General features: G+C 38.6%; 2 protein-coding genes and 1 long non-coding RNA gene across 3 annotated transcripts; 1 reads left to right on the forward strand and 2 right to left on the reverse strand.

Annotated features, from left to right (window-relative positions):
• The first annotated feature begins 24373 nt into the window (after window positions 1-24373).
• LOC108442562 lies at window positions 24374-28397 on the forward strand. The gene is made up of 4 exons (XR_001859051.2): window positions 24374-24432; window positions 26598-26743; window positions 27010-27135; window positions 27226-28397. It is a non-coding gene; the product is annotated as an uncharacterized LOC108442562 (long non-coding RNA).
• Window positions 28398-33850: 5453 nt separating this feature from the next.
• On the reverse strand, window positions 33851-58464 carry si:dkey-167k11.5 (coiled-coil domain-containing protein 134). Its single transcript, XM_017722656.2, has 7 exons — window positions 57909-58464; window positions 38971-39115; window positions 38499-38620; window positions 38127-38211; window positions 36543-36724; window positions 35327-35398; window positions 33851-35117 (listed from the first exon to the last, which is right to left on the reverse strand). Exons 1-7 carry the CDS (start codon window positions 57909-57911, stop codon window positions 34992-34994), a joined length of 735 nt encoding a protein of 244 aa, XP_017578145.1. The 5' UTR covers window positions 57912-58464; the 3' UTR covers window positions 33851-34991.
• Window positions 58465-58937: 473 nt separating this feature from the next.
• On the reverse strand, window positions 58938-93515 carry LOC108442554 (meiosis inhibitor protein 1). The gene is given in 31 exon segments (XM_037540327.1): window positions 58938-59058; window positions 59199-60017; window positions 61022-61153; window positions 65207-65313; window positions 66926-67007; window positions 67157-67335; window positions 69374-69458; window positions 70048-70211; window positions 70699-70809; window positions 72662-72760; window positions 74461-74626; window positions 75766-76044; window positions 76245-76392; window positions 76606-76765; window positions 77098-77195; window positions 77595-77655; window positions 78981-79092; window positions 81096-81216; window positions 81218-81237; window positions 83040-83148; window positions 83596-83730; window positions 84520-84619; window positions 86694-86810; window positions 87709-87823; window positions 88082-88227; window positions 89283-89486; window positions 90747-90849; window positions 90997-91070; window positions 91166-91216; window positions 92466-92586; window positions 93141-93515. Coding segments are annotated over 30 exon segments (3888 nt in total). The 5' UTR covers window positions 93258-93515; the 3' UTR covers window positions 58938-59058; window positions 59199-59645.
• Between the last annotated feature and the right edge of the window lie 9599 nt (window positions 93516-103114).

Consider the following 103114-nt stretch of genomic DNA (forward strand, 5'->3'; position numbering starts at 1 on the left):
TGTGTGACGCATTATGAAGCTCAAAATACGACAACGGAAAGCCCGGACTGTTAAACAAATGAAGTTGTACATCAAGCAAGAATGGGAAAGAATTCCACCTACAAAGCTCCAACAATTAGTGTCCTCACTTCTCAAATGTTTATTGAGTGTTGTTAAAAGGAAAAGTGATGTAACACAGTGGTAAACATGCCCCTGTCCCAACTTCTTCGGAACGTGTTGCAGGCATCAAATTCAAAATGAGTGAATATTTGCAAAAAACAATAAAGTTTATCTGTTTGAACATTAAATATCTTGTCTTTGTAGTGTATTCAATTGAGTATAGGTTGAAAAGGTTTTGCAAATCATCGTATTCTGTTGTTATTTGTTTTATACAACGTCCCAACTTCACTGGAATTGGGGTTGTACCACAGACACACACCTTCATAGTGAGCGAGCTCCAGTTTCCGCGCAACACATGAGGCGGTTGTGCCGTGTGGGCGTAGCTTCCACTCTGTTTATAAGCGTCATATCATAACAAACACCAGGTGGGATATCAGGACAAAACTTGTAAAGAGCAGAAATGGTCTGGTGTCGCTCACACTTGTTTTTTGAGCTGAATAAAGGCAGATAAACTGTTTCTAGTGACTTTTTATTGTATACTGTAGATAAACACAAGAGTTTCCGTAAGAGCCGCTGACTCTCCATTTCATACTAAAACTTAAGGCATGAGCCAGAAAGTAGGATATACATTCTCTTCTTTTGAAGTTTTTTACTTAATATACTTGATCAAGGAACAAATAAAAATAAATTTTTATTAATTACAGTTTACAGGCCGCCTGGGCTGTATTCTGGGCCGAGTTTCTATCAAGTTTAATAATGTTTTCAAGTAAAATAGATTTTAATTTACATTTACACTGACAATCCTCATAACGCACTAAGTAAGGCATTTATATCTATCATAGACTCCATAGGTTTCACCCAAATTATAAAAGGGCCCACACGCTACCACACTCTAGACTTAATACTGGCCTTTGGTATAGACATAGATAGCCATTCTCCCACAGAGCACAGCAGTCTCAGACCATTACTTAATCTCATACGAAATTCAGTTTAGTGGTAATGTTCGTTCATCATCATGTTATCATATTAAGAGAATTAGAACTTCCTCCACAGCTGGCAGCTTTATTAGAAACCTTCTGCAGTTATCAGCTGTCCATTTACCCCTACCGAATTAGATATTTTGACCAAGCGCCTAGAGGATACATTTTGATCTACTCTAGATAATGTGGCTCCATTAAACAATAAAATAGTACGGCAGAAAAAACTTGCCCCTTTGTATAATGATCATACTCAAGCTTTAAAACAGACTGCCAGGCAAGTAGTGCGAAAATGGCGTCTGACTAAATTAGAAGTGTTCCAGTCTGCATGGAAGGAGAGCCTTATAGACAATAGAAGAGCTCTTACTGCAGTACAATCAGCCTATCTCTCCTCCCTCATAGAAAACAATAAGAATGATCTTAGACTACTATTTAGCACAATTTCTAAAATAACAGAGAACAAAACCATTACTGAACACCAGATGCGATTAGCCTATAGCAGCAAAGAGTTTATGAATTGCTTTAAAAATCGAAAAAAAAAAGCACACACAATTAAACTCTACAAACCTGTTGCCTTATAATGCCAGTCTAGATCCTGCGAATATTGTAATCACTGCAGAGAGGCTGGAATCATTTACATTACTTCAAGAAAATGAACGAGTTAAAATGGTCTCTTCCGCAAAATCCATCCATCCATCCATCCATCCATCCATCCATTTTCTAAGCCGCTTCTCCATCAGGGTAGCGGGGAGGTGCTGGAGCCTTTGGGCGGAAGGCAGGATACACCCTAGACAGGTCGCCAGTCCATCGCAGGGCAGACTGACAGACACATACAGTCACTCACACCTAGGGGCAATACAGCATGTCCAATTGGCCTGACTGCATGTCTTTGGACTGTGGGAGGAAACCAGAGGAAACCCATGCAGACACGGGGAGAACATGCAAACTCCACACAGAGAGGACCCTGATCATCCAGCCGGGGAATCGAACCAAGGCCCTCCTTGCTGTGAGGCGACAGCGCTACCCACCACGCCACCGTGCCGCCCACTCTGTTTTATATTATTCACAATTTATATGTTACCATAGGGCACCATTATCAATAAACACAGTATAAATTTCCACTGCTATGCCGATGACACTCAGTTATGCATATCAAGTGATGATAAAATCATACTTGGCAAGATTGAGGACTGTGTAAAAGACTGGATGTTGAGTAACCTTATCTTACTTAACTCGGATAAAACAGCGGTCCTGCTTCTTGGTGCAGAAACAGCTAGAGACAAATTATCTAACTTACTTCTTAAACTTAACAACTTCTCAGTTGCATCAAGCTCAGCTGTTTAAAATCTTGGTGTCGTGATAGACCCTGATCTGTACTTCAAAGGACATAAAACTAATATCACTAGAACAGCGTTTCTGCATCTCTGCAACATTACTAAATGAATAAATGCATTATCTCTACAGGATGCAGAAAAACTAGTCCATGCTTTTATTACTTCAAGGCTAGATTAAAGTAATGCCCTGCTGTCTGGATGTCCCAGCAAAAACCTCAACAAGCTTCAGCTAGTCCAGAATGCTGCAGCCAGAGTCCTCACAAGAACCAGAAAATTTGACCATATTAGCCCAGTTTTATCAACAGTAATAATTTATATTCAGAAATGTGAGTGGGGCTGGAAAACTACCTCAGCCTGGTCTTGGTCAAGGCATTCGGGTAGAAAAGATGCTACACAGGATGTTCCACAAGGTTAAATGCTCCCTGGAACCCAGAGTTAGACTGAAAACAGTAGAACCAACAGGTAGAAGAACAGTTAGAGGCAATTTAACATACAACATATTTGAAGTTAAACCAACAGAATCATTTCACTTACCTTGCCCCCAGCACTGTGGACCACAATCTAGTAATCCACAGTGCTGGGGGTTAACAACAAGCCCACCTTGTTGCCCACCCGCCCACCTCAGTGACCAACTCTGAAAAAGAGATATCAATGTACATTTTAGTAATATGGACAAATATACACATAAAAGGATACAGTTAAAATTTATATTCAGAAGTGTGGGTACATGTGAGTGGGGCTGGAAAACTACCTCAGCCTGGTCTTGGTCAAGGCATTCGGGTAGAAAAGATGCTACACAGGATGTTCCACCAGGTTAAATGCTCCCTGGAACCCAGAGTTAGGCTCAAAACAGTAGAAATAACAGGTAGAAGAACAGTTAGAGGCAATTTTAACATACAACAACTCCATTAAGTTAAACCTACAGGATCATTTCACTTACCTTGCCCCCAGTACTGTGGACCACAATCTAGTAATCCACAGTGCTGGGGGATAACAACGAGCCATCCGCCCACCTCAGTGATCAACTATAATGAAGAAAGAACAATTTACATCTTACTAATATGGACAAATATACAAATAAAAGGATACAGTAATCATTTATATTCAGAAGTGTGGGTGCATGTGAGTGGGGCTGGTAAACTACCTCAGCCTGGTCTTGGTCAAGGCATTAAGGTAGAAAAGATGCTGCACAGGATGTTCCACCAGGTTAAATGCTTCCCGCGCTGGGAGTTAGGCTCAAAACAGTAGAAATAACATGTAGAAGAACTGTTAGAGGCAATTCTAACATACAACAACATCCATTAAGTTAAACCAACAGGATCATTTCACTTACCTTGCCCCCAGCACTGTGGACCACAATCTAGTAATCCACAGTGCTGGGGGATAACAACAAGCCACCCGCCCACCTCAGTGACCAACTATAATGAAGAAAGAACAATTTACATCTTACTAATATGGACAAATATACAAATAAGAGGATACAGTAATCATTTATATTCAGAAGTGTCAGTTAATCGGAATGGGGCTGGAAAACTACCTTAGCCTGGTCTTGGTCAAGGCATTCGGTTACAAAAGATGCTACACAGGATGTTCCACCAGGTTAAATGCTTCCCGGGCTGGGAGTTAGGCCCAAAACAGTAGAAATAAAAGGTAGAAGAACAGTTAGAGGCAATTCTAACATACAACAACATCCATTAAGTTAAACCAACAGGATCATTTCACTTACCTTGCCCCCAGCACTGTGGACCACAATCTAGTAATCCACATTGCTGGGGGCTGACAACAAGCCATCCGCCCACCTCAGTGACCAACTATAATGAAGAAAGAACTACTTACATCTTACTAATATGGACAAATATACAAATAAAAGGATACAGTAATCATTTATATTCAGAAGTGTCAGTTAATCGGAATGGGTCTGGAAAACTACCATAGCCTGGTCTTGGTCAAGGCATTCGGTTACAAAAGATGCTACACAGGATGTTCCACCAGGTTAAAGGCTTCCCGGGCTGGGATTTAGGCCCAAAACAGTAGAAATAACATGTAGAAGAACAGTTAGAGGCAATTTTAACATACAGTGACCAACTATAATGAAGAAAGAACAAGACACGTCTTAGTAATACAGTCAAATATGCACTTAAAAGGATACAGTAATAATTTATATTCAGAAGTGTCGGTTAATAGGAATGTGGCTGGAAAACTACCTTAGCCTGGTCTTGGTCAAGGCATTAAGGTAGAAAAGATGCTACACAGGATTTTCCACCACGTTAAATTCCACCCGGGCTGGGAGTTAGACTCAAAACAGTAGAACCAACAGGTAGAAGAACATTTAGAGGCAATTTTAACATACAACAACATCCATGAAGTTAAACCAACAGGATCATTTCACTTACCTTGCCCCCAGCACTGTGGACCACAATCTAGTAATCCACAGTGCTGGGGGCTAACAACAAGCCACCCGCCCACCTCAGTGACCAACTATAATGAAGAAAGAACAATGTACATCTTAGTAATATAGACAAATATACACATAAAAGGATACAGTAATCATTTATATTCAGAAGTGTCAGTTAATCGGAATGGGTCTGGAAAACTACCTTAGCCTGGTCTTGGTCAAGGCATTCGGGTACAAAAGATGCTACACAGGATGGCCCACCAGGTTAAAGGCTTCCCATGCTGGGAGTTAGGCCCAAAACAGTAGAAATAACATGTAGAAGAACTTTTAGAGGCAATTCTAATATACAACAACATCCATTAAGTTAAACCAACAGGATCATTTCACTTACCTTGCCCCCAGCACTGTGGACCACAATCTAGTAATCCACAGTGCTGGGGGCTAACAACGAGCCACCCGCCCACCTCAGTGACCAACTATAATGAAGAAAGAACAATTTACATCTTACTAATATGGACAAATATACAAATAAGGATACAGTAAAAATATATATTCAGAAGTGTCGGTTCATGTCAGTGGGGCTGGAAAACTACCTCAGCCTGGTCTTGGTCAAGACATTCAGGTAAAAAAAATGCTACACAGGATGTTCCACCAGGTTAAATGCTGCTCCGAGTCTCTTAACTGATTCTGAAAAAAGGCAGGACGTCAAAGAAACGAATGGGTTGAATTTTGAAATCTGGGGACATTAATTATCTTTTATATATCAGAGTAGCTGCATTTCCTGTAATACGTTATTATCACTGATGTTGTTAGCACAAACTCTTATCCAGAGTGATTTACAGTTAAATTTACAACAGAAGCAGCTGAATGTAACATTAAGAGCCAAGTACTCTTCATTTTTAAGTACTTAATGTGTTTTTATACCACATTGTTTCTACTGTCTACTTAAGTAGCTTTAGCTACTCCTACTGGAGTCTATCCACCTGTCATTGCTGTAGGGGTTCAGTCCCAAAATGGCCTCTGGCAGCAGGAAGTGTCAACTCTGCCATCTTGAAATGGCATGAACTAGCATGTGCCACTTAGTGAATGGCACATGCCGCTTGCTTAGTGGCACATGCCACCGATAACTGGTAACGAGTGGCACATGCTGCTCGGTTAGTGGCACATGCCACACAGAAACAGCACATGCCTCTCAAAACAGGCACATTAAAACAGGTCCTGTGAGTAAAGCAGTGACTGAACTGTGACTACTGGGCTCGGCTAACTAGCAGCACATCATAGCACCACCATTGGCCATCAGAACCTGGGATGTCATGGAGGAATGTTGACCTAAAGACCTTGTACAGATTGTCTGTTATTTTGCTGGTTGTGCTGTTTGGTGGACAAAATGAGCTGGTTAAGCCGAAGGCTATGCAACAATAGCAGTAATGCTATCTTCAATAAAGACTCTGTGGGCTTTTGTTGCGACACAGAGTTGAAGAAAGCAGCTTGTGTTAGATGTACTCATACGAATTACTGATTTCATATAGACTATTTATTAGCATATTTAGTAAACAGGACAAGAGCAACGCAGGCTTGTGTTCTTGTTTTTATTTATTATTTTTTCAGGAGTGGCATGAGCCATTTACTGAGGCGATTCCCACTGGCATGTGCCACGCAGGTGTGGCCCTAGCCATTTACTGGGATGAAGACCACTGGCAGTGGCATCACAAATTGTGACAAAAAATTGACTGATTGCCCCTTGGCCTTCATCCATACAGTCAAGAGCTCTCAACATTACATCTGTTAAAGTGGTCATAACTTAATATGTGTTAAAACAAATTGTCTCCCTGATAACAACATCTGTAATTCATAGTTTAGTTCAGACAAATATAATCACCATAACTTTTTTATACGATTTAAAAGACAGCAGTGCTAGTTAAGAGGGCCTGGGTTTGATTCAATGGCCGGACGACTGGAGTCCTTTCTGTGTGGAGTTTGCATGTTCTCCCTGTGTCTGCGTGGGTTTCCTCTAGGATCTTCTGTGTCTGTCTGTCTGCCCTGCTATGGACTGGTGACCTGTCCAGGGTTAATCCTGACTGCCCGATGACTGATGGGATGGGCTCCAACTCCCCCCAGAAGGAAAGGCAACTTAGAATATATTAGATCATATTTTTAAAATTTTACCATATTTTTATTTAGCTTGTTATGTAATTTATTTTGACTTACATAAACATATGTTTCACTTACTTAACAATATTTGGTATAATGAAATGCTACGCTTTAATACAGACTAATGGAAAAAAGAAGCGGCACATGCCAGTGGGATTTGCCTCAGTAAATGGCTAGTGCCACTCCTGAAAAAATAATAAATAAAAACAAGAACAAAAGCCTGAGTTCCTCTTGTCCTGTTTAATAACAACACTGATAGTCTATACATCATTTAGATGTAGCATCAATAGCACCACAACCACTCGCTTAGTGGCACATGCCAGTATGTGCCATTTCTGGACGGCAGAGTTGTCTGTGCCACAACAAAAGCCTGCAGAGTCTATACTGAAGATAGCATTATTGCTACTGTTGCATAGCCTTCGGCTAAAGTGGCTCATTCCGTCCACTAAACAGAACAACCAACAAAATGACAATCTGTACAAGGTCTTTAGGGCAACATTCCTCCATGACATCAAGGGTTCTAATGGCCGATGGTGGTACTCAGTTTTATGGGAGACCTTGAAGGTAGTGATTAGAGGGGAGATTATTGCCCATTCTGCATGGCTTAACGAAACCAAAATATTACAACAACAGTTAATTAATGATATATCTAAAGTAGATCAGCAATATTCAACATGCCCTTCCCCACATATATATAAAGAAAAGATAAAACTTCTGTCACAATACAACCTGCTGTCTACTGATAAACAGAGCAAGCCCTTCTTAAATTGTGTGGTTATATATATGAAAATGGAGAGAAAGCAAATCGACTTTTAGCCTAACATCTCAAAAACAGAGCAGCCGCTCAGCTTATACCACAGATTCGCACCACAAATGGTAACCTCACAAATGACCATATACAAATAAATAGTGCCTTCAAAGAATATTATAAGGAACTCCTCAGAAGCTTCAAATGATTATTCAGAAATTACTAAATACTTGGAAGGATTGGAAGTTCCTACAATTGATTTTGCACTTCAAACACAGTTACAAATTAAGGAAATACTAGACTCAATTTCCAAAATGCAAAGTAGCACGGCCCCAGGTCCGGATGATTATCCTATAGAGGTTTACAAAATATTTTCCAATCAGTTAGCACCTTATCTTTTGCAGTTGTATAGCCATGCCTTTTTTTTTATCTTTTTTGCGTCAAACTTTGACGGAAGCCACTTTAACACTTCTTTTAAAGCCTGTAAAATATCCAAATGAGTGCAATTCTTATAGCTACTTGCTACTAGGTTACAAAGGGTAATTCACAAATTAATCTCATCAGATCAGACAGGATTTATGCATGGTTGTTATTTGTTTTCGAATATTCATGGATACTTAGCATTATACATTCGCCCCCTCCGTCAGAATTGCCAGAGATTGTTATTTCAGTTGATGCAGAAAAAGCATTAGATAGAGTGGAATGGGATTATATGTTTGCAGTACTGAAAAGGTTTGGTTTGTGCCCTAAATTTATATCATAGATTAGCTTGTTATATACATCTCCCAAAGTCTCTGTAGTTACTAATTGGTTAAATTCAGAGTATTTCCCCATTTTTAGGGCAACAAGACAAGGGTGCCCACTCAATCTGATCTTATTTTCATTAGCAATTGAGCCCTTATCGATCTGGCTTAAAACAGCAACTAACCTTCAGTGTATTTGGAGAAGAGGTACAGAACATAGAGTAACACTGTTTGCAGATGACATGCTGCTATTTATATCTGATCCAGCATCCCCTATACAAAATATTATGCAAATGTTGAAGCATTTTGGTAGCTTCTCAGGCTATAAAATAAATTTCTCAAAGAGTATATGTTTTCCCATAAGTAATAAAGACATCCTTCATCTCAGTGCTGAATTATCTTTTACGATATCAGTAACAGGTTTTAAATACCTAGGCGTGAATTTTACCAGATCATTTAAAGAACTTTATTCAAAGAACTTTACACCTTTGTTGGATAGTCTGAAACAAGATATTCAAGTGGGAAACCTTACATCTATCATTGGTAGGTAGAATAAATTGTATTCAAATGTCTGTGCTACCCAGATTTATATTTTTATTTCTCCCAGTATTTTTGAATAAGACTTTTTTCCGCACAATAGATAGTATTATACTGTCATTTGTGTAGGGTGAAAAACCTCCAGGATACATAAGAGCTTATTACAAAGTCAAAGGAAAGAAAGTGGTTTGGCTCTTCCTAACTTTATGCAGTACTATTGGGCAGCTAATGTGCAAAAGGTAGTACTTTGGCATCAGTCCCCACAGTTAAATTGGTGTAGTTGGGAAGCCGATGCTTGTACTTCATCCTTGCTTTCAGCTCTAATAACAGCTAATTTACCTCTACCCATTTTGACTTGTACAACTTGCCCTGTTGTTAGATCCACTTTGAAGATATGGACCCAATTTCGGCAGCATTTTGGTCTCACTGATTTTTCAAATCTTGGTCCTATTTGTAAAAATCACCTGTTTACTCCTGCTATTATGGACCGGATCTTTAACGATTGGCAAAAAAAGGTTTATCAGTAAATTTGAGGACCTATACATTGATGGAGTCTTTGCTTCTTTTTCTGATCTTTCAGTCAAGTTTCAATTACCACCTTCTTTGTTTTACAGATACCTTCAGATTCAGAATTTTATGCGTAAACAATGCTCTTATTTTCCTTCTCTGCCACCAAAAACTCCCCTGGAAGATATTCTTGAATTATGCATGATAAATAAAGGTTTAATTTCAAGAATTTATAATGAAATCGCTCCCCCACACAATACTCATTTAGAGAAAATTCACACAGCTTGGAATGAAGAGCAAGGTCTGACTATACCTGAAGAAACTTGGAAATCAGCTATTCAGTTCAAGGTACTTCACAGGGCACATTACTGCAAAGTGAAACTGGCAAAAATTCAGCATGGGGTAAATGAGCTGTGTGATCGTTGCCATCTGGATAAAGTTGACCTAACGCATAGGTTTTGGATCAAATTTTATCAAAATCTGCTTTATCAAATTTTTGGTTGGCAATTACTATTTATTGAAGTATTCAACCTAGAAATTGTGCCACGTTTTGAATTATGCCTATTTGGGCTGATTAACACAGACTCAAAAATTCCACATAGGATTAAGGTGGCCTTGGCCTTTGTGTCCCTTCTTGCAAGAAGGAGCATATTGATTAAATGGAAATCTCTATATCCACCGAAGATCTCACAGTGGCTCTGCGATCTAATGCTTTTTCTTAAACTAGAAAAGATTAAGTTTGTATCTAGAAAGGCTTCTGTAAAATTCCATAGAACTTATATACTTATGCACACTTATGCAGCATATACTTATTCCACAGAACTTACACACTTATGCACACTTATGCAGCATATACTTATTCCATAGAACATATATACTTATGCACACTTATGCAGCATATACTTATTCCACAGAACTTATATACTTATGCAGCATATACTTATTCCATAGAACTCATATACTTATGCATATTTTGAGAAGCTGAAAAGTCTCCCCACTAACTAGCATACACCCCCTCCTCTTCTATGTAAAGAACACTCTTTGGCTTAAATAACTATGATCTCAGTATCTGTATGTACTGTCATAAGACCCTGAATGCATATTATGTGTTTTCTTTCTAAACATTACTCAAATTTTTAAAAAGGTACAAGCTTTTCCTGACCCAGATGGTGGTGCTATGATGTGCTGCTAGTTAGCCAAGCCCAGTAGCTGCTGTCCAGTCATTGCTTTACTCACAGGACCTGTTGGTATGTGCCTGTTTTGAGAGGCACGCGCCATTTCGGTGTGGCATGTTACCACTAACCGAGCGGCATGACCAGCACGTGCGCCTCGCTACCAGTTATTGGTGGCATGTGCAACTCTCTAAGTTGTGCACACTTATGCGGCATATACTTATTCCACAGAATTTACACACTTATGCACACTTAAGCAGCATATATTTATTCCACAGAATTTACACACTTATGCACACTTATGCAGCAAATACTTATTCCACAGAATTTACACACTTATGCACACTTATGCAGCATATACTTATTCCACAGAACTTATATACTTATGCACTTTTATGCAGCATATACTTATTCCACAGAACTTACACACTTATGCACACTTATGCAGCATATACTTATTCCACAGAACTTATATACTTATGCACACTTATGCATCATATGCTTATTCCACAGAACTTACACATTTATGCACACTTACGCAGCATATACTTATTCCACAGAACTTACACACTTATGCATCATATACTTATTCCACAGCACTTACACACTTATGCAGCATATACTTATTCCACAGAACTTACACACTTATGCACACTTATGCATCATATACTTATTCCACAGAACTTATATACTTATGCACACTTATGCATCATAGAGTTATTCCACAGAACTTACACACTTATGCACACTTATGCAGCATATGCTTATTCCACAGAACTTATATACTTATGCACACTTATGCGGCATATACTTATTCCACAGAACGTACACACTTATGCACACTTACGCAGCATATGCTCATTCCACAGAACTTATATACTTATGCACACTTATGCGGCATATACTTATTCCACAGAACTTACACACTTATGCACACTTATGCATCATATACTTATTCCACAGAACGTACACACTTATGCACACTTATGCATCATATACTTATTCCACAGAACTTACACATTTATGCATCATATACTTATTCCACAGAACGTACACACTTATGCACACTTATGCATCATATACTTATTCCACAGAACTTACACACTTATGCACACTTATGCATCATATACTTATTCCACAGAACGTACACACTTATGCACACTTATGCATCATATACTTATTCCACAGAACTTACACACTTATGCACACTTATGCATCATATACTTATTCCACAGAACGTACACACTTATGCACACTTATGCATCATATACTTATTCCACAGAATATACACACTTATGCACACTTATGCAGCATATACTTATTCCACAGAACGTACACACTTATGCATCATATACTTATTCCACTCTCAAAACACCTCACATCAATACACCTCATATCAATACACCTCAAATCAATACACCTCTCATCAACACACCTCACATCAACACACCTCACATCAACACACCTCAAATCAATACACCTCACATTAACACACCTCACATCAACACACCTCATATCAACACACCTCACATTAACACACCTCATATCAACACACCTCACATCAACACACCTCACATCAATACACCTTACATCAACACATCTCACATCAACACACCTCATATCAACACACCTCAAATCAATACACCTCACATCAATCCACCTCATATCAATACACCTCAAATCAATACACCTCACATCAATACACCTCATATCAACACACCTCATATCAACACACCTCAAATCAATACACCTCACATCAATCCACCTCATATCAATACACCTCAAATCAATACACCTCACATCAATACACCTCATATCAATACACCTCATATCAACACACCTCATATCAACACACCTCACATCAACACATCTCACATCAACACACCTCACATCAATACACCTCACATCAACACACCTCATATCAATACACCTCACATCAACACACAACACACCTCATGTCAATACACCTCATATCAACACACCTCAAATCAATACACCTCACATCAACACACCTCATATCAATACACCTCACATCAACACACAACACACCTCATGTCAATACACCTCACATCAACACACAACACACCTCATGTCAACACACCTCACATCAACACACCTCATATCAATACACCTCACATCAACACACCTCAAATCAACACAAAAAAATCTACAACTCCATTTCCCAAAAAGTTGATATGCTGTGCAAAATGTGAATGAAAACTTATCAAGCATTTGTGGATGCAGTTATGAGCTGTTATCACAAGTGTTTTTGAGCCCATGCAATGATTTCCACTACAGATTCATGCCTGTTTTTAATGCAGTGCCACCTGAGGGCCATAAGATCATAGCCAGCAAACACTGTTTTTTGGTCTTGTCCTTTGACAGAGGGACAAGGGACAATACAGAGATTTATTCAGAATCACTGAATCTTTTCAATCAATCAATCAATCAACCTTTATTTTGACTCGGAAGTATATTGAGGACAACCCTCATTTTCAATGTAGCCAAGCATTTACAAAAACAGGGATTGACATGACAAAGAAAATAATAACTACATTTAATCATTTTAAATTAAAAGAAAATTTAAAATAACAGTGAATAAAAGATAAAAGTAGATACAAATAGAACTTGAGATTTAAATGGTAAGAAATTAAGATCAAAAATAGATAAGAAATTAGTAAGGTAATAATACAATATCACAAATTAAAAAAAGTAATGATAAAAAAACTTAAAAATAAAATGAGAGGAAGTAAATAAATAAATAAAAAGAGATAAAGAACTAAGGAGAACTAACACAAAAATAAAAGTTACGAATAAATATGATTAAGTAAAACAGGTACAGGCTGTCTGTAGGTGGTTTGATATAAAGGTATAAAAGTTTAAAATGACTGAGTGACACCAGTGAGCTGAGTTTTAGTGTTTCCTGTAGTGAATTCCAGCTCACTGGTGCACTGTGATCTAAAAGCAGATTTTCCCAGTTCAGTAAAAACTCTTGGTACCTGGCAGCTGATCCAATTACTAGAGCGAGTCTGATAATTACTGTTATTTGTATTCATCAATGAAGTGATATATTCTGGCAAATGACCGGAGAGTGTCTTATAAATAAAAATCAACCAGTGTGTTTCCCTTCGTACCGTTAAAGAGGGCCACCCAACTTTCGCATACAGCTCACAGTGGTGAGTTCTGTACGGATCTCCAGTGATGAACCTGACAAATAATGATATCATACATGGCGGATGATGAGAATGTGTCGTCCAAAAGTGCAGTGGTGTGTGTTGATAAAGATTTGACTAAACTCTTCAATGGCGATTTGAATGCTGGCACATATGGAGCTAAATGGTCATTTGTCAGGAATTTACCATTGGCGTTACCAAATTGGTTCTTCAATGCTGCAGGCAGGTGTGTTGATGAGAACCTGTTTTGTTTGTGGCATTGTACAATTTTCTGGAAGACTGTGGACTTTTCTATCCTGCATAAAAGTTACAATGCTTACTTTTACTCATATTACCAAATATGACTGTAATGAATATGAAAGGACAGGAAAATGACAGGAAAACAGGTGTGTTTGGAAACCACACAGGTCTACCACACAGAACATTTTTAAGCTTGTTTGTGGCTTTGGAGATGAGTAGAAAACATTGCCCTCACTCTGCTGCTCTTTTAAAAGTTACAAAAGCAGGGTTACTATTAAAAAATTGTGAATAATATACACATTTACAAAATTTTGTCAGGAAAAAGCTAATTGTCATATGTCCATGCTCCACAGTTATGTGAAGAAACTTTGATGACATAGGCTATTAATTAGGGGCTGCATCGAAATGAGCAAAGATATAGAGATTTAACATAATTTTTCTTTAAGTAGAATTATCTTTATAGCCATTTGCCATCTTTCTCAGAGGCACCAGGCAGAACAAGCAATGGTCCACCTAAAGAGGGCTGAAATCTCCCCAGCGACGTCCACCTTGCATCTGGGACCCCAAACACACCAGACATTTCTGGGACTCAATATTATTATAATAATGAGAATACTGATGAGGAGTTGCATGCAATATACAATATATACTGATGCAGTATACAGTACATAGTACAGAGTAGGCTACTTCTAACAAAGCCATAGATCTTACATTAAAATGTTTCCAACTTTATTAAATTTAGGAACTCACTATTTGAGAGCTGAAAGCTAAACCAAGCCAGTCCAAATCACTGAAAGAGTTCACTCTTTCTGGTGAAGTAAGCTAGTTAATCTGAATCATTTAAACAGTTGGCTGTTAAAGGTAAACTAACTAAATATATTTCTGTAACTGAAAATAGCCAAAATGTGAATTAAAACTCATTAACCATCAATTAAAAAGTTAATTCTTTCACAAGTTTTTGAATAAGCTAAAGACACAAGTAAGCAGTTCCCACACAGCACAATTGAACTTTTGTGTGATGTACATTAGTAACATATTCAGTCTAAATAACAAAGTTCCTTCTTAGTTATTAGCTGTTGTGTTGTAATCGAGGAAAGCTGGAAAATATATATTAGCTTTTGTTTTTCTGAAAAATTCTGATTGGCAAAATTCCTATCTGGCAAAAATGAACAAGTAGATTGTAAGATGGAAAACACTGAGTCTCTGTAATATTAAAGATGTGTAATTATAAAGACTGTAGAAGTATAAAAATAATATTTAGCATTATGATTATTGTTCTTTTTAAAAAGCTGTTTATGATAACCTCTGCAGAGCTATCCTCTGAATCCACCATCAGGATTCTGCCAACTTGGTCTCATGGGATACACGTACCTCTGACCACTTTTTGGTGCACTTTCGAGAAACAAATGTCCACTGGGGGTGCTAAAGAGGAGCTTACACTTCGATGTAGTTAACAATGCGATTATTTAGCCTTTGAAAATGACTTTGAGGTTTTGATTATTTTTTTAAGCTGTAAGTCATCAGCGCTATTTTAATGATAAAGTGTAGAATAATTTTGGAGCGGTTTGTGAGTGGGCAAAGCAGGTAGCTAATGCCGCCGCTAACACAGCTTCAGGTACATAGCTATGGCTATAGCTGGGGCTGTTCTTCTATAACGTTAAATAGTTTGGTGGATAAAGCAGATTGTGTACTTGCTGCTGCCAAGCAGATGTTCCCATAACCTTTTGGCTGAAGATGTAGGGGACAGGGGGACTGTCTACTGATTTAGGGGTGATTTATCTACTTAGCCTCCTTCAATTACGTGTCCTGCAGTACGTAGAAGTTCCCGAGATGTCAGCTGAGCTGATAAAGGTAGTTACGTAGCTCAGGTACATTATGCTAGCTAATGCTGCCTCTAACAGCATCAGGTACATAGCTAGCTAGTTATAGCTGTGGCCATTCTTGCATAGTTTGGTGGATAAAGAGGTTCTTGTAACCTTTTCAAATAACCTCCTGGGTAGAGACAGAACGGGAGATACTGCCTCCTGATTCACTGGCATAGAGTGAGGTGTCAGTCAATCTTTTTTTTAATTTTTTTTACAGTACGTCTGCATGTGTTTTCTCTCTTTTCCAGAGTCAGTTTATGAGGACCCTGGCCACTTCCTATGTTCCCGGTTAAATCAAAAACAGAACTACTAAGCATCAGAGTGAGTCCTCAGAGTGAGTCCTCAGTGAATGGGAGTGAATGGAGCTCAACCGTTAAAAAAATGAAAAGTTAAAATCTTGTTTCTTTAATTTTAGAAAGGAGAAGGATGTATTTCACTTAAAAAACATGAAATCTTATCTATATATTTCCTTTCTAGAGCAAACGGGTTTTGGGCAGCAGGAGACGGGCATTCCTGCTAGAGCGTGATGATTGATTGGCCAATTGGCTTATTGGCTGTTTGTGCTCACGTCATGAACGTACATGAGGTGTCATTTTAACTCCTATGACACGAGTTTTAAAGCTCTTAAAAACATAACAGCAGTGTTAAAATGTTTTATGCTGTTCCATGTTCAAGAAATAATTGTATTCTTTTACATTGAAATGTTTAAGCATTTATAAACTATGACTTTGCTCAATTGCTCCATCCTAACCTACTCATTTTGGACTCACTCAGGAGCGCCCTCTAGTGTTTGAGAAACTCAGAGGACATTATGGAGTGGGAATTCTCCTCTGTACAAGTTCTTTGTCTTTTCTAACTCAGATTTGTAACTCAGTTCCAAGGGATTAGGGTGACACTTGAAAACAAGGACTAGGGGTAAAAAGAAGAAAAGGGATTGGGTCCAATATTAGGACCACTGCTATCCTAGTAAATAAGAATATCCCTTTTATCATTGAAAGAGAAGTGTATGACCCATAAGGTGTATGTATTTTGGTCTCAGGCTTTTAGCAGGCAATTTCGACTGAATACTGAATGCAAGTCTGTATAAATCCTCCCACGCTCTCAAGTTCTTGTGTCAAGATTCAGGCCTAGTGCATGTATGGCAAGAATTTAACTCCACAGGACTACACATTTTACTCTAATCCACAGTATTCATTTTCTAGATTATCTATTTTTTTTAATGTCTTTTAATCTTATGTATGTGGTGAGAAGTTGTAGGAATGGCCCTATTGTATTGTCTGACCATAGACCAGTCCATCTGGAGATAACATGATAATCCCAAGATCAATTTACTGGAGGCTAAACTCCTTATTATTGCTAATGGAATCAATTATTTCCCTAATAAATATTGTATTAATCATAATATAGCATGGTTATTTATGTGTAAATGTCACTTCCAGTAATGCACAGAAGTCTTGGAGACCACAAAAAACCTCAAGTGGATCTGATCTGCTCATCAGAGGATTTTGCACGAACTTGTGAAGTCCATTTCCAGCTTGAGTGCACACTGTCATTAACTCATCAGATTTATCAGACTCTAATGGCAGTTTGTGAGTCCTATTCCTTTGTCTGTGGCAGTTTTTTTAACCTTGTGAAAGCCTCACATTTATCTTTGACTATATAAGGTGACTAACACTGTAACTTCTAATGAGTTTCACAGAATATAATAGTATAGAGAAGAAAGCCCTTTCACTTTGATCACACTTTTCTATCACAGTAACCACAACAAACTCCACAATATATCTATTGTTTTAACAAATAAATTGCAAAGAAAGATCTACACTACTATATCTGATGTTACAAATATATCAATATCATGCTACATTTTGCATTTACACAAGAAAAGAATTAATAGTATCTTAAAAAATTATTACTTCTACTACTACAACTTTTACTACTGCTACTACTACTACTACTATTAATAATAATAGCAATAACAAGAATTCCTTAAGAGAATAGCTGAGAGTTTACCACCTCTGGCCCAATTACTGTACATTTAAAATCACACATCTGCCACTGCATGTCGCTGTTTCTCAGGTTAAACTGAGGTTTGAATTAAACCTATTAAGGTTTAATCTCAAATTACTCTCTGCTCTCTATGTAGTACATGTGTAAGTCATGGGAGTGGCTTCTACACCTAAATAGTGCTTTTTCTGTGTAATAGAAAGCTGTGTATATTCAGCCATAGTTTCATGTCATACAATTCATAGGAAGTACAGGGCCATTTGAAATTCAGACAGAGATTTACATTGTTGGCTCAGATATTTTAATATTCCTTATCTAAGCCCAGATACCATCCACTATTATATTTTGTGGACCTTACAGCATACTTTAATGTAGTCTTGCTTAATTAAACATACACTGAGGTACCATAGACAACTAAAGGAAGCACTAATCACTGCAGGCTTGATTAGGCATTTTCAGAATGTATTGTTAAGAAGTTAAAGATAACCTGTGTTGAGGCTAATCACAAATATTGACTCCAAAGGGAAACTGTACTTAAATAGCTCATCACAGCAACCCCCCCCGGCCCACACACACATAAACACAAGTACTAACTAGGCTGAACAATTAAAAATGATTAGTATTGTCTGCAGTATTGGGTCAGTATCAGCAAAACAAATAGATGTTGATTGGCCTCTGTGGGCTGGTTCACAGTCTGATGGTGGAGCAAGCAAAGGCACAGAAAGCATCTTTAAAACAGAAACGTTCTTGTGACTTCTGAATCACAAATCCATGTGTGAAGTGGGCCTTTTGTAGAGGGAACGTCACTCACTAAGCAGTACTCCGCTGTAAACTCCCTCCTCTAGTCAAGTGATTCCATCCGCTCAATGCTGTTCAATTTCATGTCAGCCAAACACCGAAACATCTTTATGGAGTGAAATAAAAGTGACATGCACAGCCTCTGAGTCATTTCCATTGCTGTGTTAAGTTAGTCTTGAAACAAAATTTTGTGCTGTAAGTTTAAATTAACTGTAGGAAGACAATATTAATGATCTGATCATCATTCTGTTTAAAAATTTGATTTTTTTAACATTATCTTTGTATGCAGTTACACATTCTGTTGAAATGACAATATACACAATAGACTTACTGAAATTTTTAAATAGCGTAGTCCTTCTTATGTATGTTTTTTTATTTGTATTATGTAGTGTTGTGGATCAGGATCATTAAAATGTTCAGGGCTCATTGTTTTGTTGTTCACGCTGTAGAAGTGATCTCCACAACTAGCCGCCAACTCTACGAATTGTGGTTTCTATCCTGCAGAACTGATCCAAGTTCTGCTTCAGATTGTTGTATAATTTGGAAAACATGTTTCTTCTGAGAAAGTTGTTTCCAGATCCAGATCTGAATTCCATCTCCTGCTGAAGCGGTTGCTTCGGGTCTCCATCTGCACCTGAAACTGCAAAGTGGTGATTATTTCTCAGTGATCAGATATTCTCAGGAATGTAATGAAATTTTCTACAACAAAGTCAAAAAAAAAAACCTGAAATACTGATCTTTGGTTTTGAAATTCAACGAAAGATACTTAAAGAGATGCTAGGCTTGTTTCATATACCTGAAGTATGAAACTCAAGTATAATCTGAGTCACTGTAAACGTTTACCATTTGAGAAATATTGCTAAGGTTCTGCCTACTCACAAATGATTCAGCGAAACTTGTTCATGCATTTGCTATGAGCAGAGTTGATTACTGTAATGCTCTTTTTACTGGGTTTCCTGAGAAAACAATTCATTATCTACAATCCCCAGTGGGTAGTAGAAGAATACATGTAACATTGTTATGGAATCTGGAAGGTAACTGTGTTCTCTCACAGTTACAGAATAAAAACTGTAGGTGCATTATGAAAGTAAGGAGATTTGCACAATTACATTAACAACCACTCCTAGTTATTTTCTTGCCCCTGTTCTTTTCTACAAGCTAAGTCTTTCTGCTAATTGCATAAATAGGGGAGAGCAGACAGCAAGCTAAGGTGAGATAAACTGTCATGAAAGAAAAAATATAGAAAACAAGATTTGCATTTAGCGGATTATTACTGTACATAGCATAGTACACAGCATGTTTACTATGGCAACAATGTTAACTTCTAACTGATAGAACAAAGTTAAACTAAATCTTACATTTTCTTATAGTAAATTTCTAATTTCTTCCACAGTTGATGACACAGTTCATGACAGTGATGTTGTCATGTTGTACTGGTGTAAGTGAGAGCTTTCTACATGGCCCAGAAAATGAATCAAACCAGCATGCAGCTGTATCTGATAGACTCATATCAGCTGAAAGACATAAACAGTTTGCTCAGCTGGGAAATCTACGTCATTCCTGTAAGAGAAGCTTGAAGGGTCACCTTGCACAAAACAGGAATATGAAACTGAGATAACACAGTATGTACATTTGTTTTATTTTCAAACTAAGTATGCCTCTCTTTAATACCTGAATAACTACATTCAAATATTCAATGACATTTTCAAATAGCTATACATTCACACATAAAACGTAGACTATTGTACATCATCTATAGGCCTACTGTTTTTGTGCTTTACTATTCAGTGCGTTAGGAGGCCGCCCTGTTTTGAAATAACTGCACTGGCTGCTTGTTTCTTTTAGTACTAACAGAAGTTCTTTTACTAGTATTTAAAGCTCTCAATGACTTTAAAGCACCTGCATATCTCAAACAACGTCTGTCTGTTTATGTTCCAGCAATCTTAGACATTCAGGTATTAGCCTTCAGCAAATACTCTCGTAGTTAAACCTACATTAAGCACCTGTACTATGTAGTACGCAACTCTTGAGACATTTATGGAGATTTATGTAAAGAATTCAGACAGTGTATTTTACCAGGAACATTACAACCATGTGTTTGAAGGCAATTAGTGCACACCTTCATCCACCTGAGAGTTCATGTAAGATATTAAGAAACATTTGTTTCTGCTATTTGTTTTTGTACTTATTGAAAAAAGGTGGAATGCTCTTGACTTGTTTGGAAAGGGAAGGAGGTTATGCAGTATGTTTCTCTGAAATGTATATCAGGTAAACCTGCCTAGGAAAAAAGAACAGATTCCACTCTGTGATATTCTTACATTTAAACACATTCTAGCAAGCAAGCAAAGTTTATTTACATAATGCTCTTTACAACAGGTGTTGTCACAAAGCAGCTTTACAGAACAATCAGTATTACAGAAAGAAAAAGAAAAGAAAATGCTCTCCTGAGCAAGCCAGCGGCAACAGTGGCAAGGAAAAACTCCCTAAGGGCACGAGGAAGAAACCTTGAGAGGAAACAAGACTCAGAAGTGTTTGACACCGGATAGCAAACATTGTTAGTATAAAGTATTATAGTACAAAGCGGGAAAAACAGGTGGGGCAGTGATTGATTTGATTAGTTTATGATTATGCAGTGGTAGCAACAGCATCTGAGGTGAGGATTGCACAGCTTTGTACAGCAAGAAGTTCAATGGTGGTCAAGCCGGTCCAGAAGGCTGGCGAGCAGTGGTACCCGATCAAGGCAGAAGAGGCAACAGCATGAAACGCATAGGGTGGGCAGCTATTCAACTCGGCAAAGGAAGGAAAATAAAACACACAGAGCCAGTTCTGTAAAGAGTGACTGATCACAGATTACAGTGTTAACAGAAGAGCAGAAACTCTGGCAGATCTAGATCTGACAGGGAAGACTAATCACCAAAAGCTTGACTATGCAAGTAAGTTTTTAGTCTAGACTTAAAGACTGAGGCTGAGGCTGAGGCTGAGTCCCGAACATTAACAGGAAGATTATTCCAGACCTGGGGGGCTTTGTATGAGAAATCTCTCCCCCTTGATGTAACTTTATTAATTCTAGCTACCAGTAGTAAGCCAGCACCTTGTGATCTAAGTAGGCGTGATTGTTCATAGTAGGAGAGAAGTTCACTCAGGTACTGAGGGGCGAGTCCGTTTAGAGCTTTATAGGTCAGTAATAGAATTTTATAATCAATGCAAAATTTAACTGGTAACCAGTGCAGGGCTGATAAAACTGGGCTGATATGGTTAAACTTTTTCGTTCTTGTGAGGACTCTGGCTGCAGCGTTCTGGACATTCTAGAAATATTTAACATAAAATATCAGGTGATATATAATATATAGCATTAGTGATGCCTGAGGGTTCTAACTGAAACCTGTATTTAGTGGGGGTTTATTCCAAGGAAAGCTGTCCAGATCAAATCAACTCAGCTTCAGTTTAGCATCATGTATTAACTGTTTTGAGAATATGAATTCTGAATGGACAAAAGCGCTCAAGCTATCAAGAAAGAGAAACACAAGTATAAAACAAAATAATTCATAACACTTACAGGTGATGTCGATCTGCATGCTGTTTTTTCTTGTTGGAGCGATAGCCACACAAAACAGTCCTCTAATTTTGGCTACGAGGACATTCATTTTATACAGTAAGTCACTGACTTCAGCTGCTCTTCATTGGTGTTGGAGAAATGGATCCTGTTACTGGAGCTCACGTCTTCTTTGACTTTTTCCAAATCTTTCTATCATCACATTGTCCTTCTGGTGACCACTATACAACTACAACAATTCTGGTTGTCAGAACCAAATAATTCCTTTGTGAACTCCTGTACTTGTTCTTCATTTTACATCAAGGTGAGGCCTATAAAGAAAGAGTTTTTCCTCTTTTTCTTGATCTGTTGTCCAGTGATGTTTAGATCCTGCAGGTTTAGAGTGTCGGTCACTGTCAAGGCTCCCATTCAGGATTTTATTAGGTCTGTTCCTCACATGTTCTGATGCTGTTTTGGGCACATGAACAGCTTTTTTACTAGTGCAACAGCTTCTGTGGAATCTGGCAGGTCACGTTTTGAGCAATCCTAAGCATCTGAATGATGAATGAGTCATACTTCAGTACATGGAGTGCTGCTTGAAAGGCTGTGAAACCCTTAGCAGTATGTGAATTTCTACATACATAGGACCTAAAATATTGTCAAATTTTCATTTAAGTGACAGAAATAGATAAAGAGAACCCAATACACCAATTATATTCCTTTAATTTAATAAACAACATGATCCAACATTAAATGTATTTGTTGTGACCCCCTGAGCTTTGAACTGCTGGAATCTTGGCCCATTCCTCCTTATAGAATTGCTTCAATTCTGTTATGTTGGTGGGACTTCTTGCATGAACACCACACCTTAGGTTCTGCATGCAACATTTTTACTGGACTAAGGTCTGGACTTTGACTAAGTCATTCCAAAATGCATTCCAACATTTCTTCGTTTTTAACCATTCTTTGTAGACTAACTGGCGTTTTTAGGGTTGTTCCTTCGGCTGAGGTTCAGTTTAAAAATGGATGCCCTAACATCCATCCATCCATCCATTTTCTAAGCCTAACTGTGGGTTTCCTCCCACAGTCCAAAGACATGCAGTCAGGTCGATTGGACATGCTAAATTGCCCCTAGGTGTGAGTGACTGTCTGTGTCTGTCTGTCTGCCCTTCGATGGACTGGCGACCTGTCCAGGGTGTATCCTGCCTTCCGCCTGATGACTGCTGGGATAGGCTCCAGCACCCCCCGCGACCCTGACGGAGAAGCGGCTTGAAAATGGATGGATGGATGGATGCACTCACAAATGCATGTGGTAAAGACCACGCTTTGATGGTAAAAAAAAAAAAACTCAGGTTGATGTTTATTAAAAAGGGTTGGGTCACAGCTGACCACACTCATCCAATTGTTTGAACCTCCTGAGCCTAATCCTCACCTGTTCCAAAGTGATTTCTAGAGGCTTACATACTTTTGCCAACCAAAATATATAATGTTGGTTCACTTTGTTCAATGCATTAATGAAAATATTTAATTGTTTACATTATTTGTTTTAATGGGTTCAGTTTATCTACTGTTATGACGAATATCCTGTTTTAGATCAAACTTATGCAAATCTTGCTTGAGAGTTCATAAACCATTAGGCGGCACTACTTATGACGCAATTGCACTGTTAAAAATAACTTTCCACTTGCATGAGTTGTCTTTGGAAAGGAAAATGACCAAACTCAGCAGGAATCTGGCTTTTCAAGCTTGGAGTTCCGCATATTATCTCTAACAGTACTAATAATATCTTTTATTCATAGAGCACTTTTTATACATATGGCAGCTCAAAGGTTATACGGTTTAACAGTAAGAGATAAAATTCTGAATATTAATTAAAAATCATATAAGACAATAACACAGATGAAATGTAAAAGATAAATGCCAAAGAGGTGTAGAATTTTAATTGAATATGAAGTTTGAGATATATTTTCAAATGTAAAAAGTGTGTATTGTGCTTGATTGTCTAATAAAAGGTGGAACTGAGTTCCACAGTTTAGAAGCAGAATAACTGAAAGAGGAGTTTACACATTTTTTTGTGTTTTACAGAAGGTGTTTGCATAAGGCCACTATCTACAGATCTAAGATCACGTGTTGGAACATAGACAAGCACTCTGTGAGGTAAGTGGGTAGTAGGTCATTTGGACCCTTTAAAACTGGTAGCAGAACTAGTAACATGTTGTATGAGTTGTAGAGGATGTATTGTGTATTTATTTATGTGTACTGTGTGTATATATATATATATATATATATATATATATATATATATATAGGATATACAAAGGATCATTGAAGAAATCAACACTGCTTGTAAGAAATGCATGAACAAGTGTCTCTGCGTTAAGATAGAAAGGCCGAACTTTAGCTGTATTTGAATGTTAATTGACTCCAGCAGCAGTAAATACGACCAATCTCAGTCTTGTGCCTGTCGGCTGTGCGTAGTCATGGAAGTCAACGGATATTAGCTCAAATTTCAGAGCAGTGCTGATCTATAATCAGTTACAGCTTATAGTCACTATAAATCTTTAAAAGCTACAAAACATATAATATAGACCAAATTTTGAGACACTGTGTCAGACATCAGGCTGTCTTTTTGCACCTTGTATTGCAGTATGTATAATTAGTTTATTTGTCGTGTGCAAACATGTTAATCTTTTTACATTTATTTGTGTTTCACTCACATGACACCTCTGATTTGATGGCTGTACGTCATCTGATCAATACCTCAGCTGAAAGATGAACAAAAACACTTGTTTACATTTTCTGTGGATATCTTTTTCAGCCCCACCAAGATTAGCAGATTGAAAAGTGATTCACAGTAAAGTGGAAAACGGGAGGTTAAATTGTGCATTGTACAGAAATTTTCAGACCTGGATTTATTTGCAGTGTTTGTGATAAGAACCAGGGAAAAATGTAACTAGACATTTCATTTACTAAAGTAGAGGTAACCTACATGTCTACTGAATATTTGTGCAGTGTTGATAATGGTAAAATTTTGGAGGGGACTGCTTTGCCCTTAAAACACCCTGAACGTATCTCGTCTCCATGAATGGAAGAATATAGTATACTGATTATTTCTTCCCACCCCTCAGTTTATATGAGTTATTTGTTAGTTGTTATTGTCTTACATGCAGTTTTGTTTGTGGTATTTTTGATCTTCAAGGCAGAAAGTTGTTCATAAGATGTCATTCTGAAGATCAGCAAATCTTCATCATGCAAATCAAGTTATTTGATAAATATAAAATACAGCTGGTGCACTTACATCTGAAGCAGTATGATAAAAGTAGAGCATTATTTGGAAATACACAATATGACAATTTACGGTGTGGATTTTTACATCTTTAGTAGAATATTTTTGAGTATTAATGTTTGTAGTAGCATACATTTAAGCATTAATATCAGAAGGCATTAACTCGTGCTTAGCGTTAAAGAGTTATGACATTCGCATGGCAGGGCAGGCTACAACAGGCAGTATGTGACAAACATGCAGAGATGTACGCAACAGGAAACTGGCCAAGGCCACAAACTGAAGTAGGTCTGCGCTTAACCGTTAAAACGTGAGGTTTTTGTTAGAACATGAGGTTTTCACATCCATATATGGTAAACCATATGTCCATTGCACCCACTAAACAGGAACATGTACACATTTAGGTTTAGCTTATACGCACACACATATTCAGCTTCAGGGTATAAAAGGAGTCAGAACACATTGGGAGGTCAGAGCTTACTTGGGAGACACATGATGCATGTTCTCTGTAACCTCTCCAGAATTCTGTAATAAAACTTTGTTTGTTTCACTTCAGTCTGATATACTTGTCTCATTTTTTTTGCATCAACGAACACGCAGGACTGGTTTCGTCCACAACGGATTTTGTTTTGGCAGATCTAGCACTGTCGCCTCACAGCAAGGAGGGCCTGGGATCAATTCCCCAGCCGGGTGTCGGGGTCCTCTCTGTGTGGAGTTTGTATGTTCTCCCCGTGTCTGTGTGGGTTTCCTCCAGGTTCTCTGGTTTCCTTCCACAGTCCAAAGACATGCAGTCAGGCCAATTAGACATGCTACACTGCCCCTAGGTGTGAATGACTATCTGTTTGCCCTGCGATGGACTAGTGACCTGTCCAGGGTGTATACTGCCTTCCACCCGATGACCGTTGAGATAGGTTCCAGCTCCCCCCTGCAACCGTGAGAGAGAAGCAGCTTGGAAAATGTGTGTGTGTGTGTGTGTGTGTATATATATAATGTACAAAGCATGACTCTGCTTTTGTGTTTTGTGTTTTACAACTGGCAGAAATGTCTTCACACACAGTACACAGGTAACTCAACACCTGGGAAGTGGGAGGTCTCACTCTGTACAAGTAAAACTTTTGAGAAGTGTGTTGTTTTTTTCTTCTCAAAACACGTTCAGGCTTGCTGCTCCTCTGCTCTGTGCTCTGGGTAAGCTTTAATCTCCTTCTGTTTTCTAATGCAGTAAGTTACCAGTCAAAAAAGGGACCCAGAATTTGATTTTCATAAACATTGTTATATTTGCTGAAATATTTTTAGCTCATAGTCCAGTGTAAACAAAATGGCAAACACGGCTTTTCTTAAGTATTTGTTGGAAATAAAAAACAACAACAGAAACTAGTAAGTGTGTATTTTAGAGAGGGTAAAAACAGACTTTTTTAATCTTGTTTTTTAATGTTGTTTTAATCTTGTTCTAGCTGTTCTGCCTTGCCATTCCATCCAGGCTGTATCATGACAACAGAGAAAATACTGTCAGCGTGTAACACGGCTAACAGTCGAAGCAGCTTCGACTCAGGACGTCCATACATGTCTGCTGAACAAATGTTAGTCTAACACTTCATTTGTTCAACGTTATCATTCTGAAGCTGAGCTGTTTGTCAATCCTAATGTATATTTGTGTGTGTTTATGACAGAAGACATCTTAATGATCTTCATGACAGAAACCAGTTCATAAGTGTTCGAGTTCAACATCCATCCAAACATCAACGAACCATCATCAACGAGTTCTTTGAGAAATATAAAGTGAGCACAGCAGGAGGAACAACTTTTGTGCCTGCACCTGGAGCAGTGCCAAAAGAAGATTAAAACACAAGCAAAGAGGAACAGACATACAGGACACTTTCTTCTGTTTTCCTTTGGCCATTTTTCACAATTTTCTCGCCAATTTAGCCGTGTCCAATTCCACCCGTGTCACCCAGTCACAACACTACCAGAGCTGGGAGGATGAAGGCCAGCACATGCTTATTCTAAGTCATGTGAAGTGCCACTGCATCCTTTCGAACAGCCACTGATACAACATCACTGGACAGTTCAACAAGCCAGGAGGACAAAGCTAACTGCTAATTCTGCCATGTTAACTAACAGGTGCCCACAAGGGTTGGCAGGGATGATGAGAGGGGGGGCCGTCCCACACACTCATCCCAGCCACAAAAGGCTGTGGCATCACTGGGGATCAAGCTTGCAGTCTCCGTTCAGTTCATTAATAAGCTGGTGAGTTGTGATCTTTATCCACGGAACCGATATGAAAGGTCACTGTGTCATAAATATTTGTTTCACATTGTGCAGGAGGAGAAAAAATGGAAAATAAGCCCCTCTGAAGATCAGTATTCATTTATTTTAAAGCTGAATCACATCTGTGCAGCAGTTTAGCATGTACAGTATAGCATCTTACCTTGGAGGGCTTCTTCTTCCATGCCTCAGCCTTGAGAGCTTAATAATTCATAATGGGTTATGATATTTAATGAACTACATTTTACTGATATGTGATTTCTTCCCTATAAAAGCTACTGTAAATATGTACTATCTATACTATATAGAATATTGCATGTGCTAAAGTATAGTATAGTATAGTATAGTATAGCAGTTTTTTGACCAAATGTTATTTTTTTATTTGTATACTTCAATTTGTGAAAAAGTCCAAATCACAGTGTGAATAAAAAAAAGATAGATATGATGTTTATAGTGCCATAAAATAAAGCCAACAGAAATCTAATAATTTCTCCCAGAGGTGGATGAAGTACACAAATCCTGTACTTGAGTTAAAGTAGAGACCCCCCAAGGTAAAATATCACTCCAGTAAAAGTAGAAGTCCTTACTCTAGACCTCAACTTGAGTAAAAGTACAAAAGTATTTGCCTTCAAATGTACTTAAGTATAAAGTAAAAGTACTAAAAGAGTAATTATGGCTCTGATGTCCTGTTATCATTTCTATAACAAGACTCGCTTCATGAACTCATTTCAGGTGAAAATCCTCCAGCGTGTCTCTTGGTAAACCAGTCTTTTAATAGAACGTCATTAATTAGTGACGCTGACGTCTATTAAAATGATCATAAGCACAAAACACGGAAGGTAAACAGTTTCCATCAGGGAGAACCGAGTGGCTCTGAAATCACTTTTACACACAAGCAAAGTTTCAGTTTAAGATTACTTTGTAAATTAGTTACAAGTTGAATAAAAACTGTCTTTAAACTCAGAATCACAAATAAGTTTTCCTTTACTGTGTTGATCTGTAGGCCTCTGTTCATAAACATAAACTAACCCAAACTAATTTACTATAAAATGAAAGTGTTTGTATGAATTCAGAAAAAAAGAAACCTGCCAGTCAAACTGCTTATGTGTACATATTTCTATATTGTGGTCTATTTACACAAAGTTAGGTTAGTGTATCATTTAGGTGACACATGTGCTCCCAAAGTTTTACGCTGCTGCACTGATGTCAAACCGTGTGCTGCACTGGGTTGGTGTGATGCTTTGTGGTTCTTTTGTTTTGACATGTTACATTTTTATACACACAAAAACCAAAAGGAACGACAGATTTCTCAAAATGTAGTAAAACACTACTTAAGTACAGAAACGCATTACATTTACTTAGTTACTGTCCACCACTGATTTCTCCGCGGCAAACCAATCAAGGTAAAGCTGTTTGAACTGTTTGAACACAGCCCACTGATGTGGCTCATGCGTACCATTTAGAATCCCGTACAAAATACTACATGAACCTGCTTAGTACTGTGAGTTTTACAACTCAGACATTTGACTGACTTAATGGGCAGCAGGTGCATGCAGAGTACACTAAACTCTAGTTTAGTCAATTAATGACTGCAGTAAAAACAACTTGAGTAGACGTCCAAAAGTAGCAGCTCAAAATCTGCATAATGGGGGGAGTCCACTCATTTTTCAAAAGGTCTGCAAAATTTCATCATTAACACAATAAAGTAATTCAGGGTGGTTTCATGTGAGATGCTCCATTAATGACTTTCTGTGGTTAACACCTGGTGTCTGATTCTTTTCTGATCATTTTGAGAAGGGTTTGGCCTTAAACACACTTTTTAAAATCCATGAATGGCAGAAAGGTACATGCAGGGTGCAATGAGGCAAAATGATACCAGAGAAACCTTTTTTTCCCCTCAATCATTCACTATTTAATCATTATCAACACTGTGAACCCTGGTTCCTATCACCACCACTGCCAAGAAATCTGAGTCAGTACGTTGGAAACATTTGTACAATGAAATATTTCACACCAAACCCCTCTGAATGACTTTGTTTCCCTTGAGGTACTGAATAACGTACAGAACTGCAGTGGAACTTTTAGTATATACAGCATCCATCAACACTGGAACTGAACTAGGTGCGATCAACAGTACAGCAGCTTAGAAGCTGAACCAACACAAAAGAATGATATTAAAACCAAAAAAGGGATTAGGAACTAAATATTAAAGACTAAAATGGATCTGAGGAAAAAAAGATTATTAATTCGCTAAAAACTGGCCGAGCCCAAAACGGTAAAACATTAAGCTTTTACTGGTCTTGATAACAAACCGTTAGTCAGTATATTAGCAGGAACTAGACAAATAGATGTAACTTGTAACTTCTTATGGGATGATTTTCCCTTTGTAAAAACCATTAGTGCTTTGGGCTCGGCTCTTTTGTACCCAAGCGTATATTTGAACAGACGTAAAAGTACAATTTCATCAACAATCCATGAAACTAAGCAAATGGAGTTACTCCCTAAGCTGATGGCCACAAGCTATTTGTTTACTATGAGCTATAGTTAGACTATCTGTTCCTGTTTGTCATGTGGCACTGATTGTCTTACTGCTATAGACACAGTCACACTGCTTCAGGCCTTTAAGTTCAATTTTCATTCTTTTTAAGCTTAATGCTGGCACACAAGAATCAGTCCCAGAGGAATCAGAAGGGTCAAGACAATTAATGGTGAGCTGGAAACGTACTAGGCTGGTTAATGTGGGCTAACAACCTATAAAAATCCACAATGTGTGGAGAAGAGTGAGTCTCACAGTGAAGAGAGATCTGCCCCCAAGTTTACAGTGGTGATATAAATCAGGTGCTGGTTTACAGATGTTAGTGATGCTAATATCAGCGTTTCTCTGCTAAATATGCTGTAAACTAATAATAAGTTATTATAGTATAGTATAATATAAGCTATTATATTAATAATAAGCTATTGGCAGTTTTCAGGCAGTGACTGGATTTGCTGGAAAGTGACTTTTATTTGCTTTAGGAAAACTACAGGCTTGTGTTTGAAATTCCCCTTCTCTCCTGGAAGGGCTAGCGCCATGACTGAGGCTTTGTTTTTTAAGTGATTTCACTCAGACGTCCAGGTAAGTGTCTGTCTTGATAACACTGAACTGGGTCACTATTGCTTACACAGTCAAAACAGCATTTCTCCTCTGATAAACGTCATGGAAGCATTTTACGACACTCCATTTGCTCTGACGGAGTTCTGCAGATCTGACATCTGCTGGACACAAACCATAATGCACCAAATAAGGTCTTCGTTCTCTTTCTCTCTATATATAAACTATATTTTATGGTAAATTTACATTTCAACATAACCTAGCCATTTGAGAGGGTGGGGTAAGCACCCTTATTAAACTAAGTAAGGAATGGAGGCAGCCAGCCAATAGTAACAATAAACTCAATTCTATCTTGGCTCACAGATAGAGGGTCATCCAGGTTTAGCAGGAGTAAAGTACCATAAAACAGGCCTTAACTCATAACAAATGTATTGTTATGTATGTTTCTTTTATGATTGTTAATTGTGTGTCAACATTGAGACGTCAGGACACGATGTTTTGTTTTTAACTTGTTTTCTGATTTCCTTTTTTAAGTCAAAACAAATAACCTCAGGGAAAAGAGGATAGTGCTGACACTGAAAGCAGTGTGAGCAGTAAATGTGAGGAGTATTAGTGAGATCGGGTGCTGATGTTGGATGAAGTGGCTTATTTGTGGTGTACAGATGAAATGAATAACTTAGAATTCTAACTGGTATATCACAAACTGGTATATCATTCCCTTCATATGAAATACTCTCATTTCAATTTTTGCCATGAGCATTTTGTGTTTAATTTCATTGTTTTGTTGTGATGACAGCTTTTGGACTGTTTTGCTTACTCACACCTCTCACTGTCCACCTTCAGCATTTTATTTTAGACCACAAGGATCCAAAAAGAGAAGAATAGAAAACAACTATATTCAGTTCCTACGATGATAAATGCTGGGTGTGTTAAGTTCCACTGCAGGGCTACAAATGACTCACTACTTAAGTGGCTTTTTGAGCTAGTTCTTCTTAACTTTTATTCAAGCTGTGTTTTAGAAAGGTCCTAGTTCTTTGGAAAGGTGGTCATTATTGCACTGCAGAAACAAGACTTACACTGGAAATGAGTTTAGGCTGCTCTGTACACGTCTGTGACTAAAGGCAGTGAAAGGGTTAACTCTGCTCCAACTCTGCTCTAAGCAGACTTTGCAGCAAGCATAGCTACTGTCCTTGGCAGTTTGCACAAACAACTTGCTCCTCTTATCGGGACAACATTCTGTCCAGAACCATTTGTTCTCTTTTGTAGGTAAGATTATCGTACACAGAGCAGAAGCCCCCCTCCCTTGGGCAGTTCCGGTGGTCCGTGAGTGTCAGCCTAGCATTTCATGACTGTTAGACAACTTATTTGGGTCCACCCTGTTTGCTTGTACACAACAGGGCAGGACGTGTTTGTATAAAAGAAGGAGTGCCCTTCTTTCTTTGTGCAGAAGACTTAATAAACTCTTTGATTGATTACGAGAGTCGTTCTGTCTTCCTGCACCGAGCGCTCCCGCTGCAACTGAGGCTTTCCACAGGACAGGTGATCCACTCTCTGGTTCCTCTTCATAAACGGACCAAAAACGGCCGGTCCTTTCAGGCAGCAAATCATTTCCAGCACAGACTCTATTTGATTTGCGAAAAGAAACTGCCTGACTTGACATTGAAATACACATCAGGCTTTTTCAGACAGTTAACACGTCTTTGTTACATCACAGTCAAGAGAGTGAAATTAAACTGTCCTTCAGGACCACATTATGGAAAACCTCACTTTCCTTGCTTAAAAACAGTTTGATGCAGTATGTAAACATTGCTAAAGGTTCAAAACATACTGTTTACTCCACAGTCGATGAATGGAAACCAAACTGCAGTTTCTCCCAACCATATTCACAGTGAAGTTATAAGGTGGGATTCAGTCCAGACTTCTTTTTGAATGAGCCACGGCACAGGACAGCCAATCAGAAGAGAAGTCATTCACATGGATCTGTATGTACATCTAACTAACAAAAAATGTGCCTTTGATTAAAAGAGAGCAGAAATGAGTAATTAAAATATGAGTAATTAAAATCATTGAAAGCAATGACAGAGATCAAATTACAAAAGATACATTTTCTTAAAACTGAGCTTGACTGTCTAATAAAAGGTGGAATTGAGTTCCACAGTTTAGAAGCATAATAACGGAAAAAGTCTCTCCAAGTTTTCAGTATTTTACAGAAGGTCAGTATCTGTAGATCTAGGATCATGTGGTGGAACATAAACAGCAACTCTGGGATGTAAACAGGTTTTAGGTCATTTAGAGCCTTAAAAACAAGCAGCAGAACTTTCAAATCTATTCTGAATGATACAGGCAGCCAGCACAGTTCTTTCAAAAAGGTGTGATGTGATCTTTTTTTTTTTGGTTTTGTTTTGATGCGCACTGCTGCATTTTGTACGAGTTGTTAAGGATGTAAAGTTTTCTTAGGAAGTCCAGTAAGAAGAGCATTACAGTGATCAACTCCGCTTGTAACAAATTCAGTCGTCAAGTTTCTCTGCCTCGCTTTGAGATAGAAAAGGAAAAGAAACTTTAGCCCTAGTTCTCAAATGATAAAAGCTACTTTAGTGGCTGCATTTACACGTGGGGAAAAATACAGCTCAGAGTATTACATTTCACTCAGGTTTCATGTACGAAGCAAAAGAGCCAAGCTTTTCGTAAAGAAGCGTTCTCTGAAATGTAGCAACACAAATCAGTATTTCACTTTTTTTCATGATTTAGTTACAGAAACATTTGCGACATCCATGAGAAATGTCTGACGCACAACTATTGAGCCTGTCAGTAGAGTTTGGAATGAAAGGAAGGAAGGAATGGAAAGGAATAATTGTGCGTGATCAGCATAGCTCTGAAAATTCATGTTTCCTAATGACATCACTTAGAGGTAACATGTACAAAGAGAAAAGCAAAGGGCCTAAAATGGAACCCCACAAGAAATATTTATTTATTAAATTTTTTCATGAACAATCTGTCATGAACGTATTTTTAAAAATACCACCCATATCTCGGAACTACTGTAGAACAGGATCTGCTTCCTCTCACCACTGTTTGTCTGGAACACAACATTTCACATTAAACCACTCAATGACTTTCTTTACATCTTAAAGATTTAATTGCAACATTATAAATTTAGAAAAATGATGTAATCCTTCTTTAATTAAACTGTAGGATTTCAGCACTTGTAAGTATAGGTCACAGCTGGAGTTTGATAAAAATGCAATAGTGTCACCTAATGGACATTAGAAGGAATGCAACAAAAACTCTTTATTCTCATTGATTTTCATAGTTCATCACTTACTTATACCAGATTAGATATACCAGCTAAAGCCTTCATATTAAACAAAGAATGATCATTCTTGCCTTCAGACACGCGCACACACCCTATCTGCACAGCATCAATGCACAAACAGTGCATAAGCAGTGCATGGAAGATTCAAACACATTTTCTTAGATTCACAACATAATGAGCCTATTTATAGATGTAAATATTTAATTATTTAAGGTCTAAACACACTGTAAGCCCTCCCCCAAAAACGCAGATTTCACATCCTAACCACCAGTAATAACACAGATTAACTCAAACCATCAAAATAAACATGACTGTCTGTAAAAACACAGCAGTCAACGTAAAATTATTTCATTCTATATGTATAATATCTGAGATTTAGTAAAGTTTGATTATTTGTTTAATATTATTTATATTTCTTTCACCATTAACATTAAAGTGAAATTGTATAAAAACGGTGAAGACACGCCGACGCAGCGGAATGCATGTTGGAATGAAAACCTGCAGATGCAGAAGTCCATTTTTGGAAACCTCCTGAAGCAGCAGACATGTGTCTGTATCTCTTTATGATGGAAGTCCATCGTTTGACTTTTTCATATTTTTATTCTTTTGCTCTCGTGCTGACCCCTACCTGACCTCTCCTGTTTATGACCATCAAACCCTTATGTAGCTTTAGCTGAGAGATCTCTGTGTGATCTCCCGTTTTTCTCCCTTCCTCACTCTCTCGCTCCCTCTCTCACTCAGTCTCAGTAATTGACCAGATGGTGGTGCTATAGTTCAGTGCGAGAGCGGGATATGCGTGGGCCTTTCCGCATCTCTTTCCTCTTCTCTTCCTTCCTCCTTCTCTTCTGCTCTTCACGCAGAAGTTTCTGGAAGGCCTCTGCGGTGTGGAGCACCTGAGACAGAGAGCAAGAATTATTCTCAGTATCGACAATGAATTATTATCCATTACTATCTATTATGACTACTTCAGTAACCAATATGAATAATTCAATATCTACTCTAAACTGTTCAGTAACTATTAAAGATTATCCAGCAAATATTATGAATTATTCAGTAAATACTATTAATTATTTAAGATTTACTATGAACCTACAAGACTCACATCATCTCTCTCTGTGCGGTATGGGTTTATAAAGTCAGGAGACTTCTCTGTGATCCCCAGCTCCTGGGACATCTGAAACAGAGATAATATGTCATTTAACTTCTGTCATTCAAAAACTTATGCATAGAAATACACAACAGATAGAGGAGCTACAGTCTGTTGAGAGAAAATGTAAACTTAAAGTGACTGTTATTAGGATGGTATTTTATATTTTCAACTTGAATTATAGTTCAAATTATAGTGGAACTGAATACATTCAGTTGGGACAATACGAGGCAATATGGCTTTTGCTGTTTCATTTTAAAAACCACTCTGTAATGGTTTATAATGTTCATATGATCCACATGATCATTCTAACACATGATAATAAATGGCTTTGATTGCGCCGCCACACCATAAACGAAGAAATCGCTTGTTGCACAAAGAGAACTTTCAATAATGGCAGCAGAAAAATCACAGAAACTAAAAGCAGCTTAGATCTGTTAATTAATCGAACAACAGACAATAAAATAATGAGTAATCAATTATAAAGAATAAATATTACTTGCAGCCCTACACAAGCCTATTCTCCCATCACCATTACAACGTTTGCACAGATGCATACAAAAATTGTTTGCATATTGTCACTGTTTAACACCAGTTCTGGCACAGAATGAAGCTTTTGTTCAAATGGCAACATGTAAACATTGGTTTGCTCCACCGTTTCTCCACAGGTAAAAATTTAGCTGAGCTGTACTAGTTTTATATAAGCCAGAGGTGTCCAATCATATCTGCAGAGGGCCGGTGTGGCTGCAGGTTTTCACTCCAACAAAGCAGGAAATCGCCTGATGAAATGTTTGAAGACTAAGACCAACTGATTAAGCAAGTATAATCAGGTGTGCTTCAGCTTGTTAGGAGTGAAACCCTGCAGCCACACCGGCCCTTTACCTCACTAGTTAATGCCAGTTTTTTTTAAAGAAAACACAATGAGAAAATGTCAGAAATAGACATCAACGCCTTGCACTGTAAAAGGCAGGACTGTAGTTAATTAGGCAATACTTACAGTGAAATGCTATAGCTAAGCAGCTGGCTGATCAAGTTGGTGGTGGTTATCTTCACTACAGTGATCATTTTCTAATGATTAGCTGGTGCTTGGTGTCAACATGTCTCACCATGTCTAACTGCTAGCTGGCTGTCCAAGCTGTTAACAGCGCCCATAACATGAAATTCTTCTCACCAGTGTGAGGACGTGTTGGTGAGGTCCCTCTGTAAAGACTCCTGTTAGATTACAGAACCTCAGCCCCCAGCGCAGCAGCCCACTCCACTCTGCATTACGGTCATAATAATGATGGACGATCCGCGGGAACCGCAATGCAACGTCACCAAAAAAAGCTGTGTTCTCCACCACATGGGAATACGCTGAAGAGAGGAAAGAAAGGGAGTGTGGGGGAGGGAAGAGAGAGAGAGACTTCATTCATTCCACATCAACATTTATCAGCTGGTGAGCTATTATTCATTCACTAATGACAAAAATAAGGACTTTTTCAAATTATACTCTATAAACAATCATAAATGGCTAAATAATGTTTCAATTAACTAATAATAGTAATGATAACTAGCACACTGTTTAAGATTTTATTAAGCATTTTATTTAAGTGTTAACGTGACTCCACAGTTGGGACAGTAAGAACTAAGCACTAGTTAACAAATGTATGGTTGTCTATAACGATGTCAAGTATAGTCTTAATTGAATAAAATCTTTAATGTCTACCTTTAGCAACACTACATATACACACACAGATCAGGTGTAGCAAGTATATCTAATTTATATGTAAAGTGTATATTGGTTGTGTAATATTTATTGAACACAGTGGTGCACTAATAAAGCACTTCTTAAGAGATTTGTGCAGACAATCTTACAATAAGTAAATTAAACTAAATGATTATTAATGTTTACATTACACATCACAAAGATAACTGTATATGTAACATATAATACTGAAACTAATATATAAGAAATAAAGAAATGTGCTAACATCCATTTCTCAAAGAGAACAATAAAACAAGCTTCTACATGAAGACCATGGAGCCTTTACACAGATCTCAGCCTTTACCAAGCAGTCTTAACGTTTCTTAGCTAATAGATGATTCTTTAACTGTAGAGCAAGTATTACACTGAACACTCTTCTCTACCAGTTAAGATGATCTTAAGATTTGTTTGGGTAAATGGTTCCTGATTAGCTGGAACAGTGAAACACCTAATCATGCAGGGCATGAATACTCCAGGGGCAGTTCTGGCAACAACTGAACTATCAGTATACGGTCTCTATCAAGTTCTGTTCTTATCTTAATATTTAAACCATTACTAAATGTTAATATGTGATCTGACTTAATGGCTATGATGGTTTTATTCTGACTTATATCCTAATAGTTATTAGGTGTTTATTAAGACTTTATTAGATATTATCAAAGACTTCAATAAATTGCTCATTACTGTTTAGTTTTAACTGTCCCAGTTGTTGTATCACATTAACACATTAATACATTGCTTAATGAAATCTAAATAAGTTAACTAATGATAGTAATGAAAGCTAACAATTAACTGACAATATAGCAAGGATTATAAACTACTCAATAAAACCTAAAACAATGTTTCTATTTCCACCATTAGTTAAAGATTATTGGCAACATCACTTAATCGTTTAGTAATGCTTTTTGCTTTTAAGCACCACTTGTAGATGTACTCTAACTGTAAAGTGTTCCCAAATCTGACCGATTAACTGACACCTGTTGAAACATCATGAGTCTGATGAAAACTCACCCTCTTTAATTTTGTCATCTAGTGGGAAAGGATCGTCTGGCTGCATGTTAGCAGCTATCAGAACAGCTCTAGAATCCTCCAATACCTGCACACACACAGTTTCATGCTGATGATGCACACTGTTATTGTTCTTAAGAGAACTAAGACAGCGAATGTTTCTAAATCCAGTCCTCAGAGAGCCCCTCTGAGCCTGCAATCCAGCTCCTGACACACCTAAACACGCCATTAAGAAGACTGAACACCTGGTTCAGGTGCACTGGGAACTGGATTACAGCAAAAACATGGACTGTCTGGGGAACCAGGGTTGAGATCCATAGATCTAAGTCATGGCACTACACTTAGAAGAGAAGAAAAATAAAAAATTTTTTTTACTTTAAAAAGGCCCTTCAGCATGATGTCAATGATCTTGTACTGCTGGTTGACGTCATTAAGCTCCACCAGGTTCTTCAGAGCGTTAAGCTGATCCTTCCTCTTCGTCTCAAACAGACGCTTATCTGATACACACTCAGGAAGATGTCAGTGTTACTGAAGCGCTGGGAATGATCCACCACCCAATTAATACCTGCTCAGTGGTGGTCCTGTGGTGGTTCCTTTTCTACTGATGAACAGGCTGAAACTGGGCAAATTATACAGGGAAACAGGTGGGCTACAATTTTAAACTGTAGGTTACAAAGTGCAGCTACATACTAAGCGAAATAATTATATCTGCATTTTGTGTATCTAATAATACATCAATGTGATTTGACAGTGTAAGTGCTGCCTGTAAGTAGCCAAACAGACAGATTACAGTATAGGATAATCATAGCAAACTACACATTTGAAACACAAGTATATGTGAGGATACAGATTTCCAGGTTGGAGTCGTGACGGTGCCGATGTGTGTGAGGGTCCGAGTCTGTGGAACACACAGCAGTGATTGCTGCCAGTAGCAGCGCGGTGCACACACTCAGCATGGCCAACAGGGGGAGACGCACATACACTCCAACTGCCTGTAACACACAATCGGAGAGAAAAAGACACTGTGATTAAACCAAAGCAGAGAATTTCTAGTGAGGAAAACTACCACTCAGTAACGTATTCTGGGTTTTGTCCTGAGGGAGTCCAAAATTAATGGGTTCCTGTGGGGCTTTTGTGCAAAATCATAAATGCTTTTATAGGACAATGCAGCAATTTTCTGAACACAGAACATCCTAAAACATTTCAACACCGCTGTTATATTTTTGAGCACTTTTAGAACTGTGCCTTGTGTATGTTCATGATGTCAGTAAACATGAACTCCTTCACGCAGCCAATGAGCTGATCAGCTCACCAACCAATCAGCGCTCAGTAGCACTGCTAGTGTCACTGTAGAAAAATGGTAAAATATTCAGAAGCTTTCTTTCATTTTTTTCATAGAATACCTAACTTTGAATTCCAAATTTAAAGGAAGTTTTTACAATAATGCGGAGAAAGACGTTTCATTTTTAAAAGCTGTTTGCTTCCATTTCCTGGACATGCTGGTGGACGTTTTGCAGTCATGTTTTTAGTATAATGGTAAAAAAGAAGTGACCAGACAGCCTGTAATCTGGCTCTGTCTAAAACACTAAAAACTCACTTTATCTGAGTTAACACTGACATATTACACACATTGACTTATTACACACAAACATTTACTAATCATCTGTAATTCTTCTGATCTTTTTGCCTTGATTCAAATTTATGTGCATGCCTGATCTGTCTAGTGTGCCCTGGAAACACATGTTTGAGCGTACACAGAGAATCATGTGTATGTCTGATCATTCTCATTTTGGTTGCCATGGTCACGTAGGGTATGTATATTATCTAGGGGCACAAGGATCAAATTATCTTGGGGGGGGGGGGGTATCTGTGTCCATACAGCTAGAAAATAATCACATCTGTGCCACATTTAAGCTGAAAAATGAATTTGAGTTGTAAGCCTCTGATGTCTGGCCCTCACTACAGAGTAATCGGGCAGATTCCAAAGCCGATTTACTCCCTCTCATCATGAAAGATTTACCGATCTCAAGCAGGTTATAATTGATTATTATCCCAGACTATCCTGTAGGGTGTGTATAATCTTTACCCCTCTGCTCAACTCACTGCTGTGCAGCGCTGCCCCGATTTAAACTTGCAAACTCAGCATCTCATATGAAACACAGCATTCACACCATGCATGAAACATCATTAAACGAGAGCCAATCTGAATAGAGAGCTGAGCTGAATGCAGGAATACAAATTTACAAAAGGGATTAAAATATATTTCCTTTCACTTTCACACTTTTACAAATGCACAACTCTACCACAGTAATCTGTCTTGCTGTCGTCTGCAATGTTTGTTCATGAGAAAAGTGTCTGACCACCAGGGCCTGACCAGTGATAGATGGGCTACAGTGTGTAATTGTACCTGTATATCAGACACATAATGAAAAGGGATTATAAGACAAACTTAAAGAAAGTTTTTTGGCCTTAACTCAGAAAATATTGAGAGTGAGAGAGAGGGAGTGAGAGAGAGGCGACCTTGCACACTTGCGCTCTATTTAAAGCTACTTGTGCCTGGCAGTGTTATGTGTTGGAGGATGCCATTCAACCACAACGTCCACACACTCTACACACACAACAAGGGAGAGAAAAAGAAAGAAAGAGAAAAGGGAGGAGGGAGAGTGTCTCCCACGTCCCGCTCTGCTACAGAGCCAACTACAAAGCGGCTCAAAACAGCTCAAAAACTCCTCTATCCTGTAAAAAGACTTCAAACATGATGGCTATTCTCACTCTCAGTGTTGTGTGCAAAATGTGTGAAGCTATAATTGCCACTGTCACAACAAACCTGCATCACCATAAAGAGCTTCAAGAGGAATTACCATCATCACTGTCACAACAAACTCTCAACAATAGTAACTTTACAGGAGGAGGAAAATATGTCTTAACTTGTAATGGAAGTTAATGGATTGCTTTTGTTTTCCAAGTAATTCTATATCATTTCTACTAGTCCATTCTTAATGAAATTATAACACAATATAAAGAGTGACCAATGTTTTCCTTTATTAGTATTTCATTCTTTTATTATTTTGCACTTTGCACAATAGTGTATAGTGCTTTTGTAATTTTTTCAGTCCTACTTACTGCACACCCAGACAAACACACTATTATGAACATAGTTTATAATACTTGGATGAACATTTATTGCTTCCCATATCATCATAACATCCAAGAACTTTATCAACCATCACATTTTTCATTTATATTATGCAGCCCTACTTCAAAAACAGACCGATATTCCAAAATCTGCACTCACAAACAGTTTGATGGTGTTGAGGATTGAGTGTGTGTAATAATAAACATACTAAACTATTGACTTCCTCAGGAACTAAGAAGCAGTAATAAACCTTGTGCTTTCTTCATACATCTTTCATATTGCTTTATCTGATTGTGTTTGAAGATGGGTGTATATTTCAGACTTCTGAATGTTTCAATCAGATTACGATTCAGTGCATCATGAAGTCAAATTTTAATCAGTTCATTTGATTATATTTGAAGGATTAGAATTACTTAATTTATAAAATATAAATATTAAGACGTGGTGACATTATCAACAGTGACGTTTTCCCTTTCTTTGGGGGGTGGGGTTGTACATGTGACTTTGTTAGTATATTTTATTTTGGCCAAAAATCTAATGTATAATTCAGGGGAAAATATAATATTTACTAATGTGAATTGATTATTCTAACACTCCAAAATCAATGCACCTAGCATGCCACCATCAGCTTGATGTGTTTTTACACCCCTACAGGGCATTATGAATAATGTTGTCTTTCTCCAGACTCCACCAACAGAGTTTTGATTTTCCAGATCACACACACTGACGCTTTACCAGCTTTACACTCATCTGCCAAACATGGTGGCAGTCTCCATGGAAACAATGAATAAACACAGCAAGAGCAATCCAGTGAATAACCAGTTTGGATATCTGATCATTATCTCTCTCTCTCCATCACTTCAGTCTCACGCTATTTCATTTTTTTCCAACCTCTTCATGTCTGAGCAGTTTGTTCTCTTTTCTCTCACCGTCATACACTCTCTGTTCCCACTCTCGCTCTCTCTCTGTAGTAATGGCTCTAAAAATAAAAGTGTAAAAGTCAATCTGATTAATATTTGATGTGTTGATTTGTACAAAACCCAGACAACAAGAGAAGGAGAAGGAGAGAGACAGAGAGAGAGAGAGATGTAAAGAAAGACAAAGAGGGATGTAGAGGGAGGGATGTTAAAAGAAATAGAGACATGAAGAAAGACGCAAAGACAAAAGAAAAAAAAAACGCCAGGAAAAAAAAATAGAACACAGAGACAGATGTAGGTAGGAAAACAGAGAGAGAGGAGGAAGGGAGGGAGGTGCAATGAGATAACGAGTGAGAGACAGAGATATAAGGAGTTTAAAGGGGGGAGAGAGAGAGAGAGAGAAAGAGAGAGAGTGTCAGGGCTGTAGCCTAACTTCCACTCTATTCAACATTTACATAAATGATCTGGCAGCAGCACTAGGACAGTCGGACACCCCCGGCCTAACTTTACACCACACTGAGATTAAGTGTTTGCTCTATGCTGATGACCTTGTCCTAATGTCTACCACAGAACAGGGCTTACAGCAGGGTCTGTCACTGCTAGAGCAGTACTGCCAGAACTGGGCTTTAACGGTTTACTTTGGCATAAGAGTCCTGATTTTCCAGAACTTCAGATCTCAAGAAGATACCAGTTTACCTATGGTGGACAAACAGCACCAGCTTCACTTACCTGAGTACTGAAATCAGCTCATCTTGAAAAATTAATTAATGCATTGCCTTATTCAACAGACTCTGATAAACTCTATCTTGCATTTAGAGAAGAAGCTGAGACAACGACCCAAGCAGCCAAACAAATCTCAGCTCTACATCACTTCAGGAATGATCTTTAACTCCACTGATAACATTATCACTATGTCTTCTTAAGTATACCACCTCTTTCCATTTCTAATCCCTTTTGTTCCAACAGCAGCAATAAGGATCTCCAAAATTATAACTATACAGGAGAAGGAGGGAGAGGGAAAAAAACAAACAAAAAAAACATACTTTACTTTTAATGTAAATCAGTGGAACCAGACTTTATTCCCATGTAGTTTTGTGTAATTTCTTTTGGATCCGTTCATCATGAAATTTCAACACAATACAACAGGCAACAGGCCTTTTCAAATTGCATCAAAAACTGAAAAATAAAAATGGAGTTACAAGGTTTCGCTCCAACAGCAGTGATCAGCGATACATATATGTCTAATATGTAATTTCTATGTACAATGTATGCGTGTGCCAATAAAGCTTCTTAACATTTCAAAAATTAGACAGAGAGAGGAAAGAGAGAGATGTGAACAGATACAAGGAGAGAAAAAAGAGGAGACATGGTGAGATATAAAGAGTGAAGGACAGAGATATAGAGATGAATTAAAATGAAGAGCTGGAGGGAGACAGACTTTCTGCTTAATATTTCATCCCTCTGCTGGCGCGACAGAGGAAGAGATGAGTGAACAGAGTTGGGGGAAGGAAAGGAAGGAGAAAAAGAGAGCTACGCATTCTCTCTGATGACCTCCACTAGGATTTGGTCAGCTGAGTTCTGATTGGTTATCTGCACTGCTGTGTGCAAGCTCTCCCACGTATCAATTTACAGTCAGTCAGATGGGAAACACTTCTGTTTATCAAACTAAATGCTGGTTAGACACCAGCACAGTTTCCTGCTCTCATCACTGCAACAAATTGCTTTTCGGAGTGAGATACAATCGCTGGATTGAAAAGTTCTGCGAGTTTTGTTCAAAGAATTTAGTAGCTTACTATATTAGACATTCTTGTGTGATTACTAACAAGTGTACCACCTTGTTTCTCTCAGGTGTGTGGTTTTTTTTTCACATATACCCTTGTAGATGGTTCTCCACCACACTGAATGATAGAACCCACCACTCTCTGATGACAGGCAGAAATCTGGCCTGTGGGCGTAACTGTGACGTAACTGTTACAATGACAGCACATCATTTTGCCCACGCTGATCTGTGTGAGTCCATCAGGGGGGTTCTTCATCATTAGTGCTCCTCTAGATCCATATTTCTGAAGACTGTAATTACCAACATCTGTTCCAGTTAATCAAAGCCAGAAGAACATAATCACGTTCATGGAAAATTGTGTTTTTCTATTTCACTAAATACTCATATCCTTATTTCCATGTACAGTTCAGTACAATTCTGATGAATTTCAATCTAGTACTTTACAAATGACAATACTTTTACTTCCACATAAGTATATTAGTGAGAAATGCATATACTTTTTTTCTTGTGTTTTATTTTAGACATTAAACTTTTTTCCTAATTCTTTTTTTGTTTTTTATAATTCTATTCTGTTGTGTTGGTTTAGTTCTCCCCGTGACCCTGAGGGAGAAGCGGCTTAGAAAATGGATGGATGGATGGATGGATGGTTTAGCTCTTGTTCTGCGTTATTACAGCTCAAACGTTTCTGTAGCATTTTCTTTTAGATTAAAAGGAACCCATGAAGAACAGAACAGATCCTAACAAACTTCAGTTCTCATGTTGATAGATGCTGGCTGTACTGAAAGTCACATTTCAGTCCTGTAAGTCATCAGAATTCGGCACTTAGTAGGTTTTTGAGTTGCTACATTTGTACATCTAATCAAGTTGTTTTTTGGAAAGGTACTTTTACTGCACTGACTCACAGAAGAAGCAATACTTTTACAGGAGGTTGGGTTCAGGCTACTCCACACACTTTTGCTTACTTCTGATCTAAAAAAAAAAACACCACAGAGATTCAGGAATGGAGATTAAGTTGATGCCAACTGAGTCTGAAGCGTAGGTCAGTGCAAACTAAGACATGCAGGTTTTTATGGTCTGAAATAAGCTCCTGAGTTGACAGCTTCTCTCCAAAGAAAATGTTTTCCAACCAGTGTTCTTCAGGAACACCTGAAGATCTTTATCACTGCATACCAAATGTGAGAAATGCAACTGTACAAAAAAACTTTGCTGCTCATTCATTCTCAAAAATGATGTAGTAACAACACTTTCATCATTTATTATAATCAACTGATTATTAGCTGCAGAACATATTTCACTTTTACACCATGCTGTGAGCCCCCCTCATGTGCATTTGTTGAAGGATACAGAATCTGCCTCACCTTTATATACAAGCATATCACACAGGTATACGGATGCTACAGATTATACTAGCGATTTCTATCACCATCTATAGCATGCACATGCCTTCATGATGTGTGTGCATGTTAAGGGGAGTCGGATTCTGCCAGCAAGACAGAATTCTGCACAACACAGAACATCAGAAGTGAAAGACCCATGACGACGTACAAAGTTGTTTAATATTACAGGATTGTTTTTAAGTAGAATGCAAACTTTCAATCTGGCATGAGATTGACAACTTTTTGGCATGAGCTGATTTTTTTTTTCTTTGCATGCCAGCCTGAGACTCTCTTGCATGCTTTCATCTCTTTCAGGTCTCGCCGATGAATAAAAGCCAGGGTTCAGGCTACTCCTGAATTTATGGGTTCAGGCTACTCCACACACCTTTGCTTACTTCTGATTAAAAAAAAAAAAACAAAAAAAAAAACACCAGGAATGGAAATTAAGTTGATGCTAACTGAGTCTGAAGCGTAGATCAGTGCAAACTAAGGCATGCAGGTTTTTCTGGTCTAAAATAAGCTCCTGAGTTGACAGCTTCTCTCCAAAGAAAATGTTCTCCAACCAGTTCTTCAGGAACACCTGAAGATCTTTATCACTGCATAACAAACGTGAGAAACGTAACTGTACAAAAAACCTTAGCTGCTTATCCATTCTCAAAATGATGTATTAATTAACAACACACTTTCATTATTATTATTATTATTATTTTTATTATTTTTAAGGAGGATGCAAACTTTCAATCTGGCATGAGATTATTTTTTTTTCTTTGCATGCCAGCCTGAGACTCTCTTGCATGCTTTTATCTCTTGCCAACGAGTAAAAGCCAGCCCAACATTTTCTCTTTTTCAATGTCTTGCTTTGTCACTATTTTTCTCTTCCTCACTTTCTATGACAACGTCTTCTTCGGTCTCTTTGCAGCCTTGCTGTCCATGCTGGGAGTACTGAGCTAGGTTTTGTGCTTGCTCCTCCAAACTTACATAGGGCTCTAGTAGTTGTTCCAGGCCTTCGGAGATGCCATTCTCCCTATTATAAGCCAGGGTACCATTGAAATGATTTTGAAGCTGTTTTTTAGGGTAAAATCGTAACATAATGATTTAAATTTAGAAATAAAAAGAAAGATTTAGAATTTTGAAAAGTAAAACATGGAAGCAGTGTTAAGGCCTTTGCACAAAAAAGTGTTTTTGTTCCATTGAAGCTCAGTTTCCTGCTCTGATCACTGCAACAATGAGCTTTTTGAGTGAGAGAAAATCACTGGATTGAAAAGTTTTGCAAGTTTTATGCGAAGAACTTATCAGTATAGTATACTAGATACTGTATTTGTTGAACAGCATACCACTTTATTTCCTGTACATTTTTTTTCACAAATGCATGTTATACAAAAACAGCAATCTGCATATGACTGGTCAGTTTGCATGTCAATCAAACATTCCTTTCCTGTCAATGCAGTTGGTTCTTGGCCACACCGAGTGACAAAACCCACCAGAATATCTGACGACAGCTAGAAATCTGGCCTATGGGTGTAACTGTGACAACTGCGATTATCAAATTGTCCATCCTGATAAAATAAACATGAATGGACCATTCCTTGACGTGTGAGCATGGAACAGGAAAGCAGAAAATCTAGAGCGATGGTGGAGTGGAGTGATAGACATGCTTAAAGCAAGGAGCAGAAACGTCTGCTTCTCCACTCCACTCACATGCTCTGGATCAGAGGACTCTCAGGTGGATATACCAGGTTTATAAACTCAGATCAGAGGCTTTTGCATGAACTTTGGAGCCCAGCTTGAAGTCAGATATGCTATCATTAAATCAAAACGTGGAACACACCAAAGGAAATTAGAACATTTACAAGAAGGCAAAATGTTAAATTAGAAAAGAATGCAAAGTAGCAACCACTAGAAGTTTCATACATTTGGAGCCGGCCACAAGGGAAATTCTAGAGATCCAAAACCAAGTGATTTTAAATGTGTCTGTGTTTTATAATCATAATTGGCCTCAGTCTTCAAACAGTTGATCATGTGTGCTCCTGCTTTGTTGCTATGAAAGGCTTTTACAAATTAAACATGCATGCTGTAAAAAGCTTCCTCACAGAAAGTTATTAGGACAAAATGGTTACACAATATCTGATGTTGGAGAATGTGTTTTATAATAGGTTTGAGATAAGAAGCTGGGCTAAAACATTTTTTAAGATAAATTAAAGGCTGAGAGTTACATACAGGCAGAGACGTAGCCAAAGACACATTTTAACCACTATTTTACCTTTATTAGCATTGTGTATAAGACAAGAGACATCAGTAGGTTCACTGGTGATTCTGGATAGTAAATAAAAGGACTGTACCAATCACCACCACTGTAAAGAAATCTGAGTCAGAAGATTTGAAACCACTCTGACATTGTTTGCATCTCAGTTGATTGAATTTTGCAGAAATCTGCACAAATTGCACAAAATCTGTTGTCTTTTACTTGAACATCTTATTTTTAACACATACAGTAGGGTCCAAATGCGTGAGACCACTAGTGAAAGCATTTGCCATTACAAATTATATTATCAGCAAACCATCTGACTAAAAAGTAAAATCTTCTAAATATTTACATTCATTTCAGAATTTCTCAGTATTTGATATACTGTACAATCAGTTGCTGAAGACTGAGACCAATTAGCAAGTGGAATCTGTTGTGCCCCAGCTTGTTTTTAATAAAAAACCTGCAGCCACACAGTTCAGGAGATCAGTGTAGCACGAGTCGGGCTGTTCTGATCATGAAATATTAATGTACTGAATGAACAGGTCTTTCAATGCAAGTCATGCAGAGAGAAAGGTGTGAACTCAGGTGTCTGCAGGTTGCTTCACGTGAAATGAGTCTAAAGGTACAGCTGAAGGTGCTGTTCTCCTTAAGCACTTTAGAATATGTTTCCACTGCACAACCAAACACAAGAACTGACCCAAACAAGACCTAGCAGAACGTACAGTTCTAGGTCTAGGTCATATTCCACTTGTTTGGGTGACAGCTTATGTGGTCAAAGTAATGGCATTAAAACTTACCGCTTTGAAGACTTGGGCGATATCTACTTCTTCATACTTTGGGGTATACAGTAGATGATAGTACTTGTGAAAAAAACAAATAAACCAACGAACGAACCAAAAAAAAAAAAAAAAACTACATCATAACCTGCTAAGCTGCTGGGGATAGAAGCCACCTTTTGCTATCTTATCCAGCATTATTTCAAAACTGTAGCTTGCTTCATTGCTTTACACAGTAAACAAAAGTGAACACACTGCAAAATGTTCAAGCCATCTTTCAATAAATGTCATACCATCTGCAGAAGAAGTGATAAACATTAAACAGCATTGCTAGAGAGGATCTTTTAGTGTTAGGCTATATAATCATAATATTTATGACAATCATATGGCCCTTAAAGACCCTCTCCAGGAACAGATGCAACACTTAAAAACTCATCTCTGTTCATCAAAATCACATATTTTGAAGTTATTTCCAAGAAAATGCAATGCCTTAAAAAACTGTGTCGATGTAACTCTACACATTTGCCTCCATTTAGTATGTGCAGAACTACGAATATACAAATAGAGGTTTGCCTTCAGGGTTTTCTGCCAGAAAGTATCTTTCTCCATATTCCATGTGCACTTGAACTAGCTAACCATATCGTGCTAATGCTATACTAGCAGCATATGAGGACGAACTTTATAAATGACACACGTTCTTTATGAACAACGTTAAAGTCGTGTTTTTTGTCAGAATTATCGTAATGAACAGCCAGCGTCTAATTCTGCAAGCTTAGCTACCTGACAAACTTTCCGAATAAAGTTTGTCTCAACTTTGTCAACATCCCAAAGCTGTATAGTGTCTTGTCTGCATTTAACATAAATCATAATATACCTTGTAAGGCTAACGGTGTCTAGGCATTATCTAGAACACTGCAGATTTGTTACAAGGCGGTAAGTCGGCTTCTTATTCGTCAGCTTCTGGTTTGAATTTCCCGTTCCATCTTAAACGGTGCAATAGTTACACTCTGGTGTCTCAGGCCTTCCTGTTTGTATTGTTCCCATAATTGTGCAAAAATCTAGCTGACTTAGCTTTGTTGATTTGTTGTACATAGTGACTGGAAAAAGCATAAGAAAAATAAACTCGGTTGGCTCATACTCACTGTCCCCAGGAAAAATGAAGGGAACAGCTTCTAGTTTCAATACAAGTTTAACTGCAAACTGTTTTTGAGTAAAAATCCCAAAACCATCCTCTGCAAAAATATGACTGTAGACTTGAATTTTGTCTAGAGGTTTGGGGGAACAGTCTGATTTTATCAAATAAACTGCACCCATTTTTTCTGATTTTAAAATCAAATTGGAAATATTTAGCCATGGCTAAGTATAACATGTACTTATTTCACTCGTGTCTTTTAACCAATAAAAACTCCACATGGTAATGCTAAAAAATGTAAAAACTTCATTTTCATTGGAGGAGGTATTTTAAATATGCTTTTATGCTTTTAAATATCATTAGTTTCACATACTATGGTATACCATATTACAGTCATACTACCCAACCCTACGGCTTTCTGTAACAAAGACTGCGTCTGTTCAAGTGATATGTGAACATTTGCGTTTAGTCATTTAGCCCACACTCTTATTCACAGTGTCTTACAAAACAGTGGAAGCCAAAGCAAGACAAAGCATGTGGAGATGCTACCAACAATCTTTTATCTAACAGAAAAGACCTGTACTATAGCTTGGTCTTGTCAGTGCAGTGTTAACAAGCATTGGTAATACAGCAAAAATCACATTGCTCAGAGCCCTTATTCAGACAGGCAGTTCAAATCTGATTTTTCCAGCACATCTGATTTGCACAGGGCCAATTTTCTGCAGTCTGAATGTCAAAAAGCCATATGAATCTCACCTCTTTCACTTACATTTAAGACACATTTGTAGGTGGTTTTGGATTTCTGGCCATGTAACTGGTCAAACTGCAGTTCCTTATGATTTTTCCATCATTCAGCGTGCAGCAGTTCGTGACGTCAGAATGCGTGATAAAGTCTGCAGTGGATGTTCACACATTACAGCTTAAATGTGGAGAGCAGAATCTTTTAACAGATTTTTAATGTTTTTTACAAGGTATGTTGTTTGCAGTGACTTCAAGGTGAAGCAGTCATCAGTTAATACAGTGACTGCTTCATTAAAAGATTTGAACCTGTCTCTGAATATTATTTCTACAGCCTACAGCTTGTTAACAGTCTGACCAGATCAAGCCATTGTCATATTCTCTTCATGCTGGAGGTAATAAAGAGGGAAATGCTGTTGTGAAAGACTCCGTGATTGACTTTTCCCTATCTACATAGCGTCTGCACAAGTGCGTCATTAATTTAAACAGCCAGACATAAGAAACCAATCCGATTTGCCCTGCAGCTGAACAAAGCCAAATTCATTTTCATGATACATGATATGCATCGCAATGTTATATCACAATATCTACTTTTTCTGAGGGTTGATAAGTCATAACTTAGTGCCTTTTCTTTATTTTTTATTATTTTCTACATTTTTGAATAATAGTGAACACATCAAAAATATAATCACACATGAAATTACTCAGCAACCGAAACGTGCTAAACAACTACAAACTATCCTCGATTTAACCTTTTTCAAAGTAGCCCCTCTTTGAATTTAAGCAGCGTTATCCACTTTATCCCCTTAAATGTCCAGATTTTTATTCCTCACTCCTAGATCTTCAAAATAACTCAGCGATTATTGCATTATTATATATGCATTACTGTAGTTAACAAACCTGGCATTTGAAAGGTTAATATCACCATGGCTGCTGTATTAACACTCTGCTTTACTTCAGTTTGTATGCTGACCACATACTATCACTGTCTAATACTGACAGAGTTAAGACTGTTAAAGTATTTACTGATAAAGTCAGTAAACGCCAACATAAAATGTCAGACTTGGGACACCCATAAAAGGTCAGCATAAGCATAAAATGGCTTAAAGTTGAGTTTTATACAGTAATAAAGTGAGACAAACACAATAAATAAATCACTGACGAGACGTTCAGCTTGTCAGGTTCTTTCAGTGCCTTCAAGGCTAGTTTACTTTGTCAGTTCTGATAGCATTTCCTCACTTTCATTTTTCCCTGCTCTGACACACATTCTACACTGAAAGGCTGTTTAATTTCCTGATGAGTTGAGGCATGTATATTGGAGTAGAGAAAACACTGAGAGAAGAGTGCGTAGTTGTCCTTGAAGGTGCAGAAATGAAACATATGTCAGAGCATAGTCAGTATATTAATGCTGCCACTATGACACCAACACCATTGAATTATGGGTGGGCAATGTAACGAGATATTATTGCTGTGATAAATTTTGTCGAGATACACTGTGCTGAGCATAACCTGTGTCCAGGAAATTTAGCCCAGTTCACCTTTGAGCATTTTTCATGCTGTAAGAAATATTATGTGTTTAAGGAATTACTTTTGTATTCTAATATTTCTTAAAAAACTGAATCCAGTCATTGTTTGGTGTATTGAATTGTTATTAATTTACAAACATAACTCCTTTTGTTTAGTTCATTTTGGCTGGTTTATTATAGGGTTGTTCATTTTGGCTAGTACACTGTGATTGTCATTTTGGCTACTGCATTTTAAATAGTTCTTTATGGCTGTTACATTCGGGCTCGTTCATTTAGACATGTATATTTTGGCTAGTTAATTGTGGTTTGGTTCCTGTTCCTCACTCGTGAATCAGGAGGTTTTAGCACCAGATAAAGTGCTGTTGTTTATGGTTGGAGCTGAACTCACAAAAGACTGAAGTTAAATTCAGTTTGTTTTTACTGCAACCTATTCATAATAAACCTCTGCCCTGCCCAAGGGGCTCTGTTATATGCAGCTTTATGCTGTGTAAGACTTTAGCCCAATAAAGTTCTTGTATTAGAGGCTCCAGGGGCAGCAGAATGTGGCTCGAGTTTCTCTCAATGCACAAAACAAACCCATCACTAATATTGCACAATGACAACTACACCAAACTAATGAGTATTAATGCAGCTCTCAGGAAAGTTTCTGACACTGCAACATTTGCTTTTAGACACCAATGCTGCACATGTACATTATGTTCCTTAGCCAGGTCTCTTGGTAAATTTGTCATTTCTATGTTAAGAAAATATAGGTTACCTCAGTAAATATTGTCAATTCTTCTTGTAAACCTTTGGTCATAGTTTGATTACAGTACAGAAATATGACATGTTCATCAAGATCCCCTGTGGGAAAGTCTTAATCAGTCCTGGAGCTTGAAGAAAATGCATAAAAATAATCTTGGTCCCAAAGTGCATGTAAATAGTGCAAAGCCCATTCGTTAACAGGCGTTCACCTTCAAAAATTGTTTGCCAACACATTTGTTTTACAAACCTGTGAACATAACCAAAATTTTAACTGAACGTTCCATTATATTACATCTGTTAGCATCTTCGAACTCAGGCCACAAAAGGATGCACTGAAATTTTGGCTACCAAGCATTCTCTGCCAAAAATGATCAAAAATAGTACTGAAAACAGCAACAGAAAGACAAAACAACTCAATGTGTTCACCAAAAGCAACAAATATTTAATGGGCTTACAGCCAAGTGTCAAAAAGACTAATAATTTTAATGGTAATAAAAATGAGAAATAGCTGTTGCACACACTGTTTCATTCACTATCATGCATCCGTGAATGCAGACATGTTCAAACAGTTGGCGCAGAGTAAAAATGCTGGACACATGGATGTTGTCTGAAGTATGAGGGACGTTAGACAAGTGTTTCATAATTATTTATAACCTCTGAACACTCAAGAACTTCTCCATTAAAGGGTTGAGACCACTTGAAAACACATTCCACTCGATATGCAAAAGACAGCAACACTACAGAAGCAAAAAGGAAAGTCCCCACCAGCACGCTGACAGAATCTGTACTCCAAGTTTCTGAAATGATAAAAAATATACAAAGTACAGAGCCAAAGTGCAACTTCTAAGTAATAAATGATGAGATTCATTGCTTCTCTGTTCTTGACACTGCGTTAACAAGCAGACACTGACACTGTAGCTTGCATGCTGTAATTGCAGTACATTTATTTTATTTACATTGTTTCAGTTATATTACAATTTATTGATCCTACAAGGAAAATTTGTCATTTGACACCCAGTCTGGCCAAGGAGTTGAACCCTTGAACTTGTGGTTGCTAACGTCTTCCTGGCTGACATCTCCTACCATTAGGCTACCAGCCACCGTTTTCGTTGTTTCTCAGCTTTTTTAGTTTCGATTTTTAAATGAGTATGTCCTGAATTTCAGTTTCAGCCTTGAACTGCAGTACAACAGCACACATAACCTCCAGAAATGAAATCACTGTGATGTCTAAATGTCCAAAACCACTTGGAATGATGCATATAAATTTAAGTTAAGTGACCCTTATTAATCCCACAACAGGGAAATTTCTCCTCCACATTTCACCCATCAGTGCAGTGAAACACCACATACACACTAGGGGGGCAGCGAGCACACTTGCCTGGAGCTGTGGGCAGCTCCATCTACAGCAGTTGGGGGTTAGTGTCAAGGGCACTTCAGCTCACGTACTGTCAAGCTCAGGGGATGGAAGTGGCAATTTTCAGATGACAGGGCTGGTTCCCTAACCTCCATCCCACGACTGCCCCCCATTTAAATACACTAACCGTTAGAAATGTTTTTCTCTCTCTTTCTAAGTGACATGGTTTCTAAGGTACATGGTTTAGTTATGACTGTGATGAGATATGAAAATGCTGAGAAACTGCTGGCTAAAACTTCTCTAACAGCACCTTCCCCATGACCTATGAAAGAGCTTCATCAGTCTTTCTTCTCCATCTTTCCCATAGCAATCAGCTTCCTGCACATACTGCCTCACTGTGAAAGCTTGGCAGATCCCGGAGGTCCAATCAGTGGACAATAGTGGTGATCGATGGCCTCTAAGCATGCAGGTCCAATCAAACCTCTCAGTGTGGGATGGCAGGAGATGAACTAAAGCTACCGTCAGCAACTGCTCACTTATGGGGAGTCTATTAGAGACAAGATGAGAGACAGCTGAAGCAAACACACACACACACACACACACACACACACACACACACACACCCACACACACACAAACCAGTTCTAAGTCCCAGCACTGCAGGAACCCACCTTCTGCTTACTTGAGTATTTTCCCTGCTTTAATACACCCACTGCAACTTTTAAAGGGTTTGGATGGTTCAGCAAAAAATCTGATTTACCCAATTCCCCCCCAATCCTAAATATAATTTGATCAGCCAAGACATGTTCAGAGTCTTAAGTTTGCTTTTGTATGACAGGGGTCTTCAACTGAAATTGCCTGGGGACCATTAACCAGGTCTTCTCCAAAAGGGAGAAGTTGAAAAAAAAATGCAGAAAGGAAGTTCTCAGTTTTTTCCAGGATGAATTTTAACTACATTAAGTTTTTCCATTTGGTGTTTGCCTAAATTATTATTATTAATATTATTATTATTAGCCATGGTTGTTATTGCTTTTGTTTTAGTAGCAGCCACTGTGGTTGTAGAAACAGTAAATACATGGAATGTTTAATAGATATTTTAATGTCAGTTAAATCAAGTAAGCTTACACATAACAGCAGAATCATTGTGATGTTGTGATCACTGGTGTTCCTGCTGAATGTGAGTAACGTGTTGTCAAAAGCAGAGCAGTAAAATCTTCTGGTTCTCAGTAAATTCATTTGATAATTCCTTTTAAGACTGTCAAAAATGATAGCCTAATCACAATTATTTGAAATGACTGCGATCATTTTTCACAATCACATTATGTAGAAAACGAAACAACAAAAAGTGAATTAGGTGCGCTGGGTTAAAATGAAAGAATGCTGAATGAATATATAAATAAAAGAAAGCAGTAAATGCATTCACAGGCATCATGGGGCTTAAAAAATGTCTGAAGTGTGATTTGACAGTACAGCAGTAGTGTTAGCTACTAAACATAGTTAGCAAGTCCATGGGTAATCAGTCAATTTGGCCAGTTTAGGCTTGTATTGTAATATCTGCAAAACATGAACATGGAAAGACAATTAACTTGTTAAACGCAAGTTGACAGCCAGTCAACATTAATAACTAGTTAATTAATAATAATTAGTTACATTAATAACTAAATTACAACCTTGTCCACTAGAATGGCTAGAATGACTCTTTTTGCATGCAGTGCTCTATTTTTACTTCTGTAGGACCTTACACAGATTTTAAAAGCTTACATTATGTAACCAGCAATGGTGTTTAGTGGGAAAAGCAAATATACTGGTCAAAAATGGAGGGGGGGGGGGGGGGGGGGGGATTTGCATGGATTTACGGACAAATTATAACTTTGTAATGGGTCATATGAAGCTGTCAGTAGTTTAAGACATGAAGTACAAAGTACAAACAAAGTCAGGCTTTAAGATGTCTCTCTTATTTTGTTACAAACTGTCTAAATCGTATCTTTACCTAAGCCTGTGTACTTGAATAAGGAAAAGGGTACAGCATCCAAGCACAGAGAAGCAGGCAGTTTGCTCTTCAGTTAAAGCGACTGTGGCTGAATTTGAAATAGCCTCCTATTCAGAATACTGAACTGTATAGGGTGGCAAAGCTATTAACTCATACACTGGATACAGTACACTACAGATAGAGTAGAGAAGCATTTGAGATTCAAAAGCTACTAGAGTGCACTGGAAAACTGCAATTACAGGGACTGAAAAGCCACATTAGCCTAATCTGGACATGCCCAAAACTACTCCACTCTGCTTTAACAGTAATCCAATATCCCTGGGCAGCATTGATAAAAGTCAATATTACAGGTATCCCAGTATTAGATGATTGAATCGGCATGTACTCTATGCTAAAGAAAAAAAATATTTTAAACCTAACACACCTAACTCAAAGAACCATCTTGGTAGTTAATTAAGGTATACAGGACAGGAAAAACACTGATGTCTTTGATTTTGGGGGAAAGAAAAACAAACAGATTCTTAATCAAATCAGGCCTCGAAAGCCAGATAATCAAACTGAAGCTCTTATTTTGGACACATTATGAGAAGAACTAATTTTGAAGGAAAAGGAGAAAGAGCACAATCAGCTTCCAGATGAATAAACACAATCAGAGACTTCATTACCAACCATTAAGAAGCCTTAAGATCCAAACAGAAGACAGGAAGCTGTGGAGAAACACTATCCAAATGGTCGCAAGGCATCGGAACCAACTAGACAGCACTTAAGCTTAATCATAACCTGGGAAGAACTGGCTTACAACTGAAGGGGCCCAGGCCTCTCCACTGCTGTACAAAGCAGAGGCACTCTTTTACCTGACCAGACTCAAGAAGCCTTAACAATACATGATCAGTTGAATCAGGAGTCCTCGTCTGTTGCTGTTACATGTTAAGAGCTACATTTTATTCCAAAACTCTTGGCTGTGATTAGAGGAACGACTGTAGAGCCTGACTCGACTCGACATGATATTGGGCGAATATCGAGATCCACAGCGCTAGCATGTTTATTCTTCAAACCACTGCTACATGAATCAGACAGCTGTCTATCAAATCCCTCATGAGTTAAACCTGCCACGTCAAGGCTAAAACCCAGAAACACTAAACAGTTTTGAAAAAATACACAGGCCAATGGCCTCAACAGAGAAAACTGAACAGTCAAAAAGCAACCGAGAGTTCAGTTACGCCAACATGTTTAAACTAAAGCTAAACTCTTAAGGACATTGACATGGAAGAGACGCCTATGCAAATAAACACTGAATAAAAATAACTCTTCATAGCGTCCAATTCCGTGGCACTTTCGGCATAATGGGCCTGTTCCAATTTGCAAAACCTCCCAAAACTGAACACTGTGATATCACGTGCAGTAAAAATGTCTTCAAGTATCATGATTTATGCCATATTCACAACTACTAACACAAACCACTGAAGGTGACAGAAAAGGAATACACACACCTCATCAGGAACCTCCAACCTCTTCAGTTATTCATGTGTCTGTCATTGCTCTGACATTCTAAGATGTTTGTAGTGATAGCAAAGTCCAAACATCTCTCCAACCAAATGATCAAAGCTGGTATGGTACATGTTTAACCATCAGAAAAAACATCCAATTGCGTAGCCCTACTTTGATCTTATTTGGTTTGAAAGCTAAAAACTTCAACGGTCACACCGACCACTGAAGATGATGCAACATGCGGAAACAGAAACCTCCAACCTTCTATGTGGACACGTGCGTGTAGCATCATGTTGATTTAGGGATGCATCGATATTAAAATTGTGGCGGATGCTGAAATCTGACTTTATGTATATTTCTAACCATGCCGACAGATAAACATTCATAAAATCCAAAAACTGGATCTACATCTACATTGATCATCTACCTGCATTGGCATTACAGAGAAATGCGACATTCCTATTATTATTATTAAGCAAACATCTGTCAACATCAGCTTCACTCAATGTTGACTCCATGACACAATATTATCGTGCATCCTTTCTTTGATCATCATTAATGGCCGAAAAGACAAACCACTAACCATTCATAAGGATCACTGCTTTGAACCTCTCCAACGGTAGAAGTAACCGAGTAGAAACCGCCAACCATCGAAGGTGATCATATCAGGCTCAAACGTTGTGAGCATTCCTGATTTTATGTTTTTAAAGTGTTGGAGAGATGGTCCCAGCCTTCTGATGCCCCAAGGTGCTGCCTGATTCACAGCTTCATTCATTCATTCATCTTCTAAAAGGATGAACAGACAGCGAACTCAAGCTGTCTCTCTTTCCAACATCTAGACTTCAAAAGCACGTCTCAGTCTCAAAACATCAAAATATGTACACTTGTGTGAAATGGATGGTGGGCTACCATGGAGACCCCCGACCAGCCTCTCCAACCATTTAAGATTTCAATGATCAAAGCATGTACACACATGTCCAAGCATCAGTCCATCCCTTTCACAACTGCTTTGATCTTGAACGTTTGGAGAAACTGTCCTTCCTTCCACCACTGAAGACGAAGGAGCGCAGCAGCGATGAATACACGTCATCAGAAACAGAAACATCATAATTTCTCCTCCATTAACGTGAGTGTCCTGATTATCTTGTGGCCAGGAGACTCGGAGACCTCCATCTGCTTCCTCAGCCACTGGAGAAAGCAGCACGTTTAGGCACAATAATCTGAACTCCCTCCGTCCGCGGAGACGCGGGAGGACCGGACTGAACTGAACACGGCGCTCGAGCTCAGTCCTGTTGCGCGCCGTGCTCCGGACACATTCACAGCATTGCCTTTTCAGGGAGACCGCCGAGGGCACCCCGGATAAGCCGGGCCGGTTCTGACACCCCGCGGCCCGGCCATGTGGAGGAGGAGACTTGGCTGCAGGAGCGAACCGGAGGAAGCGGAGCCGGTAACGGCTTGATTCACCGCGGTGCTAAAGTCAGTACAGAACACAGACACACAACAGCTCAGCCTCGACTTACCGAACACACACGAGCAGCAGCAGCAGCGAGTCCTTCAAAAGATAAAAATCCCGAAGTCAAGCCCGGACCCTCCGCTTCCTTCGCGCCGCGTCCGTCTCCCTCTCCGGTAATTATGACACGCCGCCTGTGCTTCCGCACGGACCGCTCAGAGCAGCGCACCACAGCTCCGCCCACAATGAGTTAAAACCGAGAGGATTTCGATGAAGCACCGCTCTTTAAAAAGCATAATAATACAGGATTACAGTGTTTATTAGTTTTACACACCATAAAGGATTATACAGCATTTAAACAAAGCCTTTCAAACAATTACAGCTTTCACGAGCTCTCACTGAAATATCTAAACATTCTCAAACCTGATTAACCCACTCGGGTCACAAAGGAGCAGATCAGGACGGGCAGGTCGGTGAAATGATCAACCTGCTGCCTCAAACTGCTGCAAAGAAACTGCTTCTCACAACAAAACCAAGCTGACTGAGAGAATTACCCTTTAATAACAGCAATAACATCCATAACATTAATACTGAAACCCATAACAGCCAGAGCAAAATTAATAATAACAGCAGCAGAACATAAATACTCCATGTCAGTGATTCCCAAGCTGGTACTCAGGGTCCCGGCCCCCTCCAGACACTCCATATTTATTTATTTATTTATTTATAAACACACAGGCGATAGAGAAAAATGTGGCGTGCATTGGGGTCCCTGATGACGGAGGTGAGAACTACTGCTTTGTGTAACAACAGGTATAAATACATTAACAATACTTGTGGCAGCAATAAAACAAGTTAAATTACACTGAATTATTTTAACACTCCATGCTTCCACATGTTGAGATCAAGTTCAGGATCTACATTTAGCATCAAAATTAACTGCTTTAATCCCAATAAACAGCTCCTTGTGCTTCTGCAAGAGCATCTTTCCTGAAGCAGTTTTACTGAGTGAAGGGCTGTGTGCTCACTGCAAAATCTGCAGGGCAGATGGAAAGAGATCCAACATGCCTGAGAACGCATTAAGGATGGAAATATTCTCTCACATACACACACACACTCATGCATGTTTGAAGGATACAGTAAAGCTTTAGTGTTGGTCTCTGTGGGAGGCAGCTGGTCGAGAGACTCCAACAAACTGTGTACTCTCATGTTCAACTGCTCAGACAGAGAGAATGCACTACACTGAGAGAGAGAGAGAGAGAGAGAGAGAGAGAGAGAGAGAGAGAGAGAGAGAGAGAGAGAGAGAGAGAGAGAATCACTGTTAATCATCTCACTATTAGTATTGAGCATTTTGCATTTTTGGCATTAATTTGTCAACAGCTGTTAATCACAGTTCATGCCAATAAAGAGGGATGGGGAGAGGGAGGGAGTGTTTTGATGATGTTTTGGTTTCTGTCTCATTGTTGAAAGTAAATGGAAGCACTAAAGGAGAGAGAGAGAGAGAGAGAGAGAGAGAGAGAGAGAGAGAGAGAGAGAGAGAGAGATGCTTTATTGTTTTTAGTGCGGTTGGAAGCGATTTTCTTTGAAGTGTGAATTAGGAGCTGTTGCCTTTGTGCTTGTGTATGAATAGTAAATTAAACAGAATGGGGAGAGAGGGATGGAAGGAGGGCAAAAACAAATCAGTGTGACACAACAAGAGAAAATTGAGCAATGTATTCTTTTCAGTTACTTATCAGTTATTATTAATGCTTTTTTTGTATGTTTTCATACACACACAAATAATATCTTACAGTATTTTTCAGTCAAATACAAGACATTTTGCCCCTTGCTCTGACATGTGTTTCATGTCTGGATTGTATCTGGATATACTTTCATTTCATTTACACTTTTCATAAAAATCTGCCTCCAGTACCAGCGTGACCAGACAAGATAAAACTTTTCCCTCTCACAAAAGCAGATCAATACGAGACTTTTCCTTTTCGTTCTCTTCTTCTTTACAAGCTTACTAATATTGATCTGGTACAGTACTTTGGAAGGCAATGTATGGGTTGTTATTGTATTGTTGAGTCTCTCATCAATGTTTGACTTACTTTTAAAACACTGTTTTTTCTCTTACTAGACATTTACACTCTAATCTTTTTCAGGGTCACCAGCTGCCAATTTAACAATAAACAGTGCTAACATGTCATGCCTTTACACCTGCTCCACTGTTAGTGTATTCATGTGTGTGTGTGTGTGTGTGTTACCTCAGTGAGCAGTAGTTTTAGAGTGCATGTTGTGTTCTCTCTCAGCTCTTTCACTCCTCTCTTCTCTGCAGCCTCACAAACAAAAGCAACATCAGAGTCCCACTGTGTCACCCCTCCAGACCAGTGGACCAGCTACAGTCAAACACACACACACACACACACACACACACACACACACACACACACACACACACACACACTACATATTACTTTACTTTTAAACTACCTTTAAACAAAATACAAAAATCTGGCTTCAAGATGCTGGTACTGTTTTTATTCAGATAAAAACGCTGCAGTCAGCTTTTACTGTACACCACACGCTGTCAGAAACCACATAAGGAAACCTACTTATCACTCATACCATTTCGACTGATGCAAAAATTGGCCATTTCTGCTGTTTTATCTGCTCTTTTCCATTAATAATGGGATTTATAAATGCTGTTGCGTTTGAAAAATGTGACCTACCAAAGCTAAAAATTCTACGATTTAATTCAGTTTGTGTCAGAAATCATAAACTGATTATACATTTTGACCAGGAAAGTATGAACAGGAATTCACACATCAGTCGTGCTTTATCATCACTCTAATTAAACGAATCACTAAGATTTATTGATCTGAATAAATGAGTTCACACACCCACGCAAAAAAGGGAGTATATCTCAAAAAGAGTTCATATAAAATGACCCTACAATGTTCATCCTATACAATGTCATAGGTTTGAAATTAATTAGCATGAAGCTGTAAATTAAAATGTGTCCAGAATTATGAACAGAGCTGTAAAAGATAATAAAATGACTTAACAGGCTATAAGTTATAATAAATTTCCAATAAAATCTAAATTTAATCATATAACCAGCTGTACATCTAGATCTGGTCTAAAGGTTACACAACTTTAAGATGCTTTGCTTCTATTACTTGTTATATACATGAGCCTCGTAGCTCCTGTGTGAAACTAAAGGAATAAAGTTCAGACTCCAAAAATGTCTGTCAATCAACTATATTTATGGTCAAAAATTCAGTGAACACGAAACGTAACGTGGCAGTCGTTCTGTCTTGTTTAACGCTATTTAATCAAGAGTCTCATGGTCTATTCTTTCTAAAGCTCTGTTTAAATCTCCTGGAAACTCCTGTCAGAGTTACAGTAAATGTATATTTATGATGTGTATGGTAAAATAGATCAGCTGGTAGAATCTGAGCTTTCTGTGTGCAAAATATGCACAAGCCTGCATGTATTGTTGAAAGTAATGTGATTTTTTTTCTGTGCAAAGATGAGCTCAATTTGAATGAAATTCAATTTTTCCTAAAGCATCTTAACACAATGATTCTTCAATGTTGCAGCAAGCATCACACTGAAAACTCAGGGCCCACACTGGTATGCACATTTGTTTAATCAGATGACCTATACAAATCTATTGATGAGTGACTCACGTTCCTATTTCTATGTTGTCTTTTTCACAAAGTTAGGCTGTGAATCAAACAAAATAAAAATCTAAGAATCTTTGACTTTGTTAGAGCCTCCTTGAGAATCAATTTGTGGACCAAAGCAGATTAAATGACAGGACATTTTTGCATTGGCCTTCAAAGGTTAAGTCAACATCAGTACGATTTCCAATGTTATTGACTAAATGTTTATATATTCATGTTGTCTTTAGTGTCTGCCTCTTTCAAATTTGCTGCACTGACCCAATGGTGACCTCACAGGCAGCCTGAGAAAAGGAACGAGTGATGGTAAACTACTGTGTGTGTGAGATGCTGTGAATGAATGAGGGATGAATCTTCTCCTCCTCCTGTCACACTGCAGAGTCTCTCTGTCCTGACAGCACTGTGAATTAATCATCAGCCTGCTGCAGGGAATTTACACACACACCACAGGCTGAAGTGTGAGTAAGTGAGAGTAACAGAACAAAGACAGAGAGACAAGTAGATGGTGTGCATGTTAAAGAGAGATGGGTAGAAGACTATGGGCCTGATGTACTGACGTACACAGTATATGGGCCAAGAGCGCTGAAACATGCAAAATAGGTTTCTTCCCCTCATACATATCCATTTGAGCAAGGACTGCACAGAAAATGTGTGGAGATATTATACAGTGGAACGTCCACACGTATGAGTAACTGGGTTTTCTCCACCACTTAAAAGCCAAGTGTGTATGAGCAGTACTGTCTGTTAATTGACTTCCATTTACAATGGCAGCAGACAATGAGGCTACAAGCAGTGGTCCTCACTGTTTCTTCTAAAGCCACACATTCACGAGAGAATAAACAGCAACAACACATTTACAACACGTAACTAAGACATTAAAAGACATAAGGGGTGTGTAGGCAAATGTGCTTCCTTGCATTGTTTTTTTTTTTTTTAAACAAGGCACTATACTTGTCTCAATTCCTAGAAACTCGTATGGAATTTATAATGCAACATACAAAGCAGTTTCATGGACATATGGGTTCCTCTCATTATCCAGAAAGGCTAATAACATTTTAACCCTAAGGCCTATAAATGTATAACATATAGAAGATAATGGTTCCGAAGACCGTCAGTCATCACCAAGACCAGGGATAAAAATATGGGGCTGAAATGAAGAAGGCAGATAGGAATGTGCTCAACATCAATGACAGCAGGAATGAATGCTAACTGCAGACTTGATCATGCTAATGCTGATGTTCACAACCAGTAAATCACTTAAACAATTAAGGTTGCTGTCCAGACATTTGTGGATTCTAATCCAGGAATTTGGTATTGGGAAAAAAAATATCAAATCCATCTGGTTTTTTTTCAGGGTAGGAATTAGTATTTTGCATTTCTGTGGTAGTGTAATCATGGAATGGCTCAAGCCATCTCCACTATCCCTGAAGGAAGCTCAACAGTGCAACTGATTTAACTTTCTCAAAACTTTCTCAGGGCACTATGACTGAAAACATGTCACAGATATTTTATAAAGCTCATTTCATTTCACACTGTACACTGTTAAAAAGCATCAATCCTGTAAGACCTTTTGGAAGGAAAATAAATGCACATTACAAATAACAATGGAATTTCACTGCTGAAGCTTGCATTTGACCAGTAAAGGACATTCAGAGTAAGGTCAGGTCCATCCCAAAACCACTCTGCAGAAAACAGGCATGTAAAATCATGAGGTACGAAAAAAGTGACAAGTTCAGAAACCAGACCCAAATGTCTCTTGGCAGCTCATAGCAATTACAAGAGACCATGGAAATTAAAATGTCTGATGAAAACTAAGCTGTGGCTGTTTGTTTTAGTTGCAAATGCTAAAAATTCACACATTAACCTTTTTCACAGACAAAAAGCTACTAAAGAAAATAATCTGTATATGCATCAACACATCCTTACCATACTCTTACAATTGCATGAACCACAGGAAATGTTTGGTCATTTTTAAATTGTAGAATGTGGCAACACATGAAATAAGGCATGTTTCACACTTGGCAGTTGGTTTGCTCCAATTAAAACAAAGCCTGTATAATACATACATAAAACCATACATGAAAAGTTATGAAATCGATCCAATCAGTTGTGACTTTTTACCTGCACACCTGTTTACATCTTTTGTTTAGATTTAAATTTAAAATTTAAATAAAACCTTAAATAAAATTAAAATAAAATCTTAAATAATTTAATAAAAATGTAAATAACACCTTACATTTGTCCTTGTGAACACCAAAACAGAATTAAAATGTAACATCATATCATTTCCTGCTTCAGTCAAGACCAAGAGAACTAGAAAATACAAATATTAATAACTCTAAAAAGGCACCCAAACCAGATGCTGTAACACTGAGGGAAATTCAAGGTAATCTTAGTCCTGACTGCCTCACAGAAATACCCCACTGCCATCTCCAAATTAAAAAAATTTAAACGTTACATGATTGATATGAATGCCATTCAATATGGTTAATTTTAACAAAAAGTAATCTTATAAAATGTATGTATATAATTAAAAGTACTCATGTACAAACTAAATAGAATCCTGGAACCGCAGCCCAGGAACAAACACTGCCACTGGTTCCTCCACTTTCTAGTTGCTAAAAAGGTGAAAATAATGCAACAAATATGTGCATGAACTGTGTGTGTGTGTGTGTGTGTGTGTGTGTGTGTGTGTGTGTGTGTGTGTGTGTGTGCGTGTGTGTGTGTTGAAAAAAAAAGATAGTGGGAGTGTGTGCTTCTCACCAGAGTGAGTAGGCTGAGTGTAGCTGGATGTAGTGCCAGGTTTTCTCCAGAGTTTAGTAGAGAGTACAGCAGGAAACGATTCCACGGCTGGCATACCACATGCTGGGCTACACACACACAGTAGAAGTACTCATATACAGTACTGTGCAAATGTCAGAGCCATTAACAGTCATTAAGCTGTTCATTTTTCAGCATCAGTAAAATAATACAGAAATCACATGTAACAGAAAACTACACTGAAGCCCCAAAAACTAAATAGCACTTGTTTACACTTAAAGTGTCCACCCTGTGCCTTTACTAAAATGTCCCTTGCTTTAAGGAGACTTGTTTTCATCTTTTAACTCTGCAGGGATTCCACACTCTTCCAAAATTCTGTTTGAAGTTGGTTGCATTTTATGCTATGATGTTGGGGTCAGAGTCAGTCCGCTGTTCTAGTAACACCATCAGGTAGCTAATGTAGCTTTGATTTACACATGTTCTTTTTCTAATAGTTTTCTCAGTAAAGGCTTATATATATACACATATATATATATATATACATACACTGCTCAAAAAAAATAAAGGGAACACTTAAACAACACAATATAACTCCAAGTAAATCAAACTGCTGTGAAATCAAACTGTCCACTTAGGAAGCAACAGTGATTGACAATCAATTTCACAGCTGTTGTGCAAATGGAATAGACAACAGGTGGAAATTACTGACAGTTAGAAAGACACACTCAATAAAGGAGTGGTTCTGCAGGTGGGGACCACAGACCACTTCTCAGTACCTTTCTGCTTTCTGGCTGATGTTTTGGTCACTTTAAAATGTTGGTGGTGCTTTCACACTCGTGGTAGCATGAGACGGACTCTACAACCCACACAAGTCGCTCAGGTAGTGCAGCTCATCCAGGATGGCACATCAATGCGAACTGTGGCAAGAAGGTTTGCTGTGTCTGTCAGCGTACTGTCCAGAGGCTGGAGGTGCTACCAGGAGACAGGCCAGTACACCAGGAGACGTGGAGGAGGCCGTAGGAGGGCAACAACCCAGCAGCAGGACCGCTACCTCCACTTTTGTGCAAGGAGGAACAGGAGGAGCACTGCCAGAGCCCTGCAAAATACCGCTACCTCCACAAATGTGCATGTTTCTGCACAAACTGTTAGAAACCGACTCCATGAGGATGGTATGAGGGCCCGACGTCCACAGATGGGGGTTGTGCTCACAGCCCAACACCGTGCAGGACATTTGGCATTTGCCCGAGAACACCAGGATTGGCAAATTCACCACGGGGCGCCCAGTGCTCTTCACAGATGAAAGCAGGTTCACACTGAGCACATGTGACAGATGTGACAGAGTCTGGAGACGCCGTGGAGAGCGATCTGCTGCCTGCAACATCCTTCAGCATGACCGGTTTGGCAGTGGGTCAGTAATGGTGCGGGGTGGCATTTCTTTCTTTTTCTCAGCACATTCAACTTTGTACAGAACAAAGTATTCAATGAGAATATTTCATTCATTCAGATCTAGGATGTGTTATTTGAGTGTTCCCTTCATTTTTTTGAGCAGTGTATATACACACACACACACACACATATACATACATACAAAGACACACACATATATACGTGTGTGTGTGTATATATATACATATATATATATATATATATACACACACACACACACACACACACACACACACACACATCCATACATACGTACACACACACATACATACATACCTATAGTAGGCTTTCTTCTGTGTAAAAAGCCTGTCAGTGACCTCAGACAGTTCACACATGTATTGAGCAGCATCTCCTGCTTCTGTAACACACACACAGAGTGAGATTTGAATAATGAATAATTCATTGCTCTTCAGCAGTAGTCCCAGTGAGCAGAACCCAAAAACTATCAAAGTAGCACAGACTGCTACTGCAGACACACTGATTTAGTGCATGTGTGAGTGTGCGTACCTGCAGCAGTAGACTCTGTAACGCTGTCACTAAGCTGATAGCTCCTGTATAGCCCAGTGGATGTAGTGCTCCATCTACAGGTTGCAGGGGGCGCTGCAGCCTTAAACTCTTCGATACATGCACTACAGGAGATGACAGATCCACATCCAGCAGGGCCTGCACTAACCGCACAACACATACTACAGACAGAAGTAGGTGGGTGGGTGGGTGGGGAGGGAAAGGGGGAGAGAGAAAGCGAGAGAGAGGGAAAGGGAGGGGGAGAGAGAGAGAGAGAGGTAAAGGGAGAGAAGGAGAGAGAGAGGGAAAGGGAGGGAGGGAGAGAGAGAGGGAAAGGGAGGGAGAGAGAGAAAAGGGTGGAAGAGAGAGAGAGAAATCAAACCTATTACTATTTTATATACAATAGTCAGAGAAATCAAAACCTATTAATATTTTATAAACAATAGTCAGTTCTTCCCACAGATAGTCTTATTTTAACAGTTTAAAAAATATTTGTATTTAAATATCCACAACAATACTAAAGCATGTGTGTGTGTGTGTGTATATATATATATATATATATATATATATATATATATATATATATATATATATATATATATATATATATATATATATACAGAATATATATATATATATATATATATATAAAAATATATATATAAAACATTTAACATTACATTCATACACACACACATATATATGGGCACTTGTGGGCTGGAGGATAGGGAACCAGCCCTGTGACTAGAAGGTTGCTGGTTCCATCCCTTTGACTGACAGTCCATGACTGAAGTGCCCTTGTGCAAAGCACCTAACCCCCAATTGCTCCCCGGGCGTCGTGGATAGGGCTGCCCACTGCTAGTGTGCTCACTGCCTCCTAGTGTGCATGTGCTCACTAGTGTGCATGTATGTGGGTGTTTCACGGCACGGATGCGTTAAAAAAAAAAATAACGTATATGTATTTATTTTAGTGTTGTTGTGGGTATTCAAATATATAGATATACACACACACAGACACACATGTGGTTGAGTTGCCAGTAGAAAATTGTTAAATAAATAAACAGCTTACTTCTATAAATGTGACATCGAAAATTATTCTTGCAATTTATTGATGAAAAAAAAAATTATTCATAGGACAATCTCGATCCCATCCTGCTACTCACTTGTGCAATTTTACACCTAGAATTTGATTTCTCTTCAAAAGAATGACCAGATGCAGTTACATTACTGATCTAATATATACTTAAAAGATGAGCGATCATGTACTCAGATCATGTACACTGATGTGTGCAAACTTGTGGTCATTAAGGTAGCTGAATCCTTACTGAAATACAGAGGAAATGGTGAAATCTTAGAAAAGTGCATTTTAGTTGTTTCAGCTGTCGATATGTGAGTAAAAGACATTAGTTGAGTCTAGTTTGCATTCGTTTTCAACATTTAACCCTTTTGGACAGTGATTATGGTTTGTTCTGTGAGTCATAAAACACTTCAGCTCACTGTTATTCTCTATAGTGTGACCTACTGGAACAAAAAAGGCCCAAGTACATATCTAAATTGTCATGTTTTACAGTATGAACAAAGATGCCAGATAAGATCTGAGCATGGCAGCAATATACATATAAAAATAAAAATGGCCAGTAAATGGAAGAGTGATATAAAAGCAACTTTTATTTATTTAATCAAACATTTGCAGAATTAAGCAACATCTTTTATATGTACTTCCTAGTATTTATAAGCAACATTTGTGACTTTTGGATTTTACAGAATTTCAGTGAAATAAATTTAAGAAAACTACATTTAGCAGTATGGCACACAAGAGCAATTTAATATTTGTTCTTGGCAATTTTCACTTCAGGGTGGCTGATGCAATGTTCTGTAACTGTTCTGAGACGATTCCTAGAAACACGTATAGAGCCCTGTATATACAGTCACTGTCACTGCTGTCAGAACCGTGTATCTCCAAAAAGAAGAACTTAACAGAGGACATACAAAACATACTTTACTTTTAATGTGAGGCAATGGAACCAGACTTTTTTCCCAAGTGACTTTGGGCAGTTTCTTTTGGTTCATTCATCATTAAATTTACACCCACGTAAAGGGTGAAAGGCATTTTCAAATTATGTTAAACTGAAAAACGAGACAAAAATGGAAATATGAAGTTTTGTTCCGACAGCAGCGATATGAAATGTTTCTATGCAAGTGTGTGTCTGTTGGTCTTACCAAGTACCAAGTTGTCAGTATGTCTCTTGTGGAATGTGAGTACTTTAACAAAGATTTCTAGCTCTAAACTCACACTCTTATGCACCTGAAACAAACACACAAAGTACATTCTTACATGCAAGTACTACAGAACACTTACATGCCATCACTTTTCTTACATTCACTAACATGCATACACTAGTTTTATGCATACACACATGAACATTAACTAGTATGTGTGTTTGACAGTGCGTATGAAGAGTTTGATGACTGGCTGTTTCCGACTGGCTTACGGGCTTGCTGATCAGCCAATTAATATGGTTACTGTAAAGGATCATTCTCTCCATGCTGGAAATTGTATCAGCCTTGCTTTTAAACTCTGCTACTCTCAGACTCTGATTCTTAAAATTATTATCATTCTTCTTCTTATTATCATCATCATCATCATCATCGGCAACATATTAAAAGCTGGAAGACAGAATAGCCCTGGTCAATTTAAGTAAAAAAAAATGACAATATTGAGAATGGTCTGAGAGAAGCAGAGAATAAAAAGCGATGCTAAAGGGTAATTTACATTAAGAACTTGTCATTGGTCATTCTGAAACACACTGTCAAACTGTCAGAGGTGTATGCATAATACACAAGATTGTGTGCATGGGTTAGACACTATGTGTGTGACTCTCAGTTATTCTCACCTGTGCGGAGAGTGTATGCTGTAGAGTGATAAGTGAGCTTAACAGAAGTAGACAGCAGCAAACGAGTGGGGATGAAGAAATAATAGGAAACGGGGAGGACAAGAGATTCAGCACCACCTGCAGCAACTCCATCACACTTGTGTTAGACAACAACATAGACACCACTGCACGTGCACACACACACACGCACACAGAAGAGTGATGAAAGCATCAAGTCAGAGTGAGACAACCACATTACTGTTTTTAATTTGAATGTCATTGAGTATCTGTGTTTAATTATTTGACATCAAACCTGCTTTAATTTTGAATGAGTGCCTGCTTGTATGTTCTCATTTAATGCCATGTACAAATGAGTATAGTGCAAAATGTTCCCTGATTTTGTTGCAATATGTACTCAGAATGCAACTGAAATTAACATTAGACTTACTAAGGCTGTGCAGTAAGTCTTCCCACATTAATGCATATGCATGAGAGACAAAAGTGCATTGTTTTTCCATGCACATGGCCAATAAACTACACTTAGGTCTCATATGCCAATTTTGTTCATAACGTGCAAGCAGAAAGCACCTGAGATGCTGAGTTGCACCTGAAACTGTTGCAAAACACCAGTTTATACAGTTGTTTATACAGATACAAGTGTGTGTGGATTACCTCTGTCAGCAGTGTGTGGTGAACACAGGGTCAGACAACCGTAGATGTAGTTCAAGGCCGGCCGCAGAAATTCTGAGTTATTGCACTTTACCTTTCCAACAAGATTACTCACTACACACACACACACACACACACACACACACACACACACACACACACAAGCTTACGCTCATGTCCTCAGCCTCAGCTGTCTCTAATAAATCATTACAGGCTTGGAATCAGGATTTGAACCTGCAGGTGTGATGATAAGGTCACTTGCTGTCACGTGATGGTAACAGACATGATAAAGACATGTAATGTAATGAAGACACACCACATTCAGCAGAAGCATTTTTAGCTCTTTTTTTTTGTTTAACATTTTCAGTCTATGTATGCTAAGCAATAGTTTACTATCAGCACCTGTTGTAGCATTGAGTAATTCAATAAATAAGCAATAATTAGTCATGGCTTGAATCAATTAAATACTTCAGTATATGTTACATTGGTATTTGTTTCATCATTTTAGAATTTGTAAAATCTCACCTTCTACACCACAGAAATTGCAGCCTACGATAAACCGGTCTTTTGATAGACCAGTGATCATTACCAGAGATGTACTGATACCATTTTTTTTTCAGACTATGAGTACATATGTTTTTAGTACTGATGATGCCAATGCATTCTGAGTAAGCTACATAGAATTAAGCAGGTGTTAGTGTAAATGAGAGCAATGTACCATCTGATTTTTAAATGAAGTGCATTAGCTTGCTATGTTACATCAATTAGCTTGATCAAGTAGCCTTTTAGTGGAGAGGAACGGGTTAAGTTCCATGTCAGAAAAGCACTTATGTACAGCTGTAAGTAAAGAATGTGTCATAATTTTAATCCCCATTACTCATCTGTCTCGTTGAGCATCCAAAGCTAATCTGATGATCTTACATTTTGAGATTTACATCTTGTTGTCTTTTTGGCTGGGTAAGCTGTTAATCTATTAAGTCAAACAGAGTAAAGTCAACATATACAGACTTTGGTACCCCAGACATTTTCTTATTCGCCTTTGTTTAGCTAGACTACGTTGTCTCCATCCATACTGGGGGGCGTGGTTGTGATAGTGATTGTGTGTTGGGGGCTAAAATTGCCCAATTAATTCCTGGAGGGAATGTTTACAATGACCAACGACTTGTCGTCCGATTGCCAGTGTCAGCAACACTTCTCTATGTAAGCAGACCCTCTCTCACTGCTAGCTTGACTTGTTTGTTCATTAGCACAGCAGTGTACACTAGGCTTATATCACAAGGTACAAGGTTGTATCAGATGTTATGTGTTTTTTTTTTTGGCGTGCACGAGTAAAGTATGAGTAAATGAGCACAGTTTCTGTAAAAAAGTAATAAGTTACAGATGGTTTCATTCAGAATGCATGTGCAAGTGGCATGTGCAAGTGGCAGACACATGAGGGAAGATGAACAAGAAGGGAAAAACAGACAAGGGCAAGGCATAACAGGATGTTAGTTTCAAATACCTCATAAATTAGATAAATACATGCCTTGTATCTACTCACTTCAGATTGCAGCAAACTGCATCTTTTTCCATTTTAAGGCCACCAAGATCACATTTTAATGGAGCATTTATAATATAATTCAGAATGAGTGAAAGTATGTGATTAGACTGGATCTCTATGGAGTGTAAATCTCACTCATGTGTGAGTGGACAAAAAATGATTCAAGTTTTGATGGCTGTGTGGTCTAAAACATTTGTTAAAATAATAAGCATGTGTTTTGTCAGACAGATGAGCAAGAGCCCTATAAATATTACTCTGAAGGGTGATTTTCAGAAGAAGTACTTGAGTACTTATTTTGAGAAATATCAACAAGTAGTCCAAGCCTGTAAAACTTAGGGCAGCCCCATTATACTTTCTGATCAGCTTTCATTTGTACAGTGACATATCTGCAACTAAAAGCTGGTTCCTCAAAATGTTTGTTCTCACCGTGATACAGCAGTTTAAAGTCTGTGTTGTCCATATTGCTTTGAGCTGGCAAGTTAATCTGCACTAAACACAACACCTCCAGTATCAAAGAGCCTAGAACTGCAGAGAAAGAGAGAGAGAGAATGAGGCGAATTAAACATATAGGCAGAATAATGGGATCAGATCATTCCATCACAACACTATCCAAATCTCACTACAGGTCATCAGACTGCAAATTAAAGTCTCGTCCTCATCTATAAAGCCTTATTCACACAATGATACTAACATTTAACTTTCATCTGTGCAGATACGAGTTGCAAACAATGCCCATACCCATCGTCCCCACCTAACAATTAATGCTATCCAACTTACGGGGCAAAATTAACTCAGAGACAGTGTATATTTTTCTTCTATTCATATTCTTTGTTAGTTAGGTTTGAGCAAAAATGTGGACTGTTTGAGAACCACTGTTCTAGTGAATATGAACCAAAATTTGGGCTGACTGGTTAACAGAGCTTTAAACGACCAGATCCACCCCCATGTGTTTGAATTGCATATAAGCATAAGCCATCAGATCAAAATGCTTGTAAAATTTTGAAACATATTTAGTCAGGTGTGTGAAACTGCTGGTAGAGATATACACTACCCTGGGGAAACTGACTTAATTTGAGTAATATGTAAATGAGTCCAATTATACATGCAGCTTATATTATGAAACAGCTTTAATCACTGTCTACTTAACGCTCTAGAGAAAAAAAATCAGTTCAAAATACATTCTGTAAGTGATTCAGTCTTAATACGCCTTATTCAACACAACACATTTTAAATGGCCAGAGACTAGTGACCTTCAGCAGGTCAGCACATCAGTGAGCTGAATTTAAGGAAGCAGAGTTAACATTCAACTGAATTAAAAAGTGTAAAATTTCACTGTCTGTGTGAATCAATTCAGAAAACATTAATATTCACATGGAAAAATAGTTTTCCTCTCCATGCCCGCATACATAAAGACTGCGGGATTATTTCACCTTTTTAAATTGGTTTGAAATACCTTTCTTATTGGAGAAGATAAAAAGATAATAACAGATAAAAAACAGATAATATTAACATTAAATGTGAGGAACGTCACACTGTTTGGACAGATAGTTAAAAAGTGTGGCCTGCAGGCCAAAGTTGGCCTGTGAGGATTCATCATTTGGCCTGCTGAAAAGTTACCCTATCCCAATCCCTTCATCCAATTATAGAAGATAAATATTTTTATGCCTCATCTAACTTGCTTTAATTTGTATTTTTAAATTATAATTTAAAGTATTTTAGTAATAAAAATAATATAGTAAAATACATCTTAATAATCAATCTAAAATTCTGTAGAATTTTTACTCGTATATTTTCTTTTTGGCACTTGGTCCACCACAAACACTGCACTTTGCTTCCCCAGACAAAAAGGCACCCCCTGTCTAATTAAATGAGCCATACTACAGAAGCTAATACTATAAGCTACATCATTAATTTATCCAGCTAACAGTGTAGATGGAGATGAACTAAGCCCATCAATCATATGTTTATGCCAAAAATTTGTTATCACAAATACTTTATACTAAATACACATGAATGGAATGCGCATGAATGGAAACCCAGCTTCTGTGACCCCCTTCCAAACACACTGGAAATTACTCAAACAAAAACCGTCTTTGTGCTACAAATTCTCCTGTTGAAATGACAAAGCTTGTCCAAAGTCACAGCAGAATCTACGAAAGATCACATTTGTGGGCAGAACAAGGAAAGGACAACTGAAAGATAAACAGAAAGATCTTTTCCTCCACCTGTGTTGTCTTCACTGTCACAGGTGAATCTCTGCAAGAGCTTCAGCAGAGCAGGCTTGAGCAGGTGAGCCTGGGCAGAGCTACAGGAGTGTCCAGCCTGCAGGTAACACCGCAACACCTGAACTGCTTGACGAGCAACTGATGTGTCATCGTCACACAGTACACCCTACACACACACACACAGAGGGGGGGGAGAGAGACAGAGGGAGAGAGAGAGAGAGAGAGAGAGAATGAGAGAGAGAATGAGAGAGAAAGAATGAGAGAGAGAGAGAGATTTATGGAGACAGAGGGATAAAGAGAAAAAGTGTGTCAAGTCTTGATCTTGATAATCATTGAGACAAAAGGTAAAGAGCTTAGAAAATGTTGACTACAAACAGCCAAATTCAGCCAGAAATTTTAAACAGAAATACAAGAAAAAATGTAGAATGTTTTTATTTGTGAGTAAAACTTGCTAAAGCAGCTTTATCCCATAGGACAGTGAGTGACTACAGTCAATGTTCTGTCCTGTGCATATACATTAGGATATTTTTGCAAATGTGTTTTTTACACAGTATTGTTGGTCTCCCACTCAAATGAAAACTGATCTTCTGAAAAAACTCTTTCAAACTTTTTTTTGTTTGAATTGGTAGCACAATCAAACAATGTTTCATCACTGATTCATTTACAGTATTTGTGTTTATAAATAATTGTACAATTTAATCCACAGCAAAATTACATAATAACATTGGACTTACAAGAGCTAATAAACAAAGTTTAGAATGTGCGTTAGGGAAATGAAAACCCAAAATGTAGAGATACCAAGACAGGGAAACCATACACCAAATTATTTAATACCATCAAGCTGCATATCTCATTAGTGAATTATTCAAATTTGGTCTCCTTCAAGCCATTAAAATCTGCCTGCAGAATTGTTTATATGCATGCATGCCCATCTTGGTCATAGTAAAATAGATCAACATATCACAATGGAGCTTGGTTTGTTAGTTTTCTATCGCTGTATAAAAGAAGTTTTATGCTCCCTTTATTGCCAGATGCACTGTGATGGTTTTAAGCAAGTGTTCAATCACGATCAGAGCACAATTTACTGAACACTTAGCACTGATTTGTTACATCATGTGTTTGCTTAATCAAACATAATTTTTGACACAAACAAAATAAAAATCAAATCTTCTTTTTTTAACTTTGTTGATCCTGTTCCTTAAATATCAAAATAAATGCAGCAGCAGCAGAAAGACATTTTGTTACAAAAGGAGAAAAGTAGATTCAATGGCAGAAATACTGTTTTTTCCTTTTTTTTCATCTCACCAGCAGGGATAGTATAGTAGAGGAGTTTTTCTCAAGCAGCTCCAGAAGCACTGAAGACTTTATGTTCTTCTCTAGATCTGGGCAGCTCTGTTTATTCTCTCCACATGCAGCTGGTTCTAATCCACCTGCCAGCCAGCTGGACAAAACCTTCATCCCAAATCTCTCAGCCAGAGCAGGGTAATGGAAGATGAAGTGCAAGAGAGCAGGATGAGGGGAGGACAGAGGAGAGAAAAAGAAAGGAGTGGAGGAAAGAGCCTTAATGATGCTGTTCAAAGCAGCCTGTGAAAGAAGAGAAATGTTGCACTTATATAGCATTCCTTATTCATCAAAAAAATAACGAGTGTAAAGCGTGCACAACAACTGTAATCAATTTTGACTCATCAGGAAACAATTCAACACATTATGAAATTTCACAACAGTTCAATTCAACCGGATAGTTTCAGCACAATGCAAAATATTTTTATAAAACACTAAATTACCCAGTCTAGATCAGGGTTGCTTTCCTGGGTTGCTGCCAACAGATAAAGTGCTGGCTTTAAGACAGATGGAGGAAGAGAATCATGTTGTTCCTGCATCACACACACAAAATTTACTACACTGGAGAACACTGTACTGTCAGGCAGCAACCTGCAACACACACACACACACACACACACACATATACACACACATTTGCACATCCCTCTCCTCAAATGTATATGCATAATGAAGAGAAATACATTTCAAATTCTTGGATGCACATGTACGGCAGACTTGCTACTCTATTAAATCAAGTGGAATATATAATCAGCTGCATAGCTTTTCACCCTTTTCTTCCATCCTTTTCCATCTCAAACCGACCTGTCGCCGTGAACCACTGAGAGATACAGCAGGTGGAGTAAACAAAACTGTGTGTTTTGGTTTTCTTCTGGAATCTCAAGCAACACAGAGGGCCAATCACACACACGACAGCAGAGAGATGGCAAACACTCTCGCAGAACATATTCCACCTCTTCTCCACCTAATATAGGGAGAGAAAGAGAGAGAGAGACAGACAGAGAGAACACACTAACTTGACACTGTCACTGGCGATAACAAAACATGCTGTAATTTCAAAATTTTCTGCTTCTTGCCTCATTCACTGCAAAAAGCAGTTATTTGGAAATGCAGATTCTGATTAATACTGATTAGTATTTACAGCTTCTGCAGTTAACTTTAAAGTTACCTAAGTGATGACTTAAGTTATATTACTGCTTGAACACTGAAGTTATTAAGCATCAATATATCTGTTAGCTCATGTAGGAATAAATAAAACAGTAAATTTATGTTTTGATAAACACACACACACACAACCTTGCTGGTGGTTGCCGGCTACAGGGTGTGGCTGAGAGAGCAGACTCGCACACAGTTTCAGAAGAAAACCACAGCATGCTGCATTTAAAGATGAGTGCCTGAAAGACAGAGACAGACAGAATCATTCAACCACGAAAAGCAACACTGAACATTTACCTTTAAGCCCCCAACCCAGATGTTACCTGTTGTAATTATATATAAATATTCAGAATGTGGATTTTTTGCTTTGAAATATCGGTGTGGACCCAACTGCTCAAGCTGGGTTTGGTCAGGATGGCTGTCATTTCCCAAACTGGGCACTCTGTTACTGATCCAAAATGGGCCCCACAAGCAGATTTTTGCATTTCAGGACTCAAAACTTGGTACTGTGGGTCGGGGATCAACAGAAATTTCTTGGATTGCATTCAGGATATTTAGGCCTGATTCAAGCTGTAGTGTGTGTGTTTGTTTGTGTATGTGTGTGTGTGTGTGCGCACAAGTGTGGGTGAGATCTGTACCTGTTTCCAGAACATAGAAGAGCCTTGTGTTCTACAGCCAGTCTAATGAAACCAGAGGAGGCTGACAGACAGACAGACAGACAGACAGACAGACAGACAGAGAGAGAGAGAGAGAGAGAGAGAGAGAGAGAGAGAGAGAGAGAGAGAGAGAGAGAGAGAGAGATGATGATAGAATATTCCTAGAACTACAGACTGGGAAACAACTTCTTAGACTGAGCTTTGGAGCTGTGGAAATATATCCTTGCAGATTTTAGCAGAAAACTGTATCAGATATGAACAGAAGCTACGCAAAGAGTTGGCACACTAAATACTGAAAAATGTGAGTCATTTTCTGTCGTTTTCTGCTTTTTGCTGATGGCTGTTTTTACAGGGGATGTTCCTTACTGCTAATGATGATGAAGGTGAAAGCATATATAAACTACATGGACAAAAGTATTGGGAGATTTTGCAGTGTGTCTGTGGGAATTCTTGGCCATGTAGAAGAGCATCTGTGAGGTCAGACACTGATGTATGACGAGATGTTTGAGCTGGCTCACCTTTGGTTTATCCCAAAGGTATTCGATGGGGTTGAGGTCAGGGCTCTGGGCAGGCCAGTCAAGTTCTTCCACACCAACTCATCCAACCCTTCAATCTATGCCTTCATGCATCTTGCTTTGTGCACTGGGGCTCAGTCATGCTCGAACAGAACTGGGCCTTTCCCTAACTGTTCCCACAAAAATTAAGATTTCTCTTCACTGGAACTAAAGGGGTCTAGGTCAACACCTGAAGACTAACCCTATAGCATTATCCCTCCTCTACCAAACTTTACACTTGACACAACACAGTCAGGCAGGCAATGTTCTCCCGGCATTTGCCAAACCTGGATTTGTTCATCAGACTGCCATATAGAGAAAAATGATTCACCACTACACAGAATGCAATTCCACTGCTTCAGAATCCAGTAGTAGCACACTATACATGCTTTGTCACAATACATTTGTCTATATAGCGTATTTTTGTTATGCATTAGTACTGAACATCCCCTTTACTGCTTTGGTAACAGTTAGCCTTTTAAATAGGATTTTTCTCCTTTGAATCTGCTCTTCGTCTTTAAAAACATGACTGCTCTGTGCTGTCATTACATATCTGAATATATGAAGAATATGATCTTTTCTAGCTGAAAATCTGTGTATTCTCATTTGTGCTACAAACTACAATTTCAAGCAAGCAAATACATGAAGAGGAATATCCTCCACACTTCAGTGGCCTGTTACTCAAATGAAACCGATCAATAAAAAGTGTTTCCATAACGATGTGAATTGTGCTCTGAATGTGCATGTGCACTCACTCAGCAAAGATTGCAGTGTATCTTTTGACCTTCTCTTTCCTGTTTGTGTGTATTCTTACCTAGCTTAGTGGCGAAAGTGGGCGTAAGTGATGGAGAAAGAGAAAATTGCATAGAGAGAACAGAGAAAAACAGCTGTAGCACCTGCGGACTCGGGACACGCTCACACAGCCTCTACACACACATGCACAAAAAAAGAAAGTAAGTCTATATATCTGTATACAGTTGAACACAAAAGTTTGAATACCCCAGGTCTCATCCCTTACAGTCAACGACAACGCAATAGGGCTTTTTTCTGCAAACTTTAGTTTTTAGTTAACATAGTGGAAAAATAATATATAAAATGTGCCATAACTTTTGCACAGGCCACAATTTTATATATTAAATTCAGCAAATAAACAGCAATTGTGTTATAAAATATGTTCTCTGTAGAGGATATGTTAACTTATTTTGCTTAGAAACGCAACAAAACATGTAATTTGATCAGGGGCATCTAAACTTAGCATATGTTTGTATGAATTTGTGCGATTATACATATACGAAGATATCGCGAATACAAGCGGCCGAAATGAGTTTCCTCCGCAGGGTGTCTGGACTCTCCCTTAGAGATAGGGTGAGAAGTTCAGTCATCAGGCAGGGACTGCTTCTCCAGTCGAGAGGAGCCAGCTGAGGTGGTTCAGGCATCTGGTTAGGATGCCTCCTGGATGCCTCCCTCGGGAGGTGTCACAGGCAAGTCCAACCGGGAGGAGACCCCGGGGAAGACCCAGGACACGCTGGCGTGACTATATCGCTCAGCTGGCCTGGGAACGCCTCAGAATCCCCCCCAGGGAGCTAGTGGAAGTGGCTGGGCAAAGGGAGGTCTGGGCCTCATTGCTTAGGATGCTGCCCCCGTGACCCAAACCCCGGAGAAGCGCAAGATAATGAATGGATGGATGGATGGATGTATACATATACGAAGAGGTTAAGCATAAGGTTTTTGCAGAGATTTAAATGTTGTACATAACACCCAAAGGTACATTTTTACTCAATGTGTCTGTAACAGACAAAGCGCTGACAAGATGCAATGCAGAGTGGACTTATCTTTAGTGGCAAAAACTGTGGTTATTACACAGTGAGCTTAAGTAACATATTTGCAGACGAACAACTAAAGGGACACTCTGGCCAGGCTATGATAACCCATTTTGGTAATATATCTTTAAGAGGGAGGAACTTCTGAAAAAATATAATTGCTTTGGTTTGCATTTTTGAGTGTAGGCTGTCCTAGCAGTAACGTTAGCTATCTGGCTTTCATCTGCAAAGAAGAAAGTAAAACACACAAAAGCAGGCATATGCACAGATGGGCAACCTGGGGGGCCTGAGCCTCTGCCCTACTGCCCTGAGAGTGTACAACTGCCCTGGGTACTGTCTATAATAACTGTATTTTATATTTCCTGGACCATTATTCAAGGTGCGTTTCAGTTAAACTTAGTTCAGGTCGAGAACAAATCAGTTTGAGTACACTAGTGTACTCAAACTGGTGCTCTGGTGTAGTACCAACTGCCAGCAAAGATCTCACATCAATCTATGATGCATAATCAAACTTATGGAAATCAAGCAGTGATAATGTCTTTAACAAGAAAAAAAAATTCCATATGTTGTTATATTGATAGGGATAGGCTCCAGCATCCCCCCGCGACCCTGATGGAGAAGCGGCTTAGAAAATGGATGGATGGATGGATGGATGGGCTATATTGATAATTTGAGCAACCACCAAACAAAGTTGGTGTGTGATTGCAAGGGGATTTTCATAGTCTGGCCAGAGTGAACATTTAATAAAGAAGAAACACAGAAGCAAGAAAGAACAAACTTAAAGCATAGCAACTAGTACTAAACAGATTTGCTTTAGAAATTTGAAAAAAAGTCTTACTTAGAACTTTCACAACAAAAACTTTATATATACACAATCAAACAATAATTAATTACCAGTGGGCACACTAGGAAGGGCCTGGTTTGATTACCACTTTTCAAATTCAAGGCTTCCTGAATATTAATTTTATTTTAGTTGCTTGCATTATATTAGAATCACTTTAAACATTACCTTTTACATAATAAACTTTAGATTAGAATTTAATTAATATAAACAGAGTTTAAACTTTTTTTGTGTATATGTATATAGGGTGTGTGTGTCTATAACTCACAGTGACTGCAGGGATGTACGCTGTGTCGCAGCAGTGCAGCAGACATACACACAGAGACTCAAGTGTGTCCTCACTCTGATTATCAGGAGTTGGGAGTGTGTTCTCCTTCACACTGGCCTCAGTAACACACTCCTCTGCCAACCTGGACACACACACACACAAAGTTTGGATTACATTAATCCGGTGATACAAAACAAATCAGGAAAATAAGCCCAGGTTATATTCATCTTGTTTTATAAAACAAACCACAGAAATAAAGTCACATAATATTAATCATTTGCTATAAACGGTCTCCTAGAAAATGAAACATAGAAATAAGTTTACATTACAAAAAGGACCACTGACATAACCCTAGTTTACATTAAACCCATTCTATAAAACAAATAGTCAATTTTATGCAGCAATGTTGACTATAAATTTGCATGCTAATGACAATGCTCATAACATACTGCATTCACTTAACACAGCTAGGTAGACTGAATTACGATTACATTACTTACATCATACCACCTCCCTATGGAAAACTAATCTTGCCCCAAAAGTGCTTTACACCATGCCATTTAAGCCTTGTTAATAAACTATAAGCAAGTAGACCATGCTGGTTCCCCACATTCCTGCATCATGGACTCCTTTACTACCATACTTTTACTCCCTTTCAATCTGTTTGTTATTTGTGAAGTTTTCCTGTTGGCTTTCTGAACCCTGTCCTATTTCCCTAGTAGCCCATGTCTGCAAACTTAAGTCCATTTAATTTTTTCAGGTAAGCTTGTCATAAAACAGCTTGCCTATTTGTTATCTAAACTGTCTGGATTGTTTGATCTTTTTTCTTTTTCATCAAGTCTTAAGACTCAGCAAAATTAAGTACCAAAAATTCATAACCATTAAAACTACCATGACTTTTTCAAGATCTACTATACATTATTCAGCACCCGCTATGAATTATTCAGTAAATGACAAGTTAGACAGGATACTAACATTGTTGCTGCCAGTTCCCAGGTTTTCTGTCTCTGCCCTACTGAACATTTCTACCACCATACTTTGAATGTGTTTAAACTACTACATTATGCATTCCTAACTTTTTATCAGAGTGCATACTTTGTGGATCATAGTGTGAGTATCTGGGTGCTTATGTGCAAGTGTACGTGTGTGTTCCTTTACTGACCTACAAGCCTCCTGAAAGCAGGTCAAAGCCTGGATTAAAAACACTCCTGCCCTAAAAGACTGACCTGACTCAGAATCTGGAAAACACTTCTAACAGATGCACACATACAGAAAAGAACAGGTTATACAGGCATGTTTTTAATGTAACATTTCTTACTGTACAGCTGTAATTATTGTCTGCTGCCTTCTACTTGTTATAGTTTCTATTATTTTAAGTAAGCCCTTAAAATCCTAGGCTTATTACATACTAAGGCTGATCATTTAGTAACTAAAGGTACTCCATTTCATACTGGTTAAAATATTCTTAGGTTACAAAAGTGTGTAATAAAACCCTGGCCTATTAACACTATGTTCATTTTATTTGGTTTTCTTTGCATAACTTACTAAATTTTATAACTTATTTGAATTGCACTTTGAGCTGCTACCTGTATGAAAGGTACACTATGAATACATTTGTTAAAGTCATCATTATTTTAATTAATAAAAGTAGTACTAGCAATTGCATCTTATTCTTTTAAGGCAAACATGAAAATGTGGCTATATCTGCTGTGTAATCTGCTCTTCTTCCTTAGTTATGTAATTTCTCAGTGCTGTTCATTTATTTGAAATGTAAAGAACATGATGTAAAGGCAGTAAATTCCTAGATTTGTACACCAGTGCCTTTTTATCAGTACTCTGATTAAACAAAAAAATACATGCTTATTGATCCAAACTGCACCCTGAATGAGTTTGCGCTCTCAACTACACACACACACACACACACACACACACTCATATACTCACTCTGCGCTGTGAAGTGATGTGTGAGGGTAGCTCAGCACATCTTGAGGTTAAAGCCTCAACAATCCTCTTTAACTCCCCAAAATGAATTGGACTGGACTGATGATGGAGCCTACACACACACACACACACACACACACACTCTATTTTCTTACGATACAATATACTCAGAAATGCATGCTGTAGCATCATTTATCGTGATAATGACAAAATATTGTCATACTGCTCACTTCTCAATCAAACATTCTAAGGAAACGTCTGTGTTTAAATTCTTAGAATAAAACGTGAATATATACCATCGTTAGCTAAAGTGAAATGAAATGTTCTGCATTAAACCCTGCAATGTAACATGCATTACTAGGAAACATCCTTGATTTTATAATTGTATCATGCGTTATAATTGTATCATGACATGTAGTGTCATAATGGACAGTTATTCTTAATTAGTTACATGTCTCCATGTGTCTATACTTATGACCCTGATATTGTGTGTGTGTGTGTGTATGTGTGTGTTTGTGTGTGTGTGTGTGTGTGTGTGTGTTTGTGTGTGTGTGTGAACCTGAACAGTGCAGTAGCTGCTCGTGCTGCCTGTGTAGCCACCCTGAGGCAAGATGACGTCACGGCCTCCTGCACTACTTCAGCAATGCACACAAACCCAGGAACCGTGGGGAATAGGCGCACACTTGTGGGCTGCCTGACACATACATATATACAACAAGAACACAGGAAACACCGTATCAAACCAGTAACATAACACAATTCCTACTACATTCATGTGTGTAGGAAGATCATCAGCCTTGTGATTGGTGAGGGTACTGCTTAAGGAAGTACTAAACAGTTTACACCGTAAAAAGGACCATTTTGGAGAAATACATCAGCCATTTATTGGGCATTGCCAAGTTATTCACAGTACATACTTACATCTGCACACTGAACCCACAAGAGCAACATTAACTTCCCTACAGCTTTAAAGAGTAACTACACCTCAAGACTTTTTTTCCCCCATTAACAGCTGAAACGCTCTGCTCTGTAATGTGAGCATATCTTTCCAAACTGTAAATATCCTTTTAATGGTGGTCAGTTCTGCCTCTGCAGCACCGTCTGGTTTAACTCGGCTACAGGCACAGATGGTGTGCCCTTGTACCAAAGAAGCAAGCCATGTCACAGTATGCAAATTAGTCAAACAACGTTGCCGCCACCTAATGACAACCCACTCGTGCTGCACATCATCTAGGCTCACAGGAGCCTAGAGCGAGGAGATGACCACACTCACATGCTGAGATAAATACCCCCAGCACCACCTCACAAGGCTGTGATATGCCACCTCTTAACCCATCACTGCAGTGCTGCTCCCAGCATGCTCCTCCCATTTTTGAGCATTTTAAGCAAGTTAAGCAAGGGGTGGAGTTCACTAAAAATAGTGGGGTGTAGTTACTCTCCAAGTGTAAAAATGTGTGTGTCTGTCTGTGATGGTGACCTTTACCTCTCCAGTATAGCTGTCAGCAGCTGTAGGCCTTTTTTTTGAACCTCCAGATTAGACAACTTAAGTATTGCCTTCAGACTGCGCACCAGAGACACAATACCTAATTCTCACACACACACACACACACACACACACACACACACACACACACACACACACACTCATTGAGCACAAGCTGAAAATGTGTCCATTCCTCATTGATCTAAATGTCCAGCAGGTGGCAGCATCATCACAAATAAGCAGCAGCCTGTTGATTACTTTGTGAGCATTCAAGCTGCAGGGTTGACAGTAAGGATGTATATCTTCACCACTAAGGTCGATTCGATACACATCTCGATACACTGCCACCGATACAATATAATTGCGATACTCTGAAACCCCTTGTCGATGCGATGCGATACAAATCACTCCTGTTCACGATATGATGCGATTCAAAAATGATCTGATAACGATATGACTTAATTATATGAGGATTCGGTTTGATAAGTGATCATTCGATACAGTTAGTTGAGGTTTGAGGATGTATTGGCCTAACCCATCAGTTTTCTTAACTCAATAGCACAATTCTACTTTACTCTCTAACAATTTAAGGGATGTATGCATCTGGTTGTTTTCAATGGAGCAAAACCAATACATAATATAAAAAAAATTGGTATTTTATACCTTGGGTCTAAGATGTGGACCAGTTGTTTAAATCCCTCATTCTCTACGACGCTGTAGGGCTAAATATCTTTGCAAATAAAGTAGGCTATGGCATCAGTTATGGCTTGGGAGCGAGCAGAGTTAGCTGCCAGGGGTGTGTTTTGCTTAAATAAACTTGCGATAGACCTGTCACGTCCTTTGCTACTGCTCAGTGTGGCTCGTGTTTCAGTAGGACCCGAAGAAAACGAGGGGGTAGCGGCCGCAGAGATGTCCACACCGTGCCGTCTTTTCATGTGTGTCGCCAGGTTTGTTGTGCTACTAACGTATTTGATAGCCCCACGGCATTGTTTGCAGATTGCGTGCGTCTTGTCAAGTTGACCACCTCGCTTAAAAAACCCGAAATATTGCCACACGTTTGATTTGTGTGTCTTTTTTGGTGCATTAAATATCTCTTTGTCGTTGCTAATGCTCTCGTTTCCCTCCATCTTTGTTGTGTACGTCTGCGTGCTTGCGTCAGTACCTGAGGACACGATGGTGCATTTATGTTGCCTCGAAAAAAAAAGAAATCAATAAAAATAAAAAATATGTTACCTCTGAAAATACGTTAGAATAAGGAATAGATACTGGAAAACAAAACAGCCGATTTAACCATGGTATTTGCCGATGCAAAAAGGCTAGAGGAGATGCACCGTAAATTCGCCCGCAAATTAAACCCGATGCATGTTGAATCTACCGGTGCAGTCGAATCGCAGACATGTGTGCCGAATCACCGATGTGAATCGGTGAATCTCCCCATCCCTAGTTGACAGATGTTTCTTTATACAGATGTACAGTGGAAGAAGTACTTTAATTGAACAAGCAGCTATTCACATGCAATTTAGACCAGACACTGATATTAACTCTACACTGATATTAAAACTACACAGTAACATTCCAATCCATTAAAAAAACGTGCAATAAAGACTAACACAGGAAAGAAGTATTGAAAACAGTCAGAAAAAGCATTAAATCAGTGAGAGATTAGATCCTCTGTATAGGAAGCACCCTGAAGCGATCACTTAAGTTGATACTTAATGCCCCCTCTCCAACCACTTCATTAAGTTCACTCTTTGTTCATTTTATTAGGTCCACTTACGATATAGATGTACTTCGCAGTTTTGTAGTCTCTGCTTAATTTGTTAGACCCCTTTACCCTTTTCTTTAATGGTCACAACCTCCAAGGAACCACCATAGAGAAGGTATTTATAGGAAAGTGGGTCATTCTCAGCACTGCAGTGGCACTGATATGGTAGTAGTATGTTAGTGTGTGCTGTGCTGGTATCAGTTGATCAGACACCATTGCTGCGGGAGTTTTTAAACACTGTGTCCACTTACAGATAGTGTTTGTTATATTATAAAACTTAGCATATCACGAGTGTTTTTCACAAAAGTACTTTAGCACAGCTCACAGATCGCTATATTGTATCTCAGACCTTTTTGTTTGTAAGAAGTAATATAGTGAGACAGACACAAACTCAGTCACACAACCTCACCATAGATGGAGTGGCACTGTGAGAAAAATGCAGCATCCTCACACAGTAGCAGCAGACAGCTATACACTGACCACAGCAGAACTTCATTATTACTGCTCAACCTCTCAAACAGAAACTCTATAGATAGATAGATAGATAGATAGAGAGAGAGAGAGAGAGAGAGAGAAAGAAAGAGAGAAAGAATATTATTAGAATTATTAGCAAAATACAAATTTAATTTTTACATACATTTAGACCACATTTACAACTGAATACAATACAATGAACCTAAATGCTCCCAGTAAAAACAAAACCATTGATGCACAATATCAGAATTTGACCAAATAATTGCCTGAAATTGCCATCAGAACAGCATGATATTTCAGCTTGATATGTGATGTACTCTGACACCTCAGAGCATTTGAAATGCTGGTGTACCACAGTAAAATGTGTGCATTTTATTAATGTTACTGCATTCATAACTGTAAAAAGAAATGTTAGATGCAAACTCATTAGTGGCAAGTGAAAATGTCCTTCAGACTGAGAAGCTTCTCTTAGCTGGGAATAAGAAAACCTTTGTAGGAGAGGGTGAAATTTTCTTTGAGCAACATCTTCTTAGCCGCCAATGAGTTACCCTCTGTAGAAGCATGTGAAAGAGCTAACCTAACACTGAAGCAAGTGAAAGTCTCCTCTAAGGAACTTTCTCTAAGCAAGTGCTCTAATAACCTGTCCTGAAGTATCTACCAATCAGGAAGTTCTACTGCATACATGGATCTAATTATAACAGCATAGTAACTTTGTGTTTTGAGCATTTTATTGTGTTTTTAATGTTACTTTGACCCTACTTTAACTTTTTTTTTTTTTTACATTTGGGCAATTTGTCAGAACACAGGAAATGAACTTTTCCTTAGAGAGTTTTTTCTCACAACCAGTGGAATTATGTGCGTGCTCAGTGCCACCTTCACCACTGCCTGTGTAACCAGCTGAGAAAAAGACTGAGAGCACACCGTAAAATACAGTATGTCCTGGTACTAACCTGGCAAATCTGCCTGTATAAATGGAACGCAGTACTGGCTGGGAGAGTGTGTCAGTACAGCAGAAACACACCGAACACTCACCACCTGCACACACTCATCACCACCAAGCAAGAGCTACAGGGAGAGAGAGAGAGAAAGGGGGGGGGACATGGATTCTAAATTCGTCTGGCGGGGTGGATAAGAACAATCAATAGGCCGGTTCTGTTGTACTGCCTGTTCATTGTTTACCCGTTGCTATTTTTCATTACTAAACTTGACTACTCGTACTGGTCTACAGCTGTACACAGCACCCACTGGTAGGTATATCAGTCAACTAATCTGCACAATCTCTAATATTTATATATATTTTTTCCTCTGTCTTTTGATACACACCCGTTTCAAGATGAGTGGTAATGAACAGTGTTGGTTAGACAGTTCAGTACACTGAGACTCCTCTTCATGCTCACTGGGTGGATTCTGTTTCTGATTCATCAGGAAACACACCATCTCTCCTCTACGCAACATCAGCAACAACAGACCTACACACACACACACACACACACACACACACACACACACACACACACACAGATTAATGCACTCTCCCTTCCACACAAAAAGTACTAAAGGCATTATATTCCTGTATACACCGGTCAACTTTTCCCGCTTTTCGCATTTCATATAGACAGGTGCTGTTTTTTCAGCTTTTGCAGGCAACTGTATACAAGTTGAACTTACCTGTGACCATATATTTTGCCTCACTGGCAATAATCTACTCAAGATCATTTGTGACCACAGTTAAAAATGTGTCATAAGACTCACTATATCACACAATGAACTTCCTTGGTGCTTTGCATCCCCTGAATACTAACCTGAAGTTGCTCCCCTGCTCATTTCTGAGAGTGTATAAACTTCCCTATCAGTGTCACAAGCCTTGCATCGTCCCATTGTACTTTTGTTTTTCTGTTGTGATCAACCCCCAAAGATCCTAAATTCATGTTTTTTTCTAGTAAAAAATCTTCCTCGTGGCCACACAATCTCCACAAACAAGTCATGTGAAGAGCTTTCCAATGTACACTAAATGGCTCATGTGTTTTGCCAAAATTCTCCTTTCTTACTGGAACAGAGCAGTCATAATCTTGGGTACTGCACATCCACCAGCAGAGTTAAAAGGAAACTTACCTTCTTTAAGTGCAAAAGGGAGTGACAATAACTTGATGCATTAACCCCGTAAATGTCCAAGGCCCAGCAGTAAGTTTTATTACATCCTTCCACAAGCTAAGCTCTAACAGTTTGCACTGAAGTGCCTGACTAATCAGCCTTAGTACATAACGAACAAGGGATTTTAAGAGTTTAATGAGGAGCTTGTAAATTCTAGAGTGGCACAACAGATGATTCATGGATGGAACATTTACTTACCTGAGTCAAACAAATTTGTGAATGACAATTACAGCTCTGTAGATTTGGGAATTTCAAACACGTATCAAAAACAGAACACTTACTTCAGAACGAAAAGTTCTACCTATCCTGACGCATTCATTATTATACCTCTAAAGATTCATATACAGGTGTATATGAGTGGAATCTCACTTACCGAGACAGTTGATAGTGAGCTGTAATGAGCAGGCGTGTGTGAGTGTGTGTAACAGTAACACACACACTCTCTCCCTCAGTGCGTGGGGCAAAGACTGAAGTGCCGCCTCCGATGCCCAAACACCACGGAACACGTAACACACTGCAGACTTCAGCACTTCATCTGGATTGAGCATGCTCTCACACATGCACTCCAACACACACACTGAAGGAAAGAAAAAGAGAGGGAGAAAGAGAGAGAAAGAAAGACATAGGAAATCAAGATCATTGCAAAAATGTAAGAGAATCCATATAGAATATGTGCAACACACACTGGACACTAAGAGCAATTAATTTCACATTCAAAAACACACTCTATGAATAGTAACTGCAGTAAAATGAGGTAAAGTCAGATACCTGTTTTTAAACAACTTCTACATACCTTAATTATAATTATGATGCACAATTTGACTTTCTGGGCATATGGATAATAATGGATATTTTCGTACAGATTTACTACAGCACTATACATGAAATCCTTTGAAAACATTGTGACAGTTTTTGATAACTGTCTTTGGCACTACTAGTGAATTGTGTTTGTGTGTCAAAATATCATGATACATATTGTGCATCATGAAAATGGACAGTTCAGTGAATTTCCTGTCAACTAACTGCTAAGTGAAAGTGCATTTGAGCAGGAAAATCAAACTTTTCTCGATGGGAGTTTGACACTTCTCCTTTAGATTGAAAATACTAGGGATGTGCACACTAACATTTGAGAATCTTTAACTCCGTTACTCAATTAATTCAGTTAACTCATATCAAATTACCAAAATGTGTAATATAAAAGGTACATTCAAAAACAGAGGCAAAACTTTCAGTGTGTTACATGTTGTTAGCCAGTATATAGTACATTCTCCCGTGATTAAGTACAACAAATAGTGGATTAATTATTTTGCAAGAACTGAATGCTTATTCATCTTTCTGTCTACAAAATGACAAGAAAATAACCAGTAATTACGTAAATCTGTAATTATGTAATCTGACTTTATAAGTAATGTAATCTAAACCTGGCTTTAGGTAATGGTTTGCTGACTAATCAAGTTTGCCCAGTTCCCCACTTGCAGTCAATCAGCACTGCAGCTATGAGGCTAATATAACAGTCTGCCAGAAGATTTTGTATGACACAGACTTCCAGTACTTATTTTCTCCATTAGCCTCAAAGATCCAGCATATACCTAACCACCAAACATGCCTTGGCTGACTGATAACATTTAGAGTAAACTGGGAACTGGGTAAACTGGATTTTTTGCTGAACCATTCCTTTAAGCAAGTACTAAAAACAGCTGTCCTGGAGAACAGATTACAAAATAATTTGAGCAGAAAAACTTTTGTAGGCACTATAAACACTATTAATAAAGTCACTTGGGAAATATTTTACTTCTATTTTCCAGTGCAGACCTGCGTGTGTGTTTGTGTGTCTTACAGTGTGTCGTGGTCAGCATTTGGGCGAGAAAAGACACAGCATCCACCAACTTGCCCAGAAACGTGAGGTGTGGAAAACGCTTTCCACCAGCTACCTTATACAGCTGAGAGACAAAAAAATTATATTAATATTAGATAAATTAAGTGGTATTAAAATACCACCTCACTATGCCATACTAGCTTCAGTCTAATTTTAGGATCCACAAGTAGACCAGTCTGGTCTTATTTCACTGACAGTGTGTGTATCGTACCTGTGTTTGGAGCTCATCCAGAACATACTGCATAAAATGTTCCTCCTTCAGATCCAGCAACAACTGAACCAGCACTGAAACACACACACACAATCCCCTTTGCATGTTTGTCAATGAGAGACAATAAAATAAATAATAAAATAATGAGAGAGAGAGAAAGAGAGATGACCTTGAATGATCTGCTCAAGCACAGCTGGATCTTCAACGGAATTCAGCATCTCTAGAGCAGAGGGAAAGTGGCAGATATTAGGGCCACGAATAATCTGTAACTTTGAACCAACATCTGAATGCCTCAGTCCTACATTAAGACCCCTTTTCCATTCTATTGTGTTTGTCGTGATGATATTAAAAATACACTATATTACCAAAATTATTCACTCATCCATCCAAATAACTGAATTCAACTCAGCCACGTAAGGCCAAGTGGTAGGCTACATAAAATGACAGATTAGGGTCAGCAGGTGCAAAGTGTGCAGAGGTCGTCAACTTTACAGACCTCCAAACTTCACGTGGCCTTCAGATTACCTCGAGAACAGCATAGAGAGCTTCATGGAATGGGTTTCCATGGCCAAGCAGCTGCATCTAAGCCTTAAATCACCAAGCGCAATGCAAAGCGTTGAATGCAGTGGTGTAAAGCGGCGCCACTGAACTCCATTAGAGCAGTGGAGACGTGTTCTCTGGAGTGATGAATCACGCTTCTTCGTCTGGCAATCCGATGGACGAGTCCGGGTTTGGCGGTTGCCAGGAGAACGGTACTTGTCTGACTGCATTGTGCCAAGTGTAAACTTTTGTGGAGGGGGGATTATGGTGTGGGATTGTTTTTCAGGAGTTGGGCTCGGCGCCTTAGTTCCAGCGAAAGGAACTCTTAACGCTTTAGCACCAAGAGATTTTGGACAATTTCACGCTCCCAAATTTTTGGGAACAGTTTGGGGACGGCCCCTTCCTGTTCCAACATGACTGCGCACCAGTGCACAAAGCAGGTCCACAAAGACATGGATGAGTGAGTTTGGTGTGGAAGAACTTGACTGGCCTGCACAGAGTCCTGACCTCAACCTGACAGAACACCTTCGGGATGAATTAGAGTGGAGACTGTGAGCCAGGCCTTCTCGTCCAACATCAGCATCTGACCACACAAATGCGCTTCAGGAAGAATGGTCAAAAAGTCCCATAAACACACTCCTAACCCTTGTGGAAAGCCTTCCCAGAAGTGTTGAAGCTGTTGTAACTGCAAAGGGTGGGCCAACATCATATTAAACCCTATGGATTAAGAATGGGATCTCACTCAGTTTCATATGCGTGTGAAGGCAGATAAGCGAATACTTTTGGAAATATAGTGAATTTGCTGTAACATATATTACAGAAGACATAAATCCATAAACCACCTCAATAAACTGCCTAATACACTGCTACAGTAAATATGATTCCACAGACCACCTCAGTAAACAGTCCTTTGTGTGTGTGTGTCTTACTCATTAGAGTGCAGATGAAATGCAGACACACTCTCTTGTCTTGCTGGAAGACGCCCCTTACCACACCTGCAATCTTCAGCAGCTCTAAAACATCAGCTAGTGCAGCAGACTTACGCACAATCTAAAGAAACACAAAGGCAACTAACAATAAAAACAGCAGCCACTCAATACATAGCCTAACACTGTGCTTCCCAAATAATGCAGCAATAAACACACTAATGATGAATGGGGCAGAGGGGGCTGATAAACTCTGCCAGCTATAGTTTGTCACTGCACACCTAGAAATAGATATAGAAGGAAGGTGGAGCTCATTAAGCAGTCAATGAGTAGAGGTACATGAGTTTTTATAAAGTGGTCAGAGACGTGAAGCTCCAGGTCAGAGTTTCTAAGTGACCAGTGGAAGTAAGAAATATGTGTTTCTAATAATGCGGCCAGTGAGTGGAAGTATTAAAGCACTAATTCTATATGTTAAGCACCAAGACCTCCAATTACCCCGACAAATAATGACACTAAACTAACTAAGCTAAGCTAGTTAATCTGCGCTGTTTACTCCACTGCTAAAGTGTCTTTAAGCATTACTATCACTCATACTAACAAGTTAATTCTCATGATTCTTCACCTACTCTGCGCCTAAAAGCCTTTTAAACAGAAACTGGTCAGTTTTAATGATTTTACCGACACGTCCTCTCGGTCCATCAGCTCCAGCACACACGCCACACACACTCCCCGCGCGCTCCAGCGGGGGTCGTGCCTCAGGTGAATCTTCTCCAAAATAACGTCCAAAGTCGACATATTTGTCATATATTACAGTTATTTTCATGCGTGGTACCTGAGAATTTACCTCAGCGTGAAGCCCCGCAGAAAAAAGGCGAGTTATCAGAGTAAAGAAGAGGTTTTTGGACGGCTAAGTGGCTAACAGGCTAACGGGGCTCAGAAACGTTAGCTGAGAATTAGCGCTGCGGCAGCGGCAGCAGGTGGAAACGAATAAAGCGCTGAAAACAAACACAGGCTGTCAAACCAGGTACATTTTCGTTCAGCAGTCTGTATATCAGATGATAGCTCGGTCCAAATCTGCTGTTTGTGATATAAATGTAATATAACTAGCCTACGAATGAGGTCTAAGGGGGACGTGACGGTTTCTGTGAGACACCAGCCAATCAGAGCAAGCTACGAAAAATAACACACGAGACAGTATAAAACGATGCACATTCGCGAAATTAAAGTTAAAAATGTATTTTTGGGAAAGACGTAATATATACAATGTTCTCAAAACTGTAAACACCACTGTTAAAAAAATTCATACATCAGTTTGAGTCTGTGTGACTAACTTCGGATCTAACACTGGACTAAATCTGGATCAGACCATCTGGTAAATAAATAAACGTAAATCTCACACCTTATTTCACAAATACACACACACAACATCTTTAACCACTGGCCTCTATACAAAAGGTTGTGGAGGTTTAAGTCCAAGACTTTATTAATTTTTCCAAACGGCTTAAGCCTCAAACCTCAAATGAAAAGCATCAAGTGAAGCCCTTCGCCTCAGTAGTTCTTTTGCTCATGTGTCTAGATGAATGTCTCGTCAGTGGTGGACAGTAACTCAGTAAATATAATTTGTTACTGTACTTAAGTAGTTTCATATCTGTACTTTACTTAAGTTTTTCCATTTTGGGCAACTTCTTACTTTCACAGCCCTACATTTCAGAGTCTAATATCTGACTTTTTACTCCACTACATTTTGAGAAATCTGTCGTTCCTTTTGGTTTCTGTGTGTATAAAAACGTAACATGTCAAAACAAAAGCAGCGCAAAGCCAGAGCACCAATCGGGGCACAGCAGTCACTTTGTTCTGAGCTGGTTTTGACCTGTTGGTCATACCGACCCAGTGCAGCACACAGTTCAACGTCAGCGCAGCAGCGTAAAATTCATACGTCTATAAATGATGAACTAACCTAACTTTGTGTAAATAGACCACAATATAGAAATATGTCCACATACGCAGTTTGACTGGCAGGTTTCTTTTTTTCTGAATTCATACAAACACTTTCATTTTATAGTAAATTAATTTGGGTTAGTTTATGTTTATGAACAGAGGCCTACAGATCAACACAGTAAAGGAAGCTTATTTGTGATTCTGAGTTTAAAGACAGTTTTTATTCAACTTGTAACTAATTTATAAAGTAATCTTAAACTGAAACTTTGCTTGTGTGTAAAAGTGATTTCAGAGCCACTCGGTTCTCCCTGATGGAAACTGTTTACCTTCAGTGTTTTGTGCTTATGATCATTTTAATAGACGTCAGCGTCACTAATTAATGACGTTCTATTAAAAGACTGGTTTACCAAGAGAGACGCTGGAGGATTTTCACCTGAAATGAGTTCATGAAGCGAGTCTTGTTATAAAAATGATAACAGGACATCAGAGCCATAATTACTCTTTTAGTACTTTTACTTTATTCTTAAGTACATTTGAAGGCAAATACTTTAGTACTTTTACTCAAGTTGAGGTCTAGAGTAAGGACTTCTACTTTTACTGGAGTGATATTTTACCTTGGGTGTACTTTACTTTAAGTCAAGTATATGATTTGTGTACTTCATCCACCTCTGCTCATTCTTACAGTAATATAATGATATGTCAGATGCCTCATTATAAGGACAGCTGTGTTCAGTTGGTTTAGAAATGTATTCAATAATCCTTGGAGAATGGATGATGTTGCTTTTATGGTGAAATGCATTTCTCTCACATGCATTGATCAATATGCTCGTCATGTAAGCCCTTACATACAAAATAGACCAACAGTCATAAACTGTCAGAAGTATACAGTATATTACATAAACTGCAGTGATCTGGTGATGCAGTAATGCTAGCACCACACTGAAAAAATGCTGGGTTCAGGCAGTTGGTTTAATGGCGTGAGGTATAGACCACTGTAGTCGTGCGTCTTTCTGTAGTCCTCGTGCCCATATTAGGAACTCTGGGTCTAAGCTTCATTTCTCTAAGGGTAGAATGAATAGGATTTTCCAAAAATTGCCTCTATTCAAGATTCAAGAGTTTTATTGTCATACTCACAGCAGAGCAGGCTGTGCAATGAAATTCTTACTTTGCTGTTCCTCCATTCACCAAACATAATCTTAATATAATAGAAAAATAGAAAAAATAGAAATTATAAGAATAATTATCACACCGTGTTAAATAAAAAACGTTTTATCCTGTTTACATTTTTCTCCCAAATACCACTGAATCCTCCAAATTACGAGTCATAAATAGTTATAATACTAATATTACTCGTGTTAAAAGGATGAATTTAGCTTCTTTTTTTCTCAGCTTCTTGTGTGAATGTTCCAGTTCCACCTTAAATGGTGCATCAGCTGTGACTAGCCATCAAAAATATTAGCAAACAAGACAAAATACTGACCTATAAGTTGATGTCACTCAGCTGTTAAGCGTTAATAGTGAAACCCTCTTTTTCACCGGCTGCTTGTTTGAATTTTCAGAACATAACTGCTGCGCCATTTAAGGTGGATAGCGAATGTCCTGAGAAAAAGTCCTCAGAAAAATGTTACCAGCATCAAAATAATAATTTGGATATTCTGAGAGCCTAAATCAATTAATCAGGGGTCAACAGTGATTATTAAGATGAGTCTGTACTGGATTAGACTGATTAGATCTATTCAAATCAAGCTGAAAAGAAAGATCTACCATGTTTTGGTGAGCATCAGATGATTAGAGAACTGCATAGAAACCTGCTGATTTTGTTCTGACTTCTTCTCATCTGTCCTCAGTCTGTACATGGAAATGTATGCTGCCAAAACCTGCTTAAGGAGGCTGCCAGTCAAATGCATGTAGCTTTAGCTCACATGTAGCAATATTCATATTTCAACTCTTTAACAACCTCGTAATTCAGAGGACCCAGTGATATTCAAGAGAAGAATGTTCACAGGACAAAACATTTTTATTTAGCACAGGGAGACGATTTTTCGAAAACCCTATTCATTCTTGCCATAGAAAAATGAAGCTTAGACCCGGGGTTCCTAATATGGGCATAAGAACATGGCGCCAACTACAAAATGACACCAGAACTACAGTGGTCTATGGACACAAGTTTGAGATTCTAATGGCAGAGGGCATAAATTGATGATTTATGATGGTGTAATTGTTAAAATAACTTATTGTCATATTTTAAAATTGTAACTCTAACATGTTTTTATAAGTGTAATATATTTGTAAAAACAAAAAGGACATTTCTGAAGAATGACCCAAATGTGTATCCAGGGGGCCCCGTTCCTGTTTTTGCTGAGGGCTCCAGAATCACTAAATCTGCCCCTGGACAGCACTACAGCAGCTGGAAACTTGCAAGATGGTACAGCTTCACTCAACAAGTTCATGTTTGTGTCCAAATGAACAGTTTTATCATTTCACGCACAAACTTCAACATGTCCTACATTAAGGAATATGACACACATTCCTCATAATGTCGGATGTGCCAGAACAGCGCTGCACTCATAACAGCACTCAGTACGACACGTTCCACCGTGTTGGGGCGGTCGAGTGGCTACATGTTCAAAAGGCCTGTCTCTCCAAATCAGATGACCAACAGAAAGTGAACGCCCTTGGCCGAGACAGGACCTCTGGGAAAATGTGACAAAATTCAGAAGAAACATTTCAGAACCAAAGGAGTGATTCCAGAAGTAAAACATTCATCAGCAAAACTTGTAAATACAACAAAATGAGCAATAAATCTGTCAAATAAGTGAAAACAAGTAGAAGGCCTAATAAAACATTGAACTCTCATTATTTAGATTTGCAACATATTTTAGATTATTTGATTAACATTTTCCTTCTGGATTTTATTATTCTATCAGATTTTTTTGGCACAAAACGAACTTGAAGGAGAGAGATGTGTAAACAAGTCGGGGTGAAACGTGTGTCATGTGTGTATGGAAAGCCAATAATGTCAGACGGCAATATCGTCTCTGTACAGACATAAAAGAAATACTCGCAGACGGCAGACTTGATCGCATATGCACATTTTAATACCTGTACATGTGATTTTTTTACTAATATAAATATCTGGGTGTGTATATTGACAATAAACTGGACTGGGCTAAGAACACTGACGTCCTCTACAGGAAAGGCCAAAGTCATCTCTATTTTCTGAGGTGCCTGATGTCCTTCAACATCTGCCGGACTATGCTTAGGATCTTCTATGAGTCTGTGGTGGCGAGTGCTATCCTCTATGCTGTTGCATGCTGGGGAAGCAGGCTGAAGGTGGCAGATGACAACAGACTCAACAAACTGATCCGCAAGGCCGGTGATGTTGTGGGTGTGGAGCTGGCCTCGCTGACGGCCGTGTCGGAGAGGAGGACGCTTTCTAAGCTGCAGGCCATTATGGACAATGGCTCCCAGCCACTTTACGACACGGTGATGAGACACAGGAGCTCATTCAGTGCAAGACTCATTCTGCCAAAATGCACCACAGAGCACCACAGGAAGTCATTCTTACCTGTGGCCATCAAACTCTATAACTCCTCCCTCAGTTTGTGATCCAAAAAGTGTGGTTCATCTGTGCAAAACTCAATACCAAACTGTTCATATGGGTAAAAATAATAATTTGAACTGCTTTATACTAGATGTTTAATATTTATTATCACAGTCACCACCACTTTACTATATTCATAAGAATTTAAATCTTGTGTACATGTTGCAAATTTCTCTTTATCTTTGTTTTAAATGATTAAAGTGTTTATTCTTTTATATAAATGGTTGCAGCTGTAACAGCTACAATTTCCCTCTGGGATCAATAAAGGATTCTGATAAATGAAAGCATTTTAGCAATGCTGTTTTTTTTGTTGTTGTTGTTGTTTTTTTAAATGAATGTAATTGTGGTTTATATTTGACCAAGAAAACAAAGGGTTTCTGATATTTTGGAAGAAGGGATTTTACATATACTGTTGTGTTTAGGAAAAATAGTTTTCAGCCTTCATTAATATGATTTTATTCAGAACACAAGGAAAATTTGGCCTTGGAGCACCTGCACCATATTTTAGATGAGAATAGAAAAAAACTGTGGATTTCCGACTGTTGGACTAAGGCCCATATTCACAACTGGTATGGCTGAGAAATACAGTTTTACTGTTACTTTATTAGCATAATTTTATTCAAGAAACAATCTATAAGAAAATTGGCTTTATGAAGAATAGAGAATAGGTCTTTGAACCATTGAGCATCACATTTTGAACTTGGTAAATAGACAAAATCAGCACAAGTAGCATTGCTGAGTCTTTATTAATGTCATTCTATGGAAACATGAATCTTTAAAAAAAGTAGCATTATAAGGAAAAATATAGGTCTTTGAACTACTTGAAAAACATTTTGTACCAGGTGTACACAAAATCAGATTTCAGACATTTTGTCTCAAATATCTAAAATTAGTATAAAATTAGTATTAGTAGGTGGGTGTGCACTGGTAATTTATTTATATAATCTTACTGGGGTACTTTTTTTGTGTGGTCATAGTGCCCAAGTGCACGTGCTAGGGAAGCCAGGACAATAGGAGTTCTAGTTTAATAGCCACGCCTTTTATTAGTTCTATGAAACCACCAAATTGGTGCACTATTTATTAGTGATTAAAGTAAAATCCTAAAGAGCAAGCAAAAACTGAAATATATTTACAAAAAAAAATGCAACCTTTATATAAGTTATTTATCCCCACAACTTAGGGCTTAGGGCAGCGATACATTCTGGGTTTAGTCCATAGATTCTGTCCTCTCACAGTGGATGCCTCCAGCTTTCCAGCTTGGCTCGAACTGTACCACGAGCCCTTCGAGCTTCAAGTACAGCTCGGCTTGATCCGCCATCCTTCAAGGTGCACGGAAGACAAGCGTCGAGAATGTTCTCTGTACTGGCACCCAGGTGGTGGAATGAACTCCCACTGGCTGTCCGAACAGCAGAGTCTCTTGCTGTCTTCAAACGCAGACTGAAGACTCATCTCTTTACACAGCACTTAAATGAGCACTGAATTATAAGCTGCACTTATTTTTATTGTACTTCACTGTGTATTGTAGTTTATTGTATCTTATTGTTATTGTATTGCATTGAATGGCACAGAGTTCTGCGTTCAACTCTGTTTCTTTTTCTCTTGGTGTCTGCAGTGACATCTTGTTTCTAGCAGTATCTGAGCTCAGGACCGTCTTTTTCTCTAAGCTATTGGTAACTAGCAAAGATACTTTCTCTAGATTGACAAAGCACTTCTTGTAAGTCGCTCTGGATAAGAGCATCTGCTAAATGCTGTAAAAGTAAATGTAAAATGTCTGATGGTCGTAGTCATCATCACACTTACTCAGGGCACATTATGCACGGCTGTTGTCTGATCCGTATGTAACGTCAGTGTCACTGTAGTGCTGAGAATGATCCACCACCCAAATGGTACCTGCACTAGCGGAAAACAAATCAGAGCTGGGCTGGGGGCAGGGCAAATGACCAGGCCCTTTATACCCTTTATTATTTAATAAAGCTCATCATAACATCATTTTACAACATACACATGCCCGCAACAGCGGAGCTCACAAGCTTCGGCACCACGGAAAACAACTATGTCATTTTGAAGTCCATCAAGGACATGAAATATAACACACCAAGAGAACAACAAAAACATTAGGCTACATGGTAACTAAAGATAAAACAACTCAAATTCAAAGCAGTTCAGCACCATGGATAGCGATCGGATCATTTTGACACCTTTTTGATACCGTGCTCACCTGGATACAATCAGGAGAGGGCCCGTCTTCTCCAGCTCTCCACGGACGTGATAGAGGCTACTTATCCTTAGCCTCTCTTATCCTCTCTCTTATCCTCTCTCACATCCGGGCCCCCTCTAGGCCCAGGCCAGGGATGTGCCATCCTCCCAGTCCCCCCCTGCAGCCCCGCCCCTGGGTACCTGCTCTGTGTTGATTTAACTCCTGCAATCTAAAGACAGTCAGGCCAGTTGCACATGCTAAATTGCCCCAGTGTCTGTGTGTGTATGTGTGTGTAAATGTGTGTCTGCCCTGCAATGGCCTGATGACCTGTCCAAGGTGTATCCTGCCTTCCAGTCCACCCAGTGACCACTGGGATGAGAGTTTGTGCTAAACAACATAAGAGATAATAATGTACTACAGGAAATGCAGCTACTATATATACTATATATAAAAGATAATTCATGTCACCAGAAATCAAAATTCAGTTAGTTCAATTAGTTCATTTACTCAATTAGTTTCTTGGATGTCCTGCCTTTTTTTCAGAGTCAGTTCAGAGACTCCAAGCAGCACTTAACCTTACTGGTGGAGCGTCCTGTGTAGCATCTTGTCTACACTTTTGTTGAATGCCTTGACCAAGACCAGGCTGAGGTAGTTATCCAGCCCAACTCACATGAACTGATACTTTTAAACATAAATTATTACTGTATACGTTTATATGTATTTTTGACTGTATTACTAAGATGTATCTTATTCTTTCTTCATTGTAGTTGGTCACTGTGGTGGGCAGGTGGCTTGTAGTTAGCACCAAGCACTGTGGATCACTGGATGGTGGTCCACAGTGCTGGCGGCAAGGCAATCTAAATGATACGTTTTATACATTAAAATCACCTTCAACTGTGTCTCTGTCTGAGCTGGTGGTGTTCAGGTAGTTTAAGCACATTGTAGTAGATACTAACAAGTTTTCTTTTAAAACATACTGGCAATCATCAGAACACTCTACTGCGTTTGAGCACAAATGTTGTTTCTTAGGATGTGTTGTTTTACAGATGACACAGTTCATTGACATTTATTGGGCATTTATCATCAAAACCTGCCTCCTGACTCAATGTCAGTATTGGACTCCAAATTTGACTCAGATTCTGAGTTTGAGGCCAGCGCTTCTACTAATTCAGCAATTCAGGTGGAGCTGATGCAGACTGGGGTGAGCTTCAGCACTTTAACTTCATGGACGTTGTCTATGAAGTGGCGGTGCTGGGAGTTCTAGGTGGAACGCAGCCTCAGATCTGTCCAGTATGACCGCTGGGATAAGCTCAAGCTCCCCATGCGACCCAGAATGATAAGTGGCTTAGAAGATGTGTGTGTGTGTGTGTGTGTGTGTGTGTGTGAGAGAGAGAGAGAGAGAGAGAGAGAGACAGAGAGAGAGAGAGAGAGAGAGAGAGAGAGAGTTTAGCAGGTTAGTAGATGCCACAGAATATGCACTAGGGGGCGACCAACAACCACAACTCATTATACAACCTTCAGCTAATAACAGAATAAAGACAAGTTCTGTTTCTGCTGCATGTTATTAAACTGTTTACCTGCAGTTCTTATCAGGATCAAATTCTTCATTAAAGGTGCACAGTGTCAGTTATGTTATAAAGCATAATGTACAGGAAACTGTACATTTGTTTCTCTACACTGTGATAGTAAGCAGTCTTTAATCTTTGCACTTTTTTAGGTGTGTTTTCATGTGATTGGATGGTTTTAGGAAAAAGTGGAGGGTCATGGATTTTGAGTGAAGTTTCAGTGAAAGTAAGCAACTTTAAAACTTCCTCATTTAAATGGACTTTGAGGAGCACTGACCTTCAAAACTGCAATATCACATCAATCAATTGTTACTTTTGCTCATGGATTTGTTTAGATTTGTTTAGCTTTCTCCACCACTGGATACTAGTTTTTATCATTTTCCCTCATTAATCATAAATAGTAAAACATTGGTTAATAAATTTGATTTTGTTGTCAGGACATTCAACTTTGTACAGAACAAAGTATTCAATGCGAATATTTCATTCAATCAGATCTAGGATGTGTTATTTGAGTGTGTTATTTGTTCCATCCCAGCCTATCCCAGCCTATCCCAGCCTATCCCAGCTGGGGTCCTCTCTGTATGGAGTTTGCATGTTCTCCCTGTGTCAGGTCTAAATTGCCCCTACGTGTAGATGTATGTGTCTGTCCCTGCAATGGACTGGTGACCTGTCCAGGGTGTATCCTGCCTTCCACCCAATGAGTGCTGGTATAGGCTCCTGTGACCCAGAAGGATAAGTGGCTTAGAGGATGTGTGTGTATGTGCTTTTCAAATTTGAGTAGTTTGTAGAGAACATTGGACAGGCCCTCGCAGTCAGCAGGGCTCCCCAAATTGTCAAAAAATGTACTGAGATCTGCTCTGGAAAATCTCCAGTGCAGCCCAGCGGCAAGCAGGATGCTTGAGAACACCTGTCCCAAACGACAGTGTAATTCACTATTAATCTAAGATTAAGATTGAATTATATTCTTATATTTATATTACTTCCTTTCTTTCTATTGCAAAAAGAGATTTTCTATGCAGCTATGAATGATTGCTTCTGTCTGGTTTCTCAGTCACGTGGAAAATTTGGTAAGGGACTGTGAAAGGATTATATTAAGTATTTACATTTTTTATTGTGATATGAATACCACACAATTTGACTAAAATGCAGTGATACGTTTATTTATTTATTTATTTATGTTTGGCACATCCATAGCATCACAAAGATTCAACATAGTTGCGAGTCGATTGCGTTTCAGTGTATTTTGTATTCAGTTCTGTCATTAGTTCAGAATTTCAGTCTTTAAATACAAATCCACTCATGTTGTTTTTCTGTTGAGTGATGTTAAATCAGTGCAGTTAATGTTAAC

The sequence above is a fragment of the Pygocentrus nattereri genome, chromosome 1 (assembly GCF_015220715.1).
Source record: "Pygocentrus nattereri isolate fPygNat1 chromosome 1, fPygNat1.pri, whole genome shotgun sequence".
In the NCBI taxonomy this organism is placed as follows: domain Eukaryota; kingdom Metazoa; phylum Chordata; class Actinopteri; order Characiformes; family Serrasalmidae; genus Pygocentrus; species Pygocentrus nattereri.

Excerpts from the sequence above, each read along its gene's own strand:
- si:dkey-167k11.5 (XM_017722656.2), bottom strand. Across the intron at positions 38,212-38,498 it reads TGCTGAAGGGCCTTTTTAAA|GTATTGGAGGATTCTAGAGC; the intron begins GTAAAAAAAATT and ends GTGTGTGTGCAG. Across the intron at positions 35,399-36,542 it reads ACCAACACGTCCTCACACTG|ATGTCCCAGGAGCTGGGGAT; the intron begins GTGAGAAGAATT and ends TCTCTGTTTCAG.